Source organism: Heterocephalus glaber, unplaced genomic scaffold (assembly GCF_053883595.1).
Source record: "Heterocephalus glaber isolate CG9 unplaced genomic scaffold, H.glaber_assembly_v1.0 deba00001610, whole genome shotgun sequence".
Taxonomy (NCBI): domain Eukaryota; kingdom Metazoa; phylum Chordata; class Mammalia; order Rodentia; family Bathyergidae; genus Heterocephalus; species Heterocephalus glaber.
The window spans coordinates 11,454,596-11,579,368 of record NW_028258381.1 but is presented as its reverse complement, the minus strand read 5'-3'; the positions used below and the strand labels follow the sequence as shown (position 1 = coordinate 11,579,368).

Here is a 124,773-nt window from a genome sequence, read left to right as displayed (position 1 = left end):
TTCTTTAATGGTTTTCTAGTTTAAGCATTCACTGTATCATTCACCCACACCGTGTCCCCCTTTCTGTCCTGCGCATGGGGTTCTCCTGCACCAGTGCTTCCGGAACTCTTCAGCCTCCTGTCTTGGATTTCCTTCTAGAGCCTTCCTCCCAGCTGAGATGGGCCAGCGGCAGGCATGGCCTGGGGGCCCGGCCCACAATGGTAGCCTGTCCCCCAAACATGGCAATTGGTGAGAATACAGGCTCAGCCCCATCCAGAGCCACGGCATTTCCTGGGCCTTTGGGGAAGAGCAGCTTTGTTTTAGGCAACTTCAAGGGCCAGCGCCCTCCCTTTCTCTGAAAGGCAGGGTGTGAAAAGCCATGGTCTGCATGTGAGCACAGAGCTTCCCTGGGGCCCACAGGGAGGCAGAGCAGGAAGCAGTGAGAGCCGAGGCAGCCCTCTCCCCATCTGCTGGACCCTGCCCTTCCCCTGTTCTTGAGACCAGTTTCAGTTATCTTTTATTTTAAAAGTAAAAATTGCATGATTTATACCCACCAATGTAATAGGTGTTGGATTACATCTGGATGTGATTTGCACTTTCATACAGTAATGGGGTTGACTATTCATGTTGTCTCCTCTGGACCACACGGCCCCAGAAAGCCTCTCAGGGCCCTCGTGGGACCATGGTGGGACTCCTGCTCTCCAGGGAGACAAGAGCCCCTTGATGGGGTTGCACCCCTGGACAAGCATGAGCTTGCACTTTCTGTCCTCCCCACCCCAGAGGGAGGCTGGTTACAGATGGGGGGGCGCTAAGACAACCCCAGCACCCTCGGGCCTGTGTCGCTTCCCTTAGGTTTGGGGGAGTCTGTGGTCCCCACGCCTGTGCTGGCAGCACCTCGTGTCGCAAGCAGGGTTTTGTAGTGGGAATTAAACTCAGGAACCAGATGACTTGGAGTCAATCAAGAGATACATTATCCAGGTGAACCTGAGCTCTTTAAACCCCGCTCTAGAAATCAGAATAGGAAAGTGAGACCAAGAGTTGGAGAGAGACAAGAGGCGAGGGAGTCTCCATGGCTGCCTTGGACACAGGTGACCCCTCAACCAGGCTGTGAAGCCAATTCCTCCCCAGGGCTTGGGGATGAAGACTCAGTCCCACCTTCCCCAGTATCCAGCCTCAGAAGACCGTGGAAAATCTAGGGGCCATGTGGGCTGGCTTTCTCTTCTGCAGCAATGGACAGATAATGCAGAAAGTCCGACCCAAGGACCCTGTCTGAAAGGCTCATCCACAGAGCTACAAGGTGGTGTATACCCTGGTGGCCTTTGCAGTTACTGGGGAAAATAGAGTACTCTATTTGCCTAAGTTGATTGAAGCCCAATTTCTATTCTTGAGGACCAGAAGTTTCCTAATATCTTTCTTAAATTATTTTAATTTCTTACCTTATGATGTGCTGCTAAGAATGGATAATGACAATGTGGTATATATATGCACAGTGGAGTACTACTCAGCCAGAAAAGAAGATAAATTTGAGTCATTTTCAGAAAAATGGATGCACCTTGAGATCATAATGCTAAGTGAAATACATGAGATACATAAAGTTAAAAATCACATGGTTTCTCTGTTATGAGAAACCCAAAATATAAATAGCTTATGGGCAAAATAGAGATGGTAGGAAACAGGATGTAGACTCGAGAGATGGGAGAAGAGAGAGGGGAAGGAGAGAAGAGAGCAAAAGTGATCCATGTGTGTAATTCCCCAAATGAATGTGATCGCCATGTATCCCAAATATACACCAGTAAAAAAAAATTTTTAAAGAACACAGCTGCCTGGCCAGGAATATTTGAGTTTCCAAAAAGTATGCTGAGATTACATGTCTTCCAAAAGAACTGTATCAATGTGTCTCGCCACCAAAAAGCTACGACTATGTCAACAACATGTCGTTCCATCATTATTGGTCCCTTTGTATTATCTGATAAAAAGGTAGCATTGATTTGTAGCTTTAGGGGTTTCTCCAGCCCTCCAATTGGGTGTGTATAACAAACCTGGGTGAACTGCCTGTTCATTAACTTTGCTCAACTTTCTACTGGGGACTTGTTTTTTTTTAATACCAATACTTACGAGAATGTTTATTAAACCCCTGTCATATTTATTGAAACTATTTTATCATTTGTTTTTAAATTTCATTCCTATTATGTATATTATATTGTGTAGAAATATCCTATTTTTTATATTCCATATCTGTTCCCTTCAAGATTTTTTCTATTAGCTCAGAATTTGGAATTATGGATTTTCTTGATTTGTGTTTCACTTCTGTATTCATTTCTGAGATGTGCTGGTACAATTTGTTTATCAGAGATTCACATCTTAGATTCATTTATCCATTTTAGTTTGGTGAATTGTTTATTTATTTATCTTTTTCCTTTATCACAATTTAAAGGTGGCTCTCAGTTGCCAGGTACAGAAATCCAATTCAAACTAGCATGAATAACACTAGATAATTTGTTGAAAACATGAACACATAGTTATAGATTTGATGAATGATCTGAGGAATGACTGGACTGGAGGAGGGTAAGGGAAGGAAGACTGACTCTCTCTCTCTCTCTCTCTCTCTCTCTCTCTCTCTCTCTCTCTCTCTCTCTCTTCCCCCAAGTACTTGATACTGAACCCAAGGCATTCTCACTGAGTTTGTTACATCCCCACTCATCACTATTCCTTCCTTCCTTCCTTCCTTCCTTCCTTCCTTCCTTCCCTCTTTCTTCTTTTCCATTTTGAGATAGAGTCTCACTAACTTGCCAGGGCTGGGCTCAAACTCGCAGTCCTCCTACCTCAGCCTCCCAGAGTGCTTGAATTACCACATGCACCTCCACATCTGCTCCCTCTCTGTTTTCCTCTCATCTCTTGGGTCTGCGGTCTGGCTCTTTGCAGTGCCATTCCTTTTTCCATCACAAAGAGCATGGCAGCTCAGACCCAGCACCCTATAACTCTGCTGTCTGGGACAATGACAACCAAACCGCCACCACTGATGGGGACCATCCAAGGAAGAGCCCAGCTGGCCCAGCGTACGGAATCCGACAGTCACGCATGAACGACCTCCTTAGGGAGAGGGTTCTCACTGCACTGAGAAGGCTGAGACTCACCATTAAGACTACGCCCTTCCTGGTCCAAAGCCCCTGGAAGTCTGCACTCGGCTGTGGATGGATCCACAACATGGTGCAGAGTCTGGTCACTGAGCATGACTGGGGCTCCAGGGCGGCACCTGCCACCTCCCAGGATGACCACGGCCACCTGCAGCAGCTGCAAAGCGGGTATTGCCCATCCTGCTGCAGGACCTGGGAGGGCCTTGGGCCCCTCCCTGCCACTTATCTTTTGAAAGAAGTGTTGGTGGCTGTGTGCTCCTTGGACCAACTCCAGAAGCCTTCTGCCTGGGCTTTCCTCCTCCATATTCCAACAGGAGTGTGGAGCCCAGGAAAGCCATGCTGCTCCAGGACTTTCCCCGACCTCCCTGTCTGCATGTGCACTTGGGGACACAGCACTTTAAGGCTCCCTCTTCAGCAAGTTGGCTTCTGTAGTGGATCAGTCCTCATGGGATGCCCGTTGCGTTACCTCATGATAGCTTTCATGACATATTCTTTTTTTTTTTTTTTAGTGCCAGGGATTGATTTAAGCAGAGACTTGAAGTAGAACCAGTAGACTCTCACAGTAATACATAGAAAGTACAGCAATGATCTTGGCCTCAGATGTCTGGTTCAGTGGTCTGGTGGAATGTCAGACACAAAATGAGTCACACTGCAAATGATCGTTTTCTGACTGTGGCCACTGGCAGTCACTTCTCGCACAGCAGAACCATGTGGAGGGGATGTAAAAGGTGAGCACCACTTCTCACCACACTCTCCCTTCTACTACCCCTTTCCCTCTGCTCCTGTGTGGCTGCAGCAGAGACCACAAGCCAACTGGCCCAAGACAGTCCATTAGGAAGGGGCAGTTGCTCCTCCAACTACAGCCAAGCTCAGCTCCACAGCAGTTCCTGTGGCTTTAGCCCAGATACTGCAAAGGAATCCAGCTCTGGCAGTGGCAGCTGGGTAAAGGGCCACCTGCCGAGTGAAGGAAGTGGGTGAATGAATGGTGGGCTGCAGGGTCACTTGCAAAGGGGTCAGGTGCAATAAGGAAACAACTCACTCAGGCAGCTGCTTTTGACCTCAACTCCCAAACCTGCCTGCTGCATGAGGGGAAACCATCTCCCAGAGGAGTGAAGTCACCAGGGGTGGGAGGCCAGATTCTCACCACTGAGTCTCTCCAGGGCCCAGGGCTTCAATGCGCAAAGCTCCTGGATCCATATTCCTTCACCCACCCACCTCCACTCTCTTCTACTCTCACTCCTTGCTTTTCTTTTTATGCTTCTTTTTCTTTTTCTTCTTCTTCGCTGCCTTGCTGTCTTTTGATGTGTTCCTTGCCCTTTTTCCAGTATCACTCTCAGAGTCTGAGCTTTCAGAGTCAGATGACTTCTTATCTCCAAGTTTCTTTTTCTCTTTTCCTTCTTTCTTTTCCTGGATGAATTTCTTGTGGGATTAGGCTTCTCAAATTCTGCTGACTTTGCCTCTTCTTTCTCCTCTTCCTCATCGGGTACCGGAGAATATTTGGTCCCACCTGGTTGCATGAAGCAGTCTTTTGCAAAGTGGCCTTTACAGCACACTTCTTGAAGGTAGTGTTAAGGACAGCCTCAAGGGTGATCTTCTGCCCAGTGTAATCCTGGAAGGACCGCCTCCTCCTCTCTTCTCGCTCAATAATAATGTTGTTGGGATCCAGATCTTTCCCAGTCCCTTGGTTGACAGCTTTCATGGAGAGGGATACTTTTATCCTATCATTTTCATCTCTCGGCCAATAAGCTTCACCCACACTTTGTCTCCGACATCTACTATCTCAAAGGGCTTATCCACCCAACAAGATGACATGTGAGTTCCATGGACCAGACCTTGCTTTTGACAGCCTGGGATTTTGATAAAGGCTCCATAGTCTGTCACCATAGCAACCTCTCCTTGGAAAATAGTGTAGAGATCAGGCAAGTTTTCCATGGTCTCAGGCCTTTCTGAATTCATCCTTACATTCAGTGGCTCCTCTGTTTCTCTTTGGCTAAAGCTAATGATGGTGTCTAGGTGTCTGCATTGCCAGAAAGGCCAAATCCTCTTAGCGCGCTCCCACCCACGAGACACAGCTGACATATTCTTTTGTAGGAGAAAAACTTCTCTCTGCTGTCTTAAATACTTCTGGATTTCCAGTGCATGTTGGTTAATTTTATTTGAGTCATTTGGGGCTTTGATTTGAGTCAGCACTTTAATAATTTACTCTTTCACTTAATGGGGCTGCAGCAGGGCTGAGACAGGCCTGGTTCCAGCGGTGTGAGCTCCCTGTTGTGGACAGCTATGGGCATCTTGTGCATGCTGCCAAGTAAATTACAGAGTAATAAATGTATAATGAGCTGGGCCGTCTGTAGGTGTGCTAAAAATGAACTCTGGATTAAGTAAGACGAGCCTTTCCACTGTGCAACCGGGGCGCCGACAAAAGCTTAGAATCCGCTGCTCAGGCTGTGTGCAGTGTGGGTTCACAACCCACCTGTACAACTGTAAACTGAATTATTGCAGAAGCTCTACCTTCTGAAGCAAATTAAACAGGTGAGATCCTCAGCAGCATTCCAAACCATGCGCCTTCTAATAGCTCTCTCAGTGTTACTCAAGATCGTCTCGTTTCATTCCTTTAGCAAGGTGTGGTCTGAACTGCTCCAGGACTGCCGGAGGGCGCAAAATGGTTAAACAGTAAAACCTCAAAGGCCTGCAGCTGTCGGGGTGGGGTGCACACAGGCAACGTGGAAGAAAACTGCATTTGCAAAGGGGAAAGAATGGTGTCGTGAGAATTTGCCCCCTTGCACTAAGTCCAATGGAGTCTGTGTCCTTTCTGATGAAAAGGAGAAAATTCACCGAAAGTTGCCAAAAAGTCTTGGAACATTCTAGAAAGACAATCCTGGAGGAAAGACAGCTCCTTTAGATTCGGGAGCAGGCAGAATTATTCAAGTACAGCACTGGGTGGCTGTCTTTCCAGTGTGATTAAGGACCAGTCATAAGCAGAGGTTCTGAGGCCCCTTCTCAGCTAGGATTTAAAAAATGGAAGATTCCACAAGAGGAAAAGCCTGCTTGTGATTCTCAAGAGTGGGACAGGAGCAGACACGCTTGGAAACCCCGAAATGACAAGACCTGATAATTCCAGACAAAACACAGGACCCAAACCATCCCTTCAGCTGTACACAGATCACTGTACATGGATCTTTATCTATGCTCCAACCTACAGAGTGGAAGCTACAGAGTGGGACAGACCCAGCAAACTGATTCGTTATTTATGTAAAAATCAAAACAATCCCTTTGGTGATTGTCACCCAGGGCAATCCCCATTTGTAGGCCATGGCTACAAATTCAGTGCATGGACTGCACTTAGGGATATTTGATGTCAGTTCTTTATTTATTTATTTTTGGTTTTTTGAGATGGTCTTGATGAGTAGTCCAGGCTGGCCTTGAACTCATAGGTATCTTCCTTCTTCAACCTCCTGAGGGCTGGGATTACAGGTGTGCACCACCACGCCCAGCCAATGATTCCTGTGTTTGAATCAAACTTTTCTCTACTTTTAAAACAGGAATAGAGAGCCTGGGAAAGCAGACTCCTTTGCCTGTGTGTTGCTGTCTGTGCTGATGTATTACGGGGTTTCCCAACCTTTAGAAGCGTGACCGGTAAAAGATGCCATTGCATTAGATGTGCTGCTCCTTCCGCTCCTTCTGCGGTATCCCTGTCTCCAATTCAGTCACCCCCAGGTAGGAAGGAAAGAGACTTGGGGCCCAGCCCTGTCTTCCATGCCCCAGCTGGAGGGGTCAGAGCAGGAATGGGTCATTTCACCAGCTCAGGAGGAAGTGAGTGGAAAGAATCATCCCTTCCCCTCTGCATGCTTCAGCCACACAGCCGGTGTCCTTGTCAGGCCCCAAGCCCTGCTCCATCGGTGCCCAGCCCTCGGAGGGTCAGGAGCACTCTCGCAGCCCCCGGGCCTCCCCGTCAGGATGAGGTGTGGTTTGGGAATCAGGACCCAGGCTTTATTAATTCACCCACAAACACTGAACTCCTGTCATGAGACACAAACACAGAGCAAAGCTTTAGGACCCTGACTTGAAAACTGAGCAATTGAACAAGACTGTGGGCTCCCTGGGGTTCATAGTGAACCCCCAAGGTTCGGAGCCCAAGGGGGCTCCATGCTGGAAGAACCATGGTGTCACTTAGGGGCCTTCTGAACTTGATGCTCTTCTGTCATGCAGAGGGTAGAGTAGAGATGCCTGTCTCTGAAGATGAGAAGATGCCAGAGAGCTGTGCAGGCGGGCAATGAAATCCTACAGAGTGTGGCATTTGGTCAAGCGTTTGACACAGGCCAGGAGCACTCCACTCACTTCCTGTGCCTGTCTCATCACCCGGCTGTGCCACCTGAGGCCCGACTGTGCCCCACTTTACAAACTTAACCCACTGAACCTCCAAGCAACCTGCAGAGAGAGAAGATTATTGCCCTCCCTTTACAGATAAGGACACAGAGACTCAGAGAGGTTGTCACCTGCCCAGGGACACACAGCAGGGCAGAGGGAGAGCCTGGATTCTAAGCCTGACTCCATGCTCCTGACCCCGGTGCCACCCGAGTGTTGGTCCCTGGAGCAAGTGTGGGGTTTGCCTTTTCTGTCTCCAGGCTCCAGCAGCAGAAGGTCCTCCTGCCTCCTGCCTGCCTGTGAGACAAGGGAGCAGACCACAGGGAAAGGAAAAGGAAATTCACACCTCCAGGTCATAACTTCAAGGGCATCCGTCTTTGGTGGGCCTTGGTTTTACGCACCTGCAAAATCGGGCTGACGGAGCCCACTTTGGAGGGGAGTTGTGCACGTGCTGTCTGGTGACATCCAGCAGGCAGACAGGTCACACCTCCAGGGATGGAGATTTACTGGGCTGGGGTCGGCCACCCTCCTCCCTCGAGGCCCCCAGGGCCTCTGCAGTACCTGGGAAGCTGCCGCTAATTGGTTCTGATGACGACACAGGCCAGCTGGGCCACGGAGACAGGATCAGCAGAAGCCAGTAGCACTGGCACTCAGTGCTGGCCTAGTTATTTCCAAGGACAAATAGGCGAATAAATACACTAATTCATATGGGTTTAATGAAAACACAGCTTGCATTGAGAAAGTAAATGATGCTCTCCTTGATCTCCCTGTAAAAGGTGGATTGAAAAGGAATTTCCTAATCCTTTTTCTGATCCCTCCATACATCCAACCCCTTGGGCAAAATTCTTTGCCTTACTTGTAACAAATTAGCAGGAAACAAATGTATCGAATGCAACATGCTCAGTACAAGATCAAATGAGCTGTTGCTCCTTCCCAGTAAGTTCCACAAATAACAACTCTAGGACAACAAGTGATGTCGGGGCAGAGGAGGATCCCATCTGTGGAGTCATCTTGTAGGTCTGAAACTCATCGAATGGAGAAGCGGCTTTGGCACATTTTCAGAATGTCTAAGTGGCACACAATTATTTTGGCGAGAAAGTCAGAAAATAATTATCCAAAACGTTGCTGCTGTCCAGATAGTGACAAACGATGGTAAATGTTAATACCTAGCAGCTACTGATCATTCTATATAAAACTATTTTAATAGTCATGATAGAGGTCGGGCTAAGTGAAATGAATGAGAGAAAAGGAGAAAGAGAAAGGAAAGGTAAGGCAAGAGGGGATACGTTTTTCTCATCTGATTGTACAAAGGCTCAATTACTCTCTTTTACACTTCATTTCCTCTACGCCTCTATATTTAAACAGCTCATGAATGGGTCCCTCATGCCTGGGAATATTGTCTATCAGGGTCCATATCTGAAAACCCCACACCTCTGCCGGAGCTCCTGACCCTCTTCCGTGGCGGGGCTGATTGATCTCATTAATTGGCAAAAGCTATTTATTTCTTCTTTAATAAATACTTCTTAATTCAATTAATCTCCCTCTCAGAGCATATGCTAAATTTAGAGATGGCGTTTCAACTGTGTGGGCACCATGATGCAGGAGGATTTCTATAATAGCAAATTCATTCTTTCCAGAACATTAGCCCAGAATTTTTAATAACCTGGCAGGAGCAATCAGGTCTGCACGCCACTGCTACAATGGCTAAGTCTCTGGCCCAATTTATTCTCTTATGCAGATATCCACTCTAACTAATTCACGCGTTTGAAATGTATCAGTTTTAAATTGGGAATTTAGAGGTCTTGTCGATCGAAAGCCGTAAAGTAGTATGCTCCAATTTCAGGCATGTCTAATGGAAATCTTATTCCTAAACTGTTATTAAATTACTTGAATATTGTGCTTTTGGTTTCTGTGACCTATTACACACTGTGACATCTTCATTTAAATGGCATCGTGGGCCATCTTTTCAACAACATATTAAAAGTAATAGAGTTATCTGTAATAAAGGAAGTCATTTCCTAACAGTTCTAAATTGAACAAATTCCTTTTTTTTTTCCTTTTACTTTTCCCACCTCCTTTCTGTATTAGGTGATCAGGATTAAATAATCAACAAATGTTCATTAAATGTCATAACGGTCTGGGGAGTTTCCTGGCAAAGATGGATTGAAAGTGGCTTGCTAATTCTCTTTTTTCCCCTTCTCATCCCTATGCATATTCAACTCTTTATTCCTGCATGTTCTAATTATTCTCAGTCATCAAAATGAAAATACAGTTCTTGAAGTTTACAGGGGAAAAAAGAAAACACTCTAAATTTGCATGTATGAGAATTCCATGTAACAGGCATTTGCATCTGGATATCAGATAGTAAAAGAAGTTCCAGCAAAATTGAAAATTCGGCTACAATCCCCCTTCCTCCCTCTCCAAAGGAAAGGAAGCCCCTTCCTTGTTCTTGCACATAGCAAGTGAGCTGTTTGCTTTCTGGGCCAGGCTCAGATGCACCAATGTCCTCCGCCTCAGATCTCCTCATGAAGCAAACAGAAGGTGTGGACTTGCTCGTTTGGTTAAACAAAGGTGCTTCTTTTCTCTAAAAAAAAAAAAAAAAAAAAAAATCAGTTATTAAGGTGCATTTAAAAAGCTGGAGACAGGAAAATAGCCCAAAACTGGGGAGCACAACCCTTACATTTACATCAATGGAGAAATAAGTCAAAATCCATATATCCAGGCTATGGAATATTAAGCATTTTTTTAAAAAGAAGGATACAGAACTGTATGTCTGAAATGGGAAAATTTGTCCATGACATTATAATTTTCCACAAATACTGAAAAAATACAGCATAATCTAATAAATATGAAGTGTAATGACTAATCATGGAGCACCCATGGTTTCGACAGCACTTCATGAAAGCCCAGAATCCTCACCACTTTGAGGCCTGAGCGTGTCCTGGTGTCATCCTCTCCCATCTCTCCTCAGAATTTTGGGATATCCTGAATGTTGGCCTTATTTCCCTATATTCTTTGGAAAATTATTATTTTGCAACATCCATTAAAACATTTGTTAGGGTGGGGTCTTGTGTCTTCAAAGTGCAGAGGAATGAAGTACAACTTTGATATTCTTTTATAATTTACTTTTCCACTCAAAAATAAATTAGTGACATTCTTTTACATTGCTGTGTGTCCTACACTTCCTCTTGTCACCCGCCTTGTGGTATCCCACTGTAAGTATGTGTCCCACCTCTGCAAATAGTCACCTCCCAATGGGTCTTCTGGTTTCTTGAAGCTTTTATTATTGCAAAGAATGCTACTGTGAATGTTCTTGAATAATTTCTTACCAATCTGGTGATAGGTTAATGTGCTTTTAGTTTGCATTTCCTTAGTTACCACTGAGATTGTGTATCTTTTCATATTTTTGTAAGTCATTCATGCTCTTTTTCATAAGTGCCTGGTGCCTATTTTGCTATTGCCTTAGTATCAATTTTTAAAATCTGACTTGCAGGGTATCTTTCTTCTAAAACAAAAGTTTGATACTTCACAATTTCACCTTTAAATTTTGATTTTAGGGAAAAAGGGCTGAAGAAAGGGTTACTTTTCATTCCCCCCATATGTGGATAACAAGTTGGTCCCCAGTTATGACTTATTGGAAATGATGCTATTTCTGCTCACTTGTAGTGTGCTAGCTCTGATACACTGAGCCCTTGTGTATGTGAGTCTATTCGGGGTTCTCTCTTGTGTGGCTCTGATCTATTTGTCGATTCCTGAACTAATGCCAAACCATCTTAATTACTCTGTCGCTTCTTGTTAGCTGGTAAGGCATAAAGCCCCACACCTTTGCTCAGAATTTACTTAGAAAATATTTTAAATGTAGGTGACTTTAATATAAATGACTTTTAAAAAGACAAATAAATGACAAAAGGGAAATTAAAATTAAGGCCATCTTCTCAAGCTCTGTAAAAAATGAAGCTTTGGTTGGGATTGAAATGTATTCCTAAATCAATTTGGAAAATTAATAGCTTTAAAATATCAAAGTACTCTATCTATGAACATGGTATATCTCCCTGTGTAATTGTATGATAATAGACTTATTCATTTTCTCCTCAAACCTATGTGTCTTTTTATATTTTCCTCTTATGAGGCTATTTATTACCTTAAATGTTTAAAATCATATTTTTTGACAATGATATCCTTATTCTCTCAATTTCCAGTATCTTAAAGTCTCTTCGTTTTGGTAGGAATATAGCAGGACTTTTCTTTGTTTATTGAGGTCTCTATTTGGCTGTCATATCTTTTTCTGAAGTTTTATGTTTAATCCTTCAGAAAATTTCTGTGTTTTATGTCTATTGTAAAAAGCACATAGCTTGGTTTATCCTTAAAATCCAGGCTGAAAATCCAGTTTAATCTCAACTAGAGAATTTAGCCTATTAAAATATTCCTATTGCTTTGCTTTGTGTTATTTTCCTGCTTTTTTTTTTCTGCTTCCTTTTGCATTTGATGTTTTCTTCTTCATCACTAGTTTAGAAATCATGTTATTCCTATTCTTTTAGTGGTCACTATAGACATTTTAACATTTATACTTAATGCATGAAGTTGATAACCTTAGAATTTGCTCAGATGATCTTTTTCCTGAAGCTGAAATTTATTTCCCATATTAATGCAGCCCCTGTTCTGTTCTCCCAGGATCTTCAGCCCCTAGTTCTGTGTGGACCTAGCACAAGTTCATCCACAGACCTTTGTGAAATCAGAGAAGTGAGAGAAGGAAGCCTGCACACTTGGGCACAGCTTTACCAGGATGCAAATGACCAGGGTTTATCTGTCTCCCTGTACCTCGCCTGCCCTGACCAAGTTGGCTCTACAAAGGTTCAGAGTGTAGCCGTCAGGAGCTGCACCGATAGATATTCTAGGTACTTGGGCTCAGTCTATGGTTGTAAGATTATAAAGTTCTCGTCAGAGAAGGGAACTCTGAGGCTGTGAGAGAGGAAGTGGCTGAGGTCACACAGGAGTCAGTTGGCAGAACCAGAAATAGACTCCAGGTCGCACTCTCAGTTCATACAGGCTTCATGTTCTGTGCGGGGGGGGGGGGGGGGAGTTCAACAGACACCATATTTATTGATGCACAAGGATGCCAGAGAATTATTTTCCTATGAGCAGTTCTTTTTTCTACCCTCCCCTCTCCCTCTTCTACTAACTGGTTTGATGACTTGGAATATCCCAGACTGGCAAGAGCCACAGCCACCCAACTCACAGCTGCAGCCCGTCTTGTGATTTCCTCTATGCTCGCCTCTGCCTGTCGGTTTCTTCTAGCCCTGTGTGCTGAGTATGGGAAAAGTCTGCGTGGAAGACATCTTTTCTTCAGCAGTTTGGGAGCTGTCTTGGCGAACCTCCCCGCTGGACAGCGGCAGGCACAATCTTCACAAGGGCTTGGTCTGACATGCTTTCAAGACCATTTCTGGAAACCACTGGCAGTGAGATGCAGTTCACCTTGAACTTGATTCCCACTCTGCTCTGAAGTCCCCAAGATTGAGACCTCAAGGAGCAGAGAAAGTGTGGAATCTCTGTCCCCAGATGACTTGGGAGAAGACATTTGTCCTTCCTCATTTTTTTGTCAGTGTGTAAAACTTTTCTTCCCTGGTGGGGCCTGGGAGGCCCTACACACAATCCCCTAAAGGAGACCGAGCACTCCATGTGGTAGGGCAGAAATGAGTACAAGCTGAACTCACTTCTTTCTGGTGGCTCTCTTTCCCAGAAATAAGGGGTTATAGAGAAAACACAGATGGAATCTAAGTCTGGTGAGAATTGCAGAACCTCATGGTTTCGCTGGGTCAGGAACAGTGTAAAAATAGGATGAATCCTGGCCAGGAAAATGGAGACAAGTGAAGGTTAGGAAAACGCATTGTAAAATTTCACTTTTTCCAACTTCCTACTTCATTTTCCTCTTTCTGTCTGAGTCACTTGTTTCTCCCATGGCACTGTGTGAGCCCACCAGAGCACTGGAGTCTAGGAGCTCAGGTGGGGGCTTCTCAAAGGTCTGATTATAAAGAGGTGCAGTAAAAATAGGTCCTAGAAGTGGGCAGGACACCCACAGAGCTGGCCAGACAAATTCCTGCAATTCAGGAACCCACTCCCTCAACTCAAAACATGGCCATGAGGCCCACAGGGCAGACACAAGAGGTCCTAGGAAGAGGAAGAACTGAAGTCACTCAGAAGGCTCCTGCTATCCCAGACAAGCAAACAACTACCTGGTTTTTTGCCACAAAGGGAACATTCTTGTGATCTGTTGTGAACACTTATGTTAATTTTCCTGCAGGCGATCCTGCTTGTTTCCATTTAGATCCTCATTTTTTTCTTCAAATGATCCCATTGTATTTTAGGATCACAGAGTCAAACAGAGGACTGGGAGGATAACATTTGTCTGTCATAAGGGGCATAGAAATCTCCTTTTAAAAGGTGCCCCAAAGAAATTCAGAAACCAAGGTTGGCAATAGGGAAAGTAATCCACACTTTAAAATTTTTTTCTTTGTATAATTAGTGTTCTTTGAGGTTGTAACCAATCACTCAAGCTCTTTTATCCCCAAAACTGGGCCTTTTCTTAATCAGGAACAAGATGGGCCCCATGATAGCAGAGAGCAAGGAGGTGCCTTTTCAGATGTTAGAATTAAACTCAAGAATGTCCAGGTGTCCTCAGCTACCCGCCGGAACTCCTGTCATCTCCATGTGACAGCACCTTCTCTCCTCTGTCTTTCTCATTCATATAACTCTACAAAAGGTGTTCCCTATTGTGCCAGGTGTGTGACCGAGGTTGACTACCCTGACCTCTGACCTGTTTCTCAATCTGTCTTGCATGTCACTCATCATATTAGGTACCATTCCCAAATTCCTGTGAATGAAAATACAAGGCCTGATAAAAAAAAAAAAAACATGGTTGTGTGTGTTTAATTTTTTAAAAAATTACTACAGTAAAAGTACATTGCCATTAATCTCCCTCCAAATCTTCCCTCTCATTTCAAATACTTATCGAGTTGTTCTTGCCACTTTCTGGAGCAGTTCCAGAAGTCTCTTTCCTGAGTGTCTTTAAGGTGTGTGATCAAGAATATGGTGACTATTGCTGCCCAGTGCCATCTGATGCAAAGGCAGGCTGGTAACATGGCCCCGTGCCCTCATCCACCTTATTTGCCAGATCAGGCACTGTACAACTTCTGGCTCTTCCTCAAAGTCAAAATGACCACGAGAAGGAGACCTTTTGAATCAATTTAAGACACAGAGGCAATCATGACAGTATAAACTAAAGACCGCCAGAGAAGAGGACTTCTAGAACTGCTTCACAAAGTGGCCAGAATGATAAGTGTGTTTGAAGCAAGGGGGGAATATTTTGAGGGGGATTCATGACAATGTGTCTATTACTGTAATAACTCTTAAAGACTTAAACATCCACCATACTTCGTATCACACCGCATGGAACCACCTCATTTTGGGTTAGCAGGCAGCTCTTGGTCCAATACATGGCATCCAGAATAGGAGAGGGTGGAGCTTAAAACAAAAATGCCTACCTGTCTTGTAGTGGGTCCTGTGTAGACACCCTAAATCTGTTAATGACAGGGAGTACCTGATAGCTTTCATAGACTTGAATTAATTAGGTAAAAAGCTCTGTTACCCACTGTGTAAGAAATGACAGCTCTGAAGATGAGGTTGCTGGAGCACCCGCAATCTTCCCTGGGATCCCCATCTTTTTGTTAGGGTTGTGCCCATGTATAAGGACACATTGAGTGGGCTGAGGCTTCTCTAGATGAGGCCAATGGCAACCCCTGTCCACCAAGGAGAGTATGGGTGCATTCATGGATCACAAGTGGACCCATTCATTGTCACATGGTTCCCTGCACAGGGTTCCTCCCGATACTACAATCATGCCCAAGGTGTGTGTGCATTCAGCAAAGGCAAATAGCCTCTGTCATCCATGGGAAGGAAATCCCAAAGCCCGAGCATGAGCATCCATATCATCTTTGAAAGATGAATCAAGAATGCTTTGCTGCACGATGATGCCCAGACTTTCATGACCTCTTCATCACCAAATGGTTTATAAAGCAGTCCCTGGCTTCCTTGAGGTTTCCAATACATCCACCTCTGCAGCTATGTAGCATTTGTCATCTAAGTGACCCGATTTCATGCCTGTCTTCCTCACTAAATGCTGGAGTCCTTAAGCGAAGGCAGCATAGCTTAGCATTCCCTAGGCTCAGGAACTGGCCCAGGACCTGGCAGGGAATGGCAGACAATTGATAGTGTGTGGATGGATAAGTGATGGGTAGATATTTAATAATGAGGGTTGGAAAGAAAAGAAAGAAAGGACTGGAAGGGAAGGAAAGGTGGGAGGAAGAGAGGAAGGAAGGAAGGGAGGAAGACCATTTCACTGTGTATTAGGAAAGGCAGATTCCACGCTTCAGCATTTCCCAGGGGTTTAAGCCAAGGGGAGGGAACAGAAAGCAACCCCACTAAGCTCCTACTTGCAGAACCCCAGGGGACCCATTGGTTAGGTTTCCCTTTAGCCCTTCCATGGTGGTTCCCCAGGGATGGGCCCCAGCAAGTCAGGGACCTGGTTAGGTGTGCAGTGCGGGCCTCTCCCCAACCTTCTGCAGCAGAAATGGGGTAGGAACCAGCAGTTTGTTTCCATTAGCCCTGTGAGTGATGATGACCCATTCTCAAATCAGAGGAAATCCCCTGAGGGTGCTGCAGTGCTGGGGGCTGTCCTGGTAGGTGGGATTTTCTAGCTAGGGGGAGGTGTTAAATGTCTGGTTGCCCCATGTGTCCATTTTCAGCATCTCACACCAAGTGGGTTCTTCACCTACTCCGAAGTCATGCATCAGTGGTCTGAACCCTTGATGAGAATATATGAAGAAAAGGAATGGAGGGAAAGGAAGAGAAGGGAAGAGGAAGTGAAAAAAGGAGGGAAAGAGAAGGGGAGGGGAGGGGAGGGGAGGGAAGGAGCAGTATTTGTCTCCAGGCCACACAGCATCAGACAGAGAAGTGGAACGTCTCTCAGCAGTCTCTTGCCTGGCTGTGTGTCCTGCCAGCCCCGCCTCCCAGCTGCAGCAACCTCTTCCTCTAACACAGGGGTTCAGGACAGTCCCAGTCCCCAAGAGATTCTCATGCCTACGTTCGTTAATGTTGGTTTCTGCTCAACTACCAAAGCTTCCTGGAGCTCAGTGTGAGCCCGGGAACCAACTCAGCACTGGTCTGTGTTCTGCAATCCATTGGGAATTCCAAGTCCTGAGACCGCATTTTCTCTGATAATTTACATCTGGCCTTCTGGAACAGACCTACAACGTCCATGCTTTCACTTTGTTTTCTAATTGATGGTAATTTTTAGAGCACTTTTAAGACCAAAGCAAGGTGGACAAGACACAGATTTCTCTTATCTCTCACCAGGCACAGCCTCCTCCCCACTATCAGCTCCTGCACCAAGAGGCACCAAGTTAGCACAGTGACCCTACACGGACACGACACTGTCAGCCAAGGCTCTAGTTCACCCTCAGTGGGTGCTTATGTGGGATCACACGAGTCTGTAATAGCAGGTGGCCACCTCCACCACAGCCACATCGTGAGTCCTTTCATTGCCTTAAAAATCCTCCCTGTTCTGCCTACACATCCTTGTCTCTCCTGACACCTGGAACCCTCTGATCCTTTTCTTTGCTCCATAAGCTGCCTTGTCCAGAATGTCACGTACGGTACTCTCAATGATACAGTATGCAGCCTTTTCACATAGTAATGTGTGCTTACGTTTCCTTCATGTCTTTCCATGGCTTGATAGTTCACCCTTTTAAAGCATGGAGTGGTTTTCCGTTGTCTGGATGTTCATTTTTCCATTTATCTGGTGAACAACATCCTAGTACTCCCATGTGTGGACAACTATGAGTAAAGCTGCTGTCGACATCTGTGTTCAGGTTTCTGTGTAGACGTAAATTTGCGACTGGTTTTGGTAAACACCATGTTGTGTGATTACACAGCTGTACGGCTAGAGTAAAAAGCGTGCCGACGCCCTCTAACAAGGCTGCACCGCCCGGCCAACCCAGCAGCGCTGACTGAGAGTTCCGGGTGTTCCCTCCCCTCACAACCCTTCAGTGTTGCCATCATTTGGGATTTTTGCCATTGTGGCAGGTGTGCAGTGATAGCCCATGCTAATTTGCAATCCTTTGACGGCAGATGATGTTGAACAACCTTTAATGTGTTTATTTGACATCTGTATATTTTCTTTGATGAAGTGTCTGTTCTTTTATGCTTTTTTTATTTTATAAAGAAATAGAACAAAAATCCCATAATCAAATAATAAGAGAATAACAATAGCTATGACCCTGTGTATCATTATCTTCAAAGTAGTTACTCAGAGTACAAGACCTAAACCAAAAAGATTCTCACAAAGAAGAAACAAACAAATAATAACACAAATCTTTCCTACCAACAAACTAAGATAAACTAGCAGTATAAATGAAACCAATTAGCATATATATTGGAATATTTTTAAACAACGGAATTTGTAATTTGGGGAAGTATTTGAACTTCTCCCTACTTCTTATTTTTCTTGCTTCTGTTTTGGTCTTTATTTGTATATATAAAGAAACCATGTGCTATTTGAGATTGTGCCTGACATTTCACTTAACATTATGTTCTCAAGTTGCATCCATGTATCTATGAATGCCTCGTTTATCTTTCTTTATGACAGAGTAGTACTCCATTGTGTGTAAATACCACATTATCCTTATCCATTCATCTGTTGATGAACGTATACACTGTTTCCAAGATCTAGCTATTCTCAATTGTTCTGCTATAAACATGGGTGTGCATGTATCCCTATAATATGGAGAGGGCAAACGGAACCTCTACTTCTAGTTTTTTTGAGGACTCTCCACACTGATTTCCACAGTGGTTGTACTAGCTCACGTGCCCACCAACAGTGGAGTGGAGTTCCTTTTTCCACACACCCTTGGTAGCATTTGTTATTGTTAGTTTTTTTGATTACCATTCTTTCAGGGGTGTGATGGTATCGCAGTGTAGTTTTAATTCACATTTATCGGCTGGCCAGTGATGATGAGCATTTTCCATGTGTTTACTGGCCATTTGTACTACTATGCTTTTTATTCTACCAAAAATGAGATTTTTGACAGCAAAAATCTCCGCATAGAATGTTACAATGTTTCTCTTTTTTTTGACATTTCTTTTGGATCAGTTTTCTCAAAAACTAAAACTACAACTTTATTTTATGAAGCTAAAAATAAATAAACTTAAATATTTGGCACACCAATAGTAGTCTAATTGGTTTTGATTTAAATTAATTTTCAAAACAATCTTTGTCATATACTTTCCTTTTAAAAAATGAATCAATTGTCACATGACAATTTCCAACATAAGCTGACCCAATTTGGGTTCTTCATAAAGGTTTTTGTTAATTCTATGAGGAAAATCAAATGAGTTATCTCAAATACACTTTGTAAATGTACACAGCTGCGTGGGTAATATTATTACTGTGATGGTTAATTTTATGTCTCTCTGGTCACACTGAAGCATGCCTCACAGGTCATTATGTCTGTGTGAGCATCTCTGGAAGACATCAGCTGGAGCATCATCAGACCCAGCAAAGGGGTCACCCTCACCAACGTGAGTGGGCATCACGCCATCTGTTGAGGGCCTGGAAGAAGAAAAAGGAGAAAGGAGGAAGACGCTGAGTGCATGCTCCTGCTCTTCTTGAGTTGGGACATTCTTTTTCTCCTTCCACTGGACACCAGGCCCTGAGCTGGGCACCATCTGCTGGGTCTCTAGGTTGTGAACAGCAGATCCTGGGGCCTTCAGCCTCTCTATTCTCACGAGCCAATTGATCTCCTTACAATAAATCTCTATTGATCTATATAGGTACCTATTGGTTCTGTTTCTCTAGAGAATCCAAACTATTACAATTTCTAATAAATACTCATGTCACTGAGAAGCTTCTTACCCATGGGGAATAGTCACAGTTTAGTGGCCTGACTTCAGCTATGTGCACAAAATATCTGTAAAGCGCTTAAACATATTCCACAGCTTGCGTCTTTCCATCTTGGTAATAGACAAATATCTGTCCCCTGACAGACCCAAACACTCATTTGCATGAATACATCAAATTCTGTCTTGTCCGTAGTGGGCATTTGGGGGTTTTTTCAATTGTTTTCTAAAAACCTCATTCTAATGAAGGACATTATACACGCACACACAGACTTCCTTACATCAGGAGTTATCTCTGCAGGGTTTCCTCGAAATCACAAGCAAAAGGTCGCACTTTCTACAGCTTGACTCACACTCACAGCAATGCTGACGTTCACCAAGGCCTCTTCTGAGATTTCACTGTCATATCTCATAATTTATTTTAATGTTCAGCTTTTACCTTCTACTGAACTTAGATTTTTTTTGCACTCAGTGATTTTTTGAATTGAATTGTTTGCCAATTTTTGCTATTTCTTTTGTATTAATGTGTAAGAGCTCTTCACATATTAAAAATGTAACCATTCTTTCCCATTTATTACAAATATTATCTGAAGATATAGTTTGTATTTAAATAATTGCCTTCTTTCTTAAAAATACTTTTCAAATTGATACAGAACTAGAGGTCACTGAATGATGACCCCCATATAGATATTTCCTGTCTTCAACAATTATCAGATGCTACCAGTCTGGCTCCCACTCTCAGATGCACTTTGATGTGTTATTGTTTTTGTAAGCAAAATTCATTTCCCCATAAATACTGATGCATGCATCTCTAATTAAAACAGACGTTTTGACACATAACTATTTTGACACATGTACCATTCTTCCAACTTAGCCACCTCTAATGCTAGGACAATTTCACATGAAGATCCTTTTGGATGACATATTCCCATTTCAAAATCACTCATCACTGCTCATGGTCTCTTTCTTGGCTCTCTTCCTGGAGAATATAATCAGAGACAATTCCATCCATTTATTTTAAAAGGTTCTTGAACATATTTCTATCATATTTATAATTTCTCTCTCCCCACAGTACTTTTTCTTCATTCATCTGTTTTCCCCAAATTCTTCACATTTCAGTTTTTGAACATCAGACATCGATAGGCTTTGAACGTGAAGTTGGTTGTGATTCTTATTTTCGCTGCCGATTTCCAGTGTGACGGACTGTGCCTGCTCAGACCTCGAGCTCATCCTGCTCATCTTCCATGGTGTAGGCATTTACATAGGCATCTGGGGAAGTTATGGGTTTTCCCCAAAGTATTTCCCACTCACCAAAAGGGCCCAGCTCACAGCAGAGCTCAGGACTTCCCCCAGATCAATACACTTATTTTAGTCCCCATTAACTCATCTTCATTAAATCTCCCTCTGCCCATGCCACAAGCAGCCTTCCCAGAATGCTGTTCTGCACCAGGTGCCTGTCTTCTTTTACTCAGGAGGACTTTCCCAGGAAAGCCATGCCACCAGCAACACAACAAACTCCTCTGTGATGACACTGCACACACAGATAAAGGTCAGCTGGATGCATGTGTCTTGTTGATGCTAGAAGAATTGGGGACTTCTTCCGTACTGCTCACATAGTCCTGAAATCACACCATCCAGCCTTCACCATGGAGGTTCAGCCACTGCAGGCTAGGAAGTGACAGAGTCGGTATTGTGTCCGTGTGGTGTGTTTGAGGGTGTAATAAGTTCCGACTAATCTGGGAACAGCTGGCCCTGAGAGCTTGACCCCATTTGGGGTGGGATGGAGGTAGAGTTCCCTTAGAGACAAGAGGGCAAGGACTAGCAAAGCTCTCCCTAAACACTGTTTCTGTTGTGTGCCAGCCTCATGCCAAAACATTGCCAAGGCTGAACTTAGTCATGGAATATACCATCAAGGCGGTTCATAGGAAACATTCTGGCAGCCACTATCATCTTGTGAACGGGGACACCAAAGTTAGTATGGTGGCCTACATGGCCTTCTTGAGGCTAGAGGGACAATCATAGCCTGGAACAGACTTCTCAATCTTCCATCTACCAAACCAGGCCAAAGCCCCACTGGCTGGTAGCATTCTCCACCTGCCAAGCCTTCAACCTACACACAAAAGGCCAGTGTCACCTCCCCAAAGCATCAAGTGCTATGTCAGACCCTAGAAATCATCTCAGTGGGGTGGATTGCCATTATCACACTAAGTGCAAGGACTTCAAGTGTGATTTGCTCAATCGGAGCTCATGTCAATTGTAGTTCTGAGTCACTCATCATGGGCATTGGGAAGATGGGATTATACATGGCCCAGCTGAATGAACTAACATAATTTTAAACAAAAGGCAATGTGAACATGGGGCTACGATAAAGATGGATCTTCTCGGTGTCCTCAGGAGGCCCCAGTACAAAGCTCTGGTCCCATCCCACCATTGACCGAACTCTGTCCTTAAAGTAGTTGGTCTTTTGTCTGTGAAGACAACAGGGCTGGGTTTTTAACTGAAGAAATAAATAGTAAGTAGTTTTCCAGGTTTTCTGCAGCTATGTCTCATATTTGACAATCTTACTCTCCCCGACTTGACAGTCTGCTTTCACTAATCCATATGCATATAAGGTGTATATTACCCCCATGTCTATGAGATTCTCACTTAGCCAACGACATCTGTCTTTGAACTGTCACGAAATGCTAGAATGATTCTTTTTCTTTTGTGGTGTCAATTCCTCTTTCTGTCATTATTAACCTTGTTAAATACCCTCGTTCCTCCCCTTCTGAAAGGCATGAACTGAGCTCTGAGTTTCACACGTACCCCCTTAGCACATCCAGATGGGGGGAGGAGCACATCTAGCTCTCTACTTAATCAAACCTCTACTTTCACTCCATCAACGGGGAGTGGGCCCTTTTGTACATTTAACAAATTCAAGCAATTTAGCAACTGGGTTAGAGTCTATGTAGAGTACTTCAACAACATGGGAAATGAAGACACTGCTCTTCTGTCTGAGAACTGGTTAATGGAAGACGTGAAGTCTCAAAACGTGCACAACAGTGGGTTCTTACAGCGCTGCCTAATGCACTGCTGGGAAAACCTTGAGAAGTTTCCCACCACGGGGGGAGGCGGGTTGACAGTTTTTGCCTTTGCTGTCAGCTCCACTGTGGGAGGCTCCTAAATTTATTATACCTGGGAAATAATTCTCCTCAAACCCATCCCAAAAGGAGCAAAAAAGCAAGGCACGCAGTGTGGCCTTCCTCCAGCTGTCGGCTCCTACTAGGAATGGACAGAGGCCAAGTCTAGGCAACTCCACAGGCAACGAGTGTGAAGCCCTTGTCTACCTTGACTGAGGAGAGCCACAGCAAGAAACTGGTCCCATCTGCCTGCCTCCAACAATCAGCCTACCTTAAAAATGTTGTTCGGAGGACAAAATGGAATCATCACAGTGGAGCGGCAACGTTTCCACCAGCATGAGTGTCTCACCTCGAGGCCTCTTCTGCCCAGGAGGCAGAATGCTCAGCATTACGCTTCAGAAGACCATTCATCAGACTCTGGTTTGGGATCATCAGGAGTGCTGTATTTCCTTTTTCTGAAAAGAAAAGTGTCTCCACTTTGGGAGGCTCCTTTACCTTAGTTTCCACATCCACAAAGGAAGAATAACGAGGCTGTGCCTTCTGGGGAAGGGAAGGTGGATGAGTACTTTTTGCTGATGAGCTCAAAAGCCCTGCAAACATAAATCATCCTTTGAGAGCTGTGTGTGCCTCCACACTGCTGACCTGGGTGAAGGGAGCTTACACACAAGCCAACGGGAGCTCCGGAGTGAGGAGAGACTGAATGGCAGAGGTGGCCCAGGCCTTCCGCTAGTGACGCCCGAACACACTGTGAGCAGAGGGCTATAGCTAAGTGTACGATTATCGACCGTTACATTTGGATGCGCTGTGAGAAGTCAGGTCCATCAGGTAGCTCAGCTCCAATGACATCAATCATCTGGTGCAACGCAGTGTCTTACGGGCTTAATGGCATTGGAAGCCAAGGGGCCAAAAGCTGCCCTTCACCAGAGTCAGGACGACGGCGAGGGCTGGAGGTGGAGGAGCAGGAGAAAGTTGGCACTGACTTTTGTTTAGCCAATAATAAACAACCTGGTAGTAAGATAATTAAAATAGCATGCAGACTCTGACGATTGGATGATCAGTAAACACATATTCCAGCTTCAATAGCAAAGTCGGATGCCTTGGTTCCACTTGGCTTGTTGGCTCATGATGGCCGTGGGTTGTGCCCCAGGAGTGGTCCAGTGCCTCAGGAATGTGTGTGTGAGTGCCTTATCTCAGTTTGCACTGGAGGATGGAATCTTCACTCTGCATAATCTCTTTCTCAATAGTAGCCTCTGCTGTCACCTGTAATTCAAGACTCTTCCTTTTCCCAAAGTTCAGGTCATTCAATACAACTCATTGGAGATGCCTGGCCCAGCAGAAAATGTTTATGAGGCATAATCATAGAAAAGGAAGGGATATTAGAATGAGAAGCTAACCCCCCAGCTTAATTGCAAAACACTGTGTAAGCTAAAGAAAATTGTGAATTTGAGCTCTGAAGTGGAAATAAAGTTGCCAGTTTCTGAGATGCGTATCACAGAAAATGAGTTCTTTTCCTTCATTAGAAAACATATCTCCAAGTAATAAGAATATTATGAGTAAATATTAAAAGAACACATTGTGTTGAGCTGTGTATAGCTACAGAATACATGATATCTGCAAATAATTTCTAAATCACCAACTTAGGGAAAACTCTACTTGTTGCTTTACTAAATTATGATCTATATTCGTTCCTACAAAAATAAAAGTTTATTGAATCACTTAAGACACTTGTCTGATAAAAACTGAACATAATTAGGACCAGTTCAGTGTGACATCGAACTGTATTTTGAAATTATGCTTTGTTTCTTCTTTGGAAAACAAGCAGAAAATGAAAAGAACAATGTATGAATTAAGTTGTAACTTTTCTATGGACTCAGAAGAAAAGATACTTGAAACATTCTTTGCTGAAGCCTTTACCACTATGAGAGCATTACTGTGTCAAGGAGAAATGATCTGCATGATCCTGGAGCCCCAAATGGGACAGAAAGAAGAAAAGAGATGAACTTTCCTTCTAGCCAAGACACTAAGAAAACACAACTCCTATGCACATTGCAAAATAAATGTGCAACTCCTTGCCGTGTTGTTTAAACAAAAATGTGTTTATTGTGCTAGAAAATCAGATAAGTCCTTCCAAGTAGCACCATTAAATAGAAATATCTGATGATTGTTCTGGCCACTGTTGAGGCAGTGAAGAAACAAAACACAGAAAACCAGATCTGTACTTTTGTGGTGAACACACACAACAAATGTTAATGAGATAGCGGGCCAGGAGGCCCCAAGTGCTGTGGAAAGCAGAGGAAAAGGGAAGCAAGGGGAGCCTCGGAGGGAAAGCAGGCAGGAGAGGATCAAAGCCCCCACACAACGAGCAAAGGCTCAGACCAGGGAAGGGCTCAGAGATCCTGCAGATATCCAGGAAAGAACCTTCCAGAAGGGGGCACAGGAAGCGCAGAGGCGGTCGGTGGGGTGAGAGTGTTGGAGGGAGGGGGTGAGGGAGAGAGTCGCTGCTCAGGAGGTCACTGCCTCTTGGAGATAGTGGTGATCTGGTGACCAGCCTGGCTGCAAAGGGCTGGGAAGGGGTGGAGCACTTGCCTGCCATGCATGAGGTCCCAGGTGTACAGGAAAATAAAAACATGGCCGAGGGAGTGAGAGGAGATTGGGGTGTGGTCGCTGCTGCAGGCAGAGCCAACAAGTGCCCTGGCGGTGTGGACAGCAGGAGGAGGACCTGCATTAGTGAGACTCTAAGCCTGTGCCCGCTGCAGTGCCCAGGTGCTATTCAGAGAGAAGAGGGAGGCTGCAGAACTGCAGCTCTGAGGGGGACAACTAGGGATGCAGCTGGGACGCCGTAAATATGAGATGCCTGTTAGACCGAGATGCTGTGAAGGCCACTGGGCTGCAGGGACATGTGAGGACCAACAGAGCAGAGAGGACGCTGAACTCCGACTCTGCAGCTGCCTCCAAGCCACTGACCAGAGGGAGGCTGTGCAGGCCTGGGCTGGGGAGCTCCAGCATTGGGAAAGGAGATGGAGAAAGAGTTGCGAAGGACACAGGGGAAAATCAGGCCAGTGAGGGGCGTGAATGTCCACCTCGCTGACAGCAGCAGAGTGGAAGGAAATGCTTGAGGAGGGCTTTTCTGGTGACCTGTAAGGCAGGGGCGCAATTGCCCAGGCCGGGCACTGAGCGCTTAGAGCCAGCTGGTGAGCAGAGGGCCCGTGCTTGGATCCTCTGTTTCCAGCCCTCTGCTCCTCCTGTCAGATCAGCAGCTCTGAGCCCCACAGGAGCACCAAGCCACTGCGCCCACGCATGGCGAGTCCGGGCTGTGAGCCCCTCCGCATCATCCAAACCACCACCGTCCCCAGCTCCCACCAGGGTCCTCGAAAAATCATCTTCCACAAACAGGTGCAGGTCCCTGAGGGCCAGGACACTACTTGAAGTTCACGCCCTGGATCGATGCGTTGCTGCTCTCAAGCCGGACTTTGCTTTAGCCACACTGAGAGCTTTCTTCCCAACTCCTCTCTGAAAAAGAACCAATTCCTCTGCCCAGAACAGCCCCAGCTGAGGATCTGGGGCTACCTTTCAGCCTGCTGCCTTTCTTCCGGCTCCACAGACAGCAGCTTCTAAGCACCTCCGTGGGCAGCTCCAGGCAGGGGAGGGCGGGGGATGGGAGCTGATGGCATCGAGGATTCACATTACATTCTCATGTAATCAATCCCATGCCAATTCTCGAGGCAGGATTTGTTTTCCCTGTTGTAGAGGTTAAGTAACAGCCAAGTTCATAGCATATTTTCACATGGGGCCAGGAGAAAAATCAAGACTCTTAAGGTCCTTTCTCCTGTAACATCCCATGGCTCAAACTCTTCTCCCCAAATTATCCCTCTTCCTTTAAAAACTGCACTGGAAATATTTGCAAACAGCAAAAAGAAGGATTTTCTATAATAGTGCAAAAATATGTGGCCTAAATTCCGTGTACTCGACAGGTAGGAAAGGCTTTTTGGGAAGCTTAATCTGTCCTGGACTTGGCCCATCCGAAGCCTTTACCAAGTCCGGGACTATGTGAACTGAAAATCTGGTCTTAGGAGGAATGAAAAATGTAAAATCACCTGGAGAGAAGAGCTTTCTGCCAAAGGAGAGGGGGTCTTATAGGAGATGGGTGCTTAGGAAACCTCAGTTCCTGCCTAGGAATTGGACCGCAGGTATGAGGGCCAGCAGGAAAGTCAGCTGGGAGACTGGGGGCCGGAGGCCAGGGAATATGGCCAGTAGCCGTGACGGTATGTTTTAAAGGTAATTAGAAAACAGGGCAGCAGCATGGTTGAAAGAACAGGCCAAGATTGGCGCCTCAGACCAATCACTTCGAATCAGGATTCTGAAAACTATCAAGCAGTGCATGGTGCCTGCCGGGGCCCAGGGAAACACTTCTCAGGCAGGGCATCACATTCCTGAGGAAGGCACTGTTGCCACCCTAGTAAGACTGATTACTAAACCCATCCCCATTGTCCAGAAAGGATACCGGGCATGGAGAATCCTAGCTACCGGCAGAGGACTGATCCAACAGCTTGCCTCAGACCTGCCCCACCCGCCGGGCTCTGGCTTGTGTCTCTGAGCACCAGCACCCTGCACAATTCCAGCTTCACTGCCCAGGGATAAAGCCTGGAAATGCCCCTCGGGTAGCTGGGCTCTCAGTGGAGGTGTTACCACACCCTGGAGGGGGTCTTCTAGGCTCTCCCACCTGGATGCCAGGCAGGGAGCACCTCCTGACTCCCACTGTCCTGTCCTCCCTCCTCCCGGAAGCATTCCTAGCTCTGCAGCCACCGTCTGTGCCCTCCTGTTCTGCCTCAACCTCGGCCTCGGTCACTGTCCTCTGTGCCTCTAGACTGGTGAGCCCTTTAAGAGACAAGAGTCTGCCAGCTGTCTTGTGACACTCAGTGTCCAACACTGCCTCCAATAAATGAATGCGGGAAGGGATGGCACTCCTGGTGACCAGGAGAAGGAATGCATGCTCCCGAGTCTTTACCCCATTAGATCCAGTTCCGAAGTCCCTTCCTGGGCAGGAAAACCAGCCAGGTCCCCCAAGTGCACTCTAGTCTTTTGTTTGGATCTGCTGAGGTGAGGGGTGTCTCCCCTCCTGCTATTCACCCAACACCGTCGAACACTCCCCATCAGAAAGATTTCGGTGCAAATCCCTCTCCACCCAATCACTGTGTCTGACTCAGTTCAGCTTCTGACCTCTTCTAACCCAATGACACCGGTAAAAAGTCCTGGTTTTTTGAGAACTGAGCTACATTTTTCACACAAAGACTGATGGGGATAAAGGGAAAGAACTCTGACAAGGTGGGAAGACCTGGGTGTGGGCTGTAGCAGAGCCCTGGTGGGATGTGCATCCGGGCCGGCCAGGTGTGTGAGGCCAGCAGCTCTGTGCATTTCTGTGAGCATCAGAATTGGAAGCCAGGCACCAGAGCAGCCCCGGACTTGCAGGTCGTGCCCAGGGGTGCCCTTCCCAGCCAGGCACTGCCAGGGACCCTCACCTGCCCTCTGCCCTGGCTCTGCTCCACCAGCCGGGGTGAGCTGGAGCTCTCAGGGAACCAGCTCCCAGTGAGGGAGCCCGAGGAAAGGGCAGGGCCTCTGCCGAGCCAGCAACTGGCAGAAGCAGAAGCTGGAGAGCCCAAAAACTGGGAAGAGGAAACTGAAGGGAGTTTGTGAGGTCAGTCTCACACGCGCCCTGGATTCCTTCTCCTGCTTGTGATCCTTCCCGGACACGTGCCCCTCCTGACCACGCTGTCCTAGGTTAACGCTAGAGAAAGACAACTGCCTTTCCTTTTGTACCGAGACTTGAACCTGGGGCTGCCTCATTGAGCACACCCCCACCTCTTCTCACTTCTTATTTTGGGACAGGGCTTCGCTAATTCTCCAAGTTGTCCAGGTTGGGCTCAAAATTGCCGTCCTCCTGCCTCAGCCTCCCAGAGTGCTGGGCTGACAAGTGAGCACCACTATACCTAGGTATTAAAAAAAAAAAAACAATAAAAAGAAACCTTTTGTGTTATTTGAAAACATTCCTGCTGTGTCCTCATCACAGGGGCGGGGGGGGCAGGTGAACATATCACTGCTGTTTAACAGGTTTTTAAAAATCAAGGAAAACTGTACTTACAATAAGAACTACTTACAGACAGGATTTCACTCGGCTTTGCCTAATTCTATCAACACCTGTTTGAAAGAGCTGTACTCTGCAGACAAAGTTAAGCTGGGAGAAGTTAAATAACTTGCTGAAAACTTGAGCTACTAAGAGGCAGAAGCGTAACCATATCCTACCCCCTCAGCCACCCTCCTTTAAATTCCCTTCCCATCTCTCGGAGCCCCTTCAGCACCACATGCTCAGGAAGGACCCTCTGATTAATCCTCAAGGTGGCCTTTATTTTTTTGATGATGCACTTTGAAAAGATTTGGTAATTTAGCAAGTACACCTGAATAAATTGAACTATGTTTTAATGCTGTGTATTTTAACATTCTGGAAATGGCAGCCCATATAACTTATAAACAAAACAAAATAACAGTAGACATAACATTTAAAAAAATATCACATGGAGCCGGGGATTTAGCTCAGTGGTTCCACCACCTGCCTCGAAAGCTAAGGACCCGAGTTCGATCCCCGGTATCAAAAAAAAAAAAAAAATCACATGGGCTTCAACTCCCCAAACACATTTTCTCTCCAATGTACTTTTCTGGTTGGAGTCCAGCATTAAGGGGCCTCTCTGGTCTGGTGGCATCCTCAGAACCTGGGTTGAAGCTCGAGTTTTTCCGACCCCACCTGCTTAGTGTCGGGGAGGGAGTAGGAGTGGAAGCTGGAAAGCAGGGAATGCCACCCTCCCAGTGGCACCAGCAGTCAGTGGGGTGAAAAGTACCTTTCACTACTTAGGAAGCCCTCCGCGGCCAGGCACCGGGCAGGATCTTCCATATACGATCTACACAACTGACAAACAATTGCACAAGGAAGCTGACACCGTCCCACCAAAGTATAAATGCGAAACCAGCTCGGAGAGGGGAAAGAGCTTGGAGAGGTTGCAGACCTGGGACAGCACTTTGCCTTGGTGGAAGGGCCACCCCTCGCGGGGTGGATGTGCCCATCCAGACTTCGACCTCTGAGCCCCGGCTCGGGGCTCTGCACCTGGGACCTGGATGCCGCATGCCCTTCCCATAGCGCGGTTGGCTCCCTCTGGGCCTTGTGCCTTCTGGGTGCTGCCTCACCGAATCCTCTGGACTACTGGGGTTGGTGAGGAGGCTTCCTGAAGGTAGGGAAGCTTGCCCAAGTTCAGAGTGGAGAAAGGGCTTAGAAATGGGGCCAGTGGACCTCCTGCGAGTCTGGCCTCCTCTGGCTTGGGCAGCGGTAAACTGGCTTGGGCCGCTGGATGTCTGCCTGACTAACAGGGTAGCGGATGCTGCCTGAGTGGTCCAGGAGAAACGTGTCCAGGCGTTAACGGGGCTCGTGGTGGGCAGAAGGGACTTGGAAGCAGAGGCAAAGCAGGTCGTGGGGTTCTTGGGCCAGGACTCGCTTTCCCCACGGCTCTGTCCTCAGCCAGCGGCTGCCCCAATGACATTTTCTGCCTGTCGCCACTGTCTGACTAGAGGGCCTGTGCCTCCTCTGCGCACAGCCAGCCGGGGACTCTGGCCCCTGACTCGTCCGCCTCCTCCGCACTGAACTGCTCTGGCCGCTATTTCGCGCCTGCAGAGGGGTCAGGGAGTCACGGGCCGTTGCTGTCCCTGCCCTGTCCTCCCACGGCGGGGATCAGGCCGCCGCTGTGACTGTGGACTCAAAGGCCCTCTCTCAGGCGGGCTGAGCCTCGGGGCCAGGGCCCCGGGGTGGCCCCTCAGCGGCGCCCTCGTGCTCCCGTGTCCCCGCGTGGCGAGGCGAGGCCGGAGCGGCTGCAGGACCTGCCCTGGCTGCGGCCCTCGGGCTTCCCGGGCCCGCCCGACGCGCCCGCGAGCCCCGGCCGAACTTGTGCCCGCAGGTGGGAGGGAGAGGGGCCGCGTTCCATTGGCTGCCTGGGAAAAGGCAGCGCACTTCCCATGCCTCGAGTCGGTGGGCACTGGCGTCACGGGGCCGAGCCCGAAAGTGGGGTCCAAGGGGCCCGGCCCGGGCGTGGAGCCGGGTGCGGGGAGAGAGCGCTTCCCGGAGCCCAAGTCCCCGGCCAGCGGGGGAGCGCGCGGAGCGCACGGTGGCGCAGTCCCCGGCCCCGGGCCCGTCCGGATCCGGGCGCGCCGAGTCCCACGGGTCCCACGGCGTCGCGGCCCAGCGGGGCGGCCCGGGGCGATGCGGCGGTGGCCCCGGCAGGTAGGGCCGCGCCCGGACCCAAAGTTTTCGCGGCGCAGAGTCGTGGCGGGCGGGCGGGGCCGGCGAGCGGGCTGGGGGCGGGGCGGGGCGCGCGGGTCGGCGGCCGAGCTGCGGGGCGGGTCGGGGATGGCGCCCGGGTCGGGGTCGGGGCACGCGCGGCTCAGGTGCGGCCCGCGGGCGGCGCTGTGCGCGCGGGGCCGGCAGCCGGGTCGGAGCGGGGGGCGGCGCGGCGGGGACGGAACAATGCGCGCCGCAACTTCAGGAAGTCATTGTGACGGAGCCCCGGGAGCCGCCCGCCCAGGCCGCGGGCCGCGCTGACGACGGCACCCGCACCGGCACCGCCCGGCCGCTCCCGCCGGCCCGAGCCCGGCGCCCGGCTGCGCTGCGCCCCGGCCCGGCCCGACCCCCGGAGCTCGGCGCGCCCGTCCACGTGAGTGTTTGAAAGCTGAATTTCAGGAGGAAAACTTGGGGCTGCCGCTGGATTTTGAAATTTCCCAGAGCGGAAGACGGGGCGGGCGGAGCGGAGCGGAGCAGCGCGGCCCCGCCAGAGGTGCGGGCTCGGTCGGGTCGAGGCTCGGACGCGGACTCGGGAAGGGACGGGAGGCCCCGGGGCCGGCTGGCAGTCCTTTGCGAGCGCTTCGCCTCCGAGACCTCGCCCGAGCTCGCTCCCTGCAAAACGCGGATTATCCCGGCTCCGAAAACTTAGCCACTGTTTGCCTCATCGCCTGTCGCGCGCTCGGGTCCTGACCGCGCCGGGAAAACCCTCGGTAATAAGAAGGGGTCGGCTCCCCTGCAGCCCGCTCGGCCTGCAGTTTTAAGGGGTGCCAGGTGTCCCCGCGATCCCGGGACGCTCGGAGCCTGGTCCTCTGCCTTCCAACTTGGAGGCGCCAAGCCCCATCTGGTGACCCCTCCCCAGAAGGCCGGGCGCGGGGCGGCTTGCAAACGCGGGGCCTTCTCTGAGCGCCAGCCGCCCAGTAGAGGAGTGAATCCTTCTGTGGGGCTTTGCCCGACCCACCCACGAATACTCTCCCTCCTGGCTGCAGCGCGCCTCAGTTTCCAGGTACCTTGTTTTACATTTCCGGAGACAAAATGGTGCTGAACAAATAGGACCTTGCTTCTCATATCAACTTCTATCAAAAGAGGAAATTTTATGGAACTGAAAATACTTAATATGCTTAAGATTTTGACTTTCATAGAAATTCAAATGCTTTTAAGGATTGGTGCGTTTTGGTTCCGAGTGGAAAGAGGAGGAGAGAGATCTCCAAGTTCTCTCGATTTTCTTTGTTGGAAGCTGTTTGGTGGATGAGGGTGATTGGATTTATCTCTTATGTGGGAATTTTAAAACTAACAATCTGAGTATTATTTATATTGCTGTGCGTCAGAATTGTTTCAGTGACAAATCGGATTGTTTGGTGTGTGGCTTAAAATTCAAACGGGGGCAAATGTTCCTGGCAGGACAATTCCCCGGGTTACACTGGTGTCTTGTTTACAGAAATAACTTGTACCCCTACATGTAAGTTCAGACGTCCTGTTTTAACACCTGTGCCATCCGGTTTGATAGAATGTGGCCAATTTCAGATTTTCGGGTGAATACTCACGCTCGTGCCTTTGTTAGCTACGAGCAGCCGGTGCCTCCTAGACCCACTGCTCACCGGGGCTGCTGGCCAAACTATTTCACGGAGTTACAGGGTCCTGTGCTCTTTGCGTTTGTCTGGTGCTGTTCGTTGAGGCTGGAGCTCACAGCCCCTGGGTGCTTGTTTACCCTGTCAGTGTTGTAATTAGAATGCCATACGGGGAAACTGCTTCTCTCCGGAGTTCGGGAGCATGGCAGTCTTAGCCCAGCACCACGGCCTCCTGGGAGGACACGGGCTGCCTATGAAGCTGGGTGTGCTGTGCTTGACTCTTCTGAGAAGTTTGTGCATGCTCTCCTAAAGAGAAGATGCACTGGCTGTCCTCAGAGCCATCTCCTTTGCTGAAATATTAAGATCACAGTGAATTTTTTGGCAAACACATCTGAAGTCCTGCAGGACCGAGGCCACATTTTCCTCACTTGAACAGAGATGCAGTTTGGGAATGGTGATTCTATGGTTGAGGAATTTATTGCCCCCTCGATTTGGATGTGTGTGGCTCCCATTTGGCTAAGGGAGTAGCCTATTGTTAATATAAGTGTCAAGCCTTTTGGAACTTGAGAGGATCTTGTATTTTAAGATTTATCTGCATTGATATGGACAGGAAATAAATAAATGGCATGTGTACACACACCACATGCACCCAGCATGAAACAAGACAGACAGGAAGGCAGCGTGGAAGAGTTTTAACATCCAGCAAACCGAACCTGACTAATAAAGCTCCTTCTTTTATTTTTAACCTTTTACTACAACAAAATGGATTTCTTTATTTATAGGGTGAGTTTAGGCATAAATGATGTCAGTGCTGTGTTTGCCTAATTTTTCATCTTCATGTAACCTAGCTCCAGCTCTGCAAGAGTGTATCAAGGCTAGCACCTTTGGGTGTTATTGTTTCCTTCTCTGATGTTTGGGATTATGAGACAATTTCACTATGAAATGCATATTGGTTCCTGTCCTGCTCTAAGGGAGACCTGTGGAAGTGAATCCAGCTTGCAGAAAGCAAACCAGGAGCCTTTGGGATTCACTGGAAACCCATGGCTTCTGCCAGCTTATTTCTAAGGCTGGCAGGTGTTTTGGGGATGCCATGGTGTCTGCTTCCAGCTGCCTGGCTGTGAGCAGCCTCCCTGCCTGGGATCTCCACACTGCCACCGCACAGACTTTAGGGCTATCTCACTTCCTGTGTGCATTGTACACTCCTTTTCATGTGGACACTGTGAGCTGTAAAATCAACAAGTGACCCATCCTGAGGGGCACATGAGAGAAGACACAGGAACCCAGTTCACATCTTGAAAGAGAACCTTCGATTTGCTCAAAAAAGGGCACGTGTACATTTTTCATGTAGGTCGCAGAAACACCAAGTTGCAGAGGATCCACGTTAACCCCTCCTTTCCCCCCACCCTGCACACATGTTCTTGAAATTCACAGGGGAGCCAGGGAGAAAGGGGGTGTTCAGGGGCGTCCTGACCCAAACTAGAGTAACAGCAACAAGGCTGCCGTGCCCATGGTTTTGATTAAATATGCCCCTCCTGCACTGCAGGGCACGGGATTTCTCTAAATGGCTTCGTGCCTCCGATCTCCTCTCCAGCTCCTGCAGTTCATGTCCTCAAGCCTAGACTGCCAGCACCCTGGCTTTGCTCTGGTCCGATGCAGCTCCTGGGGGGTTAAGGGTGTTGTAACAGACATTTTTAAGACCTGATGAAACAGTGCATATTACACGTGAGATGTAGCAGGTTTGCAGAAAGTCTCCCCATGGAGAAGTGGGTGCTTGAGCCTTTCAGGGGATCCTGGTGGTTACTCTTAAGGAAGCAAAGGGAGGGAGACCAGGCCTAATCTGTACATCAAGGGCAATGTGTGTCAGCTGATGCCTTTCTGTTTCTCCTGTTTGACTGTGATAAATACATGGAGGCCAGGGGGTGGCTTTAGCCAACCACCTGGAGATAAACTGTAAAAGTGCTGAAAACCCCAAATCCCAGGTGTGGGTTCCAGACTGTGGATGTCGTCTCCACGCCTGAGCCCACTTCTTCTCTGCATGGCCATCTTCTGCCTTTTGGGGAACTCACCATTCCTGTTCTAAAGAGCATGGCCAGCCTGACAAATCAGATGCCCAGATAATTTCTGAGCTAGTCTTGGTCGGCCGGAAGCAGACTCCCTTCCTGTGTGCCTTTTCCTGAGAGAAAACCAGCTTCCCTCCTTCTTTGCATACATGAGGCGACACCGGTGACAGGGCCCACCTTTCTCTGTGCCAGGGAGAGGGTGAAGACAGCAGCGGACCCTCAAGCAGGGGAAGGGAGAGCCCACGCCCCACCACTGCCACCAGGGCCTCCCCAGGTGTGCTGGCCACAGTGGGGCTCCTTGTGGCTGAGGGGCCGGTGCCTGGACGGGTGTTGGAGGCGGCCTGGCTGGGCCTCAGAGCCCGTGTTGCTTGGTGAGTGCCACATGGCTTTGCGCGGTGTTTTGTTCGTGGAGCGCCCGGGGCCTGTCCTGTCCTGCGTGGTGTCCTGTGGTGGAGCCTTCACCCCCAGTGCCTCCTGCTGTCTTGAGGAGACAGGGTGCATCATTAGCTCCGTCTGCACCTTCTGCTTGCAGGTTGGCCCCTGCTCCACCTCCCATAGCTGGTGGCTTGGGGCAGTGGCTTCACGAATTGCTTAGAATAGGTCCTAATTAGTGCAAAACAGGCTCTCTTCATATTTTCTCATTCAAGTGTGCAGTGATTCATTTTTCTTCAGCAAGCAGCTCACCACACTCACTTCCCACCATTTCTCCCTTACACTTAATGTAATTGGCAAATGGTTCAGTATGAGGGACAGCAGGGAGCAAGCGGGGACACACACACACCCCCACCCCCCGCCTGGCTCTCTGTCTTGCTTTGCTCTTTTCTTTTCTTTTTTCTCTCTTTTTTTCTCTTCCCTTTTCTCCTGCTTTCTCTCATATGTAGGGTTTTTGGACAATTGAAACAACTCAAAAATGCATAAAGTATTTTTGAAAGGCCTTCTATATGCTGAAATGTTTGTGCTCAGTTTTTGAGATCACATAATCACATCTACACTCTATGCCATTTTCTGTTAGTTTGAAACTGTTTGAAATGACCAGTCTGGTTTAGATTAGAAGCCCTACCCCATAGTGAGGGAGATTCAACCCAGGGCCTTTGAACTGAGCTGTGACCCTATCCCTTTTTTAAAAATTTATTTGGGGACAAGATCTCACTAAGTTCCTAAACTGCCCAGGCTGGACTTGAACTTGTGATCCTCCTGGCTCAGCCTCCCAGAGTGCTGGGATTACAGGCCTCTGCCACCATGCCTAGCTGGCCTGAATTGGAGTCTTTTGGCAAAGCTGGAGAGTCTGGTACAAATACTGGCTGACCGGTTTTTGATAATTTTTTTTTGTTTTATATCACATGTTCACTGGCAAATTTAAAGCAAAGAACATTCTACAAAAGATACCGTCCTTGATCTGATGGGAAAATGTTGAATTTAGAATCTTTAGGAGAAACAAAAGTGAGGAATTGACCTTTTGTGAGCTCACTTTGGAGCCACTCTGCAATGTGCTCCAGAGCTTTTAAGGAAACCTAGAGAGAGCCATCGACCCCCTAGGGCAAGCCCCACTTTCAGGCTGAAAAGTGACCTTTCCTTCCTTGTTGCTCTGAGGAGTTTTGCGTAGGGCAGAAAAATCAAAGTGATATCCAAAGAGAGTCAGTGTAAAAATACTGATGGATTTAACTTCATTAAATTACACCCAACCGCCAATTACCTCAGGTCCTTAAAGATAAGGTGGTTAATTACCATTGTAAAAAAGCTTGGGAAATTTCTTGTACTTTTTCCATGAGTGTATGTATTCCCGCTCCACAATAAGGTTGTGTAGGTTTGCCTGAACTTAAAGAATTTCCACATTAATTAAGAGCAGATGGGGCTTTTGTAAAAGAAATGAAATTTGCTAAAAGTGAGTACTCCTCCAAAGATGAGGACTCACTCATTTCAGTTCACTTGAGGGCTGCAGGGAAGTCTGTAAGGTGTGTCAAGTGCCCGGCCCGGGCCGCTGGGTCTGTGTTAAGTGTGAGCTTTTGCTGCCAGATCGTGGACACTGGTTTTTGTAGCTGGGCAAATGAAGAAGTGGTGAGGTCTTAGCGATGACTCCCACGCCTCCCTCCCCTCCCCAAACGCAGGCTTTGCGCAAGGGCTTTGCAGGCTGAAGGTGAAGATTACAGACTCGGTCCAGAATCCCTGGTTGGGCCAGTGCCCACATTTCCCGTGGACCTGGCTTGTGGTCCATGAGGTCCTGGGCACCCCTAGGCTGCTTCCAGACTCAAGTGGAGGAAGCCAGTGCTGAGTGCTGTGTCCACCACGGGGCACAGTAAAACCTAGACCTTCCTTGCTGAGATGCTCCCACTGCAGGGCCAGTGCAGGTGATCGGGGCCGTTCTTTGGGTCACGAGTGGGCTCGCTGCCCGTCACTGTCGTTATTTACCCAACACGCACTCCGGTTCCTTTGACCTTCTTGGGTACATTCTGCTCTGCCTTCTCCTGCAGTGCTTGCTGGAAGTTGGGGTGAGCGAGGTGAAAGCTCACAGTGCTAAAGCCCTTAAGAGACCAAGCCATGATGGAAGGAACCCAATTTTTAAAATCCACATTCTGCATCTGTTAACACTGTTTTAAAATGTGAACATAGCTTCATTTTCAATAGTTCTTATGTAAAAACCATCCCATTTCATTTGATGCTAGCTGGTGATGTTGTGGGCATGGGAAATAGAATCAGGCTCCAAATTCTGGTCTTTTAAAGGAAGTTCCCACTTTGTCCACACAGCCCACTCTGACATGGGGCAACCCCCAGCAGGTCTACACTTCGTCTCCCTGGAGCAAAGGCTGAATTCTCTTTCTTGTGTTCAGGCTGGGCAGAGTGGCCTCTTCCACTAAGGAATAAGAGGCAAGTAGATATGAGTGTATCGGCGAATCCTATATTGCATTTGATTTGGACCATTCTTTCTCTCAGTGTTTGTGTCTACATTTTGTAGATCTTGTCTTAGATGGTTCAGCCTGTAAGAAAAATGAAGAAAAAAGTGTACCTAGCTAAGAAAGTATCTTTGGGAGCAAATCAACTAGCAGTGACATTTTGACTGAGATATATGGGTTTCCAAGTGATGGGATGTTCTCATGAAGGTCTGCATGATTCCACTTCTTCAGGTCTAAGTATAGTTTTTGACAAGTGGACTCACACACACCTTCCCTTTAACTGAAGTCAGTGGTCTTGTAGAAACTGCAGTATCATTGATGCATTTTCTTGAAATGTTATGAGTATACAAATGGATTCTCCTACCAGATAGATTTAATCTTAATTTTAAAATGTCCTCACAAAATGATTTACTTATGTGTTAAGATATCTTCCATCCTAAAAGAGCAAGATTGCATGATCTTTTCTTTCATACTGTATTACCTTGCTGAGTAAGAAAATGTTAGACGATATTGTAACTTTGTATTTATCTCTTCTTAAAAATGAAAAAAATACTGGAATAGTAGGAACACACTATCTAGCCCAGGGTTCCTCTGTCTTCTTGCTTTATCATAATGATTTATAAGCCATCAGCACATTGAGGACTGTGTAAATCACTCTTTTGGAAGCAGTTGCTATATTTTTTAAATACATATTTTGTTGTACTTTTTTTTTTTTGCACATTTCCTGGCTATGCATAGAAATCTTCCAAATCAGCAAGGATGGAGGAGAAAATGAGTCTAAACTTACATTTTTTACTGAAGTGATGAAGTGTGAAAAGCCATTTCTATTTGAGGAAGCTATTTAAGAAATTGCTGGTGTTGATGGCCAAAGTTGGGTGGTCCTGTGTTTGGGATTTTTGTTTTTTCGGCACACATCAGCTTTGAGTCCCTCTGAGTCCCTTCGAGCAGTGTGAGAGCTGACAGGAGCGCCATGCTGCAGACCGGAAGCCCCTCTGTTCAGGGGACACCTGAGGACACCAAACCCCGGGCTTCCTGTCAGGACATTCGGGGGCACTGTAAATCCAGCTCAGGGGCTGTTACAGTATACACATAGGCTGTTACAACAAGTATATAGGCTCAGAGAACCTTTTCCACCCATACCTTCTTCTTCTTCTTCTTTTTTTTTAATTGACAGGGTCTTGCTACATAGTCCAGGCTGATCCTGAACTCACTATGTAGCCCAAGCTGGCCTCAAACTCGAGATGATCCTCCTGCCTCAGCCTCCCAAGTGCTGGGATTACACCCGTGTGCCACCATGCCCAACCACCTTCTCCATTTTTAAACCAGTTTTTCTAATACACCACGAGCTGTCTTTCCTTCTACCTCACTTTGAGACAGGTGGCTCCATGATGGCGTTTAAAAATACTCTTGTGGTTCTCTTGCCTCTGCCTTAGATAATTCTTTATTATGAAGGAGTTCAGAGACAAGAGTTCCAGATGTATTTTTGAAGGTCCCCATGGCTCCCTCTGACCCTTCCTTTTCACATGTCAGTTCCTGGGGCAGCAGCCCGGAGTCCCAGAGGAGAATCCTGGACTCCGGGCTCCCCTGGCCATGGGGGAGGGACCCTGTGCAAGCCAAATTGGATTCCTGCTCTCTGCTTTGAAACTTGTTTTTCACTGTTATTTGTACCAGCGATGCTCTATTGGAATAATCATGAAAACGTGTAGATTGGCAGCTAATTTTTTAAAAATGAAAAGAATCAGGAATGAAATAAGAGTGCTGAAAAGTTTTTATACTCTCCCAACCTGTTTTGTCCAATTGAGGCAAGCCTGGATGGCCTCTTTGACGCCATACAAAGACCGAAGATTGCTTTAGCTTTCTCTTGGAACATTTCCCCTTTCTTAAAGATACGGTGTAATTCACGGGGATATGATAGATAGGCAAAATAAAATCTTCCAGTGTGAAGATGAAAGGACTTGTCTCTTCACAGGAATAACGCGTTTTATTAAAGAGGTCTGTGACCTAAAGCATTTGAAATAGATTAGAAGCTCAGTCCACGGCCCCTCCCCAACTCCACACTGACTCCCTGCAGAATGAGCGTGATTGGGAGTCAAAGGAAATAACCCCAGAAGTGACTTGGGTGGCGGAAAAGAGGACCATATATTGGACCAAATACCAGAATTTAGCTACAGCGGAGGACATCTGGGATGAAGTTTGCCCTGACTGAAAAGTGTTACAAAGAACATGCTTATATTCTGGTTAAATTGGGGTGGCCTTCCTTCCCTCCTTATTTACCCAATACTGAGACTGACAGGGCTCTGAAATCTGAAGAGCAGGAATGGTGGGGAGAAGACAGCTCCATCAAGCGGCAGGGTTCAGACCTCCAGCCTGCTGCTTATTAGGCATAGCGTGCTGCTCCAGCTTCCTCCCACTTAACCTTGGCTTTCTCATCTGTAAAACGGAAACAATAATATGGATCCCTGGGTCTAGCTGTGAGGGTGAAAGACACATACACAGCACATAGCTTCGGAATGCCGGCTCTGCACTGGACACTGCAGCGGGCTTTCTGACGGGATGTTGGACAAGACAGGTTGTCATGGTCTTCCGGGGCTTCACAGTCTACCTCTGTAAGTGCCAGGCATTCAGAGGTCCCTGAAATAAAACACCACACCAGTCACCTCTCCTTTTCCATCTTTTCTTGCCATATACAAAGGACTCCAGAAATGTGGAAATACTGCTGCACAGTTACCTATATAGTATCAAGGGGGGACAAAGATGTTTGCTTAGAAAACAAACCCAAAAAAGTAGTATAAATCAGTTGTTTAAATATAATATCAGAGAACTGCTTTCTCACTTTCTTTCTTTCTTTCTTCTTTTGTGTGTGTATGTACACATGTGTGCACTGAGGATTGAATCCAAGACCTTCCCACTGAGCTACATCCACAGCCCTTTTTATTTATTTTTTTCTTTTGGGGTAACTCTCACTGAGTTATCCAGGCTAAGCTCAATCTTGCAATCCTCCTGCCTCAGCCTCCCAGACTACTGCAATGATAGGCATGTACCACTATACCTGGCTTTCAGGGAACATATTTTGAACTATAGAACGGGCTCATTTCTATTGGGTCCCGTGGCAAGTTTGACACACGACCTGCTTGGCAGATCTGTACTCCCCCTGCATTTGGGGGGCCTGGAAGATACAAAATTGTGACTCCTGCCAGGAATCTGGCTTTTTGTGTGGACTTTGTCATCCATACTCAGCTTGTGTGAAGCCTGGAGCAAGCATGGTGAGCAGCAGCCCCAGCAGGACATGGAAGGAGGTGCTGGGAGCCGCATGCTGGCCAGGCCCTGGTGAGCCCTTGCCTGGCTGTATGGGTGGAAATTAGATCTCAGAGGCAGCCAGCCAGGGCCCGGGGCTGTTGAAAGCACCTCGGTCCCCCGGGCCAGAGCCCCGTATTGAAGGAGGAAAGGCCCCTGGTCCCCAGGGACGCCGAGGGTCTGCAGAGGCAGGCAGCCTTCCTGGTCCCTGGTCAGGAGACCCCGTGCTGCCTGCCAGCCCGGCTGCCACTCTGACGTCTTCTGCCCCTCTTTGCACAGTTAGTGGTGTGTTGAGTCCTTTGAGCTGAGACAAGGAAAGCAAGGCCTCCCTGTCCTGGTCGTCAGCAGGAGGAGGGGATGCATAGAAGCCAGGGAGAGAGGAGAGCAGGGAATGGGGAGCCAGGAGCAGGTGGAGGAGGAGGCAGGAGGGAGGCGCAGGGATTGGAGGGACAGTGACGATGACAGCACACCCCGTGCCCCCGAGGGTCTCTGTCCTGTTGGCCTGCACTTATCTCTGCATCTGTTTCCCCCTGAGGCAAATTCAGAACTGCTTGCTCCAGAGAAACAATAAAAGCATTCATGTTTATAGGAACCACACAGGGGAAAGTCAGTTCCCTGTTAGCACTGTGCTTTCTGCTGTAGATTTGTGGGCTCTCTCCTGAGATGGTCTGGGTGTTCCAGGCAGAGCAGAAAATCACAGTACGTCTGTGTGAAGCCACCCTCTGCCCTTTCCCGTTGCAGACCTAATGATCTTGAGTTTTCCTCTTGGTGGAAGTTTGGGGAACACAGTATTCATTTGCTTTGAGGATTAAGTCTTTCCACTGAGCACACCCTTCTTTTAGCTGGAACCCTGGCAAAATGAAAGTGCACCTTCTGCAGGGCCTCTGTGGGGGAAGAGAGGCTGCATGGTGCCTGGTGGAGCAGATGCAGGCCCTGTGAATACCGGGCTAGGGTGATATTCAAGGGCCCTGCAGGACACTCTGGTGCCCTTTGAGAAGCTGCATCTCAGAAGAGGCCAGATTTCCTTCCCCTTTGCCATTCTTTGGTTATTACTCTTTTGGTCTTGACCTAAAAGCAGTCATCTTATGATGAAGTCACTGCTCTTTCATCCCAAGAGATGCGAATCTGGAGGCTGGGGGAGTTTGGGGGACCTCGTTAAATCATCTCTGCGACATCAGGCAAGTCAGGCCACAGGATTCACAGGGCCCCATGAGACTGAAATTTCGGGCTCAGGAATTAGTAATAATTTCACCACGGTGGAGATGACCTTCTGAACACAGACACCCTGGGCAGCTGTGCCGTGGGTCATAAGCCAATGAAGGCACCCCCAGGGCAGAGAAGGTCTGGGTGAAATTATGTGAGAAAATCCAAGTGGTGCCACTTGCGTCACCAGGGACCACGTGTCAGGTGGGCAGCAGCCTGGAGCTCTCAGCAGCCCACATGCATAGAGGCCGCCCTCCCCAGGGGGCCCCGCTGCACACTTTCTGGGTGCTGTGGCCTCGAGGGCCCCACTCGGATCCCTTGTAAAATGGAATCTGGAGGGTTCTAGGTGTCCCTCAGAGCACACTGCCCATCGGCCCCTCCACTCCATCCCCGGGTGTCCGGGCAGCTGTCAGCCAGTCCTTAGGAAACATTTCTTCCCCCTAGATGGAACTAACCTGAGTACATAGTACTATGAGATCGAATAAATCAACTGAGTGCTTCCTCACCATTAAAATCATAAGGATGAGGATGTGTGTTTATGAAACAAAAAGATACATAAACGGAAGGGTATTTTGAAACAGTATGCTTGGAATATACTTAGTGTCATATTTTTGTACAAAACACAGAAACTCACAGAGAAGTGATGAGTTCTCAAGTGAATATTACAGGCATTTTCTTACTTTTTAAAAAAGCTGTGACGACTTACTCATGTAGGAGTTCAAAGCCAGTGTTACAGAAATTTCATGTTGAAGTCAGCATTGCAACAAGAATTGCAGCTGATAAACACAGGGCGCAGTGGGATGTCTTGGGCAGGCTGTCGAGGGTCACAGGAAGAGGCTGCACTCATCTGTGGAGCGGAGCTGCGTCCTTAGTTCCCATCTGAGCGCTGCTTGGCCCTTGGGGTCTCTTTTCTTCATCATGGTTTTGTTGATCTTGGAAGAATCATGGCTTCCTGCCTTTTCTTATGGTAAAAATCTATACCAAAGTGGGTGTGGTGAGCATGCCTCCAATCCCAGCCACCCAGGAGGCTGAGGCAGAAGGATTGCAAGTTCAAGGCCAGCCCAAGTAACTTAGTCCTGAGTTCAATCCCCAGCACTGCAAAAATGGAAAGTGTAGGGGACTCTGGACACAGGGCTGTGAGGTCACATTGGGGCAGGTTTGGGCCTCCTCTGGGGCTGCTTCAGTGGCTGTGGACCCTCTCTCTGAGCCTGGAGGCCCCAGGGGCCAGGAGCCTTTGGCTCTTCTGTGGCCACAGGTGTGTCCTCACCCAAGCACCAGCCTTGCAAATCCGTCCCATGGATGCTCATAAAGCCTCTCCATCCAGAAGAGGGACTGTCATTTATGTCTCCTTTGTGACTCATAGTGAGACTCCTGAAACTGAAAATCATGCTACTTATGTATCCTAAGACATATTCAAAACATGATGTATAAATCTGCATATATAGCACATATCTGTACATATAAGATACATAAAATGATAAATGTCACACAGAACATTCATTCATTTGTATCATCTATAATTACATATAAAAGTGATACATGGGCCGGGAATTTAGCTCAGTGGTTCCGCCACCTGCCTCTCAAGTGCAAGGTCCCGAATTCGATCCCCAGTACCAAAAAAAAAAAGTGATATATTTAACACATGTGTCACTATGTGTATAATGTATTTATATATAAAATGTGGCATCCATGTCATCTACATCATGTGTATCGCACATGTTTATACATATCAAATGACATAGTTGCATATACATGTATACTGTATATTATTTGTATGTAAATAAATGTGCTGTCGTTATACATTGTTACACACATATATACACTGTGCAGTTTTTAGCCTAAGTGGAAGGGGACGGTCCCCAAATCCTCCTGAGTCTCGAGGTCTCAGCTCACATCTATGCTTTGAGCCATGATGACAGAGGTGGGCAAAAGGGACCTGGTTTAGGCTGAGCCCGTGGCCTTGGTTGGCTACTGGGAAAAGCTCCTCCGTGTTACCTGGCAGAGTGCATGACTGGTGGGTGTCACTGAGATCCCTTCTGCTGACCACAGATTCCTCCACCTAGCACTGCCTGATGCCAGTGCTGTGGGCACCTGAGAGTCGAAGGCCTCTCTGCACCTCTCCCCCCACAGACACCGGGTCCCTCTGTGCCTGCAGCTGCTCGCAGGACGTTGTGGAGTGCTGGCTGTGTGTGGCCACCGAGGGCAGCATTGCCAAAGTGGTATCTTTTAACTTTAAGCCAACCCAGGAGCCAGCATCTGCCAGTGAAGCAGGAAGCTGTGGGCTCTCCTAGGCTGGCCGTGCTGCTGTCTCTAGCGCCCTTCTCCTGGTGTGAGTGAGAGTGAGGGACAGGAACAGAAGTGCACATCGCCCATCTGCCAGCTGGAGGTGCATTCATTATTGATGGAGGTAGGGTAGTGCAGTCCCGCTCAGATATGCAGCCCTGCCTGGGTAAATGAGACATTCTTCAGCAAATTGCTTCGTTTTTTGATTGCTGATTGTACGCGTGTCACCAAGCTGACTCAAGGTTCATCGATGCATGCTCAGTAAATTAGAAAGAACATAACTATGGATCAGCCAAGAGAATGAATTCTGTGCCTACAATGACCCAGGGCCATTTAATTTTCTGCTTAATTTTGTTGCAGTCAGTTTGCATTTTGGGTTATTATGCAGTAGGAAATTAACAATAAATAACAAATTTGGTCCTCCTGTGCTTGTAATGATATTTTTATAAATCTTTGTAATGCTGTTTTTAAAAGAATCGGGGTCTGTGCCAGTCTGATACCCCAGCAAGTGTGTGAGGAGGGAAACACATTATTCTTTCCTGATAACCTTGTTGTTAAATAGCATAGGGGCTGTTCATGTCTCTCTCTCTCTCTCTCTCTCTCTCTCTCTCTCTCTCTCTCTCTCTCTCTCATCTTATTAGTATTTTTTGCTTTAAACTAAAGTCCTTTCCTCTCTTTCTCAGATAACCCGAGGACCATGGATGCAGATGAGGGTCAAGACATGTCCCAAGCCTCAGGTGAGACCTTTGAGATACCTGTGTGGCCAGAGCCAGGTTCCTGCTGTGCCCCTGGGGAGGAGGGGGCTTCCCTGCAAAGGCTGAGACCAAGGTGGACCCTTCATCAGTGTCCCTTCCTTTCTCACAGGTGATCCCATTGGAGAGCCCAATCCAAAAACCCTCCCAAAAGAAGTTGATTTGGCTGTTAAAACTGAAAGCAGATTAGTTGGAAAGGATTAAATACATATGATACTTTTGGGGAGAACAATGGCAAATTGGTCCACCATGGAATCCAAACACACACCCAAAAAAGTGATATTTAAAGGATAGAGAGAAAAAAGGAAAAGGAGGTACAGAGAGAGCGAGAGAGAGAGAGAGCTTGCAAAATGTAATTGTAGGACCAGCTCAAAATATCAAAAATTTGCTAAGTATAGATACTACTTCCCTTTACTGTACATATTTTTTTCCAGCCATACCAGACATAATGCCTCTCATCTTGAGAGACCCAGGCAGTGAAGTCACTGCTGGGAGGAGCCTGGGGTGGGCCACAGACTGCCCCTAGACAGTGCTGAAGAGGCTGCCAGCCAGGCCTATGTGGCCTGCATAATAGCCATGGGCATGGGCCTTGGAGTCCATTGCTGCCTGATCCTGGAGCCCAACAATTCTGTGAGCAATAATACCATCCTGGAGCAGAGGGGTGTGCTTTATGTTTTAGAATCTTGCAGGTTATCACCAATCCCAAGAGACTGGCCTCTGTGTGACCTCCTGAGTCCCTGGCTGAGGTGCCCCTTTGGATTTTGAAGTCTTTATTGAACCCTGAACTTTGGTCACAGTCAGAGGTCATGACAGAAAACTGCAGGAATTTGAGATAGCCATTCTCTAGAGAGACAGGAGAGGGTACCCTGAGTTCTATCCAACTGGAGATGGGTGTGTAGCAACTCACAGACCCCGGCCTCCTCAGGCAACTCCTTCTTTCATTTGGACTTCATCCCAGGGAGCAAAGATTAAACAAAAAGCCAGCTTTTAAAAGGTGCAAGCAGGCCCTTCAGACACTCTTGCGAGAAGTGAAAATTGGTCCATAAGTCTGGCAATATCTATACAAACTTAATGTATGTGTTTTCTACAATGTAGCAACTTCCCATTCCACAGTGTAGCAGCCTCACAGTCTACAGTGTATAGACTTTATATTCTACAATGTTGCAGCTTCACATTCTACAGAGTAGCAGCTTCACATTTTACAATGTAGCAATTTCACATTCTACAGAGTAGCAGCTTCATAGTCTACAGTGTAGCAGCTTCACATTCTACAATGTAGCATCTTTATATTCTATAGTATAGTGGCTACACATTCTACAAGTAGTGACTTCATATTCTACAATGTGGCATTATTTGAATTTACCTCAGAAACAGACTCCAACAAATACACAGGATATCCAAGTGTCTGCTCATTGAGTGTGGTTTTTAATACCTAAAAATTATGGCAAATCCATGTACACCTCTTAAAAATGAGAAGGATATGAAAATACAAGTTTGGAAAGAATTCTGAAATATTTGTGAAAATGAAAAAGCATAAAAAATATGACCCCATTCTTCTTTTTGTTACCCCATTCTTTAAAAAGAAAAATTATGCACACACATACATTTTCTATATGCTTACATTGCTGTTTGGGAAAATTCTGAAATAGTGGTTATTAACCTAGACTCTCTCTTAGAAGATAGTGGTGAAAGAGGATGAGTTAGGAAGGAGGATGAGGAGGATGATTTTGCATTGATCATGCAATTTGCAGCATTATTTGAATTTTATTTCTATTAAGCACATACTTTGTTTCTTAAGTGAAAATGCAACAACAAAAGCCTAGTTAAATGAAAAACAAGAGAAGTTCAGTTCATTATAACTTCACATCGGGCTCCCCCACCCTCTTCCTAAAGCCTAGAGAAACTGGGTCTGGTCACCTTGGCAAGGCGAGGGCCTGGCCCTGCTCCTCACAGAGGACCTCATCCACTCGGTTCACTTCCTGCACCTAGATGGGACTCAAGTGTCACAAAAACTGGGATGTTTAAAAAAAAATTCTGACACCAAGAAGTGCCCCTTTCACTGCTTCTGCTCTTCTGCTTTTCTTTTGTTTTCATGTTGAGCAGTTGCTACATTGGTATTTTCAGCATTCGAAGAAAACAAGACCCACTGGACCTACATGGAATCTCCACACTGGTAAATGTGGGTGGCTCCATAATGCAATGGGTAGCACAATGGGTCTCTAACATCAAAACGTAATGGCCAGAGAGGGAAGCAGCCTGCGTGGCTGTCAGTGGGTGAACGGAGGAAGAAATGGGAGATGTCTGCCCAATGGAACCCTATTCGGTCATAGAAAAGGATAAAGTCCTATCATTTGAGACAACGTGGCTACACCTGGAGACGTTGTATTAAGTGAAGTGAGGTGAGCACAGAAAGCCAAATATTGTGTTACCACTCGTGTGGAAGCTACAGTTTTGGACTCATAGACATTGAGAGTAGAATGGTGACTGTCGGGCTGGGGAGAGGGAGAGATGAGAGGTCAGCGACACATACAAGGTCACCATTAGGCAGGAGGAGCAGTCACTGGTGCTATGTTGCTCCACAGGGTGACTTGAGTTGACACCAATGCACTGTAGTCCTCAAAATAGGAAGAAGAAAAGATTTTAATGTACTAAGCATAAAGAAATAACAGATTTAACACAATGGATGTAGCAGTTATACAGATTCGATCATTGGCAGTGTATACAGGGATTGAAGCAGTGTCTCACATAAATATGTACAATTACTACATTTTGATAAAATAAAATAAAAACATACCTAGGTAATTTGGCCTAGAGAGCCATCTCTGAAATATTTCCCATAAAGAATAAGTCAGAGGCTGGCGATTGAACTCAGTGGTGCCGCCACCTGCCTCATCAGCGCAAGGTCACAAGTTTGATCCCCGGTACTAAAATATAATAATAATTAAGTCAGTCAGTGGCACTTTGGGAAGGCTGAGGCAGGAGGATCTCAAGTTGAAGTCCTGTCAGGGCAACTTAGCAAGACCCTGTCTCAGAATAAAAAATAAAAGTAAAGGGCTGTGGATGTGAAGCCTCTGGGTTTGATCCCCAGTACCAGGAAAGAAAAAAAGAATAGTCAATCAATATTCTGATCTCACATCTCAGTTACAAAGCTAATGAAAGCCTCGCTTTCCTCTGATAGTTTCTTGTTCTTCACATTATGCTAAAGCCTCTGTTTGGGGTGCTTTTGTTCAAAGCAGAAGGCAGCAAGGACAGGGGAGGAATGAAGGGAGCCTTCTGTACAGACTTCCTGAGCAAAGGAGCCCCCTTCTCCATTTGAAAAGACTCAGCCTGGAGTTAGGTCTGCAGACCCTCAGCAGAGGAATTGCGGTCTCCAAGTGCGAGTCTTACTCCTGAGCCTGTGAGGCTGTGAACGCACTGCACAGGCCAGAGAGTAATGAAGACCCACGCTGCTCCGCACAGGACCAAGGGCAGGCCGCTACCTCTGCAGATGTGGCACTTAATAAAAACCTTTTCATTTCCACAGTTGGAGGAGATGGTACTTATGGTATAAATATGTGTGTTTAGGAGCTCACGTTTTTGACAACAAATCTGAGGAACGTTATTACTGAATGATCATTTTTAATAAAATGTTTAAATATCAGAAGTTTCATAAGCTTCCCCTAATAAATGAGAAATACATGAAAAACAGAGAAATACTCAACATCTGCCCTTTGTGGAACCACCTGGCCCCGGCCTCTGGGCCTCACCAGGTACGTGGTCTGTACTCTAGCTCAGCATCGCAGACATGGCCCACAGGACATGGGACACATCACTGATAGGGACAGAGGAGATAGGACATCTAAAGCCAGCTTCCCCTCCCTTTGGGCCACGCCTCACTCCTTCTTTGGAGAAAGCTTTTTCCTCTCCTTCTTTTTCAACAGCCTTCCCAAATACTCGCTAAGCATCTGCATTAGTGCTATAGAAAGTCTCTGTAGAAAGATTCCGTGAGTGGCCCACTGAGAGACGGAGGGGTTGAGAGACCTGCCTGTCTCAGCGTCTGCTTTTCCTCCTGGACCACTGTAATATTTGAATCAAAGGGCGCATTGGCCATGGGACTTCTAAGGCTGGGCTGGACCTTGGGATCCTCCTGCCTCAGCCTCCCAGGGTACTGGGATTACAGATATGCACCACAGTACCTGGCCATGTTCTGGATATTTCCTTAGTGCTCTTTGTAATGTGTTTGCTGGAGCAAGGACACATGAAGTAATGCCTTGTGGACCTAACAGGGAAAGGAGGGTCATAGGTCCTGAAGAGCCATGGAACTGTTTTGCCTAGTTAAGCATAGTAAATCCATTGGCCGAATACTTTACAGTAGCAAAACACTACCCTAAGCATTTTCTCACTTTATCCTCATGAAGATCCCCTGAAGCGGGTGCAGTGGACACCTCCAAACTGCAGGGAGCTGAGACTCACAATCTGAGCGACTGATGCCCGGTGCCCAGGGCACAGAGGTTCCCCAGGGTGCGAATGCTCCGCTCTTCTTCAGATCAGAAGTTCTGTGACCTAAGCTTCACTTTCCCCGGAGCTATGCCCTCTTGGATGATCGTGTATGTCAGAAACTCTGGCATTTGGGAGAGGGGACCCCAGAACTCCAGAGGGCGAATGAGGTTCTCCGTGAGGAACCCTTGGCTTTCATTTAAGCTAAGGACACAGTTTCTCATCTAACCACCCACACAGGCTTCTCCCGGCGGGGGGCTGTAATTGAAACATGGGCAAGACATAAATTATATTTAAATTAGCATATTGATAATTTATCCAGAAGTTTCATCCATTTCTCCAAATAAGTAAAATTGTATCTTCTAAACCACCCTGCTTAAATACTTGCTCCTTGCTGAGTGTCACTGTGCCTGCCCTTGGGGACGAGGTGGGGAGTTGGGACAGCATCAACCTCATGCTTCTGCCCAGCCACACCATCCCCATGCTGGGTACGGAAGACCCCACTGGCTTATTTTTATTATCATTCACCCTCATTGTTTATTGCTCTTATCTTCACCACACCCCCTTTAGCTATGATGATTGTTGGCCTCCTTTGACACATCAGGGAGATGTCAAAGGCGAGACCTGGATCACACTCCCATCGGTCTGGTCCAACCAGTGCCCTGTCCCAAATCATTGGCCTCCTGGCCACAGTTGACTGTGGAGGGAGGGACCCACTTGACTCTCTAGTTTTAAATATCTCAGCAACTCCGTGTGATTTTAAGCAATGAGCTGAGCAAATGTGGTGCAAGTCAACACACAGATCTCCCCCTCTCGTGGGGTTTTGTGGACATTTCCCGAGGGGCTTCCAGCAGTTACAGAGTACAGGGTCCCTGGACTCAGAGCGTCGGCTGTGACTCATGCTGGGGGCTTTTAGGCAAATCAGATGAGCTTTAGGAAGCATCCCTGAGCGGGGACGCAGAGGACTGAATTAGCCCAAGCTCTCAGAGGCCCGGAGTACCCCAGCTCTGCCCTTGCCTTCTGATCTCTGCTCCGTGCCCCGTGCCCACTGAGATTGACTTTTTACGCCCCTTCCCCTGCGCCGTCTTCTCTGCAGGGAGGTTTTCAATCGATCCACCTGACTCGTGGTATTTCAGAATCCTGGTCCCTCCTGGGTTCATCCCCCCTTCTCCCTTCAAGTAGAAAAAGAAAAGAAAAGAACCAAGACACAAGATGGGCACGTGGGGAGCTGGGGCTCCACACCCACCACAGCTCATGTTTAATGTTATTCCCCAATAGGTGAATCAGCCTTTTACAAGAAATTGTAAAAGGCAGTTGAGACTTATGTGACCCATTTTTGCATGACCTGGGCCCAAGTGTGCATCTCCCCACTGGCTCCAGCCTGTGCCTTTGTGACCCCCCCTTTGCCTCCCGTGGGCCCTGGCACCACGTGGTTCAGGGACTCACAGAGACTCGGAGTAGAGGGAGATCATAATCAGAGTGTGAGTCCAGAAAGTTTGCTTCCCGCCCTCCCACCTGCTCCCCCACTGCCACAGCTGTGCTCACAGACCCAGGTCCGACCTGGTAGGAACTGCAGGAGCCATGCCGTGGGCTGCTGGGCCCTGCAATGCCCATCTGTGGAGAGGCCACAGGTGATCTTTGAGAAGGTAGGCGGCCTGGGTCCCCTCCCTCCATGTCCCCACTTTATGTGGAAGACCTGCTCCATATGTTAAAGTTCCATGCAAGATTATTTTGCTATTACAAAAAAATCCTTTGGCCACCTCCCTAAAGCCCTCAAAGTTTGAAACACTTATTCTAGGCAGTCATCTTATATGAAATCAGAGTTGTCAAATGGTTCCTACAAGGCATGATTGAATACTATGGTGATTATTAAATACTTTTAAATTTTATTGGAGTAAAAGACATATTGCCATGAATCTCCTTTCAGATCCTCCCACTCGCGTTGAACACACTCATCCCCTCATCCTCAACACTCTCTGCAGCAGCTCTGGAGTCCTCTTTCCTGAGGGTCTTTAGCTGCACTGCTCTGGCTGCCTGGATGTCCTGAATGGATTGAAAATGCTTCCCTTTCATGATCACTGTGACTTTGGGGAAGAGCCGGAAGCCACATGCTGGCAGATCCAGTGAATAAGGTGGATGAGGACACAGCTCTGTTTCTCTGAGCTGCCTTTCTGTCAGATGGCACTGGGCAGCAGGAGTCACCATATTTTTGGTCACACTTCCTAAAGACATTGATGAGAGAGGACTCCAGAACTGTTTCAAAAAGTGGCAAGAATGACGGGATAAGTGTGCTTGAAGCAAGAGGGATTTTTGAGGAGAATTCATGGAAATGTGTCTTTTATTACATACATTTTTTTTAGTTTAAGCATTCACCATATATTTTGATCACACCTCGTAGACCTCCTGGAGTGTCCACAGGAGAAACCCTACCAGGATGTTTTCCTCACGTATGGAAGAGGTGAGGAGTAACACTGAAACACTGAGCTGCTGTTACTTCGAAGGTCTTCTATGTAGGGCAATGAAAACCATACTCACTTACTGATATTTCCAAGGTTTTAGTGTAACCTGAGCACTTGCAATCAATTTCTCTCTGGCCTTTTGCTTTTCCTTGAGAAAGTTTTATTATCCTGCCCTGTCTTTAACCATTCATCTTGTATTGGCTATCCAAATATGCTCAATAATGCTCTCTCTGAAAATATGCCAGTTGCACTAATTACAGCTAAGCTGGAATACTCAGTTGTGATGTCTGATCCTAGAGAAAGCAACACTATTCCCTGAAGCATATCCTTGGTGCCGGGGCAGCTTCTATTTTAAAGGTTCCAGTAAAGGCTCTTTCACAGATCGGGATGATTTTACTGGTCTTGCCAGTCCTCTAGGATGTTGGTATCATTCTCATGGGAGGTTTGCTCAAAACAACAAAGAAATTTCACACCATGTCTAGTGCTGTTTTCTAGACCTCTTAACTTTTTCCTTGACCTATATACATGTTTCCAAGCCTGGGATGATCATTTTGCTTATAACCAGAGCTGGCAGTTCAGCAGGCTCCCAGTCCCTGCCCCTGTCTGTTGCTGGTCTTTGGACTTCCATTAGGATCTTGGTCCAAGCTGGGCTCTGACAAACAGCTGCATTTAAGTGGTTTCTATCAGCCTAGGTTCTCACCATCTCTGTCTTGCATGTGGTTTGTGTCTCCCAACTCAAGTTAGCTCTGGAAGGTCGCAAGCTGTGAGAGTTGCAGCTTCTGTGGAAAAGGAACATTTTCTACCAGTTATATCTTCCCAGCCCTGGACTCCAGTGCGTGGGAGAGAGCTCCCCTTCCCAAAGCCTCCAACCAGACTTCATTCTACTCCAGACATAATAAAGATGCCATCCAATGCAACCCAGTTCCTTTGGCAAATCCCACTTTTTGGAAGATAAGCAACCACCATGTGGATTGGGTTTCATTCTTGTTTCAAGGGGAAGCCATGTTGATGGACTTTCTTTGCATGTAGGGAGGGAGAACCTTTCCTTGGTAGGAAACCCTTCTCCCTGCCAGGATGGATCAAACTGGGCAGCTGGCAGAGGAGTCCCTATCTCCTGAAAACAAAAGGGACACATCTGTCCTGTGTCCTAAAAACAAATCAACATGAGGGTGGCTGAGGAAGACTTTTGGGGAGTAAATGGGAACCCCCTTACAGGGGATTGTTTACTAAAACATGCAGAGCCTTAAACATGTAGACGCCTTTGGATCCAGCTGCAATACTTGGGAGGTTTGGACAGCAGTGATCCGAGGATGAGGTGAGAAGATCAGCTAGCAGGTTCATCACAGCGTAGTTTAATAATCAAAAGACAAAACAGCGCAGGCTTAAAAGTGTAAGAAGGATTTAAATAAATCCGTATGTACCCCTTATAAATAGAATTGTGTAAGAATGGCCCCAAGCCTGGGAATATGTTTGTGCAAATGTCTGAAAGCTGATTGAAAAGCCAAAGTGTATCGCCACACATGACCTGTGATACATACGTGTACATGGATGTGTACTCACACCCTCTAGATTTATACCGCGACTCTCGGATTGCAGGTGATTTTCATCAATTTTCCTTTTGCACATCTTTGTTCTCCCATGTTTATTTTGCATCTGGAAGGGGACACTGGTAATCTACTACAAAAAGAAAAATGTGTGTCCATCCCCACTGAGAAGCCTCAACTCAATCTGGTCACCACTGACCCTGTCCCTCTCAGGCCACCACAGTGAGGCCCGAGCCATGGGCTTCCCCTGTGGGCAGTGACAGCCTCCCCTAAGCCTGCCTGTCTCCTCAGGGAAGGACAGCCCCCCGGTCAGCGACACTCCAGATGACAGCGATGAGCCCATGCCTGTCCCCGAGGACCTCTCCACCAGCTCTGGAGGACAGCAGAACTCTAAGGGGGACAGAGGAGTGGGTGAGTAGAGTCCCCCAGTGTCCCTCTGCTCTGTCCCTTGAAACCTCTGTGTCCCTTTGTCTTTGCAAGAGAGTGGGTAAGAAAATGAGTTCATGTATCTGCTGCTCTCCTTCATACCAAGGACGTAGAGTCCAGAGTTGGGGAGGATGAAGGGGGAGGGCTGGATGTGGTAATCCCAGCTACTCAAGAGGCTGAGGCAGGAAGGTCCCAAGTTCAAGGCCAATCTGGGCAACTAAGCCAGACCTGGTCTCAAATACAATAAAAAGGGCTGGGGATGTAGCTCAGTGCTCCCTGAATTCAATCCCCATTACCACCAAAAAAAGGAGAAGGAAGAATACTCAAGAGCCAACATGGCATGCTCCCCACATGCCAGCCAAGTGGTAGAGGTGAAGACCATGCTACTAAGGGGCGTCTGCACCTCTTCTGTCCTTGGTGTGCCTGAGGAAGACTGTTTTATTGGTGAAAAGCACATATTTTGTGTGCAATGTCAGCGGAGCTATTTTCCTCTAGAGCTTTGATTTGAAAGAGCTCTTTTCTTCCCCAGTACTTCAGATTGAGCCCAGGGCCTTTGCCCAGAGCTGTATCCCCACCCCAGCCCTTTGCATATTTGTTTTTGAGACAGGGTCTCCCTGAGTTGCCCAGTGGACTGGAACTTGTGAAGCGCAGGGGTTACGGGTGTGGACCCACACACCGCCCAGCTGGGCCCTGCTTCTCCAGTGTAAGATCTCACTGGAAATGTGAGGTGTAAATGGGAACTTTTGACTGCTGAAGTACCACCTTGGCACCTGAGTCGGCAAACATTCCCTTGCCTTCTCTGGGCCTCACCCCATGGGGTAACCCATACCCATCCCTGCCTGCTGCGGCCATGATGTAAGGCTTTGCCCTTCCTTTTTATTACCCGAAAGCAGAAGCCAGAGCTATTCAGTGAATTCACTGACATCAGATGGCAGAGTCAAATTAAACTCCCTTTCTGCCTCAAGCCCAGTTTTCACTCCACTCTGCCAGGTTCTTATAGTCAGGGAGTTGCGGTCCCTCAGGATGTTGATTTTCTTGCCCCTGAGGCTCCTGTCACCCCAGTGGCTGGCGTGAAGGTGTGCAGACCCTGGCACATAGAAGGGGCCTGAGGGTCAGCGCCCGCTCCTCACGGCCACTCTGACTCTAGGATGCCCTGGTGTGATCGCGACACGTGGTGTGCGTGTTTCCGTGTTTAGAAACAGTTTGCTTCAGATACAAGGGTGTTTTAAAATTTAGCTGTGCAGTTAGTGGCACAATCGAGACAGCAGCTAAAGCCGTTTGGACTGGATGGACCCAAGAGCAGCAATGAGTTCTTTGTTCCTAGCAGGAAGTGGCTGCTGTTTGTAGGAAGGGTGAGCCCCGGACCTGTCGTTCTGTCCCATGCTGCTCGCACTGTGTCCTGTCAGGGTTTCGTTAGCTGGGACTCGGGTGCATGGATGAGCGGCTCTCTTGTCATGAATGTGTTTGATTTCAAGCCAGCCTCTCGTCTGCTGGCAGAGTGCCGCTGGTGTTACCATGGACTGCACTGCCCAAGGCTCCTTTCCAGACTCCTGTGCATAAATTCCAGGGCCAACTTAAATGCAAATGTGAGGCCAGTGACTGTTAATGCTCAGTAAAATCTGCAGAGGTGGCACTTGCCTAGCTAATGGGTGCCTGGGTGCTAAATGTGTTTAGTCCCTGACATAGAGGGCAGGGGTCAGTGTGTCCCTACCTAACCCAAACGTGGCAGGCCCACAAGTGGCCTGAGGTGTTTGTAGGGAAGCAGGGCCCAGGGCCAGGAGCCTGGAGAGAGTGTCCGCTGGCCACGTCATGCCCCGAGAGCAGACTCGCACTGGCTGGGGCAAGTGGTGGCCCTGCCGTGGATCCACAGCACAGAGCTCCCAGCGCCCATGGCATGGGCATCCTTTGGGGAACTGAAAGTCAGGCTGATTCCTGGAGAGTAGAGGGAGAAGAGGGTGCAGCGCCCTTCCTCTGAATCCAGCTTTGTTGTACATGCCTGCAGGAGGCCTCACTGTCTAGCCCCTAATGAACCTGTGAGTATGGGAGCATCACCAGCCTCGTGGCCCTGGGACGCATCCCCTCAGCCCAGAGCCCAGCTCTCGGCCCCGGGGGAACCCACAGAGGGCTTGCTTGGCCATTTCACAGGGGCTCTTCTTTCTTCCCGTACCACCTGGGACCTGGTGGTCAGCCTGCTTGTCCTTTCCAGCCAAGTCTGGAAAGCAGGAATCATGGGGTCTAAAGCAATCTCCATGTGCTGTGGTGAAAGCCGTGGGCCTGCGCCCATGGACAGACGGGCACTGGAACCCTGGGAAGGATTTGGCCACTCCAGGAGCCCAGAAGGCTGCACACATGGGCCACAAAAGGCAGGGCAACAAATCAAGACCCAGACAGGAATGGTGGGGAGAGAAAGTTAGAGGTGACAGGCAGACCCCAGGTGACCCAGCCCCAGCAGCAGGCCTCGGAGAAGCCCAGCTGTCCAATGTAGTTCTTGAGGGAAATCAGTGAGCTCTTAGGTTGTCTGTTAAAGTAGCTGATGGCATGTCGCTGGACCTAATCGGAGCATAGGTACCAGGAGAAAGCAAACTTAACACAGAGCGGGGATGTGTAGCTCAGTCGCAGAGCACTTGCCTAGCGTGTGCAAGGCCCTGAGTTTGACCCCCAGCACTGGAAAAGTAAAACAACATATAGGAAGCACTTGTGGGTAAAAGGAAATAAATGCGATGCCATCTTTCATCAAATTATTCCACGAGAGTAGGTCCTGAGAGCACAGGAGTGAAAGGACAGAGGACAGGGGACAAGAATCCCCCCTCCAGGCAAAAGTGGGAGGTGGGCAGAGGAGGGGAGCCCATGAGATGCAGGGGAGGGAAGGCGATGCACCCAAGAAGGGATGGGACCTAGGCCTGCGCCACAACCTCGAGCTTCAGAGCAGAGCTTTTCCTGTCTGAGCCTCTGTGTCCTCATCTTAGGGGTGGGGATGATAGCAACAAAACTCGTGTCCCAGGCTGACTTTGTCAGCTAGCTGGGGAAAAGGCAGAACCCTTTGCTGCAGAAAGACTAGCAAAGACATCAAAAGGACAGGAAAAGAACGCAACTTGTGCAAAACAGAAGTTTTACAGGTGGACCCAAAGTCTACAGGAAGCTGTCATAGCTGCGACCAAGAAAAGGGAGAGAATAGAACACTTTGCAGCCCCGAGAACAGAGAGGGAGGAATTTATTGAAAATTAATCCATGCAATAAACAAACTGGAAAGAGCAAGAGGAGAGGAGAGATTGGAGTGACCGATGGCTGAAGTCAGGGCCAAGTTCCAGTCCAGGTGCTGGGGCCCCTGCAGCCTTTCAGGGAGAGCTGGGAAGGGTTGAGGATGGGGAGATGTGGTCGCCAGAGTCAGCAAGAGGCAGAGAGGGTGCTTCTGAGCAGCTTGAGACTTTGCTGCCTGAAGTATCATTTGGATTTAGAAGAATTTCATCTCAACCAGACGAGCAGACTCTGCAATCCATGCATCACGGTGGGAAAGAGCACAAAAGCCCTCCTGGGGGCGCAGAGGCTGCCGGGTGGCAGGTGCTTCCCAGAAGTGCCGCCCCCAGTGTAAGAGGGAGGCTGGGGGGCTGTCCGCGAACACGGGACCCAGTGGCAGCCAGAAGCGGAGCAAGGCCCCATTTCCTGCCAGGCCCAAAGAGAAGAAGCAAAGCATTCTGAGGGCAGATTGAAGGATTTAGGCCTTAAAGAGACTGTAGCTGGTTGCTCTGAAGTGGTCTCTTTAACGAGAGAGCTCTCAGCCCTGAAGTGGTTGTCACTGAGCCTTTTAAAGCCGAGGAAGCGCTGATTCATAGCCACTGAGAACGACACGCCCAGCAAGAGAGGGGTGAGTGGAGACGCCCGGAGAAGCCTTGACCAACGCTCTGCAAAGTTTTTCTTTTAGGAATTGGGTCAGGACTGATGCCCAGGGAGTGGATGGGCATATTGTATTAAAAAGCTCACAAGCCGGGTAAGGTGGTGCATGCCTTGAACACAACAGTGGTGAGGCTGAGGCAGGAGGACTGCAAGTTCAAGCCCAGCATGAGCAACTTAGTGACGCAGTGAGGCCCTGCTCCAAAATGCACAAAAGAAGGCCTGGGGATGTAGCTCAGTGCAAAGGCCCTGGGTGCCCCTCCACTACTGTGGCCAAACAAACAGTGAAACCTAACCTCACTCAGCTGTGCTTCTGTGTCCTCTTCCGCCTCAGTGCCACAGCTCTGGGCCTGTTACTGGCTTGCTTTCTCTCCTTCCATGTTTGCACTTCCACATCCCAGATTGGACAGGGCGTCTGGGGGTGCCCTTCCCACTAGGCTGTGAGCAGGGTGGTTCCCAGACACGGAGCTGGCTGAGAATAAGGAGGAGGCCAGCTCCTGCCCTGGAATGATGCTGGGAAGCGGGTTTGGGGGCAGGAGCAGAAAAGATGAGGACAGAGAAGGAAGACTGCAGGTGAAGGCGAGGATGGCCATGCAGGCCTGCACACAGCTGCTGCACCCAGGGAGATTTAGGATTTAGACTGGGATCTGGGGGTGAAGGCGGCGGGGGGGTGGGGGGAGCTCTGGGACAGTCACGCCTGTAATCCCACCACATAGGAAGCTGAGGCAAGAGGATCCTGCAAGTTCAAGGTCAGCCTTGGCTACATAGCAAGACTCTGTCTCAAAAAAACAAACAAAAGACTGAAAATTCAGACACACGTGGTAGGACTTGCTCCTAGGCAGAGGGAAGTATGGGCTGGGGTGTGTGTGGAAAGAGAATGTGTTTTTGTCTATGACCTCCCGTCCTAGCATGAGCTTCCCTGGTTCTGCTTGCTTGAGGGACCGCCCACGCAGGGGGAGGAGACCCCATTTGGTCCGTGGTTCATTCCAGAACTTCAGCACTGTGAGTCACATCACAGCCTGGTGTGCAAGGGCTTCGGTCCTGCGAAAGAGCAGCTGAACTGGCAGGACTTTGGTCCTTCACGCTGAGTACCTTAACCAGGGTTTGATTTCATCCTGGCAAAACTAAAGAAAATGTAGAAAAGAAATCTACTTAAATGGACAAGCCTGCAACAACAAGGGTCTTGGTTTTTGATCATTTAATTGAAGTAACAAAAAAATCCGTGACCCAGACATGAATCTCAGGGCAGAATTGGGAATAAGGGGGTTGGGGTATTTTTAATTGCTGGCCCCCAGTCGGCACCTAGATTTTAGAGGTGTAGATGGGAGGCAGGACAGGTGGCTGGGGTGCTTTTCTGCAAGGAGCAGACTGGAGAGTTTGTGGGCCGGAGCCAGGCGGGCAGCAGGTCTGGTGCGGATGTGAGCGGCTTATCTAATCAGCAGGAGGGGAAGTCACTTTATCTGTGGCAGATCTCCGCTCCCTAGCTGAGGAGAAATGTTATCTCTAGGCATCTGAGTGTGGCTGCAGGAGCTCTGTGGGCTCACAGGCGAAGGAGGTCGGGCAGAGAGCTGTTTGCCCAACTTCGAGTGGCTGGTGGCATGGCCTCGGGTTGTCCTTCTTTAGGAATCACTGACCTGTGGCTTGGGAATCTAGATCGCCTTGCTGCCTGCAGAGTTCTGCTGTGGTTTGGATGAGGTGAATTGTAAAATCTGTTGTCATCATCTTGCAGTTCTTGATCTGTCTTAAAATGCCTGTGAAGGCAGCAGGCCCGGCCACCTTGGGCATTTCCCAAGTGTCCCTTGCTTGTGCGAGAAATTGTTACCAAAGCCCTGGGCTTCCTGTGTCGGGGACAGGTGCGTCGCTTCCCACTGCAGAGGACACTTGTCCCTGTTCCCTCATTCCCTCCAGGGTGCTGCAGCCCCCGCCTCGCTGGTCAGTGCAGAAGGTCTGGGGGCCCTGAACACCATCACCGAGCTTCCCAACAGTGCGATGCCCAAAGCCTTGGAAGAGGGCCCTCTGCCACCCCAGATTCCATCGTGAGGCAGGGAGAGCAGGTGGCAGAGGCTGCAGGAGGCACCTTGGAGAACACAGAACTGGATGTAGGTTTGTGTGTGCATGGGATAGGCATGTCCTGTGTGTGTGTGTGTGTGTGTGTGGCAGTTGTGTGTGTCTTTGTGTATGTATATGATACCTGTATGTTTATGTGTGTGTGCATTGGTTATATGTGTGTAGGTGTGTGTGTCTATGTATTTGTGTGTAGGTGTGTGTGTAAGTACATGTATGTAGGTATGTGTGTACATGTGCGTATTGTGGGTGTGTGTAGGTCTGTATATGTAGATGTGTGTATAAGTACATATAGGAATGTGTAGTAGGTGTGTGTATGTATGTGCCTATGTGTGTGTAGGATTGCATAACATAGGAGTGGGGGGGGTCTGTGTAGGGGTGAGTGTGCATGTGTGTAGGTGTGTATACATAGAGTATGTGTAGGTGTGTGCCTGTAGGTGTGCAGCATAGGTGTGTATGTCTGGGAGCACTGCCCTAGCTCTGTGGAGGGCAGGTGTGTGTGTGAGTGAGCACATAGGGGTGTGTTTGGGAGCCCTGCAGCAGTCTAGTCCCTGGCTCTGTGGCACGTGTGTATCTGTATGTGTGTGTATGTGTAGGGTCTGTGTGTGGGGTGTAGGTGTGTGTAGGTGTGCATGCAGGTGCGTACACACAGATGTGGATGTCTGGCACATAGCAGGTAGTCCAGGACCTGGTTTTGTGGTGTGCATGTGCGTGTAGGGTGTGTGTAGTTGTGTGTGTGTGTGCATGTCCAGCACCCACAGTGGTCCTGCCCTGCTCTGAGCACTTGGAGCCCCTTGGCCCTGGCCATTGCAGCCTGAGAGGGTGGGTGCCCCGTGGTGGTGGCCGTCCACTACATAGGACACACTCAGGGTAGCACGCAGCTGGACGGTCAGTGGCCCTGCGGTGACCTCATCCCTGTCAGCCTTGTGGTGGTGCCATGAGGACATTCTGGGGCATCTAAGATGGGTGGCCCTGGGGCAGAGGCCCTCAGTGACAACACAGTGTCCAGGGGTAAGCCTGCCGAGACCCACAACTGCAGCTCTGCCCAATGTGGTACAGAACTGGGGCAACAGGAGGAGAGCGGGCTGCCCATGCCCAGCACTGCGGGATGAGGCGGGTGATCGTGCAGGTGGCCCTGCCACTTTGGCAGCACCCTCCCTGTGCAGAGGCCGGTGATGTACATACCCACTGTTTTCAGAGCACACAAAGCCCACCAGGTCTCTGTTTCGGGTGCCCCTGGAACCCTCCTCAGTGGTGTGGCCCTGCTCCCAGGTCAGTCTCTACCCTCCTGCAGTGAGTAAGCCCCCTCCCATCCCCTCCATCGCCGGGCAATGTGGGCACTGCTTCTCAGACCCTCCCAGCAGGATGGAGGCCAATGGTGGGACAAAGTCACGCAATGCCACCTGGGAGGACTTGCAGTCTCCTTCAGGATGTGGAAAAGGAGGGCTGCTCCCAGTGGGGCTGCATGTGGAATGGGTCAGGCCATGGAGAGGAAGTACAGAGCAGCTGAAATTCCACATGGCCAGAAAAGGGGGTTCTCCTGTGACTTTGGGAGGAGCCAGGGAAGGGCAGGTAGGAAGCAGGGACAAAGGGGCCTCAGAGTGTCTCTCTGGGACCCAAGAGTGGTCCCAGGAGTGCTTGGAAGGGGACATCCAAGCATTTAGATCTGGGGAGTAAGCTGCAGTGTGTGTGTCAGCATCACCCTCATGGCAGGGAAGTGTGAGCCCAAGACCACGAGCCCCAGGAGGAAAAATTTGTCCTTGCCCAGGGCGTTTGTCCACTTCCCTGATGTGGGCTGGGATGATGTGGCTGGCGGTGACTCTGTGGAGGACAACGGGGAATGTTTAGAGTCAGATTATGGTGGGATCCAGTGGTGGTTCCTAGCTAAGGAGCATTCTGGAATGTTCTGGAGAATGTTCACAGGGTCGGGTTGAGGTGGGAACCAGCTAAGGAGCATTCTGGAATGTTCTGGAGAATGTTCACAGGATCAGGGTTGAGGTGGGATCTGGTGCTGGTTCCTAGCTAAGGAACATTCTGGAACATTCTGGAGAATGTTCACAGGGTCGGGTTGAGGTGGGAACCAGCTAAGGAGCTTTCTGGAACAGAGAAGTGAGAGGGAGAGGTGGTTCCAGCTGTTTCTCAAGAGGCACAGTTAGTCCTGGGCAATGGGCTCCTCCTTTGTGTGAGACCACACCTCCTGCTGCAGGATATTTAGCCACCCATGTTACCCAGAGTACCAGGCCCAGGCCCTGTGACCTCCCCAATAACTCCCAGATCTCCCAGCTGGGGACCAATTTAGATGCCACTGTTAGCCTGAATCCTTGCTGCCATCAGAGTCCCCACACAGGAGGGCTTCGGAGGCCGAGAGGATCAGTCTTGTATCAGTGATGTTCCAGAAGCTGACATATGGGTTAAGAAAGAACCCCTGTAGAAAAATTGGGCCAGAAAAGGTTGAAAAATTCCCATCCTCACACTTCCAAGCATGCTTCCAATTTTTACTTTGTAACCTCCAAGGTACAGGTTAACTGTGGAAAATGTTTGGTTTTTTTTAATCAACAAAAAACAGCCAGGCATGGTTTTACACATCTCTAATGCGAGTGCTTTGGGAGGCTGAGGCAGGAGGATTGCAAGTTATAGCCCACCAACTTAATGAGATTTTTGTCTCAAAATTAAAATAAAACAAAAGGCCTGGCTCAGTATGAAGGCCTTAGATTCAACCCCCGGTGCCATCCAAAAAAGAAAGTCAGAGAGAAAGAGAGAGGGAGGGAGAGAATATTAATCGTATCTTTACTTTACTCTGAAAACTTAAATTCAGGGTCCCATTGCGCTCCCCCACTTTCCTGCGTGGAGTAAGATCTAAGATTAAAAGTGCCATCTGTCAGAGTAGAGGAATAAATACCATTTTCTGTTTTCAGCTTTGGGTCCCAGTTTTATTCTCTGCTTTGTTCTCCGAGTTGAAAGCGTTGTTAGCTGGGTGTGTAAAACAACAACCGACATTTCGTTAACTTTCCTTCGACATGGGGTTTCGGAGAGAAATGGAAACAAAAGTTCTGAGCTGTGGTTGCCACTTTGCCACCTGTGCTCCTATCTGGTGAGGACATTTTCTGATTTGGGAAGTGTAAATATAACCCAGAAAAAAAGAGAGCTTCCTCTCCTTTTATGCAAAAGGAGAGAGGTTTAAACAGAAGCAGAGCAGAGCCTGAAGGCTCCAGAGCCGGGAGGGGCAGACACCACTGGAGAGCAGGCAGCGCCCCCAGCCCTCTGCCCGAGCCCCCAAGCCCCTCTGCCCAGTAGGCCTGGTTGGGCCTCACTTCCGTTCTCCACAAGACAAGCCCGCTTCTCTTTGGGGTCTTCACAGGAGCTCTGTTTCACAAACTACCACAGATCTGCTCAGGACTTAAAAGCCCTTGGCGTGTCAAGATTTGTGGGGTAACAGAAACAGGGGACCCCAACACTGTCTGCCAAGTGTACACAGCAGGAATCCGCCAGCCGCTGCTGCGTGCTCTCTCGATCTGCCAGGCTGTTGTTGCATTTCGGGGAGCTCGAAGTGCACAGTGGGTGGAAGTAGTTACAACAGACATTGGCAAATGCTACGATTTAGGGTTATTTTTGGTTGGTTTTGGTCTTGGTTTTTGAGAGCTTGTTTGCCTGTCTCGACTTAATCCCATTTGAATGTCTTGATGGCTACAATGAAATGTGAAAGAAGGAATCCGTTTGTGGACAGCTCTGTGTCTGTGTGTTTTATGGAGGGGATATTAGGAAAGAGGGCTGTGCACCAGTGAGGATAAGTAAAGTTTGTCCAGTGAGAATTGGTTTCCCGGTATTCTGCTGTCAGTGTCACCAAGTGGAGACACTGGGCCAGCTAGGCCCCATGTTGCTAAGTAGCAGGCTTCTGCAGCATTCCTCTCGGCTTATGGGAGAGGATTCTCCATCGTATTTATGAGCTACCATTACTACTTCTGTTCTGTTGGCTTGAAGAATTTTAAAATGCAAGGGGAGACTTATCTAAGATCCATTCATATATCACTGAATTGCGATGATTTTTCTAGAAATAGCTCAGCCTTGTGGTTCCCTCCAAACCATAGAATCACTTGGTTTTCTCCGAGGACTCTGGTGGCGCCCGTTGATCAGGTACCCCCTGCAGTGTGTGTACAGAGCTGCAATCAGGCTGCTCTGGCTGTCCTGCTCCCTGCAGTGGCTTCCTGGGGACACTGGCTCACAAGGCCTTGGCAGTGTGTCAGTGTCCAGGGGGACACTCTCCTGGCACCTGCCAGTGGCAGGAGTTCAGGTTCGGTGACCTACTTCAGGAGCAAGTTCAGGGCAGGCGGCCTGGGCCAGGTCTGGGGTGTGTCTGCACTTCCTGCAGGGGATGTGGCCGCAGGCTGTTGATTTCCACAGAAGTCACCGGGCAAGGATTCCGGTGAAGCCCTGCACGTCTGCCAAGGTCCCTGGTGCGACCTCCATCCCGGCCCTGCAGGAGGTGGCACGGTGGGTGGGGACTGTGAGCTGTCGCATTTTCAGAGTGAAGGACTGTTGCCCCAGAAGTGAAACCCTGCTATAATGAGAAAAGAACTTTTATTGTCGCCCTGCAGGCAGCTCGATGATTATTTTTATTATTATTATTGGAATCTGGCAGAATGTCAACTGCTTTGCAGAATCTCTGCACTTTCCAGTTGAACTTGATGACAATAAAAATAAGAACCTGCCAGTGACCCCAGAGCACTCTGTCAGCTTCTGTTTCTGCTGTAATGTCTAATACTGACAATTAACTGTTACCTGGTGCGGCCACTTCTTGAACCTCAGCACTATGGTTGCAGGGAGCTTGGGTGAAACTAGTGCCCCACAGTGAATTTGAGGGTGCATGTACAATGGCTTTGACCCCAAGAAGATAATCCAGCCACCACTGTCGTTTTAAAGCGTGCATTTACTGGCAGTTTTAAAGGGTATCGCTGCTCTTACGCGGGCTCCACGCTGGTTTTTAGATTTCACTTTATAGTTGCAGGCGTGCTTCTGTTGGGGACTGTGTGTGTTGGTGGAGACTTCCCATTTCAGTAGCTACCTTGATAACTGGCGGAGGGCTCCCAGCTCAGCCATATGTCCTGAGAGAGGAAGCCGCCACGGACAGTCCTGGTCTAGGGATGGGGGCTCAGAGGCAAGAGAGAGCCAGCATTTCTGGAACGCACTGTGTGATCCCCAAATCCCATATTCTAATGTGGCACTGCCCGGCAGACTTTCAAGGTGACCTCTTGATTTGCTAATAGCCACATTATAAACAAAAAGTGACCCAGGTGGAGGTAGTTTTAATATATTTTACTCAACTCAGAAGACTAGACTGTTAATACTTTAAACTGTACTCCATGCAAACAGTTCACAAGAGACTGCATTTGCTGTAGCCAGCCTTCCTTCGAGCTTGCAGCACATCCCAGATTGAATTGGCCACGTCTGCTGTACCCTGGAGCCAAATGAGGGGAGAGTGCCTGAGAGGAGTGTGTCATGGCGTTGGGGAAGCTCGGCTAGGTTAATCCTCGCTGAATCTTAGCTGGAAACAGTCATGCATCAGCTTTCTAAACATGGTTTTAAATCAGGTTACTCCTCAGCATGTCCCCTCCGTGCTCACCACAGATGCATGAGGAACGCCGCTGGTCTGCCCTGTCCTGCTCAGGCCGCATGTGACCTCGATGCCCATGAGGATGGCCGCTGGCCTCCTTTCCTGTAGGTCCATCGTGGCCATGGCCGTTGTGGGCCTCTGCATAAGCACAGGGTTACAAGTGCATAGGGCACCAATCGCGTAAGTCAAATCCACTCGCTTCTCAAAGCAGAGACACTGAGGTCAGCGCAGAAAGAGGCGGATTTCAGCTTTGTTTTCGTTCCTCCGTTTCATTCCTGCATTCTCTATGGTCACTTTTTTAGGATGAAAAAAGTAATTTTTCTATTGACTATTGGTTCTTGGTTCTGAGGCTCAAACCCAGGGCCCGGGGCAGGAGACAGCTACTTCACCCTCTCTAGCATGGCCCACGTTGGGTGCGGTGCAGGTCCGGCCTTCCGTGAGAGACACGGCCTGCCCCGATGCTCACCTCCCAGCCCGGGGACACCAGCTCCCTGCCACAGAGACCCAGAGCCATGAGGCCTCATCTGGGATTCGCTCAGGCTGTTCCTGTGTTTTCTTTCTCTTCCTCTCTCTGTTTCTCTTTCAACTCTTTCTCTCCCTCCACCCTCCCTCCCTCTTCCTTTCTTCCTTCTCCCTGTCTTCCTTCTCCGACCTCTCTTTCCTTTTCCCTTCCCTCTTCTGTCTCTCCTTCCTTTTTTCTCTCCTTCATTTCTCTCCCCTGCCTTCCTCCCTCTACCTTTCTCTCCCTTTCATTTCTCTTCTCCTTCCTCTTTCCCTCCTCCCCCTTTCTTTCCCCTCTTCCCCTCTCTCCCTCCCTCCTTACTTCACTCTCTGCCTGCCTGCCTACCTTCCCTCCCTCCTTCCTTCCTTCCTTCCAGCATTGAGCACATGCCCATTGTCAGCAGGACCCCATCTCGTGCGCCTGGGGCCAGGGACGGAGCTGTTCTGCCCAAGACAGAGAAAACAGGCTTCCAGGGCCCTGCCCGTGTGCAGAGCCCCCAGGGTGTGGTGCAGCTGCCAGGGCCTGAAGAGCCCAAGCCGCACACTTCTGAAGCTGTGCACTGCTTGCTTTTGCAACTTGTTACACAAATGAGTCAGGGATTGCCTAGTTCAAGATTGATTGAGGAGGGAAAACATTATAGTGAGAAAGTTCTGGAGTGAGGTGTGGTGAGTCCTGACCCTTGAGTGTCCATGGGGCAACCTGTGTAAGGACCAGGGCTCTGCACGCGAGCAGGCCCTGACCTTGGGTCCACAGCGCCTCGCTCACCTTTTCACCATCACCCCAGAGGCCCACGCACATGCTGCAGCTATTTCAGGCTTGGTTACCTTTTTCTTTTTGAAATACAACAGTTAAAAATCCTTTTAGAACCTACACTTTTGAACAGTCTCGATTTAACACAAAGAATCCTGTTTTGGTTCAAAAACAACTTTTAAGGCAGAGTAGTGAGAATTATTTTCTGGGAGGACATATAAATTTACCCTGAACTTCTTTAAACTCCAGAAGCTGAGCCCAGCTTCATGCAGGGGATTCCAGTTAGAAGTTCTGGCCTTTGGGCCCAGCTCTCAGCCTCCCTGGAGGTGGGGCATGGGAGCAGGCCATGAGCAGAGCCCAGCTTCCTGACTCTGCAGACTCTGTTGGACGGGACCCTACTTCCTCCTCTTGTGTGGTGTGGGAGGGCTGTTTCAGAGCGGCAGCAACGTGCCAGGCGGGTGGAGGGGGAGACTTTGCCCTGGGTGACTGCCCATGTTCCTGACCATGGATCCTGGCCACAGCCGTGCTGGCCTCAGCCTTCATTCCTTTGTCCTTTCCAAAGATGCCTCCATGAGGTTGCTTCCCCCCTTCCTAAGCTCCTCATGCACGTCACCAAGCCATCGGGCAGGTCACCCACATCTCAGCTTTACATTCTATGCACTCCAGGAAGATGTTGCAACTTCCACCCTGTTTACCTAAATTCATCTGAGTGCATCTAGAGCTATTCACTCCTTTACATCAGTGTTACAAATGCAAACACAGTGTGGATAAAGAGATCTGTGATACCAGTGGCCCAGCAACTGAAATAAGCTACTGTATCACTAGTCAGCTTTCCCACTCTTGGACACAATACCCGAATCTACAAGGTAAAGGAGGAAAGGTTTAACTTGGCTCATGGTTTCAGGATATTTAGTCCATGGTTGGCTGCTCCAAGGCAGAAACATCATGTTGGAAGGGAGTGGAGGAGCAAAGACACTTAGTTCATGGTGGCCAGGAAGTGGAGCAGAGGAACAGTGCCAGAGAGAAAAGGGCAGTGACCAGACATAGACCCAGGATCCAGCCTCCATGACCCACTCAGACACAGCCAGACGTGATCTCCCCCAATCTCCTGGGTGGATCCCAAAGCCCATCAAGTTGACCTGCACCCTAACTGCCACAGCTCCTACAGCTGCACCCAGTTATTCTGTGCACCCTGTGCTGGTGGACTGCAAAATCCCTACAGAGAGAAACACACACTTCTCTCTTGTTTCTCAGCTGCACAACAACTCGGTGAAAAACAGAAGCAGAATGAACATCTTGACTTACTAGGCTCAATGCATTGTGAGAACCGTGCGTATAGTCCCTTCTTCTCAGGCTGGCTTTACGAATAGAAAATATTCTCAGTAAGGAATTGAAAGTCAGGAATCAACAGTTTAACCATAAGGATGAAAACACTTAAATCAAGAGAGAAGGGAGCTGTGCTTACACAACTGGGGAAAAAATGAAATGTGCCACCTAAAAATTCAAATATGTGGGAAAAAATAAGAGAAATGAATATTTTAAGCTTTTCTGAGTAATCAGAAGTTTCTTTGCAGTCTTGATCTGGGATGATCACAACATCTGGCTTCTCCCATCCCTTAAGCATACAAAAAATACAAATTATTTTTAATCTTGATTAAATCTTGAGATTAAATCTTCAGATCTCAGAAATTATTCCTCCATTCTACATTGGCTTACCAGCTTATTAAAATGCTTATAGGTATGGTTTTATCTGACTTACTCCTGAAAACTGAAAAGAAATATAAATGCTTATTGCCATATTACTCAAACCCAAATGGTTTCCAGAGAATGGTGGCTAAATCCATTGTGAGCCATCGGGCTGACTGTCCTGGGGAATCAGAGGTGTGCAAGAACTTGTTCCGTCAAGGAGTTAAGTAGACTGTGGAGACCTGGAGAGGACGCTGTCCCACTCCATGCCCCATTTGGAGGCACTGCTACTCAGGAGTTGAGTGGTGTGAGCCTTCCAGGATGCAGCCGACCCGGCAACAGGGCTGGGGGGAGTGGGCCTCTTTGGAAGGTCAGCTAATGAAGCAAATGCTAAGTACCTTCTCTGTCCTGAGCACCCTGCTAGGCACAGAAGTTAATGAGAAGGATTCATGGGTCAGAGTTTACCTTCTTCTGGGAGAGAAGTTTCCAGCTGGCCAGAGGGAGGGGGAACTGTTCGAAAAAGAAAAGCTAGAAACAAAATGCAGAATAAATGTCACCTTGCCCCACAACCCATTCTGCCTGGTTTTGAATATCTGTTTTTGGGTTGTTGTGGGTTTTTTTGGTACCAAGGATCAAACTCAGGACCTAGCATTTGCCAGGCAGGTGCCAGAACCACTGAGCTAAATCCCTGGCCCCAAAACTGTAGTAATTTTTTTGTTGTTTTTTGGGGTTTTTTTTTTTTTGGTACTGGGGATTGAACTCAGAACCTTGTGCTTGTGAGGCAGGCGGCAGCACCACTGAGCTACATCCCCGGCCCTGGTTTTGAATATCTGGTTCAATTAAAATAGTTAATGAAAACATTGAGCTTGATGAATTGAACTTCGTGGCCACTTTTATCACATACTGCAATTGCGGCATGACTGTTCCCCAGTGGAGAGGTGAGGACAGTCAGGAGCTGCCCAGTGTTTCAGCCCACAACCAGCCACGTGAGCAGTAGTGGCCCCTTAGACTCCATCCCATGTGATGTCTCAGCAATGGGACAGAACTGCCCAGTGACGCATTTCTTGGAAGGTGTCCCTGGCCTTCACTGGCACATGCGTGTGCTGGCTCCCGTCTGCACACAAATGAAATAGAAACACAGACGAGCTCTCGTGCACTGCCTCCCACCCTGGGCAGCCCGAGGGCCGGCCAATGCGCAGCTGCGGTGAGCAAGGTTGAAGTTGCTGTAACAGAGATCCCTATTTCCAGGAAACACTTAGATCAAAGTCTACCTCACCCTCGCCGGCTACGCCTCCACGCATAGATTCTTCAGCACTCCGCCAGGGGCGCCACGGCAGGAGGCACCCACTGCAGGTTTAGGGGAGCACAGAACACTAGCGAAGCACTGAACCAGACCCGGTTCTCTCTACAGTCACCACTGCATCCACCTGCATCATAGCTGTGCTCTCCTTTATGAAAGCTTTTATTTTTATCAGTGGATGTTTGCAGTACCTAGTGATTATACTTGACAGGGCGTTGGTGCATGCACCTAACACACCTTACTTCTTTTTTCGTCCCCTTCCCCTCCTCTCCTGCTCGTTTCCTCCATCTCCCATCTATCTCCTTGTCTCCTACCACTGTTTCTTTTGCTCTTTATACTTTATTTCACTCAAGGTTGTGGTCTCAAGGGGCATCCGTTTTCCCACAGTTGACTCGTTTATCCTCATCTATGGCAGAGTAGGACTCCACTGTGTGTGATCACCACACTTCCCTTATCCATTCGTCTCTTCTCTCTAGTACTCACCCCCTCCCTTCACTGTGGACAGCTGTAGGAGGCTCCCTAAAGATTGCCTTTTCCTAGCTAATGTGTATTGTTTTCCCCAGAACATCATGAAACAAACCCACAGGACATTTGCCTGCATCTCCCCACTGTTCTCACTCTACACTGGCCTTCTTGGTGTTCCCAAGTCCCCTAGAACCTGGCATCCACAGACCTTAGTGGCCTTAGCAAGAAACACAGAACATGCCCCACTGCCTGGGAAGGAGTTCGCCTGTGACCACCTCCGCCCTTCCTCTTGGGATGCGGGGACAGCCCCCCCTCCAGCCAGCTGTGGGGCTCTGCCGGCCGTGCTGCTTCAGGTCTGTGAACCCATGGGGACTTGGACAAGTTCTCAGTGCTCCCACATGTGATTGTTCCTGCCCTGCAGAGCAGAGCTGGGTGGGGCTGTCCCTTCCTTGTTCCTCTCCATGGCGATGCTGGGGTCCTGCAGCCGTCTCGTCCTAATGGCTGACCTAGAGCTCAGGAGTCAGGTTCTCAGGAAGATTCTGAAGACCTGACTCCCTGCCCGGGAGAGGACAGGGTCTGCCAGTTACCATCACCTTGTCTCATCCCAGCCCCGAAGACCTTTTGGAAATGCCAGGTACAGCTAGGACAGATTCCAAACCCAGAACAACTCATTTCCACAACCTCATAGGATGCCTGTTTGAAAGCACAGCCTTTCTAACAGTCCAATGGTAATGTGACTCTTAGTACATTAAACTCATCATACTTAAAAGATGAAGGCAGCCTTCCTGAGCTGCTCAGGGCTCAGTCCCACACCCCCTGTGGGCTCACACACCTTTGAGAGGAAGAGCTCCTGATGGTTTGTGGGAGAACCAAGCTTAACGTCAAAGCCACGCTTCTTAAACCTGAGAACCGAGTTTTTTCAAGTCCCTTGAAGAGAGCAAAGTCACAGCAAGCACCTAAACAAAAGCAGGAAAACATGCCATTGTCCCTTAAGAAATACCACTCCCATTCTGCCTACTCAGGTGAAGACGGGGTAGCAAGTAGCTTCATCGGTCAGGTTTTTAATAGAATTTTTACCCTGGTGAGTGGAAACGTTATCCTTAAGCAAATAGGTCCTCTCCTGGAGTCCGGAATTTCCCGAGTGCAGTTGAAATGCTGGGTGTCGAGTCACATGGCCCGGTAAGGGCGGGCGACATACCATACACACAGAAGGATTTCTTAGAAAGCTCCAGCGAAAGGGGAACCGGCAGAGAGGGTGCTTCATAATGACAGCACATGGCAGGCTGTCCTGGTGACCCCTGGGGTGACCTTCATGGTCTGTGTGGAAAGCTGCCCTGCAGCTGCTGAGTGGGACCCCTTACCATCCACTTCCCTAACCCTAAGGCCAGGAAGGCTTGTATTCCAAGATCCATAAAGAAACAGGACCAGCCAGGGAGGGAGGGTTATTTTACAGTCATCAAAGTATAGAGTATTTAGTTTTCCTTATTTAGAAAGAATCACAAAAATCCCAGGATTCTCCAGGGACATTTCCAAGAGTTCCCTTATTTGATTTCTCATCGGTAAGTCACACCTTAAATAGTGACAGAAGTGAATTGTTTAAGTTTGTTAGAAAAATTAATTCCTTAAAGTATTTTGTTGCTACCTCTGAGAACAACATGTCTGACCTTTTAGAATACATCTCCATCCTTGCCAAAGAAAGAGAAAGAGGAGAAAACTTGTTCATCAGTGCTTCCACGAGATGCCCACCAGTGGGCTGTTAGCAACACTCTCACCAAAGAAAGAGAAATAGCAGTGGGATAGGTACAGCAAGAAATGGTTGGTTTTTTGGCACATTCTTTGAAGTAAAACACCTTCTTAAGTTGCTGCTTTCTCGTTGCTGTGGTGTCAAGATTAGAACAGGGACGCTGTGGTTTTGAGCCTGTGGACATCATCCACAGACATAGAGGGACCCTGCTCACTGGAGAAGTGAGCCAGGCCATTTTGTTCACAGAATGAGCCAACTAAGCTACCATACCAGATGTGGTCGAGGCCAGCGACACTTCTGACAGTTCAGTCCTGCTCACCCTATGCTCCAAGATGGGCACCTTGCCAGCACATGCCTGGGGTTCTGGCATTGTTTGCCACCAGACACTTAGAGTTGTCAGACCTCTTTCTTGGTCACATGGTTGGTGAGTGTACACAATTAAGGAGCTTTATTAACTGATCTTCAAATCACACAACTTGCCTGAACCCAAGTTTACTGATTCTAAATTTGGGGCTCATACATTTTACTCTTTTTTAGGTTAAGCCTGTGTGTTTATGACCTTTATTACCTTGAGAAAGCAAACCCTGTCGGAATGACCTGTGGAGACTATCTGTACCAAGTTCTCAATAGCATTAGTGAGCTGGTAAGAACATCTGGTCATGATATCTACTCTCCAGCCCAGTTTGGCTTATATTTGTTGAGTATGTTATAGGAATAAAAGTGATGCATTTTAAAATGCTAAGGGGTCAGAACGTTCAAGATGCTACGATGGAGGAATGAAAACCACAGAATAAGCATGGAAGACTTGGTTTCTATGCGGTGTAGGCTTTTTAGAAGATAATGGCCTACCTATACTTGGTGCCTTTGAGGATGGCTGGAATTTTAACAGCAACTGAAAAGAGAAAGGAATGGAGTGGGAACACGACTGTAGGCCAAGGACTGGAAGGTGCAGCACGAGGCCTGGCCTGGCCTTGGGTTGTGTTGGGCCTGGACAGACCCCAGGAGACCACTGGCACCGGGAAATGCACTGTGTGCCTGTTCAGGGGGGACCCATGGGGAGGGCAAGGGTGGGTTTCCTACCCCAAAACGATTCCTGCTTGGGCCATTTCTCCTGTTATTATGTTATTGCCTTTTGCCAAGAAAACCTATAGCACGTGTCACCCTATTAGAACCCGAAAACGGGAGCACATTCATTCTTCTTGAAAACATGTTACAGGGGCTGGAGGGAGCTCAGAGGCAAAGCACTGGCCTAGAATGCTCGAGGCCCTGGGTTTGATCGTCAGAATGACAAAGAGAGGAGAGGAGAGGAGAGGAGAGGAGAGGAGAGAGGAGAATGCTGTAGGGTCTGCAGTAAACAAATTTGGCATAAATGGCAGTCTTCCATGCACCGTTTGAGCCAAGTTTGGGAAACAAAAGAGTCTGTCGTATTTGACAAACTCATTCAGAAAGAAGTTGGATTAGAAAGACTGAAGTTCGCAAGAAGAAGCCAGGAGAGAAACGAGCCCAAATCAGAAGTGGGGTTTCCAAGGAGGATGGTGAGGGTGGTGCTCTGCCGTCAGGAGGCTGGGGCAGCCCTGGGTGACCTGGGGACCCACATCCGCTGCTGACCCCCTCATGGCTTTGCGTGGCAGCCAACTGTCTATCTCGGGGCTTGAAATACTGGATCCTCACCTGGGCAGAGCACCCGGGGCCCTGGGCATTGCCTCGTTGGCAGGGACCCCAGCCTCTGGGCCCAGTCACTGACATTGTTGCTCAAAATGTGTCAGCCTCGCCTCGTCCCCTGCATCTGCCACCTTCTCTGTCCTGGTGCAGGAGTTCCTGAATGAGGAGCAGTCCTGAATCTCACTTCCCACCCCAATTGTGAGAGAGCGTTTGCTCCCAGGGGGCTCCCAGCCACCCAGTGAATCCTTGGCAGGAGGCAGAGGCAGGCAGGAGGGTGAATGAATCGGGTCCTGATAACTCCTCTTGCGGAGAGAAGCTAGGTAAGTCTGCCTGGCTCCTGACCGTTAGAAATGTGTCACTGAGGTGTGAAAATACTTACGCTGTTAGATTTCCCATCATTTCTGTTCTTTCATTCCCTCTCATTTGCATTGGTTACTCATAAGTGTAGATCTTTGGTACGATTTGTCAACCGCCCAGTGTTAACCTGTGAGAAGGGACTGCCGGGCTCTGGGAGCCATTTCGTCTCTGAGCAGAGCCGGTGGCTGCGGTTGGGTGACAGGTGGCGTTCCAGGAGGCCAGGCCAAGGATGGAGTCCAGTGTGTGCTGGCCTTTGACCCAGTCCCCGCCTTGGAGCCTGCTCTTTCTAAATGCAAGCTGTGCTTTCCAGCAGGGTTAGGGTTCAACACAGTGACTCCGTTCTTTAGTTCAATTCTCTTGTCTGGCTCTGGATAACATAGTGACGCAAACTAATTATGGGCTTGGGGAGCTTTGGGGTGAGGTCCCTGAAGTAGGGACTGCATCACAGTTCTCCATCAGATGCCACCTCTGGGTTCGTGTAGGTTTTAGGCTGTGAGACCAGAGGTGTTTGTATTCCGTACAGTCCTGCTCTTGGAGAGTGGACTGAGCCACTGTATCTGCCGGGCTTGTATAACTTTAAAAGGCATTTATCTTGGTGAGAAGTCCTGTGTCTTCATAGCCTCGATAGACTCCGTTTTGCATGATTACACCTTAAGGTTGAAACACATTTCATTTCACCATTTCCCAGAAGGGCCACTGAATTCACTCATTTCCTGTTTTTACTCTCAGAATACTGTTTCCTCCCTGTCTGCTCTCCCAGAAGCAGGTCCCTGGACGCCGCCACCACCAAGCTCTTTTGCCCCTGCCCAGGATTTCTGCATCTGGCACCCAGTTGCATCCAACCTGCAATAGAAATGGATCTGGGAGCGAAGTTCGCTGTCCAGTCCTCTCTAAACTCCCTGGCCAGCCCTTCGTGGCACCAGAAGGCTCAGAGCCCCTGTGACTCTGGGAGCTGTGGCAGGTCTGAGATGAGGTTCTCGTGCTCGACCAGCTTCTCCTGAATCCACCACCTCAGGGAGGAGACCCTGGCAAGACAGGTTTCCAAACCACTTGAGCCTACTGCACTCGATTTGCAGTGCAGGGCCTTTCAGATAAGGGACCATCCCCGAACCTGCTCGACATCTCTTGCCCCCAGATTCTTTGAAGACTGGTTTTTTGTGGGGTGGGCTCAGTACTGCGGGTTGAACTCAGGGCCTTGCTCCTGCCAGACAAGGCCTCAGCCCTTCAAATACTGACAATGTGCTAACCTTTTCTCTTCAAGTTTAGCTGACAAATACTAAAGTTGACACCTCAGGGAGGTCATTGGTGGCCAGACACTTTGTATATTACCTGTTCATCAGCTTGCTCATTCATTCTCTTTTTAAGATTTTTTTATTTGTTAGTGGCTGGGGGTGGAGCCCGGGGGACGCATGCCAGGTAAGCTCCCTGCCCCTGGGCTGCACTCAGCTCTCCCTCACACCCCCATTCACCCCGGCAGCACACTTCTCTTGTCTCCAGGTACTGACTGTAGGTTTTCTGTGTTAGCCCGTATTCCAGATGTGTAGCCTTCCTGATGCCGGGAGGTGTACTTGCCTGTGTTAATCAGCTTCTGAATTTGATAGAAAAAACCACGAGGCTGTGGCTGGACTTGAAGGATCCCAGCCGTGGATCCTTGTATTTCTTTGGTAGCACTTTCTATCTGCTTTCTAAATTGCAACTTCTCTCCTGCCGAGCACTGAGGTCAGTGTTTTTACACCATGCACAAGCAGAGCAGCGAGTTTCCCAGGGACTGGCCTGTAAGTGAGGAGACTGACGTCCAGGGTTCCCACTTCCCCCAGTCCTGGAGTGGGGCTCAGTTTCACTCTCCTTCTCATGGGGACCTTGCCTCTGGCCAGTGCTGTAGATCCCTGGAGCTCCAGAGTGAGGGTCAGGTCTGTGGGAGGCGGCGAGAGCAGCTGGTGGCTGCTGATCCCCTCGGGGGTTTCTGTTGCAAATGTGGCCAAGGCCTGATGTCTTCAGCCTCTTGGGTTTTCATTCAGATCCTTCCAATTTGAGCTTTGCTTGTACTTCTGCGCCTGAAACCTGCAGCCTCCACATTGCAACCGAACATGACCCACATTCCCTCCTGCAAATATGCTTCTACTACCTGTTAGGAATTTTATTTTACTTGGCCCTCTGCCCTGACTTGTCTTGGCCTAGATTAAAATATATTGTCAAGGCCAAAGGTAAAAGTTTTTATTTACAATTATAAGTAGTATATGCATTCCCTTCTTACATAGGTTTGGAATTCTTTTATACTTTAATGTGTGAAAATGAATATTGCTCCTAAGTAAGGTGATGGCCCCCCACACCTCTTTTCTGACTTAGTTTTTTTATGGTGGAATCTCTCCTGCAAAGGCATGAGATGTAAAGGAAAGGGCTGGAAGCCCGGGACTACAGAGTGTGAGTAAAGACAGCTCCCAGAGCCAGCACAGGGCGCGGTGAGAATGTCCACTCTTGCCTGCAGAGGGGTTTGCAGCTCCATGCTTGCAAGATTTGCAGGACATTTGCCTTTGACGAGAGACTGAGGATGCCTGTGGCCCCAGCACTCTGAGAGGCGCAGGCAGGATTGCGAACATGAGCCCAGCTTGGGCACCTTAGTGAGTTAAGGAGATCCCACATCAAACTAAAAAATATAAAAACAAAAAAAGGCTGAGGATATAGCTGAGTACAAAGACCCTGCGTTTGGATCCCATACTGCAAAAATGGGTAGATGGATAAAGGTGACAAGACTGGGGGGAGGAAGAGGGGGACACAAAGCCTGACCAGACTTGCCTTTCAGTGCTGACGGGGGGTGGTGAGCGGTTTCAGCCTTCACAACCCGCCAGGCTGCCACACCTACACAGACCTGCACCTGCGACACCTGCCTGCCTCTGCCTCCTTTGCTTCTGCAGTGGGGATGCTGGCATGGTGAGGGAGAGCAGAAAACTAAGTCACTGTCCCCGTGCTCATCTCACAGCCAGCCTGGACATCAGGGCACTCTGATGTTATGGCATGGACTCCTGAGGCCTGTCCCCAGGGATGCAGGTGACAAAGTGACAGGTGTGGCACAGTGAGGACATCGGGTGATGGGAGGTGTGGTTAATGACATGCACAGGACACAGGTGAGGGTGAGCAGATGACAGAGGAGGTTGTCCAGGTGGCACGGTAGGACAACCAGGCCCCAAGAGCTAGGAAGAGGTGAGTTCCAGTGACCTCTGGGGATCCTCCAGGACAGGCTGGGCCAAGCCCTGAGCCCTTGGCTCCAGGGTAAATGCTCAGCATGTTGTGCTTATTTAAAGGACTCTTTCCTGTGTGCCTCTGAATGTTCTGGTGAGTTACTGACAGTTATGAAGAAGTGTCACTGTCCTCTTGCGTATTTGTGCCCATAGGCATTGTCTCAAGGCCTCGGGCCTGCTTTCTGCAGGGCAGGATTGTTGTCCTGGACAGGATCCCACCGCCTGTCCCCAACGAGACCCCTGCACACTGGGACCCAGCCCAGCCTGAGTGGGATAGGGCAGTATCTCAGAGAAGGTACCAGTTTGTGGGTTCTGTGGATTCACCTCTAACTTATGTTTAAACCCACGTGTGCCCTTCAAGCGTGGGTCCCTGAGGGAGTAAGGCCACATGGAGCTGGGAGCAGCCAGCTCGTCTGAACAGTGATCCTGGGCGGATCAGGAGTGAGGAAAGAGCAGACCACAGCAAAAGCCAGCCGTCAGTCACCACTGTGTGTGACCCGCTCTGCCCAAGCAGGGCACTGTGCCCATTATCCTTGTGTCCAGGGTGCATGGCAGGGCTGAGCATGTGTCCCTGATGCACCCGCATGAGCAGCATGGGGCCCAGGAAGGAAAGCAGGCAGCAGAGCTGGGGTAAGGGCATCAGGCTCCATCCTGAGAGCACCAGAAGAGCAGGGGACTCCGCTTACCCTCTTTGCAGGCCTCTCTAGCACTTCTTTTCCAAGGATTGGGAACGAATTCCAGGAGGAGCTTGTCAGCAAGCTTGGTGATACACCTTGGGGTGCACCTGGTGCATCCCGGGAGGAGACGGGGGTCTTGGGTTAGCACCCTCTCCCCAGGCTGACTGGGTGCTTGCCGAATGCACCGCATTTTATCTCAGCTATGCTGGGGGCTTCGGTGCTTGCATGGCAGGTACAGTGTGGTGCATGGATGTCAAAAATGTCTTGGTAGGAAAGGACACTGAGTGGCAGGCACAGAAATGCCAGCCAGAGTACCTGCCCAGGGTCCCACTGGAGGATAGGCCAGGACTCTGGGTCAGGTGGAGTCAGCCTGAACTGCTGAACCTTAACCTCCTCCCGTTGTGCAGGGAGAGGACCGGACACAAGGAGGACTCCTGCCCTGGGACAGGCACCTGGAGGGTGACACCCTCAGAGACTGGGAGAAGGGGAGGCCACTAGAGGGGCATCCTGTGTTCGAGGTCAGGCCCAGGGAGGCCCCACCCTGAGACAGAGGTGAGCAGAGGGCGGAGCTCCTCATCTGCAGCCCCTCTGCATCACTGCAGAGCTGAAGGTGCCACAGGCAGATGCAAGGGTTGTCCTTAGGTGTCGCTCCAGTTAAAGGTGCGTGGATCAAATGGCCAGGGCTGTCTTGGGAGCAGCCAATGTCACTCTTGGGAATCAACAAGGGGCCAGGAGGACATTGGCTATGAACCCACACTATACGGGGACTCTCTTCCCATGCAGGGCCTCCAGGCCAGGCTGCCACCTCCTCGGGCCCCAGGCAGCTCCCACACGCGCCTGTGAAAGCTCTAGATAAGGCTTTCTCTAAGCAGCCTCCACACTGCTCTGCTGGGGATGCCTGGACCCGCCGCTCGGCCGGTTATCTCCAACAGAAAACGCCACACGTGGGTCACCTCACTGTTGTGTTCTCGCTGTCCCAGGCTTCCCTCTGCTTGCCCGACCTCCTCATTTAAAAAATGATATCGCAGGTCCCTAAATGAAGCTACCTGGATGTCCTCACGCTTCCTGCCCCCTTCATCCGAGCCTCAGTCTCTGCCCTAAAATTACATTTGTGATTTTGCAGTAAGGAAGTTGAGCTGTGTGCCACTCTGACTTTTTAAAGATGGGAGAAGGACTGCAGAGTGGCCACCAGAGTCGCCGCGGTCTCCGGGCTTCCCGGGTGTGGCCCCCGTGGGCAGGTGTGGTGGCAGCTTGCAGGTGTTCACAGGGGGCGCCCCCCGGTGGGCTGCGCTCCCACAGCTCAGTGCTCGAGTTTGATTTGGGGCAAGAAAGACTGCGCGCGTGCATGCGTGCATGCGTGTGTGTGTGTGTGAGGGTGACTGCGATGATGGTGTGGAGCTCTGTGTGTAACTGCGAGTGTGTGGTGTGTGCCTGTGTATGAGTGAGTGTGTGGCCATGGCCTCTGTACCCGTGTCTGTGTGAAGTGAGCGAGTGTCTCTGTGTGGTATCTCTCGTCCGCGTCTGCATGTGTGTGTCTGAGTAGATTTGCAGGTGTGTTTGTGTGTCCGTGTCTCTCTCCCTGTGTCTGCCTGTGTCCATGTGTGCACCTGGGTGTGTGCGCATGCGCACACTTGTCGCCAACCCTGAGAGCCCGAGCGCCGTTCCCGCCCCGCACTTCCCTTTCTGTCACTTCCCCCTTGCGCCCCATGGCGGTTGGGCTCCTCCTGACGCTTCCTCTTTTCCTGCATTCCTACATTTCACTGTTCGCCTGCTTCCTCTTCTTAGGCTCTTACAGTGCGGCCGGGAGGATGTGGAAACCCAGTTGCACTGTGACACAGGCGCGATGTCACAATCGCTGCCATGGCCCTGCCTCCCGGGACAAAGCATCTGGATGAGGCAGGAGCGGGGGACAGGGTTGGAATGGAGAAGTGGGTCGGGAAGCTCGGCCTCACCCTGCGGGCCACCACCCCGTGTGTGCTGTGACCGTGGGGACCCCTCGCTGCCCTGGAAGCGGGGTTCAGTCCCCTCCTCAGGGTCCTGCTGTCCCCAGCGCCCCTGGTGCCCAGCTTCCTCTCTGCCATGGCGAGAGCCAGGCCCTCCAGCCGCCCTGAGGCCCCACCGCGCTGGGACTGCTGGCCTCTGGGTCGGGCCCAGCCGCCGCCCATGCCTGCTCCTCTGGGCCCTGGGCCACTGTGTGCACCATGTCCCGAGTCTCGCTTCTCTCACTGGGAAATGGGCTGGGGCTGTCTTCCCCCAGGGCTGCCTCGGGTTAAAGAGGCAACACTGTGGTAGCAGCATGTGCGGCTGGATGTTCACCCAGGCTTTCGATGTCATCCTATACTCGGGGCTTCTGGGATCTTCACTGGGAAGCAGGCTTGACCTAGATAGGTCATTTCCATGCAGTTCCCAGTAAAGAGTTGGGTCATAAAAGGAGAAGGACGGGAAAGAAAGGGAGGAACTGCCTGTTTCGGAGAAACGCTGCTGCTGTGAAGGACAGGACTTTTGGCAACACTGTAATCCTAAGAAGCAGCTGCTGCCTCCTGAGAAAAAGGTGACAGTGGAAGGTTCTTTGGGAAACTTGTGCGATTTAACAGAAGTGCCAGGTGGCCCACGGCTGCAGAGCATGGAGCTGAGACGGGGAGGTGGCAGGCGCCATCTCAGCGGCTGGTGTTTCTTAGGGGCTGTGGTGGACCAGACCGGGCATCTGTGCCCCGCAGAGTGGTGAGGCTGGCATTTTCTGGGTTTCCTACATGAGGAAGCTGAGGCTGGGCGAGGCTGTGAGACTCAGATGCCTGAGCTCCTCCGGGCAGAGGCAGGGCTGGGACAGCTCCCTCTCCATGCACCTGGCAGGGGCCAGGCAGTGCTAGGGGCCTGCTGGTTGGTGCCAGCCCTGCTCTGGAGGTTGGTCACATGGAACAGCATGTGCTCAGCGTTTGTGAGGTCTGGGGCTAAAGGTTGGGAAATAATGGGGGCGGGGGAAAGGAAGGAAGAAGGGAAAAAGAAATTTCCCGGGTGGTGGACTTAATGAGACCCAGGCTCAAAATAGAAAATAAAAAAGGGCTGGGAGTGGAGCTCAAAGGGAAGCCCTGGGTTCAATCCCCAGAACTTCAGCAAAGGAGGACAGAGAGGAGGACGAAGAGAAGGATGGAAGGAGGAGAAGGAAGGAGGAAGAAAGAAGGAAGGGAAAGAAAAGAAGGAATAAAGAGGGGCCGGGGATTTAGCTCAGTGGTTCCTCCTCCTGCCTTGCAAGCAGAAGGACCCGAGTTCAATCCCTGGTACCAAAAAAGAAATAAAGGGAAAATAAAAACAGAGAAAAAACAGGAAATAAAGAAAAAGGAAATAGGAAAAGCTTTATAGAGTTCCTTATGAGAGGAACAATGAAATGCGGAGCCCTGTTCCTTGCCCCTGAGTCGGCAGTGAGACAGCACCATGCTAAGAGCTTCAGCTGAGAGCCCCAGGACTCATGGTGCGGACCACGATGTGGAACTGTGTCACACAGTTGCTGCCTGCGCCCAGCACTCAGAAACACGTCCCTGTGCGGGGACAGCGGCCTCCCTGTGCTGCACACGAGCGTGCACACAGGTGGCCGCTCTTGCACACTTCCCGTGCACACCAGTGCACCAGGCCAGATGCATCCTGCCCACCCCCAGGCTCCAGCCCGGCCCTGACCCGGCCTTGCTCGCCTCTGAGAGCCACCAGCTCAGGGAGCAGAGTGCCCAGCACCTGTGTGTTCTGCCACTCTGTGCCCACGGCTGCTGCCCGAGCAGGCGCCTGAGGAGCGGGCATTGGAGCAGTGGCCACGCCAGCCAAGGTCTGCACCTCCTGTGGCCCCGATGCCAGGGTCCTGCTGACCCTCAGCCCCTCAGCCCGATGAACACACGGGCACACTGTGCAGGCAGCTTCGCGTCCCTCCTACCGCGTGTGCTGAGTCACCCTGTGCTTGGAATTGGGACTGGGACGGGTTGGGTCCACCCTCTGTGTGTCCCAGAGGAGATTACTTTATCTCGGCCTCCCTGAGGCAGCTCCCAGGCTTCTGGAATCTTTGGGGCTGGCGAGGCCAGTGGGGAAGGGAGGGAATCGTATGGGTGTCACGGAACGCAGAGGAGCCGGGCGCCCACGGGCTGCTTCCGGACCAGCAGTTGCTCTGCCTGCATCTCCGTGTTTTGGGTCACAAGCGATACCTATCTTTCTTCCTCTGGTTTTTATTTTTTGTGGACTTTTTGCTCCCTTTTCATCAGTATATATTTGCTATGCATTCATGGGGTTGGTGCATGTACATATCATCTCTTAGTCCTTTTCATTTCCTTTTCCTCTTCCTTCCCTCTCCTTCCACTGCATCTCTGGATCCCCCACCCTGTTTCCTGTCCTCTGTCTTTTATTTTTCTTCTTCAATTATTTGTAATGGGGGTTTCTAATATAAGAAAAACCATGTAACACTTAACCTTCTGAATCTCATTTGTTTCACTTAGCATTATGGTCTCAGGGCTCATTCATGTTCCTGCAAATGACTCAGCTGTATGCTTCTTTATGGCTGAGTAGTACTCCAGCAATGAGTTGGCAGCATACATACAAACCCTGTCTCAGGAAGCCAGCTGAAGGTGAAGTCACTGTAGTTGCTCCCATCTTCAGCCCTTTGAGGCTGCCAGCCACAGGACAACCTGTTGCTTCCATGAGAGCCGCACCTGACACCTGGACCCTGCACTCGGCCCCCTCCCATGGTGTATAACAAGAGCCTTTCTGTCATCATTATTCATTGGCCATTTTTGTTCTCTTCCTGCTAGTTATCGCTTGAATGTCTCTTCTATGATTTTAAATCTTGAACTAAGTTTTCCCACTGGTTTTTTCTTTGTGGTACTGAGTGAACCCAGGATCTTCATGCTGATTTATATCTCCAACCCTTTTTATTTTTAATTTAGAGACAGGGTCTCACTAAGTTGCCCGCACTGGCCTCGAATTCACGATCCTCTTGGTTTAGCCTCCCAGATGAGGCTGGAATTGGAGGTGTGCACCAACCCACCTGGCTTCTCCCACTGTAATTATCTTTCACTTTTCTCCTTTTCACATAGTTCTCCTTAAATTACAAGACTTGGAAACATCGCTGTGGTGCTTCTAAATCCTTGATAGCAGAATAAGCAAACATTATCTTCATGTTTTCTAAGAAAGGAAAAGCAGGAAGCTATAATGCTCAGAAGCTCCCCCCGGGGTAGGCTCAGGAGCCTGTTGAATGCCCTCCGGCCCTGGCTCCCTGGCAGTCAGGGTGGGATGCAGCCCACCAGAATGCAGAGGGTGGGGAGAGCAGGGCTGGGACTCAGCACCAGGCAGCCTGCAGGGGCTCCGCATGGTGACCTGGAGGCTCATCCCACAGCAGAGGTGCAGATCCCTCCTCGCAGGCGTTTTCTCCTTACTTCTGCTCTCTGGAAGGAAATCTGTTCATTTCTCTCTTCCTATGCCACAGTTTTATTAACAGGAGCTGTGTGTGTGTGTGTGTGTGTGCGCATGTGTGTTCGTGTGTGTGTGCATGTGTGTGCGTGTGTGCTGGGATGGAGCCCAGGACCTCACACAAGCTAGGCGATGCTGTCCCACTAAGATTCCTCCCTGCCCTTTGACGGAAGCGTTTCCTGCCTAAGGAGTTGGCTGTGTCCTGATAATGAGATGGAAGTAAAGAGGGCAGTGGCACCGGGTGCTCCTCTAGACCCCACCCCAGGGACCGAGTTTGTCCCCACAGGGCACTGGGGAGGAGGAGTTCTGTGGACTCAGCTCCGAAGGTGCTGTGTGCTTCCTGAGGTCCTATCCTCTCCTCCCTTGTCCCGGGCAGTGGCAGAGCACACACCCTGAACTTGGCAAAGCTTAGCTGGGTGGAGCCAATGCCACAGCCCTGGAGCCTCCGTGGACAGGAAGATAAGGTGTCCTCTCTGTCCTTGCCTTTCCCCTAAGCAGAGAGACAGTGCTGTGCCCTGCCACAGAGCCGGGCCTGGGAGCCAGCGCTCATGCCTGGGAAACTGGGGAGCTGGACCAGTGTGACCACATTCATGAGACGCCGCCCTCTGCCTGGCTCCTCTTCCCTTGCCACTTAGTGGCCGCCTTGTTGCCTCTGACATTTGGATGTCCAGGTGCAGGGGCTCCAGGATGTGTGGACATGGGCCAGGGGACCTGGAGGACACACTCCACCGGAGAGCCTGGCCACGAGGCTGAACAATGTGTGCTGCCGAGGGAACATAGCTCTAACTTGGTCTGAAGGCGTCGGGGCTCCTGGGAACCATGCCGGTGATGGCCGTGAGGAATCCAGGGTGTCTGGCCACATCCCCTGCACATGTTCACTTAGCGGAAGTGGCTTTCTGAAATACCTAGCTATTACTGCTATCATCTGGAAGTAGCGAGAAGCCTGTTACTCCAGCAGCCTATGTCGCGTGCCTGGTCCTTCCTGGGCCTCAGGAAGCAGAGGACCCTGGGCCAGCCGGCCGTGGCCTCTGTCTGAGCCGGGGAGAGGCTGGGGACCACACTGCCATCCAGCCCCGAGTGTCATCCCTCAAAGGCTCCAGTGGACACAGTGGGGCTGTGGTCACTGAGGTCCCATTTCTGACGAGGTGTCTGAGCAGGGAGCATGGTGGGGTCTCTCATCCCAGGGTGGGAAACAGGAGCTGGGCCAGGGGAGTGAGACTCGAGGATCCAGACGGCACTCAGCAGAGGCTTAGCTATAAAATAACCATGTGTCCCGCCAGATGGGAGTTACGAGGTCAAGGTGAGATCAAAACATACAGTGAAAGTTTAAATTTCCAAACTGGATCACAGTACAAGACACACTGCCATGAGTCCCCCTCACAGTCCTCCCCCTCATTTCGGACACACACATCCCATAGTCCTCGCCACTTCCTGCAGCAGCTCTGGAGCCCTCTTTCCTGAGGGTCTTTAGTTATGGCATCCTGGCTGCCACAATGTCCTGAATTGATTGAAAATGTTTCCCTTTCATGGTCATTTTGACTTTGGAGAAGAATCAGAAGTCACAGTGCCAGATCCCATGAGTAAGGTGGACACAGTGCCATGTTTTTATCAGCCTGCATATCTGTGGGATATGCAACAGCATTCACCGTATCTTTGATCCCACCTTGAAAAGACCCCCAGGAAAGAGGACTCCAGAGCTGCTTCAGAAAGTGGAAAAGACAATGGGATAAGTGTGTTAGAAGCCAGGAAGGGTATTTTTAGGGGGGTTAGTGGCAGTGTGTCTTTTACTGTAGTAACTTTTCTAATTTAAACATCCACCGTATCTTTTGATTACCCCTTGTACTTACAAAGGGGTTAGTTTGGGAGGTATTTTGTGTTGCCTGCTTGCTTTTAGCATTTTCTCCCGGGGCTCATGCCCCTACTTCCCTGATCAGCACTGCCTGCTGGGAGCCCTGCCATCACAGAGGGACGATGATGGTGACCCAGGGCTGGATGACTCTTGCTCCTCGTAATGGTGCAGACCAGTGGCAAATCCAGAAGTTCCATGCAACCTCACCGCAGCAGAGTTGAGGCTCAAAGCCTTGTCCAACAGGCAGGATAGCTGGGCACAGGAATCTGAAGGCAAGAGCCCGTGACCACTCGGACCGGATGTCCCCATGGTGGGCTGGAAGCCCGGCAGGCAGAGGTGTCTGTGGACATGCCAGGGTGGGACCTGACCAGACAGGGGGTGGGCTAATGGGAGGAGGGTGGCAGTGAGCCCCACATGGGTCAGAACAGATGGCATCTGGGTCGCCCCGTTAGCACAGGGTGCAGGCAGCAGGCTAGGAAGGAGTGCGAGTTGGGAGGGGATCTCAGGTCTGTAGAGCAGTGGGAGGGAGCCCAGCTCTCCTGCCATGGGGCTCTGGGCACAGTCCTGCTCGCCCCCCGTGTCTGTCTTTTGCACATGGTGGGGACCATGTGGGACCCAGGGCTTTGTAGGGGACAGAGCCTGTGCAGCAGGACCCTGGAGGCTGGACAGGAGCTGGCAGGGTGGGGAAGTGAGTGCAGTCACTGGGTGAGTGTAAGAGGGGCAGCTTAGAAGTCCCTCGGTTTGGTGTACGACCTCACCAACACCCTTGGCTCTGTGTCCAGAGACCCGGCATTGAACTTGTTTGTATTTTTGCTGCTTCTCCTGTCAGGATGGAGCAGAAATACCTTTCATGCATCCCCAGGGAGCCTGCTGTCCCTTCCCAGGAGAAAATCCCTATCCTCTCACTGATAAAACAGTTTAAGAACCAATGTATCTAGCCGGGCAATGTCATGATGTAGAGGGATTTTAATAGCACCTGGCTTTGTCCCCTGTTCAAGACATGGCCCAGGTGTCCTACAAGGGGGCCGTCCTCATCTCTGACAATGCTCTGCTGCCTGTCTTGTAACTTTCTTGCTGGCTCATCCCAGGCTCAAACTGCCCTTCTGGTTATTGCTAGATGTGTAGACATGGTCAAGTCACTGTAAACCACAGTTGCAATGGGTTGATAACTTACAACTGACTGTGGTCAACAGGTACACATGATGCACATATTACACATAAATGTCAAACTGCAAGCTGGTGTTTCTAGGTTTTCCCAAGTACAAATCTAATGATTTACCCTTCCTAGAAAATTGTCACCATCCCCTTAGACTTGAAAATGAAGTGGATTTTCTCCCTCTCATTTGGAGCAATCTCAAGTCTGTAGGAGGAGACGTCTGTAATGACGTGCATAGCCAAAAAGTGGGGTTTGTGGCTGTGCTGTCATTTCTCCGTAATGTTCATCCATTTGCATAGGATGAAGAATCCGGGGTGTTTTTGTTAGAATTTTTTTGGGGGGGGGTACCGGGGATTGAACTCGTGTCCTTGCGCTTGCGCAGCAGGCGGCGAAACCACTGAGCTAAATCCCCGGGCCTTCAGGGTGTTTTTGTAGAGGATTCCATGAGACTTTGGGGAATAGAAATTCCTGCCAGAGTTCGGTTTGCTCTTGATAAGAAGGATGTATTTTGCAAAATGGAGACTTGGGGGCAAATGTAGCACATTTTTGTCTTCTGCACCTTTCATAAAACGGTGGCTTAAAGGTTGGGGTGCAGTTTGCTAAAACATGAAGACCAGGCTGAGGGGGAGCCCAGGGAGGACCCTACCAGAGGCTGTAGTTCAGGAGTGGGGCTGTTGGAGACTTGTTAAGTGCACTGCTACCCTGTGTGCCCTTGCACAGGTGAGTGTGTGCATGTGTTGCACACTTATGTGTGTGCACAGCTGCAGTGACCTCTCCACCATCACAGACTCTGCTTGCACCACGCCTCCCCATCCAGGGACCACTGCCAGGATAGTGTGGGTTTGGGTGTTGACTGTCATATACTCATGAGCTAGGGCCTTCATTTGCATATGTAAATAGTGTCCCCCAACATGGCAAATTCCAAAACTTCTCTGGAGCCCTCCAGGGCAGTGCCAGCCTCCTGGAGCAGTGGTAAGGTTTCAAGGTTTTGTGCAGACCTCGCCTTTGTGACGCTTCTGGTAAGTGGTTGTCACAGTGGACTCGGCTTCCACGTACATGACAGTGTCGCACACACTTCCGTTCCTGAACTCAGAGATCATGTGGGTGTGGATGGCACACACACCACAGTTTTTTTCATGACAACTTGAGAGCTGCAGCTATATTCTGTTTTCTTTAACTCTCATTTTTAGGGAACCAAATATTTAGGGTAAAACTTAGGCTAATTTGAATGACACTAGTCAAAGAACTGGCCCCTTAACCTGTGATTAGCATTTAATGTCTAGCAGTGCAGTCATATTCTTTATATCAGTGCCAATGGACACAGTGGAGAGCATTCTGGCAAAGTTACTGTATTTCTGGGCTTACACTTGCATGACCCCCACAGGACAAGTCTACACTTTCTAATGGTGAAACAAGTTGTATGCCATTCTGCTCTCTTCACTCCTGTTCCTCAGTTTACCAGTAAGCTTTCCCTCTGTTGTATTCCTGTGCATCACAGTGCAGGTGCTGAGCTCTGGTTACAGAGCTGCAGGGGTGAGGTAGGAAGGTCGCTTTCGCTCACCACACTGGCTCTCAGGTACACACTTCCAGGAGCTCACTTGTCTGTCACTGAACCAGAGTTCTACGCTGTTTCACCTCGTGTCATGCCCCATCCTAACGAGGTCAGAGACTTTAATAAAACACACAGCCTTTTCTCTCATCATCTGAGATGCTGGATTCCTCCATGGCACAGTACAACACAGGTGGAAAAGCATACATGCCATGCACTTTTATACACCACACCATACTACACACTCTATAAAACAGACAGCAAGAGCCAAGCCGATACAGCTGGTGTTGCACCACTGGCTGGCTCTGGACCATAACACAGATGCATCTCTAGTCTGACAGGATTGCATGGCGCTGACTTTATCCACAAGATTAGGGTCATCAGCAGAAAGAATAGATGAAATGTAAAGGATTTTAGGAAATAAGCCAATAAGTCCAAAAAGCAGGTTCTTCTCAACTATGTTCACCCACTATCCAGTGTTTTGTTAACTTTTCATGGGGAAATGAGAGAGGTCCTGTGGTCTGATCAGTCTGGAGGACACTGGTTTCAGTAAAGTTTGATAAACAGGTATTTTTTCACTTCAGTCTTTACTCTGCAAATGAGGTAGTTCACCCAACAAGTTTAATTTAGCAGCTCTTTTGTGCACATGCCTGATGTCACTGAGATGAAACTCTTGGAGGGAAAAGCATGTATATGTGGGTACACACATGTGTGTGCATGCAGAATCTGCCAATTTCCTTAAATAATAGGAAAACACTGGCAACTCTGTCCTGTGGAACATTCAGGTTTGGGGTGGTGACATCCCTTAAGCAAGCAGCTACCAAGGAATACCCAGAGACACAGTAGCTGTTTTTGGAGGCAGGGGAAAACAACAGCTTTTCCCTGCCCAATATGTCACATGAAAAAAATTTTTTTAAAACTTTCTATGAACATGCTCTGCATAAAGAACGTGTGTGAAGCAGTCCACCATGAAACACACACACTGCTTTCGTGGAAGTCTGTGCCCTCTCATGAGATGCCATCACCAGGCTGAGATCTGGGCTGGCACAGCTGGAAGCATCCTCCTAGTTCTGAGATGTTTGGGGTCACTCCCGCTAAGATGCAACACCTGACAGAGCATGGTCCTAACCATCCTGGCAATCCCTTGAGTCCACACTCTTGGGGATCAAAGTCCTGATTTGAGTGGTTATTTTTTGTGGCCCATACTAAGGGCAAGAATAGCAAATGAGTAGTGAACCAACAGTTTTGAGCAATAATACATTTTCTTAATGTGATGCTGTCTGTAAAGGTCTTACTATATCTTTAATGGTATTACAACCCAGCTTTCTTTTTTGCCTTCTTTTATTGCAGTTACATATGGGGCTGATGGCTTTAGGGACTTTCATGCACTAATCCCCAAAGCTTTCTCTCGTAAGTATACATTTTGCTTCTGGAAAACAGAGGCTTCTTTGTTTCATACCCATCCCATCGTGTGAATACTGTGAACTGCATGTTCTCTCATCAGTGCCTTCCTCTACCCTTGGGAAAAATGAGACAAGCTGAATGCTGACCATTCTGATCATTAACGCTACCACCTAAGACTCCATCTGTACAGCGAGTACAAAAGGAAGACTTAGATGGTTGGGAGCGGTGCATGGTCAGGAGCATGAAGCAGGGTAACAGTAGGCAGAGGAGGAGGAAGAGCATGAATGAAAGGGCTACTCACTTGTGTTCTTGCTGTCTCCTTTTGACTGAGTGTGGTGATAAAAGGGCCACCGTTTCTGCCACCATCAAAAGAACCCAACACGTTTGGAAGATGAGTTTTACTATCTGTGGGGCAGAGAAGGACACAGTCCCCCGCTCTTGCTCCGGAGTGTTAATCTCAGGACTGACAACAGGAACATGGCATCCAGGGATCTGGGTCAGCTGGTGTTTAGCAGGGCTCTCCTGGCCACCCACACAGGCAGGAGGGTGAGACCTTGTCTGGTCAGAGCTGTTAAACCGAACACAGTTGTTCATTTCATTTTTCTTTTCTAGGTATTGAAAGCTAATAAATGACAAACAGATTTGGGCAACACCCTTAAAGGAGTATTTTAAAGACTAGAGAACACTCTTTTTAAAAAGTGAACAGAGAACTGAATATTAAAGCCCTACAAATTGGTAACTCCCTTAGGGTCTCAGTTTTAGAAGCTGAATTAGTAAAATCTCTAATATTACAAAGCAATGACAAAACAGGTTGTGCGTGTTTTTTGTTTTTCGGTAGGTTTATTTTGTGGTGCCAGGAACCAGACCTAGGGCCTTGCATTTACTAGGCCTGTACTCTACAACAGAGGTACATCCCCAGTCCAACTTCTTAAGATGGTAACAGAGAGATGGGCTCAAATGTAGAGGTGTCAGTAACAGAGACAGGTTTCTGACTGCCTCGTTATCAAAAAGCTATTTGGTGTCTAAACAACTTATCATTATCAATCTAAATATATTTTTGCTCATAATTTAGATTAACTACTTTTCTATGATATGAAAGTTTAAGGAAATCTTTCTCCTATTAATATCTCCTACTAATACTTTGATTCGACTTTAAAATAACAGCTTGATATGTTTCTGTGATGCATGTACATGTATATACATACATGTTTGTGTGTGTGTAAAATTGTGTGTGCATATGTGAATATATAAAACATGAAGGTGCTAGGACATGGAAATCATTAATTTCAAGATGAACGATCACATTGTCAAAATGTTTTCCAAAGGTCCAGTGCACTGAAGAGCAAGATAGTACATTTAAGGACTTGTTTTCATTGAATCTGAGAAAGATTTAGGCCAATCATGTTGTACTGTGCTGTTCAAGCACATCTTTTGGTGAAAACTTCAAATGCAAAAATCACTGCACTGAACACAGACAATACTGAGTGCTTTTATAAGAGATATGATTTATATTTTGATCAACTTTCTATTTATACACATGTGTTTATAAGGTATCTCTCTCTTTCTCTCCCTCTTTCCCCCAGTATCCAAAAATTACAAATATCATCCCACAAGTGGCTGGTTGATCTTGATGTCCCCACCTAACAGCAACCAAACTGTCCTGGGCCAACACTGCCCCCTGGTGGTCCTGATAGAGAAATATCCTCCAGGTCCCTGGACACCCTTTTCTTCTTTCTTGAAATTAACATAACCTCTTTAACCTCCTCTACTATCTTTACTCTGGTTTGTGTCCCCAGATACCTGAGGAAAATGGACCCATGATTACAATTCATTCTTATATATATGCTTTTCCTCTTGGCTGTCTTTTGGTAGTCTCCTCTCTCCCTCCCTCCCTCCCTCCCTCTCTCTCTCTGACTTATTCCATTTAAAGGCCAAAAACATTAAATAAGAATATTTTTAATAATGTATCCTCATAGAATAGAAACCCTGCCCTTTAAATATATTAAGTTATAATCAATGATTCTATTGACCTTTAAAATGCTTAAAACATTTCATAAATCTATTTAGAGGCAATATAAAAGCATATAGATAGATAGAAATAGATATATTCTCTATCTCAAATTTTCATTGAATTACCATAGTAAATTTCAAGATATATCTTAAATAGTTTTATTCCATTTGGTTTTACTTACTGCTCATTAGTATTGTAAGGGTATTTGTCTTCCATTTTTTATTTAAAATACTGAACACTTTGAGCACATGTGGTCCAAATTCATACTGGAGTGACAATTTCAGAATCTGTTTTCAACGGAAAAAATGTGACCTAGGTACCAACAAATTGCTTTTCCAGTAAATATGAAGCCAGATTCTAAAAAGGAAATGAAGAGGAAGCATAAGCCATCTGGAAGTGGGGCTCGCCAGGGTGCATTATACCTATGCATTAGAAACGTTTAATTATTCACAAGTGCGAATGATGCTTGGCAGCAAATCCAGGCCTCTTGGCTCCTGCTGGCCTCTGGTTCTTGGATTCTCCCAATTCTCCCATTCTAAACTTGTCTGAATCTTCCAGTCTGTGCCCCATGCAAGTGAGGGTCTCTTAGTACTCTTGGGTTACTGATCACATAGAAAACCTGCAACATACCTAACAAACAATAAGACTGTAATTATTCCAATTTTAAACAGCAACTGGGAAGGAACAGTTTTTGATAAGGGCCTTAAAATGTCTACCCTAGGTATAAACTGTGTTGTTAAATAACAGGGTTGGGCCTCTGCCCGTTTTCTCTTAGTCAGTGAGTGGGAGGGCTTGGAGGGCACTGGAGCCCAGTCAGGAGGAGGAAATGGATGCACAGATCCCCGTTTCATGTTCTATATTTCATCAGTTCAGTCCAGCACCTGCCTGTGCTCCTCAGTGCTCTAAGCAGACCAGTAGGAGGGGGTTAGAAAATATTTAAGTCTCTTCCCCACATTCAGGAGAATGCTCGAAACATCACCACTAAGCACTTCCAGGCGGAGAAGAGACACCACTTTGATGGACAGCCTCAGGTGAACAGAAATCTCTCATCTCCTCTTCATAGCCCACACCCAGGTGCCTTTGTCCTCTGTGAGATGAGGGCCCCTGCCCTCTATTCAGAGGGAGCCCATGGGCTGCTGAGTTTGGTGCGCCCCCTGCTGACGGCGTTGTCATTACTGCTGCTTCTCACAGTCCCCTGGCTGCAGTCATCTGCTCCCTCTCTTAAGACTTTTCAGGACACAGCATGGGCATCACGCTCGCAATTGCCCAGCTCTTAACTCTCGGTAGCTGACCTGGAACTCCAATAAAAACATGAACCGCGTTTACAGATGCACAACCTTCTCTCATGTTCTCATGTTTTACAGTCCTTTGGCCTTAGGTGCGGTTGTCTAGGGATCTCTATCCCTTTTCTCCTAGAAACCTAGAAGGCAGCATCTTCCACTTTCTCCCTCCTGCAGTGGAAGATCCCACTGCTGCCCCTGCTGATCTGTGTCATGGACTTCTTTTTCATCAGTGTGGCTCTGGGATATGTGATAATTACATGCATCTGAAAAACTGGTTACATACACATGGCATCTCGGTCATGTCTGCTCCCTCCCTGTCTCACCCTTCCCTCTTCTTCCTTCTCCAGACCCACCTTCCATCACCACAGAGTCTACCTCTCTATTTCCTGTCATCTCTCCTTTATTTTGCTCTTTAAATTATTTATATTGGGGCCTCTCATATTAGAGAAACTATATGATATTTAAGCTTGTGAGTTATTTACTTCACTTAGCATTATGGTCTCAAACTTCATCCATTTTCCTACAAATGACTCAAGTTTATCCTTTTTATGGCAGAGTAGTACAGCATTGTGTGTAAATACCACAGTCTTTATTGGTTCACCTGTTGATGGGCATATAGGCTGCTTCCAAGATTTAGCTATTATGAACCATGCTGCTATAAACATGGTATGCATGGATTACTATAATATGAAGTGTTTAACTCTTTTAGGAAGATACCCAGAAGAGCTGTACCTCAGTCAAATGAAATTTCTTAAATATACATTTCTTCTTCCACCTCTCCCCTTGTGCTTGTCTACCCTAAATCCTATCTGGGTGTCCACATTTTCTTTGGCTCTCTTACCACACTGAGCAGCCCCATCACATACGATAATAACAAAGTCCTGCCTTCAGTTACCCTTGTCAAATTAGTGGTCAACCCCAGGTCCCCTGGCACGAGGACATCGGTGGTGTTGACAGCAACATCCATTGCACATTTTCCCCAGAGTCCTCATCGCTTCCTTCCTGATGCGGCACCTTCCCCCTTATGCAAGCTGCATGTGGTGGCAGAACTTCTCTCTGTGGCCAGACCCAGGTCCCTACCCCTGTTCCCTGCAGCCTGGCTCCTCTCCAGGAAGAGCCCACACAGGCATTCAGGACACACACCACAGAGCATCCCTGGGTGCCACACGGCCACTGCCATCTCATCTCTGCAAAAGAGCCCTGGCTGTTCCCTGTGTGCACACGCATCCTCAGGATGGCCAGGGAGACCCTGTCTAGCTCACTCCCTCTCAGGGAGCAGATGAGCCAAGCAGGGGACATCCTAGCTAGGAGATCACCCCGACTCTGTCCTGCACGGTATCCTCTTTCCAGCCTGAGGAACCCTGACTGTCCTGCTTCTGGCAGCCCTGCCTCTTAGCCCTCATGGTAGAACATCCACCCCAGTCCACTCCACTGGACACTAGAATATCCCAGTCTCACTCTCAAAAGCCACAAGATGGATAATGAAAATCACTCCTAAGTTGGGGAGAGCACAGATGTAGCCTTATTGTGTTTCTGGGGCAGGTTTGACTCAGTCCCTTATTGTTGCTGTAAGATCTGGAGATTTGCTGGTTTGTATAGAATTCAAATTTATTTAGCTCATAGTGCTACAGGCACCAGACCAAGATCAGGCCCCATTGTTCTGTTTCCCAGGGGGGGCGCCGGGTGGCAGTGGTGGGAAACGTGTCTGTGGGCACCTCTGTCATCATGAGCCAGGAGGCAGAGAGACCGAAACGCAAGGGCCACTGTCCCTTCCGAGAGCCCCCTCCAATGACCCAGAGACCTGCTGTGTGGCCCTGCCTCTCACAGGCTCACTCCTTCCCAATAGCCACCTGGTGAGTGAGCTTTTGCCACATGGGGACACGCATCCAACCACAGCAAGGTGATGCAACCCCAGGGAGCAGTGAGGAACAGGCGAATTTGCTTCCACCCAACAAGGTGCATAGGACATCCTGGGAATCCTGATTCTACAGGGCTGCACAGTCACGGAACACTGTAGGCCGAGTGGCAGCCTCCCCCTGCCCTGCTTGCGACCTGCACTGACCTTGTCAGGAGGATGTGGTCATTTGTCCCTGGTGGCCTGGAAATGCTAGCAGGAAGCCGCTGAAATGCAAAGTGCTCTGAGCCACTGATCTTCAGATCTTGAGGTCTACTATAGGGGCTGTGTCCCACATTCTTGTCATTTCTTTTCATTCCCTGTAAGACTTTTCTCCAAAAAGCTCATGGAAAAAGGTTGGTAGTTATCTTGGTTACTTTTCTCATCCCTGGAACAAAATTCCCAACATGTGCAACTTAAGGGAAAAGAGGTTTACTTGGGCTCACAGTTTGTGAGGTTTCAGTCCATGGTTGGCTGGCTCCAAGGCAGTGCAGCATGGCAGAGGAGAAAGAGTTCATGGCACAATGGCTGAAAGCTGAGTGATCAAGGGAGGAGGGAAATGGACCTTCCAGGCCACGCCCCAGTGACCACCTCCTCCAACCAGGCTCCACCTCCCAACATCACAGCCACCTATAAAGTCCTCCGTGCACTCATCTCCTGACAAGGATCTCACCCCATCACCCAGTCACCTCCCAAAAGTCCCACCCATGAATGCTTGAGGCTTGGGGGAGGGAGATATCTAGATATAAACCACAAGAGCAGTGTGGACATCAGCACTGGAGCCTGGTGGCCTTTACCTCTGACACTTGCTAGCCCTGTGCCCATAGCAAGCTGCTCAACCTCTGTACCTCCAAATGAATGGTACATCCTTGTAGCTCTTGTGGGATCTGGCACCAAAGTCAGGCACAGTGCTGTGTGCCTGGGGGAGCAAGCTCCATCAACCCCATCGGATGGGCTCTCCCGCCCATTGAGCTGCTGTCCTGAGCGGACCTATCACCCAGCACCTGCAGTCCTCACAGCTGCCCTGGTTGACAACAGCACCCCGTTGATGGGTGAGGGAATCCGGGTGTGACTCGCCCAAGATCTCTGAGCTTCCACACAGTGGACCTGAGGCTGCGGACCAGGGCTAGCAGCCAGCGGCTTTTCTGTAAACTTCCAAACTGGGGACTCAGTGGGTAAAACCACCTTGGAGGGCGACAGCCCGGCTCAGAGATTCCGAGCAGCTGTTTTCAGTCCTGAGTGCACCTGGGAGTCCCCGGACGGGGGGCAGGGGGGAGGGTGGGAACCTAAAGGACAAGCATGGAATGCTGGGCCCACCCCAGTGGCTAAGTATGAGGGGTCAGGAGAACCCAGGAATCTTTGTGTGACTTGTTCTCAGGTGATGCTGAGGCTGCTTCTCTGAGGACCAGACTTTGAGAACTGGGGATCAGAAATTATATAGTCTTGGTGCACACCTGTAATCCAGCACTCAGGAAGCTGAGGCAGGAGGACTGCCACAGCGGGAGGCCAGCCTGGGCTACATAATGAGATGAAGGGCAACCTGAACTACATAGCCAGACCCTGCCCCCGCCAAAAAAAAGAAAAAGGCAATTACATAGTCTTGGTTGCCACTGACCTCATTGATTTTTTACTTGGTAAAACACTGGGTTGTGTGAAAACAGTGGTTGGAACGAGGGCTTTCACTGCAGCTGCAGTTTCTTCTGGTCCTCACAGAGCTGGGTTCATGTCAGCATCTCAGAAGAACACAAAGAGGCACCTCATATTTTCTCTGAGAAGAAAAATACGCGGTGAGATAATTACCCTCCGTGACTTAAACAACGAAGCAAAGACAACGGTGGCACTCGGCTTCATTAACCCAAGCAGCTCGCCACCCCACACGCATCTTTCTCTTTGAAGCTCTTGTCCATCTCTCAGTCATAACCCCGGCAAATGCTGTAGCAAGCAGGAGACATAGAAGAGGGCTCAGGATTGGCTGGTGCCACTGGAGAGGAAAAGGAAACAGCATGACCAAGGATCAGAGAAACAGAAAGATCTTTCGAGAACCCAAAGGGATTCGTGATCAGAACTCCGAGGACAGCATGAGTTGTTTTGTCCCAAGTTTAATGTCTGTGAAACCCAGTAGGGGAGTGTTATAAAGGCTTGCAGACTTGATGACTTCGCGGGGAGGGGGGTGCTCGGGGAGCTCACATGTCCCAGGGAAGGGGACTGACTGGGTGATCCGACACTCTCCTCAGTGCCAGGGCGCAGGTGGGGAAGAGGTCAGGACTCAGCCCCAGGTGGCTGTCCCTGCTCCACCAGGCCATGGACCTGGAGCCTTTCTCCTGCTTGCTGGGCCATCCTGACCCTAAGTGGGAACTTCTGGGTAGTGTGGTCAGGCAGCTCCAGATGCTGCCCCCTATCTGGGCTCTGGGGTGGGGGGCTGCAGGTACTTCCAATGTCCCTGTCCCCTGGGTGACCCTGTGGGGCCACAGTGCAGCCCCAGCAGCCAGAGATGAAATCGGGACCCCCTTCCCCATGGTGCTGCTAAGAATTCTGTACACTGCTCTCAGCGTCGTTGATGTGATCATATTTTTGCTTCTGTTACTGTTGTATTTTTATTTTTTCTTCTGTTTTGCAATGACATTGAGTGGCCTCCTGTATTGTTTCTTTCAGCCAGTAATGTTAAAGTAGAGACTCAGAGTGATGAAGAGAATGGGCGTGGCTGTGAAGTGAATGGGGAAGAATGTGCGGAGGATTTACGAATGCTTGATGCCTCGGGAGAGAAAATGAATGGCTCTCACAGGGACCAAGGCAGCGCGGCTTTGTCGGGACTTGGAGGCATTCGACTTCCTAACGGGAAACTCAAGTGTGATATCTGTGGGATTATCTGCATCGGGCCCAATGTGCTCATGGTTCACAAGAGGAGCCACACTGGTAAGGCCTGCCTTAGTTTCTCCTTTAGCAGCTGAGAAGGTCCTGCGGGTGGGAAGGAGCCAAACATGTATCCTGCGGGGCACCTTCTGAGAGGGTTTCAGATGGAGCATCTGCAGACAGCTCTGTCGGGGCACAATGAGGCACCTCCATCTTTCTCAGGAACAGTATTGAAAGGGTCCCCAATGTGGAGCTCTCTGACCCTATAAATCAGAAGGGAAAGGTTAACAGGGGTCTCAGCATGGTCTCCCAAGCACACTGAGCAGCCCTGCTGCACTCTTACAGTAGAAGTGCTATGTGTCCTCCGTGACAAAGAGAGCTGAACCCATGTTATCTTTGCATTCAAGCCAACAGGGCTTGATGTGGAGAAAGCAAAGAAAAAAATGTTGTTGTGCACAAGTTCAGGTTAGTTTTCAGCAGACTCTGGTCACACTGCTAGATGGCCACCGGCTGTCATCTCACATTGGTAATGTCGTGCCAGATCCCTATTGCACTGAAAGGTTTCCTGAGGCTTTGGGAGCAGGAAAGAATGTGATGTCCAGCATCCAGAAATGAAGATGGGCAAGGCTGTATCCCCGGTCCGTGAGGTGTCCTCTCCTGGGTTGTGGGAGCCCCTCGAGCCTCAGCTGCCTGCTCAGCCCTACGCCATGTGTCTGTCATCACAAGCACTGACCGAGAAGTCACCTACGTGTTCAGCGAAACTGTCCCTGCACCACTAAGGGTCCCAGAGTCTTGGAAGTGAAAGATTAATGGCAGTCGTTTTACCTTAGCTGTGTGTAAGAGGGTTTTCTGAATTGAACAGAAACCTTGCTTTTCTTCCCATAGGAAGCCTCCCCAAAGTGGACAGACCATGATACATGTCCCAACTCCCACAGTCACAGAAAGCTCAGTGTGACACGGACACCCTGAGCCATCACGACCCCTACCACAGCTGCTGTCACGAAGCAGCACCTGCCAAGTAGCGTCCAGGAGGAAAATCAGACAGACAAAACACAAACGAAAGGGACTTTAGGGTCATGGCAGTTACAAGACAGCTCAGGAAGCTGAGAAGCTCAGAGCCGGCTGTGAGTCTTACATGGGGCCAAATAAATATGTACTTAACAGAAAACTCCGCTGGAATCCATAAAATGCATGGGGAAGAAAAGCTGAGTAACCAGGAAATGTGGGTCTTTATGGGATTTTATATATGAATTGGAGGAGTGTTTTAAAAGGATGTATTCCATTTGTTATATATGGAGAAAATGATAAATACACTGAATTTCAATAGACATTCCTCTTTGGTAAAAGTCTATCTTCTACATTGGTAGCAACTTAGCAAGACCTTGTCTCAAAATAAAAAAATAAAATAGGGATGCAGATATAGCTCAGTGCTAAGGCCTTAGGTTCAATCTCTAGTGTTGAAACAAACAAACCAGAAGTTTAGCTTCTAAAATTAAACCAGCTTTGCTTTTCTAAGTGGGTCCCTTATTCTTCAGATTAGCCCTGATATGGACCTGTCACATCCAGCCATTCTGCTGTCCCTTACCATAAGTGGACCCAAATGTGAAGGTCACGAAAGCCACCCCAGGTGACACTGAGCATACACTCTTGGACCTGTGGGAATAATCACTTTCCTGTTGAAGAATCAACCTCAAATGAATTCCCTTCCTGCTAATTCATGCAAAGCTCAACTGGACAATGAAAATTCTCTTAAGTAAATATTTGATAAATGAATCAAATTCTGCTGTATTAAATTGCCAGGATAGAATGACTGCCTGCTTAGATAAAAAGAATAATTACCTTTAATGAATTAACCTGCCCAGTACAGATACGCAGAGTGGCACCTGCCATTCACCCTCCCTTCTGCCCACAAGTATCAGCTAAGTGTTGCACACAGCCCAGCACCCTTAGAGCATCACTTATGGAACAAACAACTCCCAGAAAGAGGAGTGTGCCCCCAGCTTTATGGTCCCCACCTACTCCTTTACGTACAGACAGAAGAAGGGACTGCTGGTTTGACAAACTCAAGGATTTGCATTTGTGTGACGGTCACAGGTAGAGGTAGACCCACTTTGGCCACCCCAGGGTGCTGGGCAGAACCCCAGAGCACACCAAGCAGGAGTCCAGGTCCATGTGACTCCTGACGGGTGGGTGAGCTGGGACTCCACCAAGGCCACCACTGGCCAGTGGCCTCCAGGGACCCCCAGCCCCTCCCCAACAACCTGCGGGGACTTTGGGGGTCTCTCCAGGGGTGATGCACCACTGCTAAATGGTTCATTGGTGCTAGCTTTACTTCCTGTTGGCCACCCACTTCCTGTTAGGGACTCAGGTGTGGCAGCAGTGCCCATGCCAACAACTCAGTGGGAGGACAGGGCAGGAAATGCAGAGGGGAAGCTCAGTGTGCACACGTGTGGCATCACCATTCTAGAGGAGGACAGAGGATGCCTCTGTTCCCACTACGAGGGCAGAAGATGTCCTCGCCATGTCCCTAGTGCCAAGAGTCAGGCTGCTACATGGTGCACTGCAGTTTGGACCTGTCCTTAAACCCCCTCCTTCAGATCAATCCCCCCGCCCCCCCGGCCTGAAACCATGAGGTGACTTCCACCAAGGACTTGGCCTCTTGTTTAAGTCACTCAGAAGGGCTCAGACCCTCTTACCCAGGTCCCCACCACACTGAGATGAACGCACTGAGATGAAACCTCAGTTAGGAATTCAGGATGTCAAGGTCCTCACCTTAGTGAAAAAGAAGTAAGTCCGAGCTTAGAGAGATGTGATCTGGCTCCCCTGCAGGACGTGCAGGAGGTGGGTGTCGGACGGAAACCCCTGCCCCGCTCTGAGGGCTCCCCTGGGTAGCACTGTGCTGTTACTTCCAGGAGCGCTGTCTTCAGGACTCCTGCAGCTTGGCTACAGATTCCAGGCAACTAGAAGCAAATAGATCCCAAGTGACACTCACCACAGGGATTAAGATGCCAGGCACAGCAGGGCACAGGAGGAGCATCCCTAAGTCAGAAGGCAGATGTCACTGTCCAGGGACAAAGGGCAACAACCCCCACCCCAGAAACACTAAATCTACCTGTGATTTCCCTCCTGCCTATCAGACCTGGCTTCTGCCACCACCACCTCTGGGTCACACCACAAACACACCTGTGTCCCCAGCAGTGTCCTTCTTATGGGCACTGTTGGGACTTGGATTTTCCTGATGGTGTCCCGTCCACACCAGCACTGTGGAGGGAGGTGTGTACCCATGTCCCCTGCTTGCATCTCTCTGCACAATATCCTTTGATTTTTTTTTTGTCCACTTGGAGTTAAACACACACATACACTCATGAACCTGTGTGAGGAAGACCTGGAAATGTTAGTAATAAATACTCATCCATCCACTGGAGATACCTCAGGGCTGCCAGGCTCCCAGCTGCTTTAACCTCTCCACCCAGGGTCAGGCTTGTAACTCAAGAGAGCTGGGTATGAGTTAGTTCCACCCTCACCATCCAGGCTGCTGGCCCTGAAATCCTTTCTCTGCTCAGGACAGGAATTTGGGGAAATACTCAAGACATTCCGGTTAGCACCGGACCCCTCCAGTTGACCTATACTTCCATACGTCCTTTAATGTCTGTAAACTTTTAGAGTAGCACATCTATGCCCACCCCCTCACAGGAGCAGCAATAACCAGGAAATTCAAGTGTCAAGATAGACTTCAATATATATTCTCGTGTGGATTTTAATAGTACCTAGTATGCTTCTACTTATTTGTTTTTGATAAGTCATCTCTTCCCTTACAGTCACCTTAATCAACAGGGAAAACGGTTAAATAAGCATTTTTTATTTCTAAGAAAACATTATGCCTAGGACATATTCTCATGGTGCCTCCATGGCAGCAAGTGTGGTCACACTGAGCTCTTCTTCTAAGTGAAGCATTTGTTTGCTCAAAGAGCTTTCATATTTACCTAAAGGTGACAAACATGTTGCTCCTCTAAGTGCGGGTTCAATGAAATGTTCACCCCGTGGAAGTCCGAGACCTGGGACTGCCCTGCAGGACAATAGCATATGTCTTGTTCACAAGTCCCCGTGTGCCCCTCCGTCAGATCCAGAATATAAGCACACGCCCTGCCACACATGGCACACGTCCCAGGCTCTGGATGGGCACCAATTCCATGTACCATGTGCCACCCCAGGAAGAATTCCTCAAGAACGGGAATCTTGTCTCTGAGGTGACCTGTACTTGAAATAGCACTTGTCTTCTGTGGAAGAAGACAAATAAGAGCTTAAAGGTTAAAAAGTTTTGCAGAAAGAAAAAGACAAAAATCTCAATGAAACTCTGACTTTGAAGCCTTGTTTCAGGAGCTTGGGGCTTTGCTCTGCAAGGTGGGACCCTGGCTTCACTGTGTCTCAACTTCGTGTTTTATTTGATCTTTCTCTGTCTCTCTGTCTCTTTCCTCTCTCACCCCACACTTCTCTGTCTGTCTCTCTCTTGATTTGCCTGCTTAGGGACAGACAGGTAATGGAGAAGAAATTGAAAGGGAAAATACAGGGAAAATGTAAATGAAAAGAAGTTATTATAACTGCTATAATGAAGTGCCTTTCATTTAAATATAAGAATGTAACGCTGAAATGAACTTGTGATCCTGAAATGCATTTTTAATGAGTTTCCTTTTTATTTTGCTGCTTCAGTGGCATATTTTAAAGACCCTTTGAAAAAAGCCACATTAAAAACCCCACCAAATGCCACAACACGCAAAATTGGATATTGGTTTATTCCAAAACTGCTGATCAGGAAGAGTGGCTCTTCATCACAAAATGTTGCAGTCACTTTATTTAAATGAGTTTGAATTTGCATTGTGATGTGCCATTCTGATTTAGGGAAAAAAAATTAGATTTTCAGATCAAATTGACCCAGCCAGTGAAGCGTTAAGGAGCTGGCAGGTTTCGTCTGAAAGCCTCGTGTTCTATCAAACCTGCAGCCGGTGGAAGTCACCGAGCCCCCGTGGGAAACAACTTTCTCGCGCCGCAGTTGTCCCTTGTCCCCTCACGCTCGGAGTTTTGAGTTCCGTTCTCACCTTCTCCTCTCCCGTCCCAGGAGAGCGACCCTTCCAGTGCAATCAGTGCGGGGCCTCCTTCACCCAGAAAGGGAACCTGCTGCGACACATCAAGCTGCACTCCGGGGAGAAGCCCTTCAAGTGCCACCTCTGCAACTATGCCTGCCGCCGGAGGGACGCCCTCACCGGCCACCTGCGGACGCACTCGGGTAGGTCTCACGCCCGCCGCAGCGGAGTGGAGGCCACATCAGGCCCCCGGCCCGGCCCAGCTCGCGGGCCTCCAGGGTGTCGGCGGCCTGACCTCAGCCTTGGTTGCCCACATCGCGCGCGCCAGAGGTCTCCTAGCACTAGAGGCATTGGGCGGGAATGCAACGCACGCACGCACGCACATGCATGCGCCTGTCCGCACACAGGGTACACACGCATGCGCATACGTGCACGCAGGCGCAAGGGAGAACGGGGAGCCGGGTGTGTCTGGGCGAGGCGGCCTCTGCTTGCTGTGCCAAGCCATGGGGTGTGGGGGGCCGCTTGCTCAGCAACCTCACCCAGCACCCTGGAACTTTCCAAACACACCTCTTCCGGTTCACGGTGCAGCCGCCCTGGACGCTGCCTGCGGAGCGTCTTTACCGTCATTGGCAGCGATAGTTCCCCGCCGAGGTGACGCGTAGGTGGCTCCCACCTTGGCACTTCCGGCAGAGGTCAGGCCCGCCAGGCCGGAGACTGGCGCTCACAGGCCTCAGCCAGAGAGGCCCAGGCAGCTGGCGCAGACTGAGACAGCAACACTTGTCACTAAGCACATCCCAGACAGGCCAGAGCCGGGTGAGGGAGGGGTGTCACTAAATTCGTCTTTAATTAGATTAGAAATCTGGGTGGTCTATTATCCAGAAGCCCCACCGCCTCACGGGTCAGCAGGAGCAGAGGCTCTTGGCCAATTGGTTTTGTCTGCCTGCAGTGTGGTCTACACGGCCTGCCCTGCGCAGGTTTCTTTCTTCCACACTGCGCTGTCGGAGTATTGTTGTGCACTGCACAAGGGCAAATTCAACAACAGCAGCCACTCCGGGCACGTGCTAGGGGGAGAAAGCTGATTCAGACCAGCACCTTACTGCTGTCCCAGGTCGTGGTATATGGAAGACCCTTCCTAGGAGGCAGAGGCAGGTCAAGTTCTTTGGGAAAGATGGACAGAGCTCAGGGTGTCTCTTCCCAAACGAGAGGAGCGTATTTCATGGTGCAGGTTTTAGAGACCTCTCCGGTGTCTGTGTCCTTATCCCACACTTATTGAGAGCCTCATGGAGCTCCTCCAGGAGGGACAGGTGTACCCCAAGAAAGCACCAGCATCTTCCACGTGGCACAGCAGGGCATCTGAGGGAAGGGGGTTGCAGGAGGGCCAGGAGAGGCTTCTGGTGGGAGGGGGGATGAAGCATGTGCCCAGGGCCCGTTTCTGAGTTTGCTCGGAGGAGCCCTGAGGGAGCTGAGGTTCTGCGGTGGCCCTGAAGGGTGTGGTGAGCATTTCAGCGTGTGTTGGCAGAGGTTGGGCCTCCCCCTGGGAGTGGTCCCGTGAGGCCCCAATCAGAGGGAAGTTGGTGGCTGGACGACGCTACAGAGGAGCCAGGGAGGGCTCAGCTGCATCACACAGGTGACTAGGAGAGTGCAGCCCCACCTCTGTCCTGGATTAGGGTCACCTAGACACAAAGGAAATGGGCAGCAGTATTGCACTGGGTCGGTAGGACTCACACCTGCCCCGTTCATGGAGATGTGAAGACTGGCTCTTAGGTGATCCCAGCCCCATCATCGCCAGCCTGGGGCAGCTCTGAGTCCAGTCCTGGTCTCTCCTGCACTGTGCTCCTTACTCCTTAGGGTGATGCAGCTCTCTTCTTTCTGGTGAAATGAGGAACATGTAGCGCAGTGTGTATGTGTGACTCTGACACCACTCCTCGAACCACTGGAGGTGGGATGGGTTCCCACTCTCGGTGTGGCTGCTCACTTAATGATAACAGGGTGTAGTCAGAATACACAGTGAGTGTTTAAATTTTTTAAAAATTAGTACAGTAAACACACAGTGCCATTAATCTCCCTCGGAATGCACCCCTTTGTTCCAACGCACTTCCCATCTCTTGTCACTCTCTGAAGCACCTCTTGAAGTACTCTTGAAGTCCTTTCCTGAGGTCTTCACAAAGTGTGAGGAAAAAGGATAATGAATGCTGCTGCTGAGCACCATCCAGTGGGAAGGTAGGGTAGTAAAAATATGCCATTGTATCTTCATCCATCTGTCACCAGAGTTGGCACTGTGTGACATCCGGCTCTTTCCCAAAGTCAAAATGAAAAGGAAACATTTTGAATCAATTCAGGACATCGAGGCAACCACATAGTGCAACTAAAAACATTCAGGAAAGAGGACTCCAGAGCTGCTGCAGGAAATGGCAAGGACGATGGGATGAGTGTCTTTGAAGCAAGGGGCAGGATTCTGAGGGGGACTCATAGCAATGTGTCTTTGACTGTAGTAAAATATTTTAAATTTAAACACTGTGTTTCTCACACCTCATATGAAGGAGGTGGTAGACTAGGACATGGGTCCTAGTTATGGGTCCAGCAAGGAGTAAGTGAGGGAAACCGTCATGGAAGCAGGGCTGCTGTGGGAAAGTGCTGTTAGACACATCTCTGGGGGAAAATAAACAGAGATGTAGGTTGTTCCAAATGATTTCACTAGGGTGGACTGAAGGCAAACCCTAACGTAGGCATGTTCCATTTCCCTCTGGAATGAGCATGCCCCCACTTCATTAAAACTATGAGCAACCACATAGCTCTCTCTAGGAACTGGTGGAAGCCTGAGATTCCAGACATAACACATCAGTGGTGGTAGCTATAGAACTTGTCCCATGGTGCTCTGCTATCCAGAGAAGCTTGGGGGCTGGGAGCAGTAGTGCATGCCTGTAATCTCAGCATTCTGGGAGGCTGAGGCAGGAGCCTTGCAAGTTCAAGCCTGGGCAACTTACTGACTTGGCAAGACCCTGTGTCAAAATAAAAAGAGCTGGAGATGTAGCTCAGTGTGAAGGCCCTGAGTTCAGTCCCCAGTACCACAAATAAGAAGCTTGAGGGATCCAGAAGGTAGAGAAAGGATCCCCTTTCTCCTTCACTGCTTCTGTCGAAATTGTAGGCTTTATTAGAGACTTTCCCACTGCAGGACCTTAGCTCAGTGGCTTACAGTGAATATATCTATGTTGCATAGTTAAAATCAGTCATATATTCAGAAAAATGGATATTCACATACCATGTCATACATACAGAAGACTATTTTGATTATGGAATTCACCAAAATATTACACATTTTCCAAGAAAGGGCATGAAAGGGTTACTTATATATTCTTTTCATTTCTAAAACAGTAATCAATTCAATATACAAGTTTAATCATAGTTTATATTAGTTAAACATCCTTATTTGGATAATTTTGATTTTTATAGAATAAAATATTATAAATCAAAAATCACAAGAAAGAAAACCCTGGTCTTAGGTGAAAATTTATACAGTAAGTTCTCAACTTACAGTATACAGAAAACATACATTTCTATATACAGTATACAGTATATAGAAAACTCTGGTCTAAGGTGAAAATTTATACAGTAAGTTCTCAACCTTGGAGTTGCAAACTTTCACAGGTGTACTGTATAAGACTTATTTGTTGGCTTATAAACAAATCCAACTTAGGAACAATTCTCTCGGAATGGAACTTATGTGTAAGTCGAGGACTTACACTATTCCTTATATAAGTAACTGGAGAAGTTTTCTTCATTTCATCTTTTTAAATGGTATCTATTGCAGTCTTTAAATATAAGCATGATTTGGATTACTTGCTAGTTTTTTTTTTTCCTAAAATACCATTTAGTAAAATTCAGGAAGGACTGTATACACATACACACACACACGCGCGCACACACACACACATGCACACTCCCCAGTACACTAGCTATTAGCCATATGTGATGATTTAATTTTAGAAAATTAAAAATTAAACAAAAATAACTTTAGTTCTCTGTTAGACAGCACAGTGGCAGCCATGTTGGATGGCATGCTCGCTGCCATTTTAGACAGCATTATGGCTACCATGTTGGACAGCAATGTGGCCGCCCTGTTGGACAGCATGGTCACCACCATGTTGGACAGCATGCTAGCTGCCATGTTGGACAGATGTATAAAACATGTCAATCACCATAGATGAATTCTGATGGTCAGGGTTGTTGTAAAAGCTACATCATTCTAACATTCTTTAGAGAGAAAACATTTTTCTGTTTATGAAAAATGCACTACAGGTTTTCCATATGAAAACACATTTTGGCTTATCCATGTAACTTTCCATTTTGTATTTTTGTATTGTATGTTCTTATGTTAAATATTTTGTATCATACAATACAAATATAAAACACATTAGAATTATATTTATAAATGCAATTTAGAAACAGAGTGCACATTTCCTTAAACCATCTTTGTCCACCATGGTTTCTTAGAGACCTCAAATTATCCCATTTAACCTTTTGAATCACATCCACCTTTGTTGCAATAGATGTAGCAGATGTACAGAGCCAGACCTAGCCAAAGTGCACTCTTAGAAGGCCCACTGTGAAGGTAAATTACCCAGCCTTCCTTGCTTTTCTGTTCAGTTATTTGGTGTCCACATTATAACAGTGCAGTGGCTCATTTTTTTCTAGTTAAGGACCAAGTTCACTGATGTCAAAAAGGGAGAATTTGGTAGCCAGTTTAGCAGGCAAACTGAGGTGAAATAAGAGTCACAGGAGTTCTTGGTATGTCAAGGAGTACCCTGGGCACTGACATTTTAAAATTCAGTAATTTAGGCCAACTCCATAATGCCTTTAGCTTTCAAGAGTAGAATTTTTAAAAACTTTTTTAGGTAATAATTGTATTGCATGCATTCCCATTACGCAGAAGGCTGGCCTTTAATTGGAGTCTTGAACTCAATTGTGTTTCCTGCAGTTGGTAAACCTCACAAATGTGGATATTGTGGCCGAAGCTATAAACAGCGAAGCTCTTTAGAGGAACATAAAGAGCGCTGCCACAACTACTTGGAAAGCATGGGCCTTCCAGGCACGCTGTACCCAGGTAAGCACGGTGCTCCAGGCTGGGCCTGGAGCCCTCTCCCTCCCAGTGCATCAGGAGCCCAGAGGTGCCCTGCTTCCCCTTTATGGCCAACTACGTGGCAATTTCACTAGGAACATTTTCCTTCCCCACTTTCTCAGCTGTCATCTGACCTCATATAGCTTATTTAAAAATCTTCCCTCTTTAAATCCAGAGAAACATCGAAGATGGTAGATACCCTTAAAAGTTGCCAGTTTATTTTTTGAGTTTGTTACTTTAAACCTAAAGGAGCGTACTAGAGCTATAGCTCAGTGGTAGAGCATTTGCCTAACATGCACTTAGCCCTGGGTTCAATCACCAACACCACAAAAACAAACAAATAAAATACAATTTTTGTGCTTAGTAATCAAAATAAGCTATGCAGTCTTTTTGTAAAATTATTTTTTCATAAGCTAAGCATGGGGGTACATACCTATAATTCTAGCATTCTGGAAGACTGAGGCAGATTTGAGCCCAGCCTGGACAACTTAGCGACTTAGTAACACCCTGTGTTTAAAAAAACAATAGGGGGGCTGAGGACATAGCTCAATGTGGAGGCCCTGGGCTCAATCCCCAGTACCACCAAAAGGAAAAGAAAAATTTCATAAAGTTAATCAAATCAGAGATTTCAGGTTATGATTTCAAAGGCAAAGTGTTTGCATGTGCCTTGGGTGTGTGGGCAAAACTTATTAGAGGACTCAGTCAGTAGTGTTGAGGGCATCAGAAGAGGAAGGAAAGATAGCATGTGTGTCCCACCCTGTACTCTGTTGTGTAATGAGATAGCACATAAGTCCTTCTTAGATAACAAAGTGAAAGGTGTGAAGAAAGTACTGAAGAAGGCTGAATTTGCACACAGGACAGCAGTATTACGAAAGTGTCCTTTCTCATTTCCTAAGAGATATGAGTTTCATAAATAGATTGTTATGGTTTGTATCTACATGTCCTCCCAAAGCCTCATGCACTCATAGGTAGGACTTTGGAGATGATTAGATTATAGAGGTGTGAAACTCATCAGATGAGTTTGTAGCTCAATATGATATTGGGAAGCCTGGATGGAGGAGGTAGGTCACCAGAAGTGTGGCCTGGAAGTGTCTATCTCCCCCCTTCTCCCTTGATCACCCTCTGGTTCCTGCCGCCATGCTATGGACTGTTTCTCCTCTGCCAGGCCCCTCTGCCATGCTGCCCTGCTTTTCAGCTGGCTATGGATTGAAACCTCTTCGAACTGTGAGCTAAATAAACCTCTCTTCCTTTAAGTTTTGGGTGTCAGGAATTGTCTCCCAGGGATTAGAAAGTAACTAAGACATAAATAAAATGAAGCTAGCCTCTTTCCAAACAATATTCATTTTACACAACCACTGGAAAAAGTCATCATTGGATGGTGGGGTAGAAATGAAATGAATGACTGATAATTTAGTAAGCCTCTCTCAACATTCTGACTTTAACAAATGGTTCATATGTGAAAATTCACTTGAATACACTCAAATTATTAATGGCCAATGAGACCAAGAGAAAAGAATGGCCAGAAAAAAATCCTAAAATTTTTTTCAGATCAGCCTTGACATTAACATGAAATGCATCCTATAGCAAGGGCTCCCCTACTGGTCAACTGTGGATCTGGGACAACAGCTTCCTGGGCCTTTGTCCTCTTACCTGTGAAATGGGGAGATTCCATGAAATTATTGTTGGTCTTCCAAGTCTCGAGTCTAGACTGGAAAGGTATTGAGAATGAGTGGAAAAAGGAGAACCTGAATGTTAAAATCATAATATTAATTTAACAATTATCAATTTGTGGCCAGTCCCCAAGCAGGAGATTGAGGGAGAATAGAATGATCTTGTTCCTTTAAAATAAAATGTGAACACTCAGATATTGTATTTGTCTGAGAAAATCAGTTAGTGGGTCTGAGAAGCAAGTGTTTCTAATGATGGCATTTACATAGTAATGCTTAATGAGCCATTGTATATGCTCAACATATTTACTAAGAAGTTGACTAAAGTACCGGGCCCCATGGAATAACATCATCTGATACTCACATGGAATTGAGAAAATAAAACCAGCAGAAGAAACAGCCCAAGGATACAGGTTTTTAGTTGCTGTTGTGGTTTGAAGTGGTGGGGCTGGAACCCAGGGCCTCGGGCAGGCTGAGCAAGTGTACCAGAACCCATGGACACTGAGCTCCTCCTGCCTCCCATGGAATCCAGATGTGCATCCGGTCTGCAAACACCTGAGCCTGTGCATCAGTCAGCTTTCTGGCCACATAATAGTACCAGAGAGAGAGAGAGCCATTATAAGAGGACCGTCTTATAAAAGAAAGGGTCAGGTTGGCTCACAGTGTGGGGGTGCCAGTCCATGGTTGGGTAGCTCTGTTGCTTTGGTCAGTGGTGAGGCAGCATGTCATGGGAGAGAACCACTTCCATCACCAGCCAGCGAACAGAAAGAGAGAGGAAGGAACTGGCCTCACAGTCCCCTCTGAGGGCACCCCATGACCGGAGGACTCCCCCAGACCAGACCTCCCAGTGGTTCCACCACCTCCCAGCAGTGTCACCTGGGGACAAGCCTTGAACACATGTGCCCTTAGAGGACCCTCAAGAGCAAACCATAGCAGCAAGCCAGTCACTCCACCTTGCTGACACCTGCCATGGAGGTATCAGCAGGCGCTGAGTGGGGAAACTGGAGCTTTAAGGGGATCCTGGGAAGAACTTTAACAAGTTCCTGCTGGGCTCCATGTGGGCGGGGAAGGCAGGTACCATCCAGCATCCCACTATGCTGTTCCTCTGCTGTCCCTGTGCCTCTCCCTCCACACCCCAGAGGCCTGCCCATGTCAGCTCTCTGGGGACAGCTGAGAGGTCCTTCACTTCCATCCCTCTTAGACTGGCCCATTAAATACAAACAACGCCTAGCTTAGAGGATGTAGGGAAACGCTTTCATCGGGACAGTTTTCTTTAGTAGAAGGCTTTAGTCACCTGTGGTCATTCTCTGCTATATGCAAATAGTTTCTCTTAAACCTGAAGTCACAGAGTGATGAGTTAGCATGTCTAAGGGCAGAGAAGCCAGAGAGCTGGGAGCTTGGGGGCATTTTTGTCCCTGGCTGTGGCCAGCGGGGGTTGGAGCCCTGTGGAGGCCCTGTGGTATGAACGAGGAAACCCCACTTGGATGTGTGGGTGCCCTGGTCAGGCCATTGGCCACTACTGTGCAGAGAAAGGACCTGTAAGTGAGCATGCTAGCTTAGTAGGTCCAGTGGAAACAGATGTATGTTCATCCTTCCTATTAATCGGTGGGGTGAAAGGGGTTGGCCTATTTAATAAGGAACATACATTTACACCATTAAATATAAAATATGCCAGCAATAGTATCAAGTGCAAAATATAGTTTTTATAATTTTTAGGTTCATAATGGCAATGAAGTCATAAAATACTTTGGCGTCCTCTTCTCAGCCATCGTGCAGGGTATAGTGAATAAAGTTTCCAAACCATCTAGAGGCAAGAAAGGACACACAGAGGTGGATCTCAATGGAATTTGGTAGCCATCTATCATAAAGTACATCTGGCAACATGAATGAGAAGATTAGCAACTTTTTTTTTAAAGAGGGGTGAGGCCCAGTGTTATATGAAATTGTAGTAGTTGTAATGTGAGGAGCTCTTTGAAGAATAGACAAATCAATAATAGAAATGGTTAAGCCTGCTAAATGCTCTGTGTTCAATCAGCATGAAATATCTGCAAGCAGAAAGCATGAGACAGAAGCAGTGTCGGCAGAACTGATTAGATATGCAGAAAATAACATTTACTTCTTCAGCTCCTAAAACATAAGGATAAATTTCAGGAGGATGAGTTATACTTCAAAAGAGTTAGCCGTGAAAGCTAGAAGTCAGTAGAGATGAGACTTATGAGATACAAAGTTCTATCTTCAACTGTGGAAAGAGAGGATAGAAAAAATAGAGATCAGTTAGCCGTATGTCTGCATTTACCTCCAGAACATCTGCGTGTTCTCCAGTGTGCAAGTGCTGTTTGACCGTCAGGCTTGCCGTGTCCAGGGACAGGGAGCTTGGGGTTCTGGCTCCACGGCCATGTACCTCTTCTCTGTGTGCTATGCTTGCTGAGGAAATCAGACTCCTAGATCATTTCTTGAGGGGACATTTCTCAGAGTGCTGCTGCCAGGATTGACGGAGTTAGTGGACTTAGCGACATTTTGAAAAGTTTAAAGGCCCTGTCCAAGGGACACAGTTACTTACCTGAGGTCCAGCTTCAGATGACAGAAGTGACATGTTTGGTCTTACAGATCGTGTGTGCTGAGTTGGTGGTGGAGCAGGAGCCCATCACTGTCCGTCTGGCTGGGTTGCTGGGAGGATAAGAAATAACTTCAAGGAGAGGCCCAGTTCTCGTGGGCATGTAGCCAATGTCACCGTCCCACTGGATAGGCTGGAATTCTTTCAACATCCATGTTTCTAAACTGGCTCTCTGTCTTTGACTTTAGTTATTAAAGAAGAAACTAATCACAGTGAGATGGCAGAAGACCTGTGCAAGATAGGATCAGAGAGATCCCTCGTGCTGGACAGAATAGCAAGTAACGTCGCCAAACGTAAGAGTTCTATGCCTCAGAAATTTCTTGGTAAGAGTTACACATTTGCTGTCTCTTAAAAACAACTTCTTCCTGAGTGTTTTAGACTTAGGTGAGGGTAGAGGAGAGGAACCCAATCTGATTTTTTACAAAGCAAAAAGTGGTAAACTTAACATTTCTTAAATTTCTTAGAATGTTTTCAGTACATTTCACAACATTGGCAAACCTCCTCTCGCCAGTTTTTGTCACACGTGGTTTTGCAGTGTCTGGAGCCCTTTGGTCCTTGGTTACTGTGCTTCGGGGGTGGCCGGGTCACTATGGCCAGGACTGGGAATTGGGGCCCCATCATGCACAGAAAGACACCCCAGTCCATGCACCTCTCTGAGCTTCGCATTCCCTGTGGACGACTGTGAGATTAATGCGGCTCGAGTAGCAATGGCCCCAGGCAGTGCTGAGTGAAGGGGAAACATGGTAGGGTTGGTATTTTGACCACTGAATTCTCACTTGTGCCAGATGCTGTGGGGAGCACACTGCAGGGTGAGCCCCTCCTCCCAGAGCTGTTGATCAGCACAGGCGGTGGACAGTGTGTCCATAACCATCATCCAGGCTAAATGGTGGACAGCAAGGGGAACATGGTGGCAGGCGTGCAGCCTGTGGGCAGTGCAGGGCCACTCCGAGAGGCTGTGACCTTGGGAGAAGGGCTCTGTCTCTCTGACCGCCCCTTGGCTCCCATCATTATGTGTCACATGGGGTCACCGTGAACCTGAAAGGACCCCGGGGAGTGAGGACGTGTAGACACCCTCAGTGTGAAGGTCATGTTGACACGAGGGAGTGGGCAAGGGTTGTGTCCAAGAAAGAGGAACAAAAAGCCTCAGGCAGCTGAGAGATGGAAAGAAGACACAGTGATGGAAGAAGGAGGAGGGGCCAGCGCTGGGGAGAGAGCAGGGATGGCGGGGCGGGCGGGAAAGGAAGCCCCACTGCAGTCTCCGAGTGGGTTCCGCGCTGTGTGGGATAGGGGGAGGCGAGCTCTGGAAGGAGATGGCGCTGAGGCTTTGGGCGCCAATTTCCAAGGAGGGCGGGGGTGGGCGGCCCAGGGAAAGAGCGCCGGGAGGGGAGAGGATGGAGCCGCAGAGAGCTCCAAGTGCTGGGGCCCTGCGCGGACTGAAATCTCGGGCCCCAGCCTCCTCCCCGGCAGTGCCAAATCGGGCTCCAGCTTGGCCTCTCCATTGAACAGAGGTTTGTCCTGGATCCAGCTTGGGAGGAGCAGGGGAAGGAAGGCCATTAGGAAGAGACCTGGGGAAACGGGGGAGTCACCATATGTAAGGAGCTGTGGAGCCCAGAACGGGGCCTCCACTGTGAGCAGAATGGGAAGGAAGCCGGGCTGAGGAGGCCATGGGATCGGCGGGGCTCGAGCAGCGTCAGGGGCGGACCCGGGGCCCCCTCGCTGGCCAGCAGCGTCTGCTGAGGGTCCCTGGGCGTGGGTATCGGGAGAGGGCCTGGTGGGCCGAGCAGGAGATCAGCACCCGCAGAGCCACCAGCAGGCCCGGGCTGAGTCCGGTCGGCGCTGCCCCGGAGAGGGCCGGGCGCGCCCCACCCCTGGAGCTCCAAGGCGAGCTGAGCGGAAGTCTGTGACACTTCCGGCAGCCGCAGGAAGGACGCCTGTTCACTCGGAGCTCCTGGGTTACCCGGGAGGACAGTGCTTGCGGGGCGAGGCGAGGAGGAGGAGAGGCCTGCGGGGAGAGGCAGCTGGGAGGACGCGGCCCGGTGGGTCGGGGAAGGGCAGCAGAAACCACGCGGGAAGGAGGGCTCCCACAGCCCAGGGCTGCCACTCTGCCCGCCCCGGCGGCCCGCCAGCGGCCTTGTTCCCTGTCTCTCTGGGCCGGGTCACCCCCAGGAGGCCGTGTGCATCCGTCGGGGACTCAAGGAGGGCGGGAGCCCAGCTGCTTTATTTTATTTTTGCTTTTATCCATGCCGTTTGCAGGACGCAATGATGACAAGCGCTGCGGGGAGCGGGTCCGTGTACACAACACATCTTTCTTACGCCCTCCCTCCTCCCATCTCTCGTCCCCTTCCCATCTGCAAAAGACTTGTCTCCGTTTACTGTAATCTGCCATTTAGTTTTCTCTTCAATTTATTCATACTTACAGTTTTCCATATAAGGAAACCGTGTGATATATAACCTTGCGTGTCTAATTTACTTTCCTTAGCATTATGGTCTCAAACTCCATCCATTTTCCTACAGATGACTCAAGTTTATCCTTCTTTATGGCAGAGTAGTACTCCACTGTGTTAAAAATTCCACATTTTCTTTATCCATTCATCTGCTGATGGACATATAGGCCGCTTCCAAGATTGAGCTGCTATGAATCCTGCTGCCGTAAACATGGGTGTGCAGAGATCACTGTAAAATTATGACTTCAGTTCTTGCAGGAAGATACCTAGGAGGGAATAACTGGGTCGAATGCAATTTCTAGTTGTAGTTTTTTAAGGTGATCAAAAGATACAATGTCTGTGACGGTGCTTCCACCTCTGAAGCACCTTAGAAACGCAGGCCGTGTTGTTTTCATGTTGCGTATGGCTCTGGGAGGCATATAGTTTTGCTCTGTTGATACATGGGCTCTGAACAGAGCATGTAAGCTTCAGCACGAGTGTGAAGAGATTGTTTTGCCCCCGCCATTACACCCTCTGCGCTGGTCCGAGGCGGGCCACAGGGTCGAAGGCCCAGGGAGAAAGGCTCCTGTGAAACAGTGGTGCAGATTGCTGCTTCTACTCTGGCTGCTGACTGGGGCAAGGACATTTTTAAAATACAAAAAACACCAAAACTAAAGTGATGATTATCAGTGTTCCTGCTGCCCATCATAATTATATTGGATTTCCTCCTTTCACAAGAAAAAAAATCCTGTTGTATTATTTAACTTATACATAAATTAATATAAATTGATTTATATAATTATATAATTTATATTAATATATTAATATAAAGACTGTTTTGTGATACTGTGGTTGGGACTCTGGGCCTTCACATTGAGCTGCATCCCCAGCTCTGTTTTTCTTTTTTGAGACAGGGTCTTGCCAAGTCACAAAATTGCCCAGGTTAGGCTAAAATTTCTGTTCCTCCTGCCTCAGCCTCCCAAAGTGCTGGGGTTACAGGCATGCATTGCCACACCTAGCATATAAAGACCTTTGATGCAAAGATTAATGTCTTCAAAATCACTACAAGACCCAGCATTCAGAAATTACCAATATTAAATTAGATGTGCTTCGTTCTAAATTTCTGTCATCTATGCATGAATGGGTAGGATGGTGGGTAGGTGGATTAAAATAGATATACGTGAAATAAATTCTTTCTAAAGAATCCCACATATTAAACATGTCTTAAGTTTAAGAGGGGAAAAGAACCCAAACAGTACATGAAGAGTGGCTGCTCATCAAGTAAATATTATGTCCCAGAAGAATATTACTTTTAAGAATATTACTTTTAAAAGATTAATATTAAAAATATTTAGTATGAAAGACATAAGGAGCTTGGAATCATTATTTAATCCCCGTGTTTCAGTGTGAGGACACCAATACCTACCGGTTCATTCCTTTGAGGAATAAGGGCATCACTCCAGGCCTCAGTGTTTATGATTATTATATGTATATTGTCCAGCTTCAGAATACCCCCATCTATCCTGTAACCATTATGCTCACAGGTGTGTAGTCCTTGTTCATAATCCTGTATTTAAATAGATTGAAGAATCAGACCCAGTCCTCTCAGCACAGATTCCTTCCCTTTTTATTTGTCTCTCGAGTGGACTTTTTGTGGAAGTTCTCCAGATGTCCATACCTACGTGGCTACAAGATGTCTGTCTGTCGCCTTGATACCCAAAGGGTGTCCTGCTGGAGTGGCTGGTCATGATCATTTCCGGTGTTCGCTGATACTCTAGATCTTGCCAGGTCTCCTGGTGGCAACAGGGAGAGTTGCATGTTCCTGTGGAGATGTCTAAATCTGATGTGATATTTTTTCCGTGAAGGTGATTTCCATTTTCTCCCTGAATTCCTATAGTTTGTTTCTCTCCCACCCCTCTTTTTCTCTTTTTTTCTGTACTGGGGATTGAATCTAGGGCCTTCACATTGCGCTCCATCACTGGCCCTCATTCTTTATTTTGATCTTGCTAAGTTTCCCAGGCTGAGCTTGAACTTGTAAACCTCCTGCCTCAGCCTCCCAGAGTGCTGGGATGACAGGTGTGTATGTACCAGTGAAGACTTCTTTCTTACAAGTTAAAATCACACACTCTGACTAGGAGATGTCTTTAGCATTTTGCATTCTAAATAAAATTTTCCTGCCATTTTCCTCTGGCAATTCCCCTCCTGTTTTTTTATTTCTGGAAAACACTCTTTCCTATATCTTTTGCTCTATCTGTTGAGATGTCTGTCTGGGGATACCAGTTGTCCATGCACTGGACAATTTGTCTTCCATATTGGTTAGCATTTCTTTATGCTTATTTTTATTTCTTTGCATTTTAAAATTTACTATTATTATCCTATGTTTCCATCTGTGTCCATAATTCAGTTTTCAGTAGGTTTTGCTCTGTTTTGTGCTGGTTCTCATTTGTGTATTCCATAATAATATTGTTTGGGGCTTCATTTCATCTTCTGAGAGCTGAAATCTCTTTTCCTTTCATTTTGTTGCTTTGACTGCTATCCTTGAATTTTTTTAAAAAACTGACTTCATATCATGAAACCACTGTGAGGCATTTCCTGGCTTCCCTAAATTAGGTTTATCTTTCCTTAGGATGCACTTACTGGTTTGTTTTACTTCCCTTCCTCCCTCGAGTCACTAGAAAATATTTGCATGGTCGTCATGACATTTCTTTTGCTCCTGCCTCTGCTGCTGCTCTGACAGAGTTGAACTGGCTTCTCGGCTTCTTTCCACCACATCTGAGGTTTCCTCTCCCTTGAGCGATGGCCGGTGTTCTGAATCCTGAGAGGATACAAGAAGGTGGAGACTCCTTCATGTCAAGAGATCTGGTTAAAACCCACAGAGCAGCAGTGCTGTGGTGCTTCCTGTTCCCAAAGGGGAGCTCTGGGCTCCCTGCCTTCGGCCCCTGCAGCCCTGACCTTCAAGGCTCTGCCTGTGTCTGGGACCCAGGCTGTCTGCTCCATCCGGTGTCACCTGGCTCCTGCAGGCAGAGGACACACTGCTCAGCGACCAGCGAGAAAGAGAACAATTCTGGTGCATGTGAGGATATTAGGCAAATGCAGCGAGTGCTGTGGATCCATAACCAAGTGTTTAGGAAGTGAGACTAGCATCTGGCACTCGGGAGGCTGAGACAGGAGCATCTAGAGTTCTAGGCCAGCCTGAGAGACTTTGTCTCTGAGAGAGGGAGAGAGAAAGGAAGAGGGACAGAGGCAGAGACAGAAATTAGTAGCCAGATTGTGTCCTGTGTCTCAGGTAGTTTTGGTTCTCCCCTTGGTCATAGATGGCAGATTTCACTAGGATATGCTCATTTCTTCAGCTGACTGCTGTTGCAGGATTTTGTAGGTTTCTGATTTTTCTCTTGCTGTTGGGCACCAGGGAAGAGGAATTCCATGAGTAAATTTTTTTTTTGGTACCGGGGATTGAACTCGGGTCCTTGCTCCATGGGTAAATTTAATAAACCCCTGATAATCTGGAATATACACCTGCTTTTCCTGTACCCATTTACTGTTGATACCAAGTGTTGAAAAGAACAGACTTGGGTGGTGGCTTGGAAGTCACAGAGATGCGACTCTGGGGGAAACAGGACGTCTCGATGGGAAAGCACCCCGCTTGGTGTGGCCACCACACACGTTCATGTTTACAGAGGTGGCTGCCCGGCTCCCGCCCTCCTTGTTCCCAGGCTTTGGTAGCGGGACAGACTTGGGGACAGAGCAGAGTAATTCCATTCTGCTCTGCAGGGACAAATTGAGCAGTTATTGTAAATTATTTAGAAGACTATATTGAAGATACCTCGTTGAAAATATTAATTTTAAATGAAGTATGATAATGCAGGGTTGTTTGGCTGGATTTTGTTTGTTTACATGCTGAGGATTGAACCCACACTGAGCTCTATCTCTAGCCCTATTTATTTATTGAGAGACAGGGTCTTACTGAGTTGCTGAGTTGCCCAGGCTAGGCTCAGACTTGCACTGTCCTGCCTCAGCCTCCCAAAGTGCTGGGATCACAGGTGTGCACCACCAGGCCTGGGTTACTGCATCTCATTCGGCATGGGTATTGTTTAGCCTGTTGAAAGGTGCACTGTCTACCCTGGCACAGATAATCTGGGGTCCTCCCACCATTTACCCAGCCTCCCGTCCGCAGACACAGCTGCCCCCGCCTCTCCTGGCTACAGGGCCCTGGGACCCCGGGCGGGAGGCGACCCCTCCCCAGTGCAGACCCCTCTCACGGCCACTCGCTTCCCACAGGGGACAAGTGCCTGTCAGACCTGCCCTACGACAGCAGCGGCAGCTACGAGAAGGAGAACGAGATGATGACGTCGCACGTCATGGACCAGGCCATCAACAACGCCATCAGCTACCTGGGGGCCGAGTCCCTGCGGCCCTTGGTGCAGACGCCGCCTGGGGGCTCCGACGTGGTCCCGGTCCTCAGCCCGCTGTACCCGCTGCACAAGCCCGGGCCCGAGGGCCCCCCGCGGCCGCCGCCCTCGGCGCAGGACAGCGCGGTGGAGAACTTGCTGCTGCTGTCCAAGGCCAAGTGCGCATCGTCGGAGCGCGAGGCGTCCCCGAGCAACAGCTGCCAAGACTCCACGGACACGGAGAGCAACACGGAGGAGCAGCGGGGCGGCCTCATCTACCTGAGCAGCCACCTGGGCCCCCACGCCCGAAACGGGCTGGCGCTCAAGGAGGAGCAGCGGGCCTTCGAGGGCGCGCACGACGCCTTCCGCGTGCTCAGCATGAGCGGCGAGCAGGTCAAGGCCTACAGGTGCGAACACTGCCGCGTGCTCTTCCTTGACCACGTCATGTACACCATCCACATGGGCTGCCACGGCTTCCGCGACCCCTTTGAGTGCAACATGTGCGGCTACCACAGCCAGGACAGGTACGAGTTCTCCTCACACATCACACGCGGTGAGCACCGCTTCCCCATGAGCTAAAGTGCCCGCCTGCTGCCCACCACGCTGCCCACCTGCCGCGCCCTCCTGCCCGCTGGACCCACTGGGCATGCGTTTGTACATGGCTTCCGCCTTTTTTTGAGCTTGGCTGGCTGGGGTTAGTTGATTTGCTTGGAAGCACAAGGTAGACCCAGTTGCATTGGATGCACCAGAACTTCCACCTCGCCAGAAGTCTCCGTAGACTTCTAGGGGAAGCCCCCTCGCCCATGACCCCCTAGCTTCCCCTTCTCCAAAGTGAGTCTGGGTTATCAAGAGGATTAAATAAAGCAAGGCAGTGCCTGGGAAGGGGCGAGGTGGTCCCATCCCCCAGCTTTCCTCCGTGGCCCCAAAGCAGTGGCTGTGGTGCCCCACCAGCTTGGCAGAGGAGCCAACACCAGGTCTGCAGTTGCCTGGAGGACAGAGCCAGTGGCCCGTGCCCACACTGAGGCCTCATCTAGGGCGCAAAGCTGCCATTCGGAAGAGACCATGCTAGGCCATCTCTGCATGGGAAATAAACTGTCTAGGACATGCGCTGTCGGGTCACCTGGACTAGGGAGGGGCGGGACTGAGAGCCTCACAGACCCATCTTCCGGTTTCCAGGCCTCCTGAGCTTCCCTGGGTGGCATGGAGCTTCTTGGGGCTGTGGTGAGGTGAACAAGCCCAGTGGTCCTGAGGACAAATCCGGGAGCCCTGTTCTTTCTCATTCTTTATCCCATTAACACCCCAAAGTCTATGACTACACTTTAACCACCAGCCATGGGATTCGAACCTTCATTCTCTTTGAAACTCTCAAACAGTCAGCTTCCTCCAAAATGAAAGCTTCCCTCCACCCCCACCCTCCTTTCTCTGTGTCTCTGCCCCTCCCGGGCCCATTCTCCTGCGACCAGGGCCCATCACCCTGCCCTATTCCAGTCCTCGCCCCAGGCCCCCCTGTCAAGCACTGTGTCTCCCCTCCCGCTCTACCCTGCACTGCTGCAGTTTGGGGATGTGGAGAGAAGATTTCGCATGACCTCTCATTCTTAGGCCAAGGGAAGATGTGGAGCCCGGCACTGCAGTTGCCAACACACACAGCTCCCCTGTCTGAAGCTCAGTGTTGATGTATTGAAACTCCGCCATGAAGACGAGGTAGTGTAGGTGCCACACAGAATTGGAAGTGCGGACTCTGCAGCCTTTACCCCTACAGGGGGTCAAGGGGGTAAAGGTAAAGGGGTTAGGCAGTCATGTGACTTGTCCCGAACGTGAAGTCCACCTGGCCTCACAGGAAGGGTACTGGTGCTGGAGGGGAGGACACAGTACAACTTGGGTGCCTCCTCTGGGCAGCCTTGGAAAGCTGCTGGTGTCTGCCTGCCCAAGAAGAGCCCTGTCACTGAGGTCATTACTCTCCACCATCTTAGCAGAAAAAGCGCCTGTGGTTCTAAGTGTGTATAGAACTTGTCTTCACCTGAGCTGTCCAAAGTGAACACAAGGAAGTGCAGGGGAATTGTGGGCGAGCACCTCCACATTCAGTCTCAGCCAGGGTTCTTCGTGTCAGACATGATGGCTGCCTGGCTCCCTCCTGTGGGCTTCTCCTGGGTCCTGTAGGATACGTAGGCGCATCCCTGCCAGTGCCTAGAGCACCCCCTAGTTGGCATCCAAAACTGTCTTCCCAGGGGCAACTCCAGTGAGCTCAGCGAATCCTAGTCCAGCAGGTGTCAGGTGCCTCCCAAAGACAGAAGGCTTTCCCTGTCACCAAGCTGCAGCGAGACCTGTGCTCCTTTGTTAAGATCGTAGATCCAGCAAGTGAATTATTCACCTTCAGTGTTCACAAATACACTTCCTCATGGGCACTTGTGTTGTGTTAAAGGGACAGAGTTCGCAAGGATGTCATTCTTGAGTCATAGGTTTCTTTGCTTCCGGAACGGTATGTAGCTGGGAATAAAACTGCAATGGTAATAACACAGTCTCTACCACACTGATATTTGAGTGAAGGGAGAGGTAGAGGAACCAAGGCTGAGGATAGCTTTGGTTTAATATTCAGTTAGAGACAGACACCTTGCCTTACCCAAATCTGTACACTCCAGGTGAGGTCTCCTGGACTCCTGGTGGCTGGCAGACGTCACCTTCCCTACTCTCTGTCATGTGTCCCAGAGGCACTTGGCCAAGGGAATTATTTCTCTAGTGATGTTCAACAAGCTTAATCTGAGCTGTAAATAGTCTTGGCAGGCCTCTCATTAGAATGCTTTGTACCTTCCTCTAATTCATTTCTTTCTCTTTCCAGCTTTCTTTCTCTTTCCTTCCTTCCTTTCTTCTTTCTCTCTCTCTTTCTTTCTCTCTCTCTCTCTCTCTCTCTCTCTCTCTCTCTCTCTCTCTCTCTCTCTCTCTCTCTCTCTCTCTCTCTCTTTCTTTCTTTTCTTTCTTTCTCTCATGTACTCATATTGGACCCGAGGCCTTTGCAATGAATTACATCCTCAGCCCTTTTTGAACTTTTTTTTTTTAAACTTCTGAGACAGGGTTTCCCTGAGTTGCCTAGACGGGGCTCAAACTTGCCTCAGCCTCCCAGACTGCTGGGATTACGTGCACCACCATGCCCAGCCCACTGCCTTTTATAGCTAATATAAATGTCTATTTGCACACCTTTTGTTGTGGTTTTATATTGTAACAGCATTTTGGAGGGGGGGAACTATTGTATTTAAAGTAAGGTTTCATATTATGTCAACAGTAATTAAATTATGTTTGAAAAGTGCCCATATTCTGTACCAAAAGTCACTGGTTTTTCTTCTAGCTGGTAAAAGTAGGATTTTGCATGACCTCTCACCTTTTGTTCTGCGGTTTCTTTTGTTGTGTGATGGCGCGTGTGTGCCTTGAGTGCTGCTGCGTGCTGAAGTGTGCCTCGAATTCACGCCCCCATTTGTGATTTAAGGAAATGGCAGAGGCAGGGCAGACAGGTTGCCAGGAGCAGGTTGGCTTTCCTGTCTCCTGCCTGTCACCCTGCTTCCCGGAGAGAACCTGGATCCATGCTCCCAACCCCAGGCCCCTTCTGTGATTGGTAGCTGGGGCAGCCTCTGTGATTTGTGCAGACCTGTGATTATCCTGATGAAAGGGCCACAGAGCATGGTCACGTGCTCTTTGCATTCCCAGCAGAAGGCACATCCCAGCCTAGCTGCTTCAGATGCAGTGGCACCTCAGATCAGGAACTTAACTTGTTCCATGATTTTGGAAAAGATGGCCATGTTTGTTTGTGTGGGAAAGAAGGCCGTATATGTGTTTGTCACTGAATGTAGAATTTGCAAACAAATATGAAATTTTACCAAAAGCTTTTGTTTGCAAACCAAGTTGTCTGCAAACAAAAGCATTCATGAACCGAGGTGCTAGTGTACCAGCATGGTCCACCTCCAGTTACAATCAGCCACATAATAGAACCTTAGCCTCTACGTGAAGAAAGGAAGCTACCAGGCAAGGAGTTGTGAGTTCATTTAATGGAGGTTTGCATGTGTGTGTGTGTGTGTGTGTGTGTGTGTGTGTGTGTGTTCCTTGGTTTTGTTTTTGCACTACGATGCTTGTACTCTGGGATTCCAGGCAGTGTCTCTCGCCATGGCAGATTTCTTCACTTTACACGTTTTGGTGCGGTTCCGTCACACCTGGTGTGTACTCAGCTGCTTCTGGGGAGTGGTCTCCAGTGGGGACCCCATTCCACTCAGTACCTCGGTCACCCCCCATCTGTGACCTCAAGGAGCTAGGGACATTGAGGCACAGTGCTGAGGGTGGGAAACCAGAGGGTGGTGGGCGGGATGTGTCAGTTCCCACTCAGTCCCTACCCAGGACAGCGTGAGTGACCTGGGCTGCTGCAGGGGGCTTGGGACAGAGTCCCCCAGGGAGCTGCACCTTCCAGTGTCACCACTGCCCATGCCAGGGCCAGGTGCAGCATGACGCCTGTCCTCCTCCCTCTGCTGTGGACTTGCACTGCTGCAGACCACTCTGGGATGAAAATCCTTCATCTCTTTCAGATAAACATCCACACCTCGCCTGTGTCCAGACCTAGAAAGCACGGTGTGGTGGCTCAGTTTATATGGTGGGTCCAAAGGAGCTGAAATTCAGGTGAATAGAGGGTACTGAATTTCACATCAGGCCCAGGCAGTGTACCCCAGGGGGACCTGCAAACATGGGCACACACCTGTCATCCCAGCACTGTGGGAGGCTGAGGCAGGAGGATTGCAAGTTCAAGCCCAGCCTGGGCAACTAAGTGACTTAACGAGACTCTGACTCGAAATAAAAAGGAATGAGGGGTGTAGTTCAGTGCAAAGGCCCTGGGTTCAATCCCCAGTACTGAAATACATATATGTATATATTGCAGCCTTGAGGCTTGGTTGTCCTAGGAGCCTAATAAACATGCCCTGGAAGCGTCCTGAGAGAGGACACTGCAGGCTCAAGGTGGAGACCAGCGTCACAGGGAGGCACAGGAGGGCAAGGTCCCGAACTCCTGCCAAGCCGCTAGACTTCCGTTCTTCCACTTCGCTGCCATGGAGCTAAGGGCCCTCAGAATCATCTCCACAGCAGCTGTGATGTTCACAGCCTTGCTCCCGCTCCTGAGAGAGTGCTGGGGACAGCAGCCAGGCCTCTGCTCCTCCCGAAGGCAGTGTACACCTGTGTTTACACTCGAGTGTGAGGTGGGGGCCGGGAGCCAGACGTCAGGATTGGGAGCAGGAGCCCAAAGGCCCCTGATGCCTTTTCCAGTGAACTCATCATGTTTCCTTCAAACGCCCTGGCAGTTCTGTGAGTCCTGGTGATACCTTGCGTTCTCACTGAGAGCAGTCAGGTTCTCAAAAAAGCAAAACTCGGCCCGTGCCACCAGCTGAGTCCTGGGTGATGGCCTCTGCCTCTCACCGAGGCGCCCAGCCTTGAGCAATGGGCCCCAGACTCAGAGGAAGTTCCGGCAGGCAAAGCAGGGCCTCTGCCTCGCCCATCATGCTGGAAACTTCAGGCCCCTTCTGTGCATGGTGCCCACGTAGGCAGTGTGGTCTTCTCTCTGCTGCCAGGCATCCCTCTGAGTGGGTAGAAAGGGATTTCCCTTTGGCTCAAAACAGCCACAGCATGAGACGCTCCACAGCCCCAGCCTCGTCCAGGTGCTGCAGCTGTGCTGTGTGACAGTGGACATGTGGCCTGGTGTCTCTGAGTGCCAGGTTCCTTGTCCCTGACACGGGACAGTCACGGCTGACACGGTTAATCCTCAGTGGGTATGGGGCACTGAGAATGGGGTGGGGCTGTTCCAACGTCCCTGCTGGCCCGAGGTGGCCCAGCCTCTCCTCATCTGCTTGTCCCAGCCATGACAACCAGGGGAGCTGAGACCAGGTGGCACCGATTGTCCTGCAGTCGTCCCCTGGGCAGCCGGGGCCGTGTCCCATCTCACAGAGACCACCACAGCAGGCCCAGCTGCAGCTCAGGGTCCCAAGTGAGGAGCCCCTGCGGGCAGGGGCAGAAGTGGGCTCAGGTCCTGCTCTCTGCCAGCTGCCTCGTCAGTCTCTCCGGGGTGAGCAGGGTTTGATCTATGAGCCACATAGGGTCTCAGCCCCACCAAACCTGCCTTCACCACAGTCTGAGCCAGGCCAGGTCCTCATCACCCCACCCCAAGTCCCACGACAGCCTCCCAGCCTCGCCCTGGCTGGCAGCCACCCTCCCTGGGGCTCACACCGGATGCGC

The 124,773-nt window shown here is 49.0% G+C and overlaps 1 protein-coding gene, 1 long non-coding RNA gene and 1 pseudogene across 27 annotated transcripts; 1 reads left to right on the top strand and 2 right to left on the bottom strand.

Moving 5' to 3' along the window:
- Nucleotides 1–4,269: 4,269 nt before the first annotated feature.
- On the bottom strand, nt 4,270–5,010 carry LOC101700351 (zinc finger CCHC domain-containing protein 17 pseudogene; annotated as a pseudogene).
- A 26,049-nt stretch (nt 5,011–31,059) lies between these two features.
- Nucleotides 31,060–121,893, top strand: Ikzf1 (IKAROS family zinc finger 1). Of its 26 annotated transcripts, none has more exons than XM_087196060.1 (10): nt 31,282–31,407; nt 44,891–44,944; nt 47,063–47,132; nt 53,730–53,849; nt 89,147–89,206; nt 97,041–97,301; nt 102,352–102,519; nt 107,292–107,417; nt 111,902–112,036; nt 118,415–121,893. In XM_087196060.1, the coding sequence occupies exons 2-10, from the start codon at nt 44,909–44,911 to the stop codon at nt 119,101–119,103; spliced, it is 1,665 nt and encodes a 554-aa protein (XP_087052186.1). In that variant the 5' UTR covers nt 31,282–31,407; nt 44,891–44,908; the 3' UTR covers nt 119,104–121,893. The 26 variants fall into 26 exon arrangements, with proteins under 26 accessions (XP_021109900.1, XP_087052189.1, XP_087052198.1 ...); XM_087196059.1 differs by lacking the exon at nt 31,282–31,407 and adding an exon at nt 34,772–34,910; XM_087196063.1 differs by lacking the exon at nt 47,063–47,132 and having other exon boundaries at nt 31,126–31,287; nt 111,902–112,006.
- Nucleotides 110,351–113,595, bottom strand: LOC110348193 (uncharacterized). Its single transcript, XR_002393195.2, has 4 exons — nt 112,490–113,595; nt 111,660–111,766; nt 111,396–111,575; nt 110,351–110,903 (listed from the first exon to the last, which is right to left on the bottom strand). It is a non-coding gene; the product is annotated as an uncharacterized LOC110348193 (long non-coding RNA).
- Nucleotides 121,894–124,773: the final 2,880 nt, after the last annotated feature.

What these genes read in the sequence shown, in the direction of transcription:
- Ikzf1 (XM_087196060.1), top strand. Translation starts at nt 44,909, where the DNA reads ATGCAGATGAGGGTCAAGACATGTCCCAAGCCTCAG. An exon ending in AGACATGTCCCAAGCCTCAG is followed by an intron (nt 44,945 to 47,062) that starts GTGAGACCTTTG and finishes CATGTTGAGCAG; the next exon opens with TTGCTACATTGGTATTTTCA. An exon ending in TATGCCTCAGAAATTTCTTG is followed by an intron (nt 112,037 to 118,414) that starts GTAAGAGTTACA and finishes CGCTTCCCACAG; the next exon opens with GGGACAAGTGCCTGTCAGAC.